The sequence below is a fragment of the Lithobates pipiens genome, unplaced genomic scaffold (genome assembly GCF_037356315.1).
Source record: "Lithobates pipiens isolate NorthernLeopardFrog02 unplaced genomic scaffold, aLitPip1_a1.2 Scaffold_13, whole genome shotgun sequence".
Taxonomy (NCBI): domain Eukaryota; kingdom Metazoa; phylum Chordata; class Amphibia; order Anura; family Ranidae; genus Lithobates; species Lithobates pipiens.
In genome coordinates, this window is record NW_027507718.1 from 537,982,404 (window position 1) to 538,097,373 (window position 114,970).

Sequence of the window (114,970 nt, forward strand, 5' to 3'; positions counted from 1 at the left end):
AGATCCAGACTAGTGGTTGAAGTCCTGGAAAGTTCCAGACCAGTGTCAAAGTCCTAATAAGATACAGACTAGTGGTTGAAGTCCTAGTAAGCTTCAGACCAACAGCCAAAGTTCTAATAAGCTCCATACCTGTGGTTAAAGTCCTTAAACGATACAGACTAGTGGTTAAAGTTCTTGTAAGCTCCAGACTAGCAATCAAAGCCCTAATAAGTTCCAGAACAGTGTTCAAGGTCCTAATAAGATCCAGACTAGTGGTTAAAGCTCTAATAAACTCCAGGCCAGCAGTCAAAGTCCTAATAATCCCCAGACCAGTGTTCAAAGTCCTAATGAAATCCAGATTAGTGGTTAAAGCCCTAATACGATCCATGGCCAGTGTAGTCTAAATGTCCCCTTTACTCTCAACCCTCTTATCCATCCTACTCCAACCCCATACCTCCCACCTAAATGATGAGACCACACCTTTCTTTGGAGTAAAATGGCGATAACAGCCTTTATTAATACAAATTCAATCAATCACTCCAATCAAAATATATATATATATATATATATATATATACAACCAGTAAAATATAACAAATAATAACATGCCCAGTCTGGTGATCTCTGACGGTGACCCATAACTTTTACCAACAACCAACTCACTGTGGTACCCATTTTAACTTGACCCGGCCTCCAGCTGTGACCACTCGGAGACAACTTCCGGCAGTGAAACCGTACCAGTATTCCATCCACCGTTCTGGAATACACCGGAGGGGCCCATACTAGCGATGAGCCCCCCACCACTTTCAGATCACCACTGATTTACCTCCAACCATCAAAGACCACCAGAAAAACACCGCCACAGCCCGAAAGGGTGAATCCCTCAACCTTGAGGGCAACCCCACACCCGCAGGGCCTTCTGAATGCCATCCCGCAGCCCCATGGACCACAGGTCAGTCCCTACATCAGAGAGATGAACCCCATTTCTCCTCAAATATAGCCCCACGTTACTTTCCAACTCTCTGTGCCGAATGAGGATCCCCCCATTCTGCACAGCAAACCTCCCCACTACCTTGTTGACCCTAATACGAGTCTTATCAATGCTCTCTACTGACCTAGCCCATCTCCACACTGTCCTGGCTACAATGTCTGACCAGAGCAGAAGAGTACCGAGAACTGGAACCGCAATCTCATAAAATCTGATATTATGATCAGGTCCCTGACCTTTCCGACTCCGAGATCGTCCCCACCCGCATGAATCACTAGAATGTCCAGGGGGCCTGTCCATTCTCGCGTACCTCTCCACCTCCCCCATCACTCTCTCCCACTTCATCCCAGGGATCCCCAACCACCGTAAACAGGCTTCCCGCCTAGAAATACCCAGTTGCCTGCCATCTGGTCTCTCGTCTCCTCTCCTGGCCCCCCAACAAACATAGGCGTGCCCTATGATCCAGACGTGGCGTGCCGCACCGCCATCTGAAATGAAAAAAACACAACAGAATAACTTTTGCAGGCAACAAACTCCAATACTGTTTTTTTTTTTGTATAAACATAGATAACTCTACTGCCAACTGTGGCCTAATATATGTACGGAATCTGCAAGATTCCCATCACCCGATCCTACGGACCGCCGTCTCATCCAACCCACACCTGCCAGCCTCCATGGCTGCCCCAATGCGGAAGGAGTGTGACACCTATTCCTTGCTGTCCAACCCCACCTCCCGTAAACACTCCCCGAATACCGATACAAACTGAAATGTGGACAGGAAAGACCCATCCTCATGCCGCAGGAAAGGTCCTGCCCCCTCCCCTCCTTACCTTCCTAAACTCCCGTACTGCCACTAGGGGGCCCACCCTGGATCCAGGCAACGCAAACAGTGACACCACCATCCCCTTACCCTGTTTATCCGTCTTCGACCTCCGCAACCGGAGACCCACCCGGTCTGCTTCCAACTGCACATCCCGATCCAACAACCCCCCAGCCGAGCTTTTGGACGGGCTCACCAACTCTCCGATCCTAAAAGCCCCATAGAACGCCAACGAAAACGCTGCTGGGAATAGCCGCGCCTCGTAACAAGATTTACAACCGTCCATGCATCGCCTTCAGATTTGCGAATGTGACTGGCCGCCTCGCGTCCCTCTTCCTATGCTGCTTCCGATACCCTTTCAGAGCTTGACGCATCCAAAAGTCCTTTGTCCAATCCTCCACCCTCAGTAATTTAAATAGAAACGCCAAGCCCGCCAGTTTTCGATCGATTAACGTGTCCGACAGCCCCCTTTCCATATTCCTGGCCACAAAATACAGTACCAGCAAACGCCGATCGGAGCCCCGATCACTTACCCCCGCTTCTCGAACCAGCCCCGACCACTCCGTCCATACCTTTGAGTATGCCGACCAAGTGGACGCACTCAATGACCGCTTGGATCCATCCCGTGGCGATTCCAATGGCAGCTCCCAAATCCAGCCCGGGCAGGGGACCCCCTTCACTTCCGTGCCCGGTGCCAGCGCCCTGAACTTTTCCCGCTGAAAACGAGACAGCGAGTCAGCCAATGAGTTTTCCACCCCCGGGATGTGAACGGCCTAAATAAAAAAGTTTAACTGCAAGCACCTAAACACCAACTGCCGCAACCGTATGACCGGAGGTGAGGAAGCAGACATACGGTTGACAACCTGCACGACACCCATGTTGTCGCAATTTATGCGCAGCTTCAGGTTTCTGCACTCTTCCCCCCCCATAATTCCAAGGCCAGCGCCACCGGGAAAAGTTCAGGCAACACCAAGTTTCCCAGAAAACCAGCCTACCCCCTGGATTGTCATAGCCCGTTGAGCCCGCTGCATCCGTGACTAAGTCTACGTCAAAATTGCTCACCGGGCCAGACATCCACATGGCTCTGCCGTTATAAGAGGCCAAGAACTCATGCCAAACCCGTAAGTCCTCCCTGTGTTCCTGCCTCAGTCGGACATAATGAGTAGGGACTTTAACCCCCGCCGTGGCTGCCGACAGCCGTCGGCAGAAAATCCTCCCCATGGGGATGATCGTGCAAGCAAAGTTCAGCTTGCCCAGCAGCGACTGCAAAGTCCTCAATTGCACCTTCCGCCGCCCCCTGGATCTCCCTAATCTCCTTCTGCAAGTCCTCCAGCTTGTTCCTAGGCAACTGGCATTCCATAGACCCCGAGCCAATCACTATCCCCCAAAAAACTCAGCTCCGATGTCGGGCCCTCCGTTTTGTCCTCCGCCAGTGGCCCCCCGAACCTGCCTGCGATGTGCTGCAATGTGGACAGAAGAATCGCACACACAGCGGAGGCAGGTGGGCCCATGCACAGAAAGTCGTCCAGCTAGTGGATGACCGACTCCAGGCCCGAAACATCCCTCACCACCCATTCCAAAAAGGAGCTAAACGTCTCAAAATAGGCACACGAAATCGAGCAACCCATGGGCAGACACTTATCCACATAGAATCGATCGCGCCAGCGGCACCCCAGTAGCCGAAAACTATCCGGATGAACCGGAAGCAGCCGGAACGCAGATTCAATATCCGCTTTAGCCATAAGCGCTCCCTGCCCACATCGCCTCACCCATCCGACCGCCGCGTCAAACGAAGTGTAGGACACAGTGCACGCCTCTGGGTCAATAAAGTAATTGACCGAGCCCCCTTTTTTGTACCAGGCGAAACTTCGCAGTCTCTTTCTTGGGAACCACCCCCAATGGGGACACTACCAAGTCGTGCCAAGGCTTTGTTACAAACGGCCCCCCCATGTGCCCCAGGGCCACCTCTTTGCCCAGTTTTTCGTCCACCACCTGCAGCGCCGATTTCAAGTTCCCCCGTCACCGGCGGTGCCGCCGCCAATGAAGGGGGTATCCTAAAGCCGTCACGAAACCCTGCCGCCAGTAAACGAGCGGCCTCCCTTTCCGGATACATACTTAGAAAAGGAAGCATCCTTTCCAGCTTCACCGGCGTCCTCCCTTTTGTGAGCAGAGGGTCGCCCGCCCGCTTTCCCTTTCCTCAAACATCTGGACAGCATGTGAGCTCCCCCACACCCTGAGCACTCGGGCTTCAACTTGCACGTTCCCCCGAATTTATAGGCACCTTCGTTAAACTGCCAGCATACCCCCCATTTTTTTCCGGCCGACAGTCCTGAGTAAAGCGCACTCCCCCCCCCCCCCCACTGAAGAGACTGAGGCGGGGCCCGCGCCGACGACATAAGCCTCATCCAGAGGCTGATGTCCTTGTGGTCCCACCACAACTCCGGTCGGACCGCCTCCCGCTGCCTGAATTGCTCATCATAACAAAGCCAGACCACCCCCCCCATATACTCTATGGGCCTCGCCGATGGCATCCATATAACAGAATAATGCCGAGCGGTGCTCGGGGTTCTGCTCGCCTATGACGCTCGTCAGAATAGCGAACGCCTGCAGCCAATTCACAAAAGTGCGCGGTACCAACCGATACCGCCGCTTTTCTTCATCTTCCTTCTTGGAGTCATCGGGTTTCACCCTATCCAAGTTAAACTTCTCCAATGGGAGCAGCGAGAAGATCTCTACATACTTACCCTTGCCTATCTTCTCACGCACCTCCTGTCTCAGGTGCGCCCCCAACGGGCCCTCGAAGCAGACGTAGACCTCACACCGCGCTGCGTCAGAAATCCTGACCATGTCTGTCCATGCTGTCGCCTCCTTGGCCCCCCTTGACCGCCGCCTTTTCTGCAACCACCCCCAGGGTGCGAGAGATGCAGGGGGTGCCAACCTCCGTTCCCCCTGAAACCCCTTCGGGAGCCATGATCACTGGAGCCAGCCATGGGGTGACCTGGCTTGGCTGCACTGTCCCCCCTCGAATCTCCCAACTAAAGACCCTCTAGCAGACCCTTCATCTGTGCAGCGGGCCCCGTCACGGCAGGGATGTTACCAGTGGCTGGTCCGCTGCCGCCCCCCTTAGCCTGCGTGGCAGGCACCGCAGTCCCCCCTGCGCCCGCCTGGACCACCCCCAACAGATCCTGTAATGCAGTAGACAGAGAAAGGGTACCATTAGACTCACCAGGCTGACCAGGAACTCTCCCCACAGCCGGACTGCTGCTCTCATTCGCTGGCACCTGCGATTCTTCCTCCTCCAAAATGTCCCCTTCCGACCTCTCCTCTTGATCCCAGGTGAGCGGAGTTGCAAGCCCCCCGGGTGAAGAGACCCCGGAGGCCGATGCCACTGGCTGCAATTGGGCCTGCCTTCCCGCGGCCGCTCCATCCGACTCAGACTGGCGGTGCATACCAGACCTAAATGCCCCTGGAGAGACTCTTTTCTTTGCTCCATCCCTGATTTTCACCGCTGAACGGTCTTCTGGTGGTCCCCGCCCCCTCACTGGCTGCATGGCTCCTCTGCTCCCTCTGTCTGGCCCTCCGACCGATGCTCCATCCCTCCTCGCCTTCCCTCTGCTGTTGCTGGGCCCTGCAGGGGATGCCACCCTCACCTCACTGCCTCTGTTCCCCGTTGGGGAGCCAGCGCCATGCAGGCCTGTGGCCCCACCCTCCGACACAGGCCAGGGGCGTGCGGACCACCCGGAGCCTGCCAAGTCCTGCTGTGTCCGGTTGGCCGGGGGGATCGATCAGTCCTCCCCTGGGCTCCTAGTGAGATGAGGTGGCAGGCCCAGGAGAAAAACGTGCCAGAGGCCGCAACCTCCGCACGCGCTGTGGCAGCTCACCAGATCCAGCAGCACCTTCCTCCTACCTTCCCTCGATTTCCGCCATTGTTGGAGGAGCAGGTGACAAAAAACTGCCTCCTCCTTCAGCTTCCTTCCTGCACTGCTCCCTGGCTCCGCCCCCTGTCCTATATATGTAGCTCCTCCCCTTCCTCTCCAACTGAACTCTCCTTCCGTCCCCCTCTCTGCTCCACCTTAGTTAACCCCTGGAATAGGATTCCTGATTCCTGTCATGTCCGGCCCTACTTTAACTCCTTCCAGTCCTGCTATTCCGGGCCTCTCTGATTAGTGGTTAAAGTCCTAATACGATCCAGACTAATGGTTAAAGTCCTAATAAGATCAACACTAGTGGTTAAAGCCCTAATAAGATCAACACTAGTGGTTAAAGCCCTAATAAGATCAACACTAGTGGTTAAAGCCCTAATACGATCCAGACTAGTGGTTAAAGTCCTAATAAGATCAACACTAGTGGTTAAAGCCCTAATAAGATCCAGACTAGTGGTTAAAGTCCTAATAAGATCCAGACTAGTGGTTAAAGCCCTAATACGATCCAGACTAGTGGTTAAAGTCCTAATAAGATCCAGACTAGTGGTTAAAGCCCTAATACGATCCAGACTAGTGGTTAAAGTCCTAATAAGATCCAGACTAGTGGTTAAAGCCCTAATACGATCCAGACTAGTGGTTAAAGTCCTAATAAGATCCAGACTAGTGGTTAAAGTCTTAATAAGATCCAGACTAGTGGTTAAAGTCCTAATAACATCAAGACTAGTGGTTAAAGCCCTTATACGATCCAGACTAGTGGTTAAAGTCCTAATAAGATCCAGACTAGTGGTTAAAGTCATAATCAGATCCAGACTAGTGGTTAAAGTCCTAATAAGATCCAGACTAATGGTTGAAGTCCTAATCAGATCCAGACTAATGGTTGAAGTCCTAATAAGATCCAGACTAATGGTTGAAGTCCTAATCAGATCCAGACTAGTGGTTGAAGTCCTAATAAGATCCAGACTAGTGGTTAAAGTCCTAATAACATCAAGACTAGTGGTTAAAGCCCTAATACGATCCAGACTAGTGGTTAAAGTCCTAATAAGATCCAGACTAGTGGTTAAAGCCCTAATACGATCCAGACTAGTGGTTAAAGTCCTAATAAGATCCAGACTAGTGGTTAAAGTCATAATCAGATCCAGACTAGTGGTTAAAGTCCTAATAAGATCCAGACTAATGGTTGAAGTCCTAATCAGATCCAGACTAATGGTTGAAGTCCTAATAAGATCCAGACTAATGGTTGAAGTCCTAATCAGATCCAGACTAGTGGTTAAAGTCCTAATAAGATCCAGACTAATGGTTGAAGTCCTAATAAGATCCAGACTAGTGGTTAAAGTCCTAATAACATCAAGACTAGTGGTTAAAGCCCTAATACGATCCAGACTAGTGGTTAAAGTCCTAATAAGATCCAGACTAGTGGTTAAAGCCCTAATACGATCCAGACTAGTGGTTAAAGTCCTAATAAGATCCAGACTAGTGGTTAAAGTCCTAATAAGATCCAGACTAGTGGTTAAAGTCTTAATAAGATCCAGACTAGTGGTTAAAGTCCTAATAACATCAAGACTAGTGGTTAAAGCCCTAATACGATCCAGACTAGTGGTTAAAGTCCTAATAAGATCCAGACTAGTGGTTAAAGTCATAATCAGATCCAGACTAGTGGTTAAAGTCCTAATAAGATCCAGACTAATGGTTGAAGTCCTAATCAGATCCAGACTAATGGTTGAAGTCCTAATAAGATCCAGACTAATGGTTGAAGTCCTAATCAGATCCAGACTAGTGGTTAAAGTCCTAATAAGATCCAGACTAATTGTTGAAGTCCTAATAAGATCCAGACTAGTGGTTAAAGTCCTAATAACATCAAGACTAGTGGTTAAAGCCCTAATACGATCCAGACTAGTGGTTAAAGTCCTAATAAGATCCAGACTAGTGGTTAAAGTCCTAATACGATCCAGACTAGTGGTTAAAGTCCTAATAAGATCCAGACTAGTGGTTAAAGTCCTAATACGATCCAGACTAGTGGTTAAAGTCCTAATAAGATCCAGACTAGTGGTTAAAGTCCTAATACGATCCAGACTAATGGTTGAAGTCCTACTAAGATCCAGACTAATGGTTGAAGTCCTAATAAGATCCAGACTAATGGTTGAAGTCCTAGTAAGCTCCCGGCCAGCAGTTGTAGTTCTAGTAAGCTCCAGACCAGTGGTAAAAGTCCTAATAAGATCTGGACTAGTGAATAAAGTCCTAGTAAGCTCCACGCCAGCAGTTGAAGTTCTAGTAATCTCCAGGTTAGTGGTTGACGTCCTAGTAATCTTAACAGCGGTATTTGAAGTGTAGGGTAGAGGGGAGCTGCTATCTCTAGACCCCAAAGACTCAATATGAGTTGAACACGTATACAGTACACAGAGTACCACATACAGGGCTTTTTTTCAGTGGGAACACGGGGGGGGGGGATGAAGTTCCGGCATCTCCAGCACTGAATGTATGTAACAGCAAGGTGTGTGCTTGATGGTCTATTGATGCTGGCTGCTGGGGGATCTATTGTCACTGGCGGGGATCTGTTTTTTTGTGTGAGGGTCTATTGTTGCTGTGGGGGATATTTTGTTCTCGGGGAGTCTTATGTTGCTGGTAGGGATCTACTATTGTAGGAAAGGTCTATTATTGCTGACTGCTGGAGGGTCTATTGATGCTGGCTGCTGGGAGATCTGTTGTTGCTTCTGGAGGGGGGGGGGTCTAATGTTGCTGAGGTGGTATTTTGTTGTGGGTGGTGCATTGTTGCTATGTGTTCAGGGGTCTATTGATGTGTGGGGGAACTATTGTTGCAGGGGGGGTATTTTGTTACTCCGGGAGACCTATTGTAGTTGGGGTGGGGTCACTGTTTGTGAGGGAGTATATTGTTGTGTGAGGGATCTATTGTTGCTAGGGGGAACTATTGTTGTTGGGTGAGGGATCTATTGTTGCTGAGGGGAATCTATTTTACTGCTTTTCTTGTTCTTAGACAAGAAGATGTTCCATACAAATTATTTAGTATCACAAAATGCTACTTGGGGCAGTACTGGGAGGTGGGTTGGGGGTGGAACCAAGGGATGGTGCTTGGAGGTAGGTGGGGCGCGGAGGCATGGGGGGATTCAGAAGGGGGAGGTTCCTGCACCTATGTGCCTATACAGTATAACCATCTCCAATGGGACTTATTCATATCTCAGCTCATTCTGGGTGGAATTTTGGTTGCTGTACGTTGTCCACCTTTTACTCCTCGCAGCCTGCCACACTACGCCACTGCCTATGGTGGATGCCCAGCCCTGCATGCGCAGTCCCAAGACAAATATTTTGGTGGCCGTTGCTGACCCATCCTGGAAATGATAATTGCCTGGCTGTGTCGGGCTCCAGAGATAATCAAAGGAAAATCCCAACAGCAAGATCTTGGCATTCTGGCAGAAGATAGAAGGTTTCCTGGAAGTGACGGGGTTAAAGCAGACAGCTGGTCTCACCTCACACCGAGGATTTGGCCGATTCGGCAGAAGTGATTGATGAGCCACAGATGTGGAGATGTTGCCCATTTCTCACTGTTATCCCCCCCCCCCCACTATCCTAAATGGATCGCTCCGCGTGCAGCTCCCAAATCTTCTCCAAATCCCAAATAAGTGAAAACATCGAAACCGCGGACTCCACCGGCGGCCTTACCACCCTTCCCCCTTCCCCGAACCTCACGTGTTCACCGTATATGGACAGTTGTGGCCCCGTCCATGTCATATGGGGGATGGACAATTGTGGCCCCGTCCATGTCATATGGGGGATGGACAATTGTGGCCCCGTCCATGTCATATGGGGGATGAGCAGTTGTGGCCCCGTCCATGTCATATGGGGGATGGGCAGTTGTGGTCCCTGGTTGTGTTATTCATGGGATGTGGAGTTTTCAGGGTATATGGATAGCTGTGGCCCCTGGTTGGCTCTAATAGTGTCATATGGGGGATGGACAGTTGTGGCCCCATCAGCGTCATATGATAGATGGACAGTTGTGGCCCCATTAGTGTCATATGATGGATGGACAGTTGTGGCCCCATTAGTGTCATATGATGGATGGACAGTTGTGGCCCCGTCAGTGTCATATGATGGATGGACAGTTGTGGCCCCATTCGTGTCATATGATGGATGGACAGTTGTGGCCCCGTCAGTGTCATATGATGGATGGACAGTTGTGGCCCCATTCGTGTCATATGATGGATGGACAGTTGTGGCCCCGTCAGTGTCATATGATGGATGGACAGTTGTGGCCCCATCAGTGTCATATGATGGATGGACAGTTGTGGCCCCGTCAGTGTCATATGATGGATGGACAGTTGTGGCCCCATTCGTGTCATATGATGGATGGACAGTTGTGGCCCCGTCAGTGTCATATGATGGATGGACAGTTGTGGCCCCATTCGTGTCATATGATGGATGGACAGTGGACAGTTGTGGCCCCGTCAGTGTCATATGATGGATGGACAGTTGTGGCCCCATCAGTGTCATATGATGGATGGACAGTTGTGGCCCCATTAGTGTCATATGATGGATGGACAGTTGTGGCCCCATTAGTGTCATATGATGGATGGACAGTTGTGGCCCCGTCAGTGTCATATGGGGGATGGACAGTTGTCCTGGATTGTCTGGGATGGTCCTACATCTTGGAGCTCTGTCTAATGAAGCTGTGTCTGGGGTCGTGTCCTGGATTTTTTCTGGGATGGTCCTACATCTTGGAGCTCAGTCCGGCTGTAGCTGTGTCCGGGATCGTGTCATGGATTTTCCAGAATGGTCCTACATCGTGGAGCTCTGTCTGATGAAGCTGTGTCTGGGGTTGTGTCCTGCATTTTCCGTGATGGTCCTACATCTTGCAGCTCAGTCCGGATGTAGCTGTGTCCGGGGTCGTGTCCTGGATTTTCCAGGATGGTCCTACATCTTGGAGCTCTGTTGGATGAAACTATGTCCGGGGACGTGTCCTGGATTGTCTGGGATGGTCCTACATCTTGGAGCTCAGTCCGGCTGTAGCTGTGTCCGGGGTTGTGTCCAGGATTTGCCAGGATGGTCCTACATCTTGGAGCTCAGTCTGGATGTAGCTGTGTCCGGGATCGTGTCCTGGATTTTCCAGGATGGTCCTACATCTTGGAGCTCTGTGCAGATGTAGCTGTGTCCGGGGTCGTGTCCTGGATTTTCCAGGATGGTCCTGCATTTTGGAACTTAGTCTGGATGTATCTGTGTCTGGGGTCGTGTCCTGGATTTTCCAGCATGGTCCTACATCTTGGAGCTCAATCTGGATGTAGCTGTGTCTGGGGTCATGTCCTGGATTTTCCAGGATGGTCCTACATCTTGGAGCTCTGTTGGATGAAGCTATGTCCGGGGACGTGTCCTGGATTGTCTGGGATGGTCCTACATCTTGGAGCTCAGTCCGGCTGTAGCTGTGTTTGGGGTTGTGTACTGGATTTTCTGGGATGGTCCTACATCTTGGAGCTCAGTCCAGATGAAGCTGTGTCGGGGGTCGTGTCCAGGATTTGCCAGGATGGTCCTACATCTTGGAGCTCAGTCTGGATGTAGCTGTGTCGGGGGTCGTGTCCAGGATTTGCCAGGATGGTCCTACATCTTGGAGCTCAGTCTGGATGTAGCTGTGTCGGGGGGCATGTCATGGATTTTCCGGGATGGTCCTACATCTTGGAGCTCAGTCCGGATGAAGCTGTGTCCAGGACCAAGTCCTGGATTTTCTGGGATGGTCCTACATCTTGGAGCTCTGTCCGATGAAGCCGTGTCTGGGGTCGTGTCCTGCATTTTCTGTGATGGTCCTACATCTTGCAGCTCAGTCCGGATGTAGCTGTGTCCGGGGTCGTGTCCTGGATTTTCCAGCATGGTCCTACATCTTGGAGCTCAGTCTGGATGTAGCTGTGTCTGGGGTCATGTCCTGGATTTTCCAGCATGGTCCTACATCTTGGAGCTCAGTCTGGATGTAGCTGTGTCTGGGGTCGTGTCCTGGATTTTCCAGGATGGTCCTACATCTTGGAGCTCAATCTGGATGTAGCTGTGTCTGGGGTCTGTGTCCTGGATTGCCTGGGATGGTCCTACATCTTGGAGCTCTGTCCAATGAAGCTGTGTCTGGGGTCGTGTCCTGGATTTTTTCTGGGATGGTCCTACATCTTGGAGCTCAGTCAGGTTGTAGCTGTGTCTGGGGTCGTGTCCTGGATTTTCCAGCATGGTCCTACATCTTGGAGCTCAATCTGGATGTAGCTGTGTCTGGGGTCATGTCCTGGATTTTCCAGGATGGTCCTACATCTTGGAGCTCTGTTGGTTGAAGCTGTGTCTGGGGTCATGTCTTGGATTTTCCAGGATTGTCCTACATCTTGGAACTCAATCTGGATGTAGCTGTGTCTGGGGTCATGTCCTGGATTTTCCAGGATGGTCCTACATCTTGGACCTCTGTTGGATGAAGCTATGTCCGGGGACGTGTCCTGGATTGTCTGGGATGGTCCTACATCTTGGAGCTCTGTCCAATGAAGCTGTGTCTGGGGTCATGTCCTGGATTTTCCAGCATGGTCCTACATCTTGGAGCTCAGTCTGGATGTAGCTGTGTCTGGGGTCGTGTCCTGGATTTTCCAGGATGGTCCTACATCTTGGAGCTCAATCTGGATGTAGCTGTGTCTGGGGTCTGTGTCCTGGATTGCCTGGGATGGTCCTACATCTTGGAGCTCTGTCCAATGAAGCTGTGTCTGGGGTCGTGTCCTGGATTTTTTCTGGGATGGTCCTACATCTTGGAGCTCAGTCCGGCTGTAGCTGTGTCTGGGGTTGTGTCCTGGATTTTCTGTGATGGTCCTACATCTTGGAGCTCAATCTGGATGTAGCTGTGTCTGGGGTCATGTCCTGGATTTTCCAGGATGGTCCTACATCTTGGAGCTCTGTTGGTTGAAGCTGTGTCTGGGGTCATGTCTTGGATTTTCCAGGATTGTCCTACATCTTGGAGCTCAGTCTGGATGTAGCTGTGTCCGGGGTCGTGTCCTGGATTTTCCAGGATTGTCCTACATCTTGGAGCTCTGTTGGATGAAGCTATGTCTGGGGACGTGTCCTGGATTGTCTGGGATGGTCCTACATCTTGGAGCTCTGTCCAATGAAGCTGTGTCTGGGGTCCTGTCCTAGATTTTTTCTGGGATGCTCCTACATCTTGGAGCTTAGTCTGGATGTAGCTGTGTCTGGGGTCGTGTCCTGGATTTTCCAGGATTGTCCTACAACTTGGAACTCAATCTGGATGTAGCTGTGTCTGGGGTCATGTCCTGGATTTTCCAGGATGGTCCTACATCTTGGAGCTCAGCCTGGATGAAGCTGTGTCTGGGGTCGTGTCCTGGATTTTCCAGGATTGTCCTACAACTTGGAACTCAATCTGGATGTAGCTGTGTCTGGGGTCATGTCCTGGATTTTCCAGGATGGTCCTACATCTTGGAACTCAGTCTGGATGTAGCTGTGTCTGGGGTCGTGTTCTGGATTTTCCAGGATGGTCCTACATCTTGGAACTCAGTCTGGATGTAGCTGTGTCTGGGGTCATGTTCTGGATTTTCCAGGATGAACCTACATCTTGGAACTCTGTTGGATGAAGCTGTGTCCGGGGTCGTGTCCTGAATTTTCCAGGATGGTCCTACATCTTGGAGCTCAGTCTGGATGAAGCTGTGTCTGGGGTTGTGTCCTGAATTTTCCGGGATGGTCCTACATCTTGGAGCTCTGTCCAGATGTAGGTGTGTCCACGGTCTTGTCCTGGATTTTCTAGGATGGTCCTACATTTTGGAGCTCTGTTCGATGAAGCTGTGTCCGGGGTCGTGTCCTGGATTTTCCCGGATGGTCCTACATCTTGGAGCTCTGTTCGATGAAGCTGTGTCCGGGGTCGTGTCCTGGATTTTCCCGGATGGTCCTACATCTTGGAGCTCTGTTCGATGAAGCTGTGTCCGGGGTCATGTCCTGGATTTTCCAGGATTGTCCTACATCTTGGAGCTCAATCTGGATGTAGCTGTGTCTGGGGTCGTGTCCTGGATTTTCCCGGATGGTCCTACATCTTGGAGCTCTGTTCGATGAAGCTGTGTCTATCAGAGACAGTGGACTTCTCCCCAGCGATCAGGTGACATTGTCATTCTCATGTACCAGGAGATGTCTGCTCCTCCCTGATGTTGTGGCAAAACATTCTATCCCCCCCCCCATGTCCTCACAATCTCTGCTCCAAGCCCAGGAACAGTCCTTCCTTTTCCTCTCACAGAGCCCTTGTTATGCTGGGAGTTAGGACTACACAGGCTCAGTTCCAGGCAGGCTCTTGTTGTTCCAGGAGGCACAGCAGTCTATATCCCCCTTCCTCTGTGTTCTCATGGAGGTGGGCGGGGCTTCCTCTGTCTCTGCACAGCACTGATCAGTGTCCACTCTTCATCTCTCCCCTCACCCGCTCCTGACAGCCTGAGAGGAGGAGGGGAAGTGCAGGGCAGCCGTGACCACTGCCTGCTTCCAGACATACACCAGGGGCTACACCTGTCCTCTGTGTGTCATGTCCGTCCTCTGTGCCCCATGTCCGTCCTCTGTGCCCCATGTCCGTCCTCTGTGCGTCATGTCTGTCCTCTGTGCCCCATGTCCCTCCTCTGTGCCCCATGTCCGTCCTCTGTGCCCCATGTCCGTCCTCTGTGCCCCATGTCCCTCCTCTGTGCCCCATGTCCGTCCTCTGTGCCCCATGTCCGTCCTCTGTGCCCTATGTCCGTCCTCTGTGCCCCATGTCCGTCCTCTGTGCCCCATGTCTGTCCTCTGTGTGTCATGTCTGTCCTCTGTGCCCCATGTCCGTCCTCTGTGCCCCATGTCCGTCCTCTGTGCCCCATGTCCGTCCTCTGTGCCCCATGTCCGTCCTCTGTGCCCCATGTCTGTCCTCTGTGTGTCATGTCCCTCCTCTGTGCCCCATGTCCGTCCTCTGTGCCCCACGTCTGTCCTCTGTGCCCTACGTCTGTCCTCTGTGCCCCACATCTGCCCTCTGTGCCCCATGTTCCTCCTCTGTGCCCCATGTACGTCCTCTGTACCTCCTGTCCCTCCTCTGTGCCTCCTGTCCGTCCTCTGTGTGTCATTTCTGTCCTCTGTGCCTCCTGTCCGTCCTCTGTGTGTCATTTCTGTCCTCTGTGCCTCCTGTCCGTCCTCTGTGCCCCACGTTTGTCCTCTGTGCCCCATGTCCATTCTCTTTGCCCCATGTCCCTCCTCTGTGCCCCATGTCCGTCCTCTGTGCTTCATGTCCATCCTCTGGGCCCCATGTCCATCCTCTGTGCCCCATGTCCCTCCTCTGTGCCCCATGTCCCTCCTCTGTGCCCCATGTCCCTCCTCTGTGCCCCATGTCCCTCCTCTGTGCCCCATGTCCGTCCTCTGTGCCTCTTGTCTGTCCTCTGTGCACCATGTCCCTCCTCTGTGCCACATGGGGCACTGAGGACGGATATGACGAACAGACATGATGCACAGAAGAGGGACATGGCACACACAGAGGACGGACATGAGGCACAGAGGCAGACATTAGGCACAGAGGATGAACATGATGCACAGAGGATGGACAGAGGACGGACATGATGCACAGAGGACGGACATGATGCAAAGAGGATGGACATGACGCATAGAGGATGGACATGATGGACAGACATGATACACAGAGGATGGACATGGCACACACAGAGGACGGACATGATGCACAGAGGATGGACAGAGGACGGACATGATGGACAGACATGATGGCACATGGCACACACAGAGGACGGACATGAGGCACAGAGGCGGACATGAGGCACAGAGGATGAAAACGATGCACAGAGGATGAACAGAGGACGGACATGATGAACAGAGGACGGGCATGATGCACAGAGGACGGACATGATGTACAGAGGACGGACATGATGCACAGAGGATGGACATGATGCACAGAGGACGGACATGATGCACAGAGGATGGACATGATGCACAGAGGACAGACATGATGCACAGAGGACAGACATGATGCACAGAGGACGAACATGATGCACAGAGGATCCACAGAGAACGGACATGAGGTGCAGAGGACACACAGAGGACGGACATGATGCACAGAGGACGGACATGATGCACAGAGGACAGACATGATGCACAGAGGACAGACATGATGCACAGAGGACGGACATGATGCACAGAAGACGGACATGATGCACAGAGGACGGACATGATGCACAGAGGACAGACATGATGCACAGAGGACGGACATGATGCACAGAGGACGGACATGATGCACAGAGGATGAACATGATGCACAGAGGATCCACAGAGAACGGACATGAGGTGCAGAGGACACACAGAGGACGGACATGATGCACAGAGGACGGACATGATGCACAGAGGACAGACATGATGCACAGAGGACAGACATGATGCACAGAGGACGGACATGATGCACAGAAGACGGACATGATGCACAGAGGACGGACATGATGCACAGAGGACGGACATGATGCACAGAGGACAGACATGATGCACAGAGGACAGACATGATGCACAGAGGACGGACATGATGCACAGAAGACGGACATGATGCACAGAGGATGGACATGATGCACAGAGGACGGACATGATGCACAGAGGAAGAACATGATGCACAGAGGACAGACATGATGCACAGAGGATGAACATGATGCACAGAGGATCCACAGAGAACGGACATGAGGTGCAGAGGACACACAGAGGACGGACATGATGCACAGAGGACGGACATGATGCACAGAGGACAGACATGATGCACAGAGGACAGACATGATGCACAGAGGACGGACATGATGCACAGAAGACGGACATGATGCACAGAGGACGGACATGATGCACAGAGGACAGACATGATGCACAGAGGACGGACATGATGCACAGAGGACGAACATGATGCACAGAGGACGGACATGATGCACAGAGGACGGACATGATGCACAGAGGACGGACATGATGCACAGAGGACGAACATGATGCACAGAGGACAGACATGATGCACAGAGGACGGACATGATGCACAGAGGACAGACATGATGCACAGAGGACGAACATGATGCACAGAGGACGGACATGATGCACAGAGGACGAACATGATGCACAGAGGACGGACATGATGCACAGAGGACAGACATGATGCACAGAGGACGGACATGATGCACAGAGGACGGACATGATGCACAGAGGATAAACATGATGCACAGAGGACGGACATGATGCACAGAGGACAGACATGATGCACAGAGGACGGACATGATGCACAGAGGATGGACATGGTGCACAGAGGACAGACATGATGCACAGAGGATGGACATGATGCACAGAGGACGGACATGATGCACAGAGGACGAACATGATGCACAGAGGACGGACATGATGCACAGAGGACAGACATGATGCACAGAGGACGGACATGATGCACAGAGGACGGACATGATGCACAGAGGACGGACATGATGTACAGAGGACGGACATGATGCACAGAGGATGGACATGATGCACAGAGGACGGACATGATGTACAGAGGACGGACATGATGCACAGAGGATGGACATGATGCACAGAGGATGGACATGATGCACAGAGGACGGACATGATGTACAGAGGACGGACATGATGCACAGAGGATGGACATGATGCACAGAGGACGGACATGATGCACAGAGGACAGACATGAAGCACAGAGGACAGACATGATGCACAGAGGACAGACATGATGCACAGAGGATGAACATGATGCACAGACCTATAGAGCCCTATCTGCCTGTCTGTGGCCCCTGATAGAGGGGTGCAGGTAGGGTAATGATGCCCCTCCCCCATGGTGTTGTGATATCGGGGGGGGGGGGGGGGGGATCTCCTCTCCTATCTCTGGGAATATTTCTTAGAAGGATTCTACATGCAGAGCTCTTATCATTCCAGGAGCAGCTGCTGGAAGATCTCACCATTCCTCCCACACCACCAGATGGGCCCCACCCCCACATCACTCACCCCTAATCATCGCCTGTCATCAGCTACTGTGTGCGCCATTCCACCCACAATCACTACCGCCGCATATGACGGAGCTATACACAGCCATACTAGAGTGTCAGCTCCTCTGTACAGAGACTGAGGTGACTGGCACTGCGGTATATGTCAGAGCTATAGAAATATTCACTCACCGGACACTTTATTAGGTACAAATGTTCAGGATGAAACCGCGAGAAAGTGCGTCTGCAACATCCTCCTCCAAGACCGACAAGCCCGGCCATGAGGGGGTATGGCACCAGGTTGAAGGTCTATTGCGCAATCATAAGACCGGTGTGGAGGCAAACTACCGGATGACCTTCATCAAAGACATCGCCAAAATCACGGTACTCCTCTGGCAGGGAGGGGAGTGAAGCGATGCACAGGACCTTGGATACCTTCAGGAAGCATGTCTCACTGCATTGTGGTGACCAGGAGAGAACCTCAGCACAGAGCCAATCAAAAGAGGGGTTGTGCCTCTGTAACCAAGGGTAACCAATAACCAGCGGAAACTTAGGTGAGGAAATAACTTGGAATTGGATTATCTCATGGTGAAGAGCCCCTACGGCCATGGACAACGGAACCGTCTCATGAGTCACATGACAGGCTGTAAAGGTCTCCCGTCAAGAGCCTCAATGGCAATTTGAGCACCATCAATGAACAGGCCTGCAGCCCCAGAGTCGATTAGAGCCTGTATCCTGATGGACGACTCAGCCCAAGAAAGGGTGACCAAAACCAGGGGCTTATCCTTCTGGATAACTGGGGACGAAACAACGCCACCTAAGGGCTGTCCATGACAGGACCTCAAGGTCCGGGCGTTCCCTGGATGGGTAGGACAAGACTTCAAAAAGTGACCTGCCTGGCCACAATAAAGGCACAACCTCTCCCTCCTCCTAAAGACTCTCTCATCCGCAGAGAGACGTGTGAAGCCCAGGTGCATGGGTTCATCTTCACTGACCAACTCGGTACCAGGAGGCATGGGTGGGGAGGGAGGCATGGGAGCTGAGGGAGGCATGGGAGGTGAGGGAGGCATGGGAGGTGAGGGAGGCATGGGTGGTGAGGGAGGCATGGGAGGTATGGGAGGTGAGGGAGGCATGGGAGGTATGGGAGGTGAGGGAGGCATGGGTGGTGAGGGAGGCATGGGAGGTGAGGGAGGTATGGGAGGTGAGGGAGGCATGGGTGGTGAGGGGAGGCATGGGAGGTGAGGGAGGCATGGGAGGTGAGGGAGGCATGGGAGGTGAGGGAGGGCATGGGAGATGAGGGAGGCATGGGAGATGAGGGAGGCATGGGAGGTGAGGGAGGCGAGGGAGGCATGGGAGGTGAGGGAGGCACGGGAGATGAGGGAGGCATGGGTGGTGAGGGAGGCATGGGAGGTGAGGGAGGCATGGGAGATGAGGGAGGCACGGGAGGCGAGGGAGGCGAGGGAGGCATGGGAGGTGAGGGAGGCATGGGAGGTGAGGGAGGCATGGGAGATGAGGGAGGCATGGGAGGCATGGGAGGCGAGGGAGGCATGGGAGGTGAGGGAGGCATGGGAGGCGAGGGAGGCATGGGAGGTGAGGGAGGCATGGGAGGTGAGGGAGGCATGGGAGGCGAGGGAGGCATGGGAGGTGAGGGAGGCATGGGAGGCGAGGGAGGCATGGGAGGTGAGGGAGGCATGGGAGGTGAGGGAGGCATGGGAGGCGAGGGAGGCGAGGGAGGCATGGGAGATGAGGGAGGCATGGGAGGTGAGGGAGGAATGGGAGGTGAGGGAGGCATGGGAGGTATGGGAGGTGAGGGAGGTGAGGGAGGCATGGGAGGTATGGGAGGTGAGGGAGGCATGGGAGGTGAGGGAGGCATGGGTGGTGACGGAGGCATGGGAGGTGAGGGGAGGCATGGGAGGTGAGGGAGGCATGGGAGGTGAGGGGAGGCATGGGAGGTGAGGGAGGCATGGGAGGATAGGGAGGCATGGGAGGTGAGGGAGGCATGGGTGGTGAGGGGAGGCATGGGAGGTGAGGGAGGCATGGGTGGTGAGGGGAGGCATGGGAGGTATGGGAGGTGAGGGAGGCATGGGAGGTGAGGGAGGCATGGGTGGTGACGGAGGCATGGGAGGTGAGGGGAGGCATGGGAGGTGAGGGAGGCATGGGTGGTGAGGGGAGGCATGGGGGGTGAGGGAGGCATGGGTGGTGAGGGGAGGCATGGGAGGTGAGGGGAGGCATGGGAGGTGAGGGAGGCACGGGAGGATAGGGAGGCATGGGAGGTGAGGGAGGCATGGGTGGTGAGGGGAGGCATGGGAGGTGAGGGAGGCACGGGAGGATAGGGAGGCATGGGTGGTGACGGAGGCATGGGAGGTGAGGGAGACATGGGTGGGACTACAAAGCTCGGAGGCAAATGTACTGGAGGCTTCCACAAGCGCTCCTTAAGAGAAAGTCTCTCTCTGAGTCTGGAGTCAATGAGGATGGCAAACGAGATGAAGCTCTCCAGCTCAGTGGGTATATCTCGGGCTGCTATCTCATCCTTGATGGAATCCGAGAGATCATGAGAAAAAGCCACGAGGGCCTCATTGTTCCAAGCAACCTCTGCTGCCAGAGTACGGAATTCAATGGCGTAGTCGGGAACAGTTCTCGTACTCTGTTTGATGGACATGAGGCACTTGGCAGCAGAAGCGGAGCGTGCGGAACGTCAAAAACCCTTTTAAAGGAGGCCACAAACTGAGGGGAACTCAAGACAACAGGTTTTTGCGTCTCCCATAGAGGGTTTGCCCAGGCCAAGGCTCTCTCAGAAAGCAAAGATATCACAAGACCTACTTTGCTTCTGTCCGTGGGAAACGCCTGGGGCAGCATCTCGAAGTATATCTCAATCTGATTGAGAACTCCTCTGCATTGGACTGGATCATCCCCAGATCACTGGGGAAGCCGAGCAGAACCAGACATACCTCTTATAGAGGTAATACTGGAGGCGGGTACATGGAGGTGTAAGTTATCAGTGATGGGGCCCACACATACATGGAGGTGTACAGTGATGGGGGCCACACATACATGGAGGTGTACAGTGATGGGGCCCACACATACATGGAGGTGTACAGTGATGGGGCCCCCACACATACATGGAGGTGTACAGTGATGGGGGCCACACATACATGGAGGTGTACAGTGATGGGCCCCCACACATACATGGAGGTGTACAGTGATGGGCCCCCACACATACATGGAGGTGTACAGTGATGGGGGCCACACATACATGGAGGTGTACAGTGATGGGCCCCCACACATACATGGAGGTGTACAGTGATGGGGGCCCCACACATACATGGAGGTGTACAGTGATTGGGCCCCACACATACATGGAGGTGTAAGGTGATGGGGGCCCCACACATACATGGAGGTGTACAGTGATGGGGCCCCCACACATACATGGAGGTGTACAGTGATGGGGGCCCCACACATACATGGAGGTGTACAGTGATGGGGCCCCACACATACATGGAGGTGTACAGTGATGGACCCCCACACATACATGGAGGTGTACGGTGATGGGGGCCACACATACATGGAGGTGTACAGTGATGGGGCCCCCACACATACATGGAGGTGTACAGTGATGGGGCCCCACACATACATGTAGGTGTACAGTGATTGGGCCCCCACACATACATGGAGGTGTACAGTGATGGGGCCCCACACATACATGGAGGTGTACAGTGATGGGGGCCCCACACATACATGGAGGTGTACAGTGATGGGGCCCCACACATACATGTAGGTGTACAGTGATGGGGCCCCCACACATACATGGAGGTGTACAGTGATGGGCCCCCACACATACATGGAGGTGTACAGTGATGGGGGCCCCACACATACATGGAGGTGTATAGTGATGGGCCCCACACATACATGGAGGTGTACAGTGATGGGGCCCCCACACATACATGGAGGTGTACAGTGATGGGCCCCCACACATACATGGAAGTGTATAGTGATGGGGCCCCCACACATACATGGAGGTGTACAGTGATGGGCCCCCACACATACATGGAAGTGTATAGTGATGGGGCCCCCACACATACATGGAGGTGTACAGTGATGGGGGCCCCACACATACATGGAGGTGTACAGTGATGGGCCCCACACATACATGGAGGTGTACAGTGATGGGGGCCCCACACATACATGGAGGTGTACGGTGATGGGGCCCCCACACATACATGGAGGTGTATAGTGATGGGCCCCACACATACATGGAGGTGTACAGTGATGGGGCCCCCACACATACATGGAGGTGTACAGTGATGGGGGCCCCACACATACATGGAGGTGTACGGTGATGGGGCCCCCACACATACATGGAGGTGTATAGTGATGGGCCCCACACATACATGGAGGTGTACAGTGATGGGGCCCCCACACATACATGGAGGTGTACAGTGATGGGGGCCCCACACATACATGGAGGTGTATAGTGATGGGCCCCACACATACATGGAGGTGTACAGTGATGGGGGCCCCACACATACATGGAGGTGTACAGTGATGGGGGCCCCACACATACATGGAGGTGTACAGTGATGGGGCCCCCACACATACATGGAGGTGTACAGTGATGGGGGCCCCACACATACATGGAGGTGTACAGTGATGGGGGGCCCACACATACATGGAGGTGTACAGTGATGGGGGCCCCACACATACATGGAGGTGTACAGTGATGGGGGCCCCACACATACATGGAGGTGTACAGTGATGGGGCCCCACACATACATGGAGGTGTACAGTGATGGGGGCCCCACACATACATGGAGGTGTACAGTGATGGGGGCCCCACACATACATGGAGGTGTACAGTGATGGGGCCCCACACATACATGGAGGTGTACAGTGATGGGGGCCCCACACATACATGGAGGTGTACGTTATCAGTGATAAGAGGTTTTGGTGGTCGGTGATCTGCTTGGAGATATGGTGGGATGTCAATCAGCAGAATAGCCGGGAATATTTCATTGATGATATAATGGGGTAGATAAGACTGGTGACCTTCATATCGGGGGTGTCGTACATTCCTGCCCCATATTGTCATGTGACGGCGCGGAGTACCAGGCGGACGCTCCCGGTAATAATGAGGCTTCAATCACAGGTTGGATCAGTCTGGACTGTGTTATGATGTCATAGTGGACTCCTTTCATCTCCTCCATGAAGCCGTTCTCTCTCCTCTGTGGAGGGACCACCGTTAACTCTTAATTTCCTGGATCACATAACCCGGAAGGATGACTCGCCCCCCCCCCCCATTGGGGGCCACCAAATCCCTGACATTTTCCCACATTGGTGAATACGTAGAATGACGGCGGGATTCTCACCCACGCTGCCCTTTTCACGCCTGATTTACAGCGCCGTGTCCGGCGTTCCTCACCTCGGCGGTGTGTCTGGAGAACATCTCCGGCATAAACATCCAGCGGCAGCTTCTATTTTAGGAGGAAGAGGTTTCTTAAAGAGGGATTCCACCTAAAAATAAATATTAAAAGCCAGCAGCTACAAATACTACAGCTGCTGACCGGAAGTGGGTGCAAATACCTGTCTTAGACCCCCCTCCCCCATGAAAGGGGCCACATGTGACCCCGGAGGGTTCCGAAAAGGGGATCTTCAATGTTTGTGTGAAGCTTTAATGTGCCTTCTTCACAGAATTTCCTGGAAGATAATCTGGGAAATCCTCCTAGAAATAGGTTGTCGGCTCCTCTGTAAACATCGGAGTGTGGGATTGTTTTTTATGGGTCTCGCTGGCTGACGGCTCGACTACTTCTCTTACATCGTCTTCTACTACTACTTCTACATCTTCTTCTACTTCTCTTACATCTTCTTCTACTACTTCTACATCTTCTTCTACTTCTCTTACATCGTCTTCTACTACTTCTACATCTTCTTCTACTACTTCTCCTACATCTTCTTCTACTACTTCTCCTACATCTTCTTCTACTACTTCTCCATCTTCTTCTACTACTTCTACATCTTCTTCTACTACTTCTCCATCTTCTTCTACTACTTCTACATCTTCTTCTACTACTTCTCCTACATCTTCTTCTACTACTTCTCCTACATCTTCTTCTACTACTTCTCCATCTTCTTCTACTACTTCTACATCTTCTTCTACTACTTCTCCTACATCTTCTTCTACTACTTCTACATCTTCTTCTACTACTTCTACATCTTCTTCTACTACTTCTCCTACATCTTCTTCTACTACTTCTCCTACATCTTCTTCTACTACTTCTCCTACATCGTCTTCTACTACTTCTACATCTTCTTCTACTACTTCTCCTACATCTTCTTCTACTACTTCTCCTACATCTTCTTCTACTACTTCTCCTACATCTTCTTCTACTACTTCTCCATCTTCTTCTACTACTTCTACATCTTCTTCTACTACTTCTCCTACATCTTCTTCTACTACTTCTCCATCTTCTTCTACTACTTCTACATCTTCTTCTACTACTTCTCCTACATCTTCTTCTACTACTTCTACATCTTCTTCTACTACTTCTCCTACATCTTCTTCTACTACTTCTACATCTTCTTCTACTACTTCTACATCTTCTTCTACTACTTCTCCTACATCTTCTTCTACTACTTCTCCTACATCTTCTTCTACTACTTCTACATCTTCTTCTACTACTTCTCCTACATCTTCTTCTACTACTTCTCCTACATCTTCTTCTACTACTTCTCCTACATCTTCTTCTACTACTTCTACATCTTCTTCTACTACTTCTACATCTTCTACTACTACTTCTACATCTTCTTCTACTACTTCTACATCTTCTTCTACTACTTCTACATCTTCTTCTACTACTTCTCCTACATCTTCTTCTACTACTTCTCCATCTTCTTCTACTAGTTCTACATCTTCTTCTACTACTTCTACATCTTCTTCTACTACTTCTCCTACATCTTCTTCTACTACTTCTCCTACATCGTCTTCTACTACTTCTACATCTTCTTCTACTACTTCTCCTACATCTTCTTCTACTACTTCTCCTACATCTTCTTCTACTACTTCTCCTACATCTTCTTCTACTACTTCTCCATCTTCATCTACTACTTCTACATCTTCTTCTACTACTTCTCCTACATCTTCTTCTACTACTTCTCCTACATCTTCTTCTACTACTTCTCCATCTTCTTCTACTACTTCTACATCTTCTTCTACTACTTCTCCTACATCTTCTTCTACTACTTCTACATCTTCTTCTACTACTTCTCCTACATCTTCTTCTACTACTTCTACATCTTCTTCTACTACTTCTACATCTTCTTCTACTACTTCTCCTACATCTTCTTCTACTACTTCTACGTCTTCTTCTACTACTTCTACATCTTCTTCTACTACTACTTCTACATCTTCTACATCTTCTTCTACTACTTCTACATCTTCTTCTACTACTTCTCCTACATCTTCTTCTACTACTTCTCCTACATCTTCTTCTTCTACTACTTCTACATCTTCTTCTACTACTTCTACATCTTCTTCTACTACTTCTCCTACATCTTCTTCTACTACTTCTACATCTTCTACTACTACTTCTCCTACATCTTCTTCTACTACTTCTACATCTTCTTCTACTACTTCTCCTACATCTTCTTCTACTACTTCTACAGCTCAGTAGGAACTTCTGGGGTATTCCAAAGCCCCCCCTGCACCCCAACCAAGAGTTCAGTGACCACCTGCTGCAATGTAAGTCAGGGGATGTAAAAACCTTTTCTTGGAATTCATTGAGGGACACAGAGGGGGACCCATGTCCCTCAAGGGACTCCAAGAAAAGGATTTTACTGTGAGTACAACAATCCTGCTTTCCTCGTCCATTGAGGGACACAGGGTGACTTGAACATTTGGGGAAGTTCAAAAGTAGTCCAACAGCAAACAATACTAAGAGACCCAAGAAAAGGGCAAAGAACTGGGGACTGCATGCAGCTAAGAGAAGCCACCTGAAGCACCTTACAGCCAATGTTGGCATCAGACAAGGCCTGACCCTCCATAGGGTAAGACTTGGGGAATGTGTGGACAGAAGACCAGGTGGTAAAGAGTAGCCTGACGGTGGAAAGTCCCATAGGCACTCACAGATCAGGGAAGGGTGGAACCCCACCCCCGAGAGCAAAAGATGAGAAAGTGGCCACCATGAGATGGAGGAACGAGAAGCTGGAGCCCCTTTACATCAGGAATGACCACAAGTCAGTCTATGGGAATAAAGGACAGAAAGGCCCTCAATGCCCCAACTCCATCCCACCACTGAAGGGAAATCTACTTCTGCTAAACTGGGGTAACAGCACGGAAAAAAATCCCGATTAAGGATTAAGAGGGAAGACCAAAAAACAAGGTAGGTGGTTCTGGACCTCAACAACACCTTGTCCTTGTAGAAGACCGGAAGAGGTTCTTGCAGGATAAAGATACCAGCTTTCCCAGTGAGGTAAAGCATAGTAAGGTCTTTGTGGTCTTAGGAGCTTTAAAGTACAACAGACCAGGGCCAACACTGGTGTAAACAATGGGCTAATCCTCCAACGTCAATGTGGTAAGCAATAGGCTAATCTTCCAAACGTCAATGTGGTAAGCAATGGGCTAATCCTCCAAACGTCAATGTGGTAATCAATAGGCTAATCCTCCAAACGTCAATGTGGTAAGCAATAGGCTAATCTTCCAAACGTCAATGTGGTAAGCAATAGGCTAATCCTCCAAACGTCAATGTGGTAAGCAATAGGCTAATCTTCCAAACGTCAATGTGGTAATCAATAGGCTAATCCTCCAAACGTCAATGTGGTAAGCAATAGGCTAATCCTCCAACTTCAATGTGGTAAGCAATAGGCTAATCTTCCAAACGTCAATGTGGTAAGCAATAGGCTATTCCTCAAAACGGCGGACTCCCGCTTTAAAGGATTATCCCATTTCTTACCCCAACTTCGATGGGGTAAGAAATGGGATAATAATTAAAAGCGGGAGTCCGCCGTTTTTTTTTTTTTTTTAAGCCAGCAGCTACAAATACTGCAGCTTCTGACTTTTAAAATAATGACACTTACCTGTCCAGCACGCCCGCGATGTCGGCACCCGAAGCCGATCTCTCGATCGTCTCTCGGGTGCCGCCGCTGCCATCTTGCGTATGGGAATCAGGAAGTGGAGCCTTTCGGCTTCATTTTCCGGTTCCCTACTGCGCAATAAGGATGGTCCCCGCTGTCTCTGGGACCCGTGTGTTTCCCAGCAGGCAGCGGGGGACCTTCGGAAAGGGGCGTAGATTCTGCTGGAAAGGGGCGTAGCTTCTGCAAAATCTACGCCGGAAGTGGGTGCAGATACCTGTACTGTACAGGTACCTGCACCCCCCTCCCCCCTGAAAGGTGCCAATGATGGCGCCGGAGGGGGGGAGGGTTCCAATGAGCGGAAGGTCCACTTTAGGGTGGAGCTCCGCTTTAACTTCAATGTGGTGCTCATCCAGTCAATCAGAGCTGAAATGATTGCTTACAGTTTGGGGGTGATGGCAGAAGACTGCGACTCCTCGGCAGAATGTTCATCCAGTAGGGTGTGTAGAGACCACTGAGGCCACAGGCAGACCTGATACCAAACTCTGTGGGGTAAGACAAGGGAGCATGCTTGTGGCTTCTGCATTTAACAAATAAATGGGCAAAAAAGTCATGTGTGACTAAAATCAAAACCTCCGTGGAGAAGCAAAAAAGGAATCCCTGGCCAATGGAGCACAGGAAGTCTCCATAGAAGGCCCATACATTAGGAGCAAAAGACCAAGAGATTCCGAACTGCAGATGTTGGCCAGATCAGAAGGAACTCTGCAAGAAGCACCAGATCTGTTGGCAGAGTGTGAGATGTTCTGGAACCAGACATGGTGCAACCATAGGCCTCTCACAAAACCAAACCCTCTAGTAGCAGGTGAGGACTCGGTGGCTGGAGGTGACCAAGCCACTGTAGCTCGGTGGCTGGAGGAGACCAAGCCACTGTAGCTCGGTGGCTGGAGGAGACCAAGCCACTGTAGCTCGGTGGCTGGAGGTGACCAAGCCACTGTAGCTCGGTGGCTGGAGGTGACCAAGCCACTGTAGCTCGGTGGCTGGAGGAGACCAAGCCACTGTAGCTCGGTGGCTGGAGGAGACCAAGCCACTGTAGCTCGGTGGCTGGAGGTGACCAAGCCACTGTAGCTCGGTGGCTGGAGGTGACCAAGCCACTGTAGCTCGGTGGCTGGAGGTGACCAAGCCACTGTAGCTCGGTGGCTGGAGGAGACCAAGCCACTGTAGCTCGGTGGCTGGAGGAGACCAAGCCACTGTAGCTCGGTGGCTGGAGGAGACCAAGCCACTGTAGCTCGGTGGCTGGAGGTGACCAAGCCACTGTAGCTCGGTGGCTGGAGGTGACCAAGCCACTGTAGCTCGGTGGCTGGAGGTGACCAAGCCACTGTAGCTCGGTGGCTGGAGGAGACCACGCCACTGTAGCTCGGTGGCTGGAGGTGACCACGCCACTGTAGCTCGGTGGCTGGAGGTGACCAAGCCACTGTAGCTCGGTGGCTGGAGGAGACCACGCCACTTTAGCTCGGTGGCTGGAGGTGACCACGCCACTGTAGCTCGGTGGCTGGAGGTGACCAAGCCACTGTAGCTCGGTGGCTGGAGTAGACCAAGCCACTGTAGCTCGGTGGCTGGAGGTGACCAAGCCACTGTAGCTCGGTGGCTGGAGGTGACCAAGCCACTGTAGCTCGATGGCTGGAGGAGACCACGCCACTGTAGCTCGGTGGCTGGAGGTGACCAAGCCACTGTAGCTCGGTGGCTGGAGGAGACCAAGCCACTGTAGCTCGGTGGCTGGAGGTGACCACGCCACTGTAGCTCGGTGGCTGGAGGAGACCAAGCCACTGTAGCTCGATGGCTGGAGGAAACCAAGCCACTGTAGCTCGGTGGCTGGAGGAGACCAAGCCACTGTAGCTCGGTGGCTGGAGGAGACCAAGCCACTGTAGCTCGGTGGCTGGAGGAGACCAAGCCACTGTAGCTCGGTGGCTGGAGGAGACCAAGCCACTGTAGCTCGGTGGCTGGAGGAGACCAAGCCACTGTAGCTCGGTGGCTGGAGGAGACCAAGCCACTGTAGCTCGGTGGCTGGAGGTGACCACGCCACTGTAGCTCGGTGGCTGGAGGTGACCAAGCCACTGTAGCTCGGTGGCTGGAGGAGACCAAGCCAATGTAGCTCAGTGGCTGGAGGTGACCAAGCTACTGTAGCTCGGTGGCTGGAGGAGACCAAGCCACTGTAGCTCGGTGGCTGGAGTAGACCAAGCCACTGTAGCTCGGTGGCTGGAGGAGACCAAGCCACTGTAGCTCGGTGGCTGGAGGAGACCAAGCCACTGTAGCTCGGTGGCTGGAGGAGACCAAGCCACTGTAGCTCGGTGGCTGGAGGAGACCAAGCCAATGTAGCTCGGTGGCTGGAGGAGACCAAGCCACTGTAGCTCGGTGGCTGGAGGAGACCAAGCCACTGTAGCTCGGTGGCTGGAGGAGACCAAGCCACTGTAGCTCGGTGGCTGGAGGTGACCATGCCACTGTAGCTCGGTGGCTGGAGGAGACCAAGCCAATGTAGCTCGGTGGCTGGAGGAGACCAAGCCACTGTAGCTCGGTGGCTGGAGGTGACCAAGCCACTGTAGCTCGGTGGCTGGAGGTGACTAAGCCACTGTAGCTCGGTGGCTGGAGGAGACCAAGCCAATGTAGCTCGGTGGCTGGAGGAGACCAAGCCACTGTAGCTCGGTGGCTGGAGGAGACCAAGCCAATGTAGCTCGGTGGCTGGAGGAGACCAAGCCACTGTAGCTCGGTGGCTGGAGGAGACCAAGCCACTGTAGCTCGGTGGCTGGAGGAGACCAAGCCACTGTAGCTCGGTGGCTGGAGGTGACCAAGCCACTGTAGCTCGGTGGCTGGAGGAGACCAAGCCACTGTAGCTCGGTGGCTGGAGGAGACCAAGCCACTGTAGCTCGGTGGCTGGAGGAGACCAAGCCACTGTAGCTCGGTGGCTGGAGGTGACCAAGCCAATGTAGCTCGGTGGCTGGAGGTGACCAAGTCACTGTAGCTCGGTGGCTGGAGGTGACCAAGACACTGTAGCTCGGTGGCTGGAGGAGACCAAGCCACTGTAGCTCGGTGGCTGGAGGAGACCAAGCCACTGTAGCTCGGTGGCTGGAGGTGACCAAGCCACTGTAGCTCGGTGGCTGGAGGTGACCAAGCCACTGTAGCTCGGTGGCTGGAGGTGACCAAGCCACTGTAGCTCGGTGGCTGGAGGTGACTAAGCCACTGTAGCTCGGTGGCTGGAGGAGACCAAGCCAATGTAGCTCGGTGGCTGGAGGTGACCAAGCCACTGTAGCTCGGTGGCTGGAGGTGACCAAGCCAATGTAGTTCGGTGGCTGGAGGTGACCATGCCACTGTAGCTCGGTGGCTGGAGGAGACCAAGCCAATGTAGCTCGGTGGCTGGAGGAGACCAAGCCACTGTAGCTCGGTGGCTGGAGGTGACCAAGCCACTGTAGCTCGGTGGCTGGAGGTGACTAAGCCACTGTAGCTCGGTGGCTGGAGGTGACCACGCCAATGTAGCTCGGTGGCTGGAGGAGACCAAGCCACTGTAGCTCGGTGGCTGGAGGTGACCAAGCCACTGTAGCTCGGTGGCTGGAGGTGACCAAGCTACTGTAGCTCGGTGGCTGGAGGTGACCAAGCCACTGTAGCTCGGTGGCTGGAGGAGACCAAGCCACTGTAGCTGGGTGGCTGGAGGTGACCAAGCCACTGTAGCTCGGTGGCTGGAGGAGACCAAGCCACTGTAGCTCGGTGGCTGGAGGAGACCAAGCCACTGTAGCTCGGTGGCTGGAGGAGACCAAGCCACTGTAGCTCGGTGGCTGGAGGTGACCAAGCCAATGTAGCTCGGTGGCTGGAGGTGACCAAGCCACTGTAGCTCGGTGGCTGGAGGTGACCAAGACACTGTAGCTCGGTGGCTGGAGGAGACCAAGCCACTGTAGCTCGGTGGCTGGAGGAGACCAAGCCACTGTAGCTCGGTGGCTGGAGATGAACAAGCCACTGTAGCTCGGTGGCTGGAGGTGACCAAGCCACTGTAGCTCGGTGGCTGGAGGTGACCAAGCCACTGTAGCTCGGTGGCTGGAGGTGACTAAGCCACTGTAGCTCGGTGGCTGGAGGTGACCAAACCAATGTAGTTCGGTGGCTGGAGGTGACCATGCCACTGTAGCTCGGTGGCTGGAGGAGACCAAGCCAATGTAGCTCGGTGGCTGGAGGAGACCAAGCCACTGTAGCTCGGTGGCTGGAGGTGACCAAGCCACTGTAGCTCGGTGGCTGGAGGTGACTAAGCCACTGTAGCTCGGTGGCTGGAGGTGACCACGCCAATGTAGCTCGGTGGCTGGAGGAGACCAAGCCACTGTAGCTCGGTGGCTGGAGGTGACCAAGCCACTGTAGCTCGGTGGCTGGAGGTGACCAAGCTACTGTAGCTCGGTGGCTGGAGGTGACCAAGCCACTGTAGCTCGGTGGCTGGAGGAGACCACGCCACTGTAGTTGGGTGGAAGGAACAGAACAAAGATTTGACTCCGAAATTCCCACCTGGACTACTTTACCCCCTCCCTCATTCCAGTTCTCATATATGAAGTTCTCACCTCCCACCTATTGTTAGCGCCCCTCTGAGGTCTCCGGAGAAGTTTCGGGCCTGCTCATATATTATGGTCTTCTCCAGCGTGAAGATAACGTCATCAAGAGTTGAGTTAACACATAAAACTCCCAAATCGAGGAGCTCCTGTCCCCAGGGAGGTGTCCCACCTGAGACGATAGGCGCAGTGGGTGTGGTCAGGGTGTTGGATTGACATTTGTAGAAGGTGGAGGTGGTGGGAGATCCCGGAATTCCCCCGGAGAAGACATAACATGACATTATTTTCCTTAGAAAAGGTCGGTGTTGTTGCCGGATGTTTATGTTGAAGATTTTGATGATCTCCAGATGCCGCGGCGGTGAGAAATGCAGACGCCGTACTGTAAATCAGGTATGAAAAGGGCAGCGTGGGTGAGAATCCGCCATCCCTCTACGTATTCACCAATGTGGGCAAAGACGCGCCATCAGCGAGACCCACCTGAGTCAGGTGATCCGGGGGGGAAAGTGTTAATGAGAGATAAGAATATCAGAAATGATTGGCCAGAGATCTCCGACCTCCTCCCTGGCAAAGATGTAAGAGACAACTTCCAGATGTGCCGAGACAGACGAAAGAAGACCGCGCCAGAGATACACCGCTCCGAGAGGGGGCTACAAGACACCGCAGAGACAGGTGAGAGACTGCTCCGAGAGGGGGCTACAAGACACCGCAGAGACAGGTGAGAGACTGCTCCGAGAGGGGGCTACAAGACACCATAGAGACAGGTGAGAGACTGCTCCGAGAGGGGGCTACAAGACACCGCAGAGACAGGTGAGAGACTGCTCCGAGAGGGGGCTACAAGACACCATAGAGACAGGTGAGAGACTGATCCGAGAGGGGGCTACAAGACACCACAGAGACAGGTGAGAGACTGCTCCGAGAGGGGGCTACAAGACACTACAGAGACAGGTGAGAGACTGCTCCGAGAGGGGGCTACAAGACACCATAGAGACAGGTGAGAGACTGCTCCGAGAGGGGGCTACAAGACACCGCAGAGACAGGAAAGAGACTGCTCCGAGAGGGGGCTACAAGACACCGCAGAGACAGGTGAGAGACTGCTCCGAGAGGGGGCTACAAGACACCATAGAGACAGGTGAGAGACTGCTCCGAGAGGGGGCTACAAGACACCGCAGAGACAGGAAAGAGACTGCTCCGAGAGGGGGCTACAAGACACCGCAGAGACAGGAAAGAGACTGCTCCGAGAGGGGGCTACAAGACACCGCAGAGACAGGTGAGAGACTGCTCCGAGAGGGGGGCTACAAGACACTACAGAGACAGGTGAGAGACTGCTCCGAGAGGGGGGCTACAAGACAATACAGAGACAGGTGAGAGACTGCTCCGAGAGGGGGGCTACAAGACACTACAGAGACAGGTGAGAGACTGCTCCGAGAGGGGGCTACAACACACCACAGAGACAGGTGAGAGACTGCTCCGAGAAGGTACTACAAGACACCGTAGAGACAGGTGAGAGACTGCTCAGAGGGGGGGGGCTACAAGACACCGCAGAGACAGGTGAGAGACTGCTCCGAGAGGGGGCTACAAGACAACAGAGACAGGAGAGAGACTGCTCCGAGAGGGGCTACAAGACACTACAGAGACAGGTGAGAGACTGCTCCGAGAGGGGGCTACAAGACACTACAGAGACAGGTGAGAGACTGCTCCGAGAGGGGGCTACAAGACAACAGAGACAGGTGAGAGACTGCTCCGAGAGGGGCTACAAGACACTACAGAGACAGGTGAGAGACTGATCCGAGAGGGGGCTACAAGACACCGCAGAGACAGGTGAGAGACTGCTCCGAGAGGGGGCTACAAGACACCGCAGAGACAGGTGAGAGACTGCTCCGAGAGGGGGCTACAAGACAACAGAGACAGGAGAGAGACTGCTCCGAGAGGGGGCTACAAGACACCACAGAGACAGGGGAGAGACTGCTCCGAGAGGGGGCTACAAGACACTACAGAGACAGGTGAGAGACTGCTCCGAGAGGGGGCTACAAGACACCGCAGAGACAGGTGAGAGACTGCTCCGAGAGGGGGCTACAAGACACCGCAGAGACAGGTGAGAGACTGCTCCGAGAGGGGGCTACAAGACACCATAGAGACAGGAGAGAGACTGCTCCGAGAGGGGGCTACAAGACACCGCAGAGACAGGTGAGAGACTGCTCCGAGAGGGGGCTACAAGACAACAGAGACAGGAGAGAGACTGCTCCGAGAGGGGGCTACAAGACACTACAGAGACAGGTGAGAGACTGCTCCGAGAGGGGGCTACAAGACACCACAGAGACAGGGGAGAGACTGCTCCGAGAGGGGGCTACAAGACACTACAGAGACAGGTGAGAGACTGCTCCGAGAGGGGGCTACAAGACACCGCAGAGACAGGTGAGAGACTGCTCCGAGAGGGGGCTACAAGACACCGCAGAGACAGGTGAGAGACTGCTCCGAGAGGGGGCTACAAGACAACAGAGACAGGAGAGAGACTGCTCCGAGAGGGGGCTACAAGACACCACAGAGACAGGGGAGAGACTGCTCCGAGAGGGGGCTACAAGACACCGCAGAGACAGGTGAGAGACTGCTCCGAGAGGGGGGCTACAAGACACTACAGAGACAGGTGAGAGACTGATCCGAGAGGGGGCTACAAGACACCACAGAGACAGGTGAGAGACTGCTCCGAGAGGGGCTACAAGACACTACAGAGACAGGTGAGAGACTGATCCGAGAGGGGGCTACAAGACACTACAGAGACAGGTGAGAGACTGCTCCGAGAGGGGGCTACAAGACACTACAGAGACAGGTGAGAGACTGCTCCGAGAGGGGCTACAAGACACTACAGAGACAGGTGAGAGACTGATCCGAGAGGGGGCTACAAGACACCGCAGAGACAGGTGAGAGACTGCTCCGAGAGGGGGCTACAAGACACCGCAGAGACAGGAGAGAGACGAGACTGCTCCGAGAGGGGGGCTACAAGACACTACAGAGACAGGAAAGAGACTGCTCCGAGAGGGGGCTACAAGACACCGCAGAGACAGGAGAGAGACGAGACTGCTCCGAGAGGGGGGCTACAAGACACTACAGAGACAGGTGAGAGACTGCTCCGAGAGGGGGCTACAAGACACTACAGAGACAGGAAAGAGACTGCTCCGAGAGGGGGCTACAAGACACCGCAGAGACAGGAAAGAGACGAGACTGCTCCGAGAGGAAGCTACAAGACACCACAGAGACAGGAAAGAGACTGCTCCGAGAGGAGGCTACAAGACACCGCAGAGACAGGTGAGAGACTGCTCCGAGAGGGGGCTACAAGACAACATAGAGACAGGTGAGAGACTGCTCCGAGAGGGGGCTACAAGACACCACTGAGACAGGTGAGAGACTGCTCCGAGAGGGGGCTACAAGACACTACAGAGACAGGTGAGAGACTGCTCTGAGAGGGGGCTACAAGACACCGCAGAGACAGGTGAGAGACTGCTCCGAGAGGGGGGCTACAAGACACCGCAGAGACAGGAGAGAGACTGCTCCGAGAGGGGGCTACAAGACACCACAGAGACAGGTGAGAGACTGCTCCGAGAGGGGGGCTACAAGACACCACAGAGACAGGGGAGAGACTGCTCTGAGAGGGGGGCTACAAGACACTACAGAGACAGGTGAAAGACTGCTCCGAGAGGGGGCTACAAGACACCGCAGAGACAGGTGAGAGACTGCTCCGAGAGGGGGCTACAAGACACCGCAGAGACAGGTGAGAGACTGCTCCGAGAGGGGGCTACAAGACACCACAGAGACAGGAGAGAGACTGCTCCAAGAGGGGGCTACAAGACACTACAGAGACAGGTGAGAGACTGCTCCGAGAGGGGGCTACAAGACACCACAGAGACAGGTGAGAGACTGCTCCGAGAGGGGGCTACAAGACACTACAGAGACAGGAGAGAGACTGCTCCAAGAGGGGGCTACAAGACACTACAGAGACAGGTGAGAGACTGCTCCGAGAGGGGGCTACAAGACACCGCAGAGACAGGTGAGAGACTGCTCCGAGAGGGGGCTACAAGACACTACAGAGACAGGTGAGAGACTGCTCCGAGAGGGGGCTACAAGACACCGCAGAGACAGGTGAGAGACTGCTCCGAGAGGGGGCTACAAGACACCGCAGAGACAGGTGAGAGACTGCTCCGAGAGGGGGGCTACAAGACACTACAGAGACAGGTGAGAGACTGCTCCGAGAGGGGGCTACAAGACAACATAGAGACAGGTGAGAGACTGCTCCGAGAGGGGGGCTACAAGACACCGCAGAGACAGGAAAGAGACTGCTCCGAGAGGAGGGCTACAAGACACCACAGAGACAGGTGAGAGACTGCTCCGAGAGGAGGGCTACAAGACACTACAGAGACAGGTGAGAGACTGCTCCGAGAGGAAGCTACAAGACACCACAGAGACAGGAAAGAGACTGCTCCGAGAGGAGGGCTACAAGACACCACAGAGACAGGTGAGAGACTGCTCCGAGAGGGGGCTACAAGACAACATAGAGACAGGTGAGAGACTGCTCCGAGAGGGGGCTACAAGACACTACAGAGATAGGAAAGAGACTGCTCCGAGAGGGGGGCTACAAGACACTACAGAGACAGGTGAGAGACTGCTCCGAGAGGGGGCTACAAGACACTACAGAGATAGGAAAGAGACTGCTCCGAGAGGGGGGCTACAAGACACCACTGAGACAGGTGAGAGACTGCTCCGAGAGGGGGCTACAAGACACTACAGAGACAGGTGAGAGACTGCTCTGAGAGGGGGCTACAAGACACCGCAGAGACAGGTGAGAGACTGCTCCGAGAGGGGGGCTACAAGACACCGCAGAGACAGGAGAGAGACTGCTCCGAGAGGGGGCTACAAGATACCACAGAGACAGGTGAGAGACTGCTCCGAGAGGGGGGCTACAAGACACCACAGAGACAGGGGAGAGACTGCTCTGAGAGGGGGCTACAAGACAACATAGAGACAGGTGAGAGACTGCTCCGAGAGGGGGCTACAAGACACCACTGAGACAGGTGAGAGACTGCTCCGAGAGGGGGCTACAAGACACTACAGAGACAGGTGAGAGACTGCTCCGAGAGGGGGCTACAAGACACCACTGAGACAGGTGAGAGACTGCTCCGAGAGGGGGCTACAAGACACTACAGAGACAGGTGAGAGACTGCTCTGAGAGGGGGCTACAAGACACCGCAGAGACAGGTGAGAGACTGCTCCGAGAGGGGGGCTACAAGACACCGCAGAGACAGGAGAGAGACTGCTCCGAGAGGGGGCTACAAGACACCACAGAGACAGGTGAGAGACTGCTCCGAGAGGGGGGCTACAAGACACCACAGAGACAGGTGAGAGACTGCTCCGAGAGGGGGGCTACAAGACACCACAGAGACAGGTGAGAGACTGCTCCGAGAGTGGGCTACAAGACACTACAGAGACAGGTGAAAGACTGCTCCGAGAGGGGGCTACAAGACACTACAGAGACAGGAGAGAGACTGCTCCAAGAGGGGGCTACAAGACACTACAGAGACAGGTGAGAGACTGCTCCGAGAGGGGGCTACAAGACACTACAGAGACAGGAGAGAGACTGCTCCAAGAGGGGGCTACAAGACACTACAGAGACAGGTGAGAGACTGCTCCGAGAGGGGGCTACAAGACACTACAGAGACAGGTGAGAGACTGCTCCGAGAGGGGGCTACAAGACACCGCAGAGACAGGTGAGAGACTGCTCCGAGAGGAGGGCTACAAGACACCGCAGAGACAGGTGAGAGACTGCTCCGAGAGGGGGCTACAAGACACCGCAGAGACAGGTGAGAGACTGCTCCGAGAGGGGGGCTACAAGACACTACAGAGACAGGTGAGAGACTGCTCCGAGAGGGGGCTACAAGACACTACAGAGACAGGTGAGAGACTGCTCCGAGAGGAGGGCTACAAGACAACACAGAGACAGGTGAGAGACTGCTCCGAGAGGGGGCTACAAGACACCACAGAGACAGGTGAGAGACTGCTCCGAGAGGGGGCTACAAGACACCGCAGAGACAGGTGAGAGACTGCTCCGAGAGGGGGCTACAAGACACCGCAGAGACAGGTGAGAGACTGCTCCGAGAGGGGGCTACAAGACACTACAGAGACAGGAGAGAGACTGCTCCAAGAGGGGGCTACAAGACACTACAGAGACAGGTGAGAGACTGCTCCGAGAGGGGGCTACAAGACACTACAGAGACAGGTGAGAGACTGCTCCGAGAGGGGGCTACAAGACACCGCAGAGACAGGTGAGAGACTGCTCCGAGAGGGGGCTACAACACACCACAGAGACAGGTGAGAGACTGCTCCGAGAAGGGACTACAAGACACTACAGAGACAGGTGAGAGACTGCTCCGAGAGGAGGGCTACAAGACACTACAGAGACAGGTGAGAGACTGCTCCGAGAGGGGGGCTACAAGACACCACTGAGACAGGTGAGAGACTGCTCCGAGAGGAGGGCTACAAGACACTACAGAGACAGGTGAGAGACTGCTCCGAGAGGGGGCTACAAGACACTACAGAGACAGGTGAGAGACTGCTCCGAGAGGGGGCTACAAGACACCACTGAGACAGGTGAGAGACTGCTCCGAGAGGGGCTACAAGACACTACAGAGACAGGTGAGAGACTGCTCTGAGAGGGGGCTACAAGACACTACAGAGACAGGTGAGAGACTGCTCCGAGAGGGGGCTACAAGACACCGCAGAGACAGGAGAGAGACTGCTCCGAGAGGGGGCTACAAGACACCGCAGAGACAGGTGAGAGACTGCTCCGAGAGGGGGGCTACAAGACACCGCAGAGACAGGAGAGAGACTGCTCCGAGAGGGGGCTACAAGATACCACAGAGACAGGTGAGAGACTGCTCCGAGAGGGGGGCTACAAGACACCACAGAGACAGGGGAGAGACTGCTCTGAGAGGGGGCTACAAGACAACATAGAGACAGGTGAGAGACTGCTCCGAGAGGGGGCTACAAGACACTACAGAGACAGGTGAGAGACTGCTCCGAGAGGGGGCTACAAGACACTACAGAGACAGGTGAGAGACTGCTCCGAGAGGGGGCTACAAGACACCGCAGAGACAGGTGAGAGACTGCTCCGAGAGGAGGGCTACAAGACACCGCAGAGACAGGTGAGAGACTGCTCCGAGAGGGGGCTACAAGACACCGCAGAGACAGGTGAGAGACTGCTCCGAGAGGGGGGCTACAAGACACTACAGAGACAGGTGAGAGACTGCTCCGAGAGGGGGCTACAAGACACTACAGAGACAGGTGAGAGACTGCTCCGAGAGGAGGGCTACAAGACAACACAGAGACAGGTGAGAGACTGCTCCGAGAGGGGGCTACAAGACACCACAGAGACAGGTGAGAGACTGCTCCGAGAGGGGGCTACAAGACACCGCAGAGACAGGTGAGAGACTGCTCCGAGAGGGGGCTACAAGACACCGCAGAGACAGGTGAGAGACTGCTCCGAGAGGGGGCTACAAGACACTACAGAGACAGGAGAGAGACTGCTCCAAGAGGGGGCTACAAGACACTACAGAGACAGGTGAGAGACTGCTCCGAGAGGGGGCTACAAGACACTACAGAGACAGGTGAGAGACTGCTCCGAGAGGGGGCTACAAGACACCGCAGAGACAGGTGAGAGACTGCTCCGAGAGGGGGCTACAACACACCACAGAGACAGGTGAGAGACTGCTCCGAGAAGGGACTACAAGACACCGCAGAGACAGGTGAGAGACTGCTCCGAGAGGAGGGCTACAAGACACTACAGAGACAGGTGAGAGACTGCTCCGAGAGGGGGGCTACAAGACACCACAGAGACAGGTGAGAGACTGCTCCGAGAGGGGGCTACAAGACACCGCAGAGACAGGTGAGAGACTGCTCCGAGAGGGGGCTACAAGACACCGCAGAGACAGGTGAGAGACTGCTCAGAGGGGGGGGGGGGCTACAAGACACCGCAGAGACAGGTGAGAGACTGCTCAGAGGGGGGGGGGGGGCTACAAGACACTACAGAGACAGGAGAGAGACTGCTCCGAGAGGGGGCTACAAGACACCGCAGAGACAGGTGAGAGACGAGACTGCTCCGAGAGGGGGCTACAAGACACCACAGAGACAGGGGAGAGACTGCTCCGAGAGGGGGCTACAAGACAACATAGAGACAGGTGAGAGACTGCTCCGAGAGGGGGGCTACAAGACACCACAGAGACAGGGGAGAGACTGCTCCGAGAGGGGGCTACAAGACACCACAGAGACAGGGGAGAGACTGCTCCGAGAGGGGGCTACAAGACACCACAGAGACAGGGGAGAGACTGCTCCGAGAGGGGGCTACAAGACACCACAGAGACAGGGGAGAGACTGCTCCGAGAGGGGGCTACAAGACAACACAGAGACAGGTGAGAGACTGCTCCGAGAGGGGGCTACAAGACACTACAGAGACAGGTGAGAGACTGCTCCGAGAGGGGGCTACAAGACACTACAGAGACAGGAAAGAGACTGCTCCGAGAGGGGGCTACAAGACACCGCAGAGACAGGTGAGAGACTGCTCCGAGAGGGGGCTACAAGACACTACAGAGACAGGTGAGAGACTGCTCCGAGAGGGGGCTACAAGACACCGCAGAGACAGGTGAGAGACTGCTCCGAGAGGGGGCTACAAGACACCACAGAGACAGGGGAGAGACTGCTCCGAGAGGGGGGCTACAAGACACTACAGAGACAGGTGAGAGACTGCTCCGAGAGGGGGGCTACAAGACACTACAGAGACAGGTGAGAGACTGCTCCGAGAGGGGGCTACAAGACACTACAGAGACAGGTGAGAGGCTGCTCCGAGAGGGGGCTACAAGACACTACAGAGACAGGTGAGAGGCTGCTCCGAGAGGGGGCTACAAGACACTACAGAGACAGGTGAGAGACTGCTCTGAGAGGGGGCTACAAGACACCACAGAGACAGGTGAGAGACTGCTCCGAGAGGAGGGCTACAAGACACCACAGAGACAGGTGAGAGACTGCTCTGAGAGGGGGCTACAAGACACCACAGAGACAGGTGAGAGACTGCTCCGAGAGGGGGGCTACAAGACACTACAGAGACAGGTGAGAGACTGCTCCGAGAGGGGGCTACAAGACACTACAGAGACAGGTGAGAGGCTGCTCCGAGAGGGGGCTACAAGACACTACAGAGACAGGAAAGAGACTGCTCCGAGAGGGGGCTACAAGACACTACAGAGACAGGTGAGAGACTGCTCCGAGAGGGGGCTACAAGACACCGCAGAGACAGGTGAGAGACTGCTCCGAGAGGGGGCTACAAGACACTACAGAGACAGGTGAGAGACTGCTCCGAGAGGGGGCTACAAGACACTACAGAGACAGGTGAGAGACTGCTCCGAGAGGGGGCTACAAGACACTACAGAGACAGGAAAGAGACTGCTCCGAGAGGGGGCTACAAGACACCACAGAGACAGGTGAGAGACTGCTCTGAGAGGGGGCTACAAGACACTACAGAGACAGGTGAGAGACTGCTCCGAGAGGGGGCTACAAGACACCGCAGAGACAGGTGAGAGACTGCTCCGAGAGGGGGCTACAAGACACTACAGAGACAGGTGAGAGACTGCTCCGAGAGGGGGCTACAAGACACCGCAGAGACAGGTGAGAGACTGCTCCGAGAGGGGGCTACAAGACACTACAGAGACAGGTGAGAGACTGCTCCGAGAGGGGGCTACAAGACACTACAGAGACAGGTGAGAGACTGCTCCGAGAGGGGGCTACAAGACACTACAGAGACAGGAAAGAGACTGCTCCGAGAGGGGGCTACAAGACACCACAGAGACAGGTGAGAGACTGCTCCGAGAGGGGGCTACAAGACAACATAGAGACAGGTGAGAGACTGCTCCGAGAGGGGGCTACAAGACACCACAGAGACAGGAGAGAGACGAGACTGCTCCGAGAGGGGGCTACAAGACACTACAGAGACAGGAGAGAGACGAGACTGCTCCGAGAGGGGGCTACAAGACACCACAGAGACAGGAGAGAGACGAGACTGCTCCGAGAGGGGGCTACAAGACACTACAGAGACAGGAAAGAGACTGCTCCGAGAGGAAGCTACAAGACACCACAGAGACAGGTGAGAGACTGCTCCGAGAGGGGGCTACAAGACAACATAGAGACAGGTGAGAGACTGCTCCGAGAGGGGGCTACAAGACACCACAGAGACAGGGGAGAGACTGCTCCGAGAGGGGGCTACAAGACACTACAGAGACAGGAGAGAGACTGCTCCGAGAGGAGGCTACAAGACAACACAGAGACAGGTGAGAGACTGCTCCGAGAGAGGGCTACAAGACACTACAGAGACAGGGGAGAGACTACTCCGAGAGGGGGCTACAAGACACCACAGAGACAGGGGAGAGACTGCTCCGAGAGGGGGCTACAAGACAACACAGAGACAGGGGAGAGACTGCTCCGAGAGGGGGCTACAAGACAACACAGAGACAGGTGAGAGACTGCTCCGAGAGGGGGCTACAAGACACTACAGAGACAGGTGAGAGACTGCTCCGAGAGGGGGCTACAAGACAACACAGAGACAGGTGAGAGACTGCTCCGAGAGGGGGCTACAAGACACCACAGAGACAGGTGAGAGACTGCTCCGAGAGGGGGCTACAAGACAACACAGAGACAGGGGAGAGACTGCTCCGAGAGGGGGCTACAAGACAACACAGAGACAGGTGAGAGACTGCTCCGAGAGGGGGGCTACAAGACACTACAGAGACAGGTGAGAGACTGCTCCGAGAGGGGGGCTACAAGACACTACAGAGACAGGTGAGAGACTGCTCCGAGAGGGGGCTACAACACACCACAGAGACAGGTGAGAGACTGCTCCGAGAGGGGGCTACAAGACACCACAGAGACAGGTGAGAGACTGCTCCGAGAGGGGGGCTACAAGACACTACAGAGACAGGTGAGAGACTGCTCCGAGAGGGGGCTACAAGACACTACAGAGACAGGTGAGAGACTGCTCCGAGAGGGGGCTACAAGACACTACAGAGACAGGAAAGAGACTGCTCCGAGAGGGGGCTACAAGACACCGCAGAGACAGGTGAGAGACTGCTCCGAAAGGGGGCTACAAGACACTACAGAGACAGGTGAGAGACTGCTCCGAGAGGGGGCTACAAGACACCGCAGAGACAGGTGAGAGACTGCTCCGAGAGGGGGCTACAAGACACTACAGAGACAGGTGAGAGACTGCTCCGAGAGGGGGCTACAAGACACCACAGAGACAGGTGAGAGACTGCTCCGAGAGGGGGCTACAAGACACTACAGAGACAGGTGAGAGACTGCTCCGAGAGGGGGCTACAAGACACTACAGAGACAGGTGAGAGACTGCTCCGAGAGGGGGCTACAAGACACTACAGAGACAGGAAAGAGACTGCTCCGAGAGGGGGCTACAAGACACCACAGAGACAGGTGAGAGACTGCTCCGAGAGGGGGCTACAAGACACTACAGAGACAGGAAAGAGACTGCTCCGAGAGGGGGCTACAAGACACCACAGAGACAGGTGAGAGACTGCTCCGAGAGGGGGCTACAAGACACCACAGAGACAGGTGAGAGACTGCTCCGAGAGGGGGCTACAAGACACTACAGAGACAGGAAAGAGACTGCTCCGAGAGGGGGCTACAAGACACCACAGAGACAGGTGAGAGACTGCTCCGAGAGGGGGCTACAAGACACTACAGAGACAGGAAAGAGACTGCTCCGAGAGGGGGCTACAAGACACCACAGAGACAGGTGAGAGACTGCTCCGAGAGGGGGCTACAAGACACTACAGAGACAGGAAAGAGACTGCTCCGAGAGGGGGCTACAAGACACCACAGAGACAGGTGAGAGACTGCTCCGAGAGGGGGCTACAAGACACCGCAGAGACAGGTGAGAGACTGCTCCGAGAGGGGGCTACAAGACACCGCAGAGACAGGTGAGAGACTGCTCCGAGAGGGGGGCTACAAGACACCGCAGAGACAGGTGAGAGACTGCTCCGAGAGGGGGCTACAAGACAACATAGAGACAGGTGAGAGACTGCTCCGAGAGGAGGGCTACAAGACAACACAGAGACAGGTGAGAGACTGCTCCGAGAGGGGGCTACAAGACACTACAGAGACAGGTGAGAGACTGCTCCGAGAGGGGGCTACAAGACAACATAGAGACAGGTGAGAGACTGCTCCGAGAGGGGGGCTACAAGACACCACAGAGACAGGTGAGAGACTGCTCCGAGAGGGGGCTACAAGACAACATAGAGACAGGTGAGAGACTGCTCCGAGAGGAAGCTACAAGACACTACAGAGACAGGTGAGAGACTGCTCCGAGAGGGGGCTACAAGACACCGCAAAGACAGGTGAGAGACTGCTCCGAGAGGGGGCTACAAGACAACACAGAGACAGGTGAGAGACTGCTCCGAGAGGGGGCTACAAGACACTACAGAGACAGGTGAGAGACTGCTCCGAGAGGGGGCTACAAGACAACACAGAGACAGGTGAGAGACTGCTCCGAGAGGGGGCTACAAGACACTACAGAGACAGGTGAGAGACTGCTCCGAGAGGGGGCTACAAGACACTACAGAGACAGGTGAGAGACTGCTCCGAGAGGGGGCTACAAGACACCGCAGAGACAGGTGAGAGACTGCTCCGAGAGGGGGGCTACAAGACACTACAGAGACAGGTGAGAGACTGCTCCGAGAGGGGGCTACAAGACACCACAGAGACAGGTGAGAGACTGCTCTGAGAGGGGGCTACAAGACACCGCAGAGACAGGAGAGAGACTGCTCCGAGAGGGGGCTACAAGACACCGCAGAGACAGGTGAGAGACTGATCCGAGAGGGGGGCTACAAGACACCACTGAGACAGGTGAGAGACTGCTCCGAGAGGAGGGCTACAAGACAACACAGAGACAGGAGAGAGACTGCTCCGAGAGGGGGCTACAAGACACCGCAGAGACAGGTGAGAGACTGCTCCGAGAGGGGGGCTACAAGACACCGCAGAGACAGGTGAGAGACTGATCCGAGAGGGGGGCTACAAGACACTACAGAGACAGGTGAGAGACTGCTCCGAGAGGGGGCTACAAGACAATACAGAGACAGGTGAGAGACTGCTCCGAGAGGGGGCTACAAGACACTACAGAGACAGGTGAGAGACTGCTCCGAGAGGGGGCTACAAGACAATACAGAGACAGGTGAGAGACTGCTCCGAGAGGGGGCTACAAGACACCGCAGAGACAGGTGAGAGACTGCTCCGAGAGGGGGCTACAAGACACCATAGAGACAGGAGAGAGACTGTTTCGAGAGGGGGCTACAAGACACCATAGAGACAGGAGAGAGACTGTTTCGAGAGGGGGCTACGAGACACCACAGAGACAGGTGAGAGACTGCTCCGAGAGGGGGGCTACAAGACATTACAGAGACAGGAGAGAGACTGCTCCGAGAGGGGGCTACAACACACCACAGAGACAGGTGAGAGACTGCTCCGAGAGGGGGCTACAAGACACCGCAGAGACAGGTGAGAGACTGCTCCGAGAGGGGGCTACAAGACACTACAGAGACAGGAGAGAGACTGCTCCGAGAGGGGGCTACAAGACACCACAGAGACAGGTGAGAGACTGCTCCGAGAGGGGCTACAAGACACTACAGAGACAGGTGAGAGACTGATCCGAGAGGGGGCTACAAGACATTACAGAGACAGGAGAGAGACTGCTCCGAGAGGGGGCTACAAGACACCACAGAGACAGGGGAGAGACTGCTCCGAGAGGGGGCTACAAGACATTACAGAGACAGGAGAGAGACTGCTCCGAGAGGGGGCTACAAGACACCACAGAGACAGGGGAGAGACTGCTCCGAGAGGGGGCTACAAGACACTACAGAGACAGGAGAGAGACTGCTCCGAGAGGGGGCTACAAGACATTACAGAGACAGGAGAGAGACTGCTCCGAGAGGGGGCTACAAGACATTACAGAGACAGGAGAGAGACTGCTCCGAGAGGGGGCTACAAGACACCACAGAGACAGGGGAGAGACTGCTCCGAGAGGGGGCTACAAGACACTACAGAGACAGGTGAGAGACTGCTCCGAGAGGGGGCTACAAGACATTACAGAGACAGGGGAGAGACTGCTCCGAGAGGGGGCTACAAGACATTACAGAGACAGGAGAGAGACTGCTCCGAGAGGGGGCTACAAGACACCACAGAGACAGGGGAGAGACTGCTCCGAGAGGGGGCTACAAGACACTACAGAGACAGGTGAGAGACTGCTCCGAGAGGGGGCTACAAGACATTACAGAGACAGGAGAGAGACTGCTCCGAGAGGGGGCTACAAGACACCACAGAGACAGGGGAGAGACTGCTCCGAGAGGGGGCTACAAGACAACACAGAGACAGGTGAGAGACTGCTCCGAGAGGGGGCTACAAGACACCGCAGAGACAGGTGAGAGACTGCTCCGAGAGGGGGCTACAAGACACCGCAGAGACAGGTGAGAGACTGCTCTGAGAGGAGGGCTACAAGACACTACAGAGACAGGTGAGAGACTGCTCCGAGAGGGGGGCTACAAGACACCACAGAGACAGGTGAGAGACTGCTCCGAGAGGGGGCTACAACACACCACAGAGACAGGTGAGAGACTGCTCCGAGAGGAGGGCTACAAGACACTACAGAGACAGGAGAGAGACGAGACTGCTCCGAGAGGGGGCTACAAGACACTACAGAGACAGGTGAGAGACTGCTCCGAGAGGGGGCTACAAGACACTACAGAGACAGGTGAGAGACTGCTCCGAGAGGGGGCTACAAGACACTACAGAGACAGGTGAGAGACTGCTCCGAGAGGGGGCTACAAGACACTACAGAGACAGGTGAGAGACTGCTCCGAGAGGGGGCTACAAGACACTACAGAGACAGGTGAGAGACTGCTCCGAGAGGGGGCTACAAGACACCGCAGAGACAGGTGAGAGACTGCTCCGAGAGGGGGCTACAAGACACCGCAGAGACAGGTGAGAGACTGCTCCGAGAGGGGGCTACAAGACACTACAGAGACAGATGAGAGACTGCTCCGAGAGGGGGCTACAAGACACCGCAGAGACAGGTGAGAGACTGCTCCGAGAGGGGGCTACAAGACACCGCAGAGACAGGTGAGAGACTGCTCCGAGAGGGGGGCTACAAGACACTACAGAGACAGGTGAGAGACTGCTCCGAGAGGGGGCTACAAGACACCGCAGAGACAGGTGAGAGACTGCTCCGAGAGGGGGGCTACAAGACACTACAGAGACAGGTGAGAGACTGCTCCGAGAGGGGGCTACAAGACACTACAGAGACAGGTGAGAGACTGCTCCGAGAGGGGGCTACAAGACAACATAGAGACAGGTGAGAGACTGCTCCGAGAGGGGGGCTACAAGACACCATAGAGACAGGAAAGAGACTGCTCCGAGAGGAGGGCTACAAGACACTACAGAGATAGGAAAGAGACTGCTCCGAGAGGGGGCTACAAGACACCACAGAGACAGGAGAGAGACGAGACTGCTCCGAGAGGAAGCTACAAGACACCACAGAGACAGGTGAGAGACTGCTCCGAGAGGGGGCTACAAGACACTACAGAGACAGGTGAGAGACTGCTCCGAGAGGGGGCTACAAGACAACATAGAGACAGGTGAGAGACTGCTCCGAGAGGGGGGCTACAAGACACCACAGAGACAGGTGAGAGACTGCTCCGAGAGGGGGCTACAAGACACTACAGAGACAGGTGAGAGACTGCTCCGAGAGGGGGCTACAAGACACTACAGAGATAGGAAAGAGACTGCTCCGAGAGGGGGCTACAAGACACCACAGAGACAGGAGAGAGACGAGACTGCTCCGAGAGGAAGCTACAAGACACCACAGAGACAGGTGAGAGACTGCTCCGAGAGGGGGCTACAAGACACTACAGAGACAGGTGAGAGACTGCTCCGAGAGGGGGCTACAAGACAACATAGAGACAGGTGAGAGACTGCTCCGAGAGGGGGGCTACAAGACACCACAGAGACAGGTGAGAGACTGCTCCGAGAGGGGGCTACAAGACACTACAGAGACAGGTGAGAGACTGCTCCGAGAGGGGGCTATAAGACAACATAGAGACAGGTGAGAGACTGCTCCGAGAGGGGGGCTACAAGACACCATAGAGACAGGAAAGAGACTGCTCCGAGAGGAGGGCTACAAGACAACACAGAGACAGATGAGAGACTGCTCCGAGAGGGGGCTACAAGACACTACAGAGACAGGTGAGAGACTGCTCCGAGAGGGGGCTACAAGACACTACAGAGATAGGAAAGAGACTGCTCCGAGAGGGGGCTACAAGACACCACAGAGACAGGAGAGAGACGAGACTGCTCCGAGAGGAAGCTACAAGACACCACAGAGACAGGTGAGAGACTGCTCCGAGAGGGGGCTACAAGACACTACAGAGACAGGTGAGAGACTGCTCCGAGAGGGGGCTACAAGACAACATAGAGACAGGTGAGAGACTGCTCCGAGAGGGGGGCTACAAGACACCACAGAGACAGGTGAGAGACTGCTCCGAGAGGGGGGCTACAAGACACTACAGAGACAGGTGAGAGACTGCTCCGAGAGGGGGCTACAAGACAACATAGAGACAGGTGAGAGACTGCTCCGAGAGGGGGCTACAAGACACTACAGAGACAGGTGAGAGACTGCTCCGAGAGGGGGCTACAAGACACTACAGAGACAGGTGAGAGACTGCTCCGAGAGGGGGCTACAAGACACCGCAGAGACAGGTGAGAGACTGCTCCGAGAGGGGGCTACAAGACACCGCAGAGACAGGTGAGAGACTGCTCCGAGAGGGGGGCTACAAGACACCATAGAGACAGGAAAGAGACTGCTCCGAGAGGAGGGCTACAAGACAACACAGAGACAGATGAGAGACTGCTCCGAGAGGGGGGCTACAAGACACCGCAGAGACAGGTGAGAGACTGCTCCGAGAGGGGGCTACAAGACACTACAGAGACAGGTGAGAGACTGCTCCGAGAGGGGGCTACAAGACACCGCAGAGACAGGAAAGAGACTGCTCCGAGAGGGGGCTACAACACACCACAGAGACAGGTGAGAGACTGATCCGAGAGGGGGGCTACAAGACACCACTGAGACAGGTGAGAGACTGCTCCGAGAGGAGGGCTACAAGACAACACAGAGACAGGTGAGAGACTGCTCCGATAGGGGGCTACAAGACACCGCAGAGACAGGTGAGAGACTGCTCCGAGAGGAGGGCTACAAGACAACACAGAGACAGGTGAGAGACTGCTCCGATAGGGGGGCTACAAGACACCACCGAGACAGGTGAGAGACTGCTCCGAGAGGGGGCTACAAGACACCATAGAGACAGGAGAGAGACTGTTTCGAGAGGGGGCTACGAGACACCACAGAGACAGGTGAGAGACTGCTCCGAGAGGGGGGCTACAAGACATTACAGAGACAAGAGAGAGACTGCTCCGAGAGGGGGCTACAAGACACTACAGAGACAGATGAGAGACGAGACTGCTCTGAGAGGGGGCTACGAGACACCACAGAGACAGGAGAGAGACTGCTCCGAGAGGGGGGCTACAAGACACCATAGAGACAGGAGAGAGACTGCTCCGAGAGGGGGCTACGAGACACCACAGAGACAGGAGAGAGACTGCTCCGAGAGGGGGCTACAAGACACTACAGAGACAGATGAGAGACTGCTCTGAGAGGGGGCTACGAGACACCACAGAGACAGGAGAGAGATTGCTCCGAGAGGGGCTACAAGACACCACAGAGATAGGAAAGAGACTGCTCCGAGAGGGGGCTACAAGACACCACAGAGACAGGAGAGAGACGAGACTGCTCCGAGAGGAAGCTACAAGACACCACAGAGACAGGTGAGAGACTGCTCCGAGAGGGGGCTACAAGACACTACAGAGACAGGTGAGAGACTGCTCCGAGAGGGGGCTACAAGACAACATAGAGACAGGTGAGAGACTGCTCCGAGAGGGGGGCTACAAGACACCACAGAGACAGGTGAGAGACTGCTCCGAGAGGGGGCTACAAGACACTACAGAGATAGGAAAGAGACTGCTCCGAGAGGGGGCTACAAGACACCACAGAGACAGGAGAGAGACGAGACTGCTCCGAGAGGAAGCTACAAGACACCACAGAGACAGGTGAGAGACTGCTCCGAGAGGGGGCTACAAGACACTACAGAGACAGGTGAGAGACTGCTCCGAGAGGGGGCTACAAGACAACATAGAGACAGGTGAGAGACTGCTCCGAGAGGGGGGCTACAAGACACCACAGAGACAGGTGAGAGACTGCTCCGAGAGGGGGCTACAAGACACTACAGAGACAGGTGAGAGACTGCTCCGAGAGGGGGCTACAAGACAACATAGAGACAGGTGAGAGACTGCTCCGAGAGGGGGGCTACAAGACACCATAGAGACAGGAAAGAGACTGCTCCGAGAGGAGGGCTACAAGACAACACAGAGACAGATGAGAGACTGCTCCGAGAGGGGGCTACAAGACACCGCAGAGACAGGTGAGAGACTGCTCCGAGAGGGGGGCTACAAGACACCGCAGAGACAGGTGAGAGACTGCTCCGAGAGGGGGCTACAAGACACTACAGAGACAGGTGAGAGACTGCTCCGAGAGGGGGCTACAAGACACCGCAGAGACAGGAAAGAGACTGCTCCGAGAGGGGGCTACAACACACCACAGAGACAGGTGAGAGACTGATCCGAGAGGGGGGCTACAAGACACCACTGAGACAGGTGAGAGACTGCTCCGAGAGGAGGGCTACAAGACAACACAGAGACAGGTGAGAGACTGCTCCGAGAGGAGGGCTACAAGACAACACAGAGACAGGTGAGAGACTGCTCCGAGAGGGGGCTACAAGACACCGCAGAGACAGGTGAGAGACTGCTCCGAGAGGAGGGCTACAAGACAACACAGAGACAGGTGAGAGACTGCTCCGATAGGGGGGCTACAAGACACCACCGAGACAGGTGAGAGACTGCTCCGAGAGGGGGCTACAAGACACCATAGAGACAGGAGAGAGACTGTTTCGAGAGGGGGCTACGAGACACCACAGAGACAGGTGAGAGACTGCTCCGAGAGGGGGGCTACAAGACATTACAGAGACAGGAGAGAGACTGCTCCGAGAGGGGGCTACAAGACACTACAGAGACAGATGAGAGACGAGACTGCTCTGAGAGGGGGCTACGAGACACCACAGAGACAGGAGAGAGACTGCTCCGAGAGGGGGGCTACAAGACACCGCAGAGACAGGTGAGAGATTGCTCCGAGAGGGGGCTACAAGACACCACAGAGACAGGTGAGAGATTGCTCCGAGAGGGGGCTACAAGACACCATAGAGACAGGAGAGAGACTGCTCCGAGAGGGGGCTACGAGACACCACAGAGACAGGAGAGAGACTGCTCCGAGAGGGGGCTACAAGACACTACAGAGACAGATGAGAGACTGCTCTGAGAGGGGGCTACGAGACACCACAGAGACAGGAGAGAGACTGCTCCGAGAGGGGGGCTACAAGACACCGCAGAGACAGGTGAGAGATTGCTCCGAGAGGGGGCTACAAGACACCACAGAGACAGGTGAGAGACTGCTCTGAGAGGGGGCTACGAGACACCACAGAGACAGGAGAGAGACTGCTCCGAGAGGGGGGCTACAAGACACCACAGAGACAGGTGAGAGACTGCTCCGAGAGGGGGCTACAAGACACTACAGAGACAGGTGAGAGACTGCTCCGAGAGGGGGCTACAAGACACCATAGAGACAGGAGAGAGACTGTTTCGAGAGGGGGCTACAAGACACCATAGAGACAGGAGAGAGACTGTTTCGAGAGGGGGCTACGAGACACCACAGAGACAGGTGAGAGACTGCTCCGAGAGGGGGGCTACAAGACATTACAGAGACAGGAGAGAGACTGCTCCGAGAGGGGGCTACAAGACACTACAGAGACAGATGAGAGACTGCTCTGAGAGGGGGCTACGAGACACCACAGAGACAGGAGAGAGACTGCTCCGAGAGGGGGGCTACAAGACACCGCAGAGACAGGTGAGAGATTGCTCCGAGAGGGGGGCTACAAGACACCACAGAGACAGGTGAGAGATTGCTCCGAGAGGGGGCTACGAGACACCACAGAGACAGGAGAGAGACTGCTCCGAGAGGGGGGCTACAAGACACCGCAGAGACAGGTGAGAGATTGCTCCGAGAGGGGGCTACAAGACACCATAGAGACAGGAGAGAGACTGCTCCGAGAGGGGGCTACGAGACACCACAGAGACAGGAGAGAGACTGCTCCGAGAGGGGGCTACAAGACACTACAGAGACAGATGAGAGACTGCTCTGAGAGGGGGGCTACAAGACACTACAGAGACAGATGAGAGACTGCTCCGAGAGGGGGCTACGAGACACCACAGAGACAGGAGAGAGACTGCTCCGAGAGGGGGGCTACAAGACACCGCAGAGACAGGTGAGAGATTGCTCCGAGAGGGGGCTACAAGACACCACAGAGACAGGTGAGAGACTGCTCCGAGAGGGGGCTACAAGACACTACAGAGACAGGTGAGAGACTGCTCCGAGAGGGGGCTACAAGACACTACAGAGACAGGTGAGAGACTGCTCCGAGAGGGGGCTACAAGACACTACAGAGATAGGAAAGAGACTGCTCCGAGAGGGGGCTACAAGACACCACAGAGACAGGTGAGAGACTGCTCCGAGAGGAGGGCTCAAAGGCAGCTTGGGGGGGGGGGGGTGGGGGGCTGCGAGACCACAACCACAGAGACAGGCGAGAGAGTTGGGTAATGTCATTCCTCTAAATGTATGCCATGTTTTCTTCTCTTAGATCTGCTACGAAGAGAAACTGAACAGAAGAAGGTGAGAATCTACCCAATAGGAATGTCTGTCTGTCTGTCTGTCTCGCTGAGATTTTATATGTAATCATTGTATCACATTGTACAGGCCATGACCCCCCAGTTGATATGTGGCCAATTACCATTCTACATGTAATTATTTCCATGGGATATCTGGCGAGTAACTATTGTACTGGTCGTGACCTCCATGTGATCCATGCCCAAAAATCACTGAACTGGCCATGACCTCCACGTGATCCATGTCCAATAGTTATTGTACAAGCCATGACCTCCGTGTGCTCCTTGCCCAAAAATCATTGAACTGGCCATGACCTCCATGTAATCCATAGCCAATCCACATTGTGCAAGCCATGACCTCCATGTGCTCCATTGCCAATAATTATTGATCTGGCCATAATCTCCATGTCCAAAAATCATTGAACAGGCCATGATGACCTCCATGTGATCCAAGGCCAATAAACATTAAACTGGCCTTGACCTTCATGTGCTCGATGTCCATAAAATATTGGAACTGGCCATGACCTCCATGTGATCCATGTCCAATAATCATTGAACTAGCCATGACCTCCATGTAATCCGTGGCCAATAATCAATGATCTGGCCATGACCTCCATGTAATCCGTGGCCAATAATCAATGATCTGGCCATGACCTCCATGGCCAAAAATCATCGAACTGGCGGCATGATGACCTCCATGTGATCCATGACCAATAATCATTGAACTGACCTTGACCTCCATGTGATCCATGGCCAAAATCATAAAACTGGCCATGGCCTCCATGTGATCCATGGGCAATAATCATTACTCTGGCTATGACCTCCATGTGCTCAATGGCCAATCACCACTATACAGGTGTCACGTACCTTACAGCGGAGTCAGACTGCTGAGGGTGGCCTCTCGCACGGTTCCGGTCACCACGCCCCTGGAGATGGGAACAGGGAACGTGAGGACACGAAAGGGTGCAGGTGCCTGCAGATGGAAGTAGAAGGCCTTGAAGATGCTGGGTCCTCACGGTAGAAGAGATGTAGATTGGTCACGTAGGTAGGCACCAGAAGACCAGCAGGTGTGCAGGGAACACTACGTGTCTGAAACAGGTAGGATCAGCAACTGGCAGGCAATGCGGCACAATGACAGGAGACAGGTGCGAAATCAGGAACAAGCAAGGGGTCTGGTAACATGCAGGCAAAACGAGGTACCGAATCGGGAGACAAGCCGAAGTCAAAAGTCCAAGCCAAGGTCAGAGGTGGTCCAGGAATCCAAGAGTGGGTATCAGGAACGGGTCAAAGGAGCAAGGATCACAGGAGCAAGGTCACAGGAGCAAGGTTTCAGGAACAAGGTCACAGGAGCAATGATCAAGTCTTACAGGAACAGCTGAAGACGATCCAGCATTGGTGTCAGGCCAGGACCCTGTTTATATAGAGGGAAGTGAGCCAGGATTGGTGGAAGTGGCCGTCCGTGCGTGAAGACGTACATCCGTTCAGTTTGCGCGGGTGTTTTCGCGTGTTCGGATTGGCGTACAGCCACGTGTTCGGATTAGCATACGTCCGTTCGTCCTGGAATTCGTACGCCTCTGACGGAGACACCTCGCATGGCGCCTGGAACGAACGGGAACTACTGCTATACGGGAGCGGGCATAAGTACGGTGAGTTCCCTGACAGTGCCCCCCCCTTAAGGGCAGCCTCCGGGTGCCCCTTTGAACCAACCTTTGAGAGCGATGAAAAGCCCGTATAAGCCTCTGGGCATGAAGATTCGCTTCGGGTTCCCAGGAATTTTCTTCGGGGCCGAAGCCTTTCCACTTAATCAAATATTGGTTTTGTCCTTGGCGCTTCCTGTAACCTAGAATGGCTTCGATCTCAAACTCCTCCTCACCATCTATCAAAATAGCTTCTGGAGAGCATAATTCCCGATCTGGAAAGGAATTGGGTACATCAGGCTTAAGTAGAGAAGTGTGAAATACAGGATGAATTTTAAATGAGCCGGGAAGTTCAAGTTCATAGGCTACTGAATTAATTTTCTTCTTAATTGGAAAAGGCCCCAAATATCTGGGTCCCAATTTTTTAGAGGGACACGCCAGTTTCAGATTTGCGGTTGACAGCCATACACGATCACCGATCTTTAAATCCAGTTCTCCCCTTCTCTTCCTGTCAAAAAATTTTTTATCGTCCTCCTGAGCCTTAGAGAGGGTTTCTTTAAGTACCTGATTGTTGGTAACAAAGAAATTCAGCCTATCCTGGACAGCTGGTACAGGAGAATCCGGTAAGGATGTTGGTAGGAAAGAGGGATGAAAACCAAAGTTAGAATAAAATGGTGACTGGTTAGTAGCGGAATGAATAGAATTATTAAATGCGAATTCTGCTAAAGGTAGTAACGAAGCCCAATCCTCCTGAGAAAAAGAAGTGAAACAACGTAAATATTGTTCCAAGGTTTGATTAGTGCGTTCGGTCTGCCCGTTTGTTTGGGGATGGTAAGCTGAAGAGAAATTTAACTTGATACCCAGAGTTTCACACAATGATTTCCAGAATTTTGACGTGAATTGGACTCCACGATCAGAGACAATATCACCGGGAATTCCATGGAGTCTGACAATTTCTCTAATGAATATTCTGGCTGTCTCGGTTGCAGATGGGGTTCCCTTCATGGGAATAAAGTGTGCCATTTTAGAAAAGCGATCCACCACCACGAAGATAGAGGAAAATCCTTCAGAGGGGGGAAGCTCAACAATAAAGTCCATTGCGATCTTATCCCATGGTCTTTCAGGGATAGGTAATGGCCTCAATAATCCCCAGGCTTTATTTTTGCTGTTTTTATTCCGGAGGCAGGTTGAACAAGAACTAACATAGTTCCTGCAGTCTTTCGCGAGGTTTGGCCACCAGAAATGCCTTTGAACTAAATTTGTTGTTTTGTGACTCCCGAAGTGACCCGCCAGAGGATAGTCATGACAAACCTGTAAAATGGAGGCGCGAAGGTTTTGAGGGATGAATAATTTGCTTCCTCGCCAAAACAGACCATCTTTTTCTTGAAGGTTCATATCTGGAGGGATTGATGCACCTCGGGATGACTGTCGAACCTGTGATAGAAAACTGGTTTGTGTTAATAGGAAGTTTCCAGCTTGCAAAATAGTGTCTGGAGGGGATGAGGCTTCAGTTTCAGAGAACATGCGGGACAATGCGTCGGGTTTACTGTTCTTGGATCCTGGTCTGTAGGTTATGTGAAAATTAAAACGGGAAAAGAAAAGAGCCCATCTTGCCTGCCGGGGCCTGAGACGCTTAGCTGTTCTGAGATATTCCAAATTTTTATGATCTGTAAAAATCAATACTGGATGTGTTGCCCCCTCAAGAAGGTACCGCCATTCCTCCAAAGCCAGTTTGATTGCTAGGAGTTCTCGGTCTCCCACATCGTAGTTTCTTTCTGATGTATTGAGTTTTTTGGAAAAGAACGCTACAGGATGCATTAATGATTTAGGCCCTTGGCGTTGAGACAGAATGGCACCTACGGCGTTTTCTGAAGCGTCTACTTCCAGAGTGTAAGGTAGAGCAGGATCAGGGTGTTTGAGTATTGGGGCTGATGTGAATAATCCTTTTAGTTTATTGAACGCAGCTTGGGCCTCGATGGACCATCGAAAACGGTTTTGTTTGCTGGTCAGTTGCGTGATGGGGGCAATAACACTGGAAAAGTTTTTGATAAACTTCCTGTAAAAATTAGAGAATCCAATGAAGCGTTGTACCCCTTTTTTATCAGTTGGAGGTGGCCAGGATAAAATGGCTGAAACCTTTTGAGGATCCATCTCTATTCCCTCAGTTGATATTACCAGACCCAGGAAGTGAATGGTCTGCCGTTCGAACTCGCACTTCTCGGCCTTGGCGTAAAGCCCATGTTGCCTTAATCTCAGGAGAACTTGTTTCACATGGTCACGATGGGTTTCTAGAGAGTCTGAAAATACCAAAATATCATCCAAATAAACAATTACAAATAAATCCAAAAAGTCCCTGAAAATGTCATTAACAAAATGTTGAAAAGTGGCTGGGGCGTTGCAAAGTCCAAATGGCATGACCAGATACTCAAAGTGGCCAAAACGTGTCCGAAAAGCCGTTTTCCATTCGTCCCCCTTACGGATTCTGATTAGATTATAGGCCCCTCGTAAATCCAGCTTTGTGAATATTTTGGCTGATCGAAGTCTCTGGAATAATTCTGGAATTAATGGAAGGGGGTAGCGGTTTTTAATCGTTACTTTATTTAAATCCCTATAATCCACACATGGGCGGAGCGAATGGTCTTTTTTTTCAACGAAAAATATTCCAGCACCGGCTGGAGAAGATGAATGTCGAATAAATCCTTTCTTGAGGTTCTCATCAATGTATTCTTTGAGGACCAGGAGCTCGGGTTCTGATAGAGGGAATATCCTCCCGAATGGAATTTCGGCTCCAGGCAATAACTCGATTGGGCAATCGTAGACCCGGTGAGGAGGTAGTGTGTCCGCCTTTCTTTTGTCAAACACGTCCAGGAATTTGTGGTATGTGGTTGGGACCAACCCCTGGAGCTCAGATGTAGGACCCGAACAGGCAATGACCGGAACCAGGTTGTTTGAGGTCCTGACACAATTTTGGAGGCAGTAAGTGGACCGAAACACTACCTCACCGGTTATCCAGTTTATTTGGGGATTATGGGCTTGTAACCATGGCATTCCCAAGATGATTGGAAAGAGTGGTGAAGAAATGACATCCAAGCAGATTAATTCTTGGTGACCGGATAGAATGTTGGCGAGCAGTGGTTGAGTCTCATGGGTAATGGGACCTGATCTGATGTTGGATCCATCTGCTAACCGTATAGAAAGTTGGCGTTGCTTGAGTGCCAATGGAATGTTGTGTTGCAGAACGAGAGTATGGTCAATGAAGCAACTACAGGCGCCCGAATCAATTATAGCTTGGACCTGTAGTGTTCCTCCTGGCAGCTGTAAGGAAAAAGGAACAGCTATATGAATTGATTTCGTCAGAGGTAATGCATTGGATACAAGAGGTGAGTCTTTGAATTTACGATTTTTATTGGGACATGCATTCGCATAGTGACCAGTTTCCCCACAGTAGAGGCAAAGGTTATTCTGACGCCGGCGTAGCTTCTCCTCTGAAGACAATGGTGAGCGAAGTAATCCTAGTTGCATTGGTTCTGGAGCTTCGGAGATGGGAGCAGGTGTAGAGGTAGGAGGATAATTAGGAACCTTGGGTAACATCCAGGTGGGGCGAAACTGACCAACTCTTTCAGCTCTCCGTTCCCTAAGACGGCGGTCAATTTGGATTGATACCTGTATGAGGTCTTCCAAAGAACTGGGAACTTCGATGCGGGCTAATTCGTCTTTTAATGGTTCGGACAGTCCAATGCGGAATTGGTAACGTAGGGCGGCGTCGTTCCATTGAGTGTCAGAACTCCACCGCCTAAAGTCCGTCACGTAATCCTCTACAGGTCTGCGACCCTGTCGTAGAGCATGGAGACTGGCCTCAGCAGTGGTGGCACGCTGAGGATCATCGTATAATTTAGCCATCTCATTCAGAAAAGAGTCCGTGGTATCAAGCAGGGAGCTGGCCTGTTCCAAGAGGCGATGGGCCCAGGTCTGAGGTTCCCCGAGAAGCAAGGAGACGATGAACCCAACTTTTGTGCTTTCCAAGGAGAAGGTGCGAGGCTGTAGCAGGAAGTATAATTGGCATGCATTACGAAAAGCACGGAATTTGCTGCGATCTCCGGAAAACCGCTCTGGTATAGGAACTCGAGGCTCCGGGGATGGCACCACTATTGCAGGCATGGATGCTGGAGTTGCCGGACTGGCGGACCGAGACGCTGTAGCCCCTTGGGAGGCAGTAGTGTTTGGAGATAATGACTCCACCCTCTGCTCGAGTTGATGGTAACCATCTTGCAAGCCTTGAACTGCTTGGGTAAGGGCAGAGATCTGTTGGCACAAAGCGTCCAGAGGTGAGGCCCCCCTGTCTGACTCCATGTTTCTGGCTGGATCGTACTGTCACGTACCTTACAGCGGAGTCAGACTGCTGAGGGTGGCCTCTCGCACGGTTCCGGTCACCACGCCCCTGGAGATGGGAACAGGGAACGTGAGGACACGAAAGGGTGCAGGTGCCTGCAGATGGAAGTAGAAGGCCTTGAAGATGCTGGGTCCTCACGGTAGAAGAGATGTAGATTGGTCACGTAGGTAGGCACCAGAAGACCAGCAGGTGTGCAGGGAACACTACGTGTCTGAAACAGGTAGGATCAGCAACTGGCAGGCAATGCGGCACAATGACAGGAGACAGGTGCGAAATCAGGAACAAGCAAGGGGTCTGGTAACATGCAGGCAAAACGAGGTACCGAATCGGGAGACAAGCCGAAGTCAAAAGTCCAAGCCAAGGTCAGAGGTGGTCCAGGAATCCAAGAGTGGGTATCAGGAACGGGTCAAAGGAGCAAGGATCACAGGAGCAAGGTCACAGGAGCAAGGTTTCAGGAACAAGGTCACAGGAGCAATGATCAAGTCTTACAGGAACAGCTGAAGACGATCCAGCATTGGTGTCAGGCCAGGACCCTGTTTATATAGAGGGAAGTGAGCCAGGATTGGTGGAAGTGGCCGTCCGTGCGTGAAGACGTACATCCGTTCAGTTTGCGCGGGTGTTTTCGCGTGTTCGGATTGGCGTACAGCCACGTGTTCGGATTAGCATACGTCCGTTCGTCCTGGAATTCGTACGCCTCTGACGGAGACACCTCGCATGGCGCCTGGAACGAACGGGAACTACTGCTATACGGGAGCGGGCATAAGTACGGTGAGTTCCCTGACAACAGGTCATGACCTCCATGTGAACAATGGCCAATCCACATTGTGCAAGCCATGACCTCCATGTGCTCCATTGCCAATAAGCATAATCTGGCCATGACCTCCATGTGATCTATGGCCAATCCACATTGTACTAGCCATGACTTTGATGGTCTCCATGGCCAATCCACATTGTACAAGCCATGACCTCTATGTGCTCCATGGCCAAAAATCATTGAACTGCCATGACCTCCATGTTCTCCATGGCCAATCCACATTGTACAAGCCATGACCTCCATGTTCTCCATGGCCAATCCACATTGTACAAGCCATGACCTCCATGTTCTCCATGGCCAATCCACATTGTACCAGCCATGACCTCCATGTTCTCCATGCACAGTCACCACTCTACAAGCCATGACCTCCCCCATTGTACAGGTGTGATATATTTATTCCATACACAGCGCTATCACTGCACCATCTAGGAAACATATTCTTTCCTCTGTTGAATTTCCAATGATGCGAATACAGGAAATGGGCATCTATTTAATACTATTTGTAATTGTCGAATTAATCCTTCTTCATCCACCTATTGTGGCCCCTCGCAGGTCTATTAGTTTGGCCCCCATGTAATTTGAGGTCCACATCCAGTATGTATGATGCTTTCCCTGTCTTCCAGAGCCTGAAAACGAAGCCCGCCCAGGGGCAGAACAAAAGAACAATTCAGAAAAAAAAAGCTGTCATTTACCAACATAGAACTTTTATGACGAAGCCCTGCCAAAGAAAATCCTGAAAACTCCACCCACAAAGAACTGAAGCCCCGCCTCTGGGGAGCAGAATTGACATGGCAGCCCCAAGAACTTTTCTGATCCTCCTTGTCACAGAGCTGACACTCATCGCCTCAGAAAGGCTTTTCCACGCCCGGGATCGCTCCGATATCCAGACAAGGCTGAGGGACAAAGCCGAATCCATCCTTACAAGAGAATATGCTCAGGTATCCGTCTATCCGTAACTCTATATGTAGGTGCGAAAGCCCGCTGGAATTCTATCCAGTTTTATTCATTAAAAGAAAACACCACTGGTAACACCTCCCCCCACCGGGGGACACAAAGCATTTAAAACGAATGTCACCAGTCATCGGGAATTTCCTGTGTCCACCATAGTATACCCATAGTGGTCTCCAGTAGGTGGTGGGAAATGTAGAACGATTCGTCTATGATCTGTGTAATACAATTTATTAACTCATTTTATACCCAAGAAGGAATAGCAAAGTACATTGTCCTAAAGGGCCTCCATCTAGGGAGGGACCTCTTCTGCAGCACCAGACACTCCCTGCACTATAAGCTGTCCTGCAGGACCTCCATCTAGGGAGGGACCTCTTCTGCAGCACCAGACACTCCCTGCACTATAAGCTGTCCTGCAGGACCTCCATCTAGGGAGGGACCTCTTCTGCAGCGCCAAACGCTCCCTGCACTATAAGCTGTCCTGCAGGACCTCCATCTAGGGAGGGACCTCTTCTGCAGCACCAGACACTCCCTGCACTATAAGCTGTCCTGCAGGACCTCCATCTAGGGAGGGACCTCTTCTGCAGCACCAAACGCTCCCTGCACTATAAACTGTCCTGCAGGACCTCCATCTAGGGAGGGACCTCTTCTGCAGCACCAGACACTCCCTGCACTATAAGCTGTCCTGCAGGACCTCCATCTAGGGAGGGACCTCTTCTGCAGCGCCAAACGCTCCCTGCACTATAAGCTGTCCTGCAGTTCCTCCATCTAGGGAGGGACCTCTTCTGAAGCACCAAACACTCCCTGCACTATAAGCTGTCCTGCAGGACCTCCATCTAGGGAGGGACCTCTTCTGCAGCACCAGACACTCCCTGCACTATAAGCTGTCCTGCAGGACCTCCATCTAGGGAGGGACCTCTTCTGCAGCGCCAAACGCTCCCTGCACTATAAGCTGTCCTGCAGTTCCTCCATCTAGGGAGGGACCTCTTCTGAAGCACCAAACACTCCCTGCACTATAAACTGTCCTGCAGGCCCTCCATATAGGGAGGGACCTCTTCTGCAGCACCAAACACTCCCTGCACTATAAGCTGTCCTGCAGGCCCTCCATATAGGGAGGGACCTCTTCTACACCAGCGAACCTGCCCTGGTCTATAAACTGTCCTGCAGTTCCTCCATCTAGGGAGGGACCTCTTCTGCAGCACCAGACACTCCCTGCACTATAAACTGTCCTGCAGGACCTCCATCTAGGGAGGGACCTCTTCTGCAGCACCAAACGCTCCCTGCACTATAAACTGTCCTGCAGGACCTCCATCTAGGGAGGGACCTCTTCTGCAGCACCAGACACTCCCTGCACTATAAGCTGTCCTGCAGGACCTCCATCTAGGGAGGGACCTCTTCTGCAGCACCAAACACTCCCTGCACTATAAACTGTCCTGCAGGCCCTCCATCTAGGGAGGGACCTCTTCTGCAGCACCAAACGCTCCCTGCACTATAAACTGTCCTGCAGGACCTCCATGTAGGGAGGGACCTCTTCTGCAGCACCAGACACTCCCTGCACTATAAACTGTCCTGCAGGACCTCCATCTAGGGAGGGACCTCTTCTGCAGCACCAGACACTCCCTGCACTATAAGCTGTCCTGCAGGACCTCCATCTAGGGAGGGACCTCTTCTGCAGCACCAGACACTCCCTGCACTATAAACTGTCCTGCAGGACCTCCATCTAGGGAGGGACCTCTTCTGCAGTGCCAAACGCTCCCTGCACTATAAACTGTCCTGCAGGACCTCCATCTAGGGAGGGACCTCTTCTGCAGCAGTAAATGCACCCTGGACTATAAGCTGTAAACACTTTTAATAAATGTTAAAAATAGAAAGAAAATTAAAAAAAATTGAATACATTTTTTTTATTTTTTTTCAACATACTTGGCCAATTTTTCATGAATACAGCAAAAGATAAAAATCTCAGTGGGGATCAAATACCACCAAAAGAAAGCTCTATTTGTGTGAAAAAAATGATATATATTTCATTTGGGTACATCGTGGCATGACCGGGCAATTACCAGTTAAAGTAGCGCAGTGCTGAATGGTAAAAAATGGCCTGGTCATGAAGGGGGTAAACCTGGAGCTGAGATGGTTGAATACAGAAGCTCCGTGCTGTATTGGTTCTTACTTATCTCCTAGGTGGGGCCCCTCCTGGCTCCCAGATGGAGATATCCTCTGTCTGCCAGGGTGGGGCCCTGAACCATAGCCATGCCTCTAATAAAATCACTGTACCTACCTGCACAGCCAGTGTGTTGATTGTCCACAAACCTCATGTTTTAATGCATTGTATGAATAAAATGAAAATGAGCCTCTTCTGGGTGTATAGATCTCCTCCACACATGGTGTATTCCATAGTATTTGATGTGCCCTTGTCCTCCCAGTCACCAGCCTCTCTTCTAATCTTTCTCTATAGAACTATCTCTGGAAGTATGGCTGGGTCGAACCGGTCCGCTGGGACTCTATGCCATTCCGTGGAGTTCCAGCCTCCTCAGAGGAGAACGTTGCTCCTCCAGATATCTCCACCCTTCTGAGTGAAGGACTGTCATCACCATCTGCCCAGCCAGAGACTCCTCAAGGTCTAGAACCAACACTAAACCCGAGATTTATTGGAGCATTAAAAAGATTCCAAGAGGCCAAGGGTCTGAGGGTGACGGGGGAGTTGGATGACGCCACTCGAGAGGCCATGAATGCTCCCCGCTGTGGGGTTCCTGACCGCAAAGTCGCAGAAGTAGAAAAATTAGATAATGTCAAAAGACTCAACCGAGACCTGTCAAAGGATGAGGACCCACATCTAACCACCACCGCTTCCACCATCTCTACAAACCAACTTACGATGCAAGTTCCTCCACAGGAAGAAAACCACTTGGACCTTCGACTGTCACAACATGTCAGGAAAAAGCGGAGTCACCTCTTGAAAGCTGGGAAAAAAAAGGGGGCCTTTTCCAAGCCAACAATTAAGTGGAGGCTTCTGGGTGAAGGCTACAGCGTGTGGCTAACTATCGACCAACAGCGTTCCATATTATTGCGTGCATTCCGAATCTGGAGCGAGGTGGTTCCCCTCAACTTCGAAGAAGACCTGACCTCTCCGGCCCATCTTATCGACATCAAGTTGGGTTTTGGGACTCGTGAGTATTTTTCAGTTATCTCCTATTACTTATACAGGGGAGGACGGCTGAGCGTAATATAGATCAGCCACCATTAAAGGGGCAGTTTTTAAAGGTTGAAAGGACTATTTTGCCATATTTATCATGAAAGGTGCCAATACTTTGGACATTTTATAAATAATGAACGATCCACCTTTTCTGTTTTTGAGACATAGCTGCCATACTGTCCTGGTGACAAGCCAATGATAAAGTCATACTGTCCTGGTGACAAGCCAATGATAAAGTCATACTGTCCTGGTGACAAGCCAATGATAAAGTCATACTGTCCTGGTGACAAGCCAATGATAAAGTCATACTGTCCTGGTGACAAGCCAATGATAAAGTCATACTGTCCTGGTGACAAGCCAATGATAAAGTCATACTGTCATGGTGACAAGCCAATGATAAAGTCATACTGTCATGGTGACAAGCCAATGATAAAGTCATACTGTCCTGGTGACAAGCCAATGATAAAGTCATGCTGTCATGGCGACAAGCCAATGATAAAGTCATACTGTCATGGGGACAAGCCAATGATAAAGTCATACTGTCCTGGTGACAAGCCAATGATAAAGTCATACTGTCCTGGTGACAAGCCAATGATAAAGTCATACTGTCATGGTGACAAGCCAATGATAAAGTCATACTGTCATGGTGACAAGCCAATGATAAAGTCATACTGTCCTGGGGACAAGCCAATGATAAAGTCATACTGTCATGGTGACAAGCCAATGATAAAGCCATACTGTCCTGGTGACAAGCCAATGATAAAGTCATACTGTCCTGGTGACACGCCAATGATAAAGTCATACTGTCCTGGTGACAAGCCAATGATAAAGTCATACTGTCCTGGTGACACGCCAATGATAAAGTCATACTGTCCTGGTGACAAGCCAATGATAAAGTCATACTGTCCTGGTGACAAGCCAATGATAAAGTCATACTGTCCTGGTGACAAGCCAATGATAAAGTCATACTGTCATGGTGACAAGCCAATGATAAAGTCATACTGTCCTGGTGACAAGCCAATGATAAAGTCATGCTGTCATGGCGACAAGCCAATGATAAAGTCATACTGTCATGGGGACAAGCCAATGATAAAGTCATACTGTCCTGGTGACAAGCCAATGATAAAGTCATACTGTCATGGTGACAAGCCAATGATAAAGCCATACTGTCCTGGTGACAAGCCAATGATAAAGTCATACTGTCCTGGTGACAAGCCAATGATAAAGTCATACTGTCCTGGTGACAAGCCAATGATAAAGTCATACTGTCCTGGTGACAAGCCAATGATAAAGTCATACTGTCATGGCGACAAGCCAATTATACAGTTACAGTCTCCTGGGGACAAGTTATGGATAAAGTAAGAGGGGTTGATTTACTAAAATTGGAGAGTGCAAAATCTGGTGCAGCTCTGCATAGAAACCAATCGGCTTCCAGGTTTTATTGTCAAAGTTTAATTGAACTAGCTAAAGTTAGAAGCTGATTGGCTACCATGCAAGGCTGCAGCAGATTTTGCGCTCCCCTATTTCAGTAAATTAATCCCATAGTATCCTGGGGACAAGTCGGGATGAAGTCATAGGGGGTTATTTCCGAAAGGCAAATCCACTTTGCACTGCGAGTGCACTTGATAGTGCACTGAAGATGCTCTTGGAAGTGCAGTCGCTCTAAATCTAAGGGGTAAATCTGAAATGAGGGGAAGCTCTGCTGATTTTATCATCCAATCATGTGCAAGTTAAAATACTGTTTTTTATTTTCTTTGCATGTCCCCCTCGGATCTACAGCGACTTTACTTCCAAGTGCACTTGCAGTGCAAAGTGGCTTTTCCTTTAATAAATAACCCCTATAGTGTCATGGGGATAAGTTATGGATGTAGTCATAGTGTTCTAGGGACAAGCATTGAAAAAAGTCATATTGTACTGGAGACAAATTTTGGATGATGTCATAGAACAAGCCTTGAAAAAGTAATATTGTCCTGGGGTCAAGTCAGGATTAAGTATTAGTGTTCTGGGGACAAGTCATGGATGAAGTCATAGTATCCTGGGACAAGTCATAGATGAAGTCATAGTGTCCTGGGACAAGTCATAGATGAAGTCATAGTATCCTGGGACAAGTCATGGATGAAGTCATAGTATCCTGGGACAAGTCATGAATGAAGTCATAGTATCCTGGGACAAGTCATGAATGAAGTCATAGTATCCTGGAGACAAGTCATGGATGAAGTCATAGTATCCTGGGACAAGTCATAGATGAAGTCATAGTACCCTGGGACAAGTCATAGATGAAGTCATAGTATCCTGGGACAAGTCATAGATGAAGTCATAGTGTCCTGGGACAAGTCATAGATGAAGTCATAGTATCCTGGGGACAAGTCATGGATGAAGTCATAGTATCCTGGGGACAAGCCATAGATGAAGTCATAGTGTCCTGGGACAAGTCATGGATGAAATCATAGTATCCTGGGACAAGTCATAGATGAAGTCATAGTATCCTGGGGACAAGCCATAGATGAAGTCATAGTGTCCTGGGACAAGTCATGGATGAAGTCATAGTGTCCTGGGACAAGTCATAGATGAAGTCATAGTATCCTGGGGACAAGTCATAGATGAAGTCATAGTGTCCTGGGGACAAGCCATAGATGAAGTCATAGTGTCCTGGGGACAAGTCATAGATGAAGTCATAGTATCCTGGGGACAAGTCATAGATGAAGTCATAGTATCCTGGGGACAAGTCATAGATGAAGTCATAGTGTCCTGGGGACAAGCCATAGATGAAGTCATAGTGTCCTGGGGACAAGTCATAGATGAAGTCATAGTATCCTGGGACAAGCCATAGATGAAGTCATAGTGTCCTGGGGACAAGTCATGGATGAAGTCATAGTGTCCTGGGGACAAGTCATGGATGAAGTCATAGTGTCCTGGGGACAAGTCATGGATGAAGTCATAGTATCCTGGGGACAAGCCATAGATGAATTCATAGTATCCTGGGACAAGCCATAGATGAAGTCATAGTGTCCTGGGGACAAGTCATGGATGAAGTCATAGTGTCCTAGGGACAAGTCATGGATGAAGTCATAGTGTCCTGGGGACAAGTCATGGATGAAGTCATAGTGTCCTAGGGACAAGTCATGGATGAAGTCATAGTGTCCTGGGGACAAGTCATAGATGAAGTCATAGTGTCCTGGGGACAAGTCATAGATGAAGTCATAGTGTCCTGGGGACAAGTCATGAATGAAGTCATAGTATCCTGGGACAAGTCATAGATGAAGTCATAGTGTCCTGGGACAAGTCATAGATGAAGTCATAGTATCCTGGGACAAGTCATAGATGAAGTCATAGTGTCCTGGGACAAGTCATAGATGAAGTCATAGTGTCCTGGGGACAAGTCATGGATGAAGTCATAGTGTCCTGGGGACAAGTCATGGATGAAGTCATAGTGTCCTGGGACAAGTCATAGATGAAGTCATAGTATCCTGGGACAAGTCATAGATGAAGTCATAGTATCCTGGGACAAGTCATAGATGAAGTCATAGTGTCATGGGACAAGTCATAGATGAAGTCATAGTATCCTGGGGACAAGTCATAGATGAAGTCATAGTATCCTGGGACAAGTCATAGATGAAGTCATAGTATCCTGGGTACAAGTCATAGATGAAGTCATAGTATCCTGGGGACAAGTCATGGATGAAGTCATAGTATCCTGGGGACAAGTCATAGATGAAGTCATAGTGTCCTGGGGACAAGTCATAGATGAAGTCATAGTATCCTGGGGACAAGTCATAGATGAATTCATAGTGTCCTGGGGACAAGTCATAGATGAAGTCATAGTATCCTGGGGACAAGTCATAGATGAAGTCATAGTATCCTGGGACAAGTCATAGATGAAGTCATAGTGTCCTGGGGACAAGTCATAGATGAAGTCATAGTGTCCTGGGACAAGTCATAGATGAAGTCATAGTGCCATGGGACAAGTCATAGGTGAAGTCATAGTATCCTGGGACAAGTCATAGATGAAGTCATAGTATCCTGGGTACAAGTCATAGATGAAGTCATAGTATCCTGGGGACAAGTCATGGATGAAGTCATAGTATCCTGGGGACAAGTCATAGATGAAGTCATAGTATCCTGGGGACAAGTCATAGATGAAGTCATAGTGTCCTGGGACAAGTCATAGATGAAGTCATAGTGCCATGGGACAAGTCATAGATGAAGTCATAGTATCCTGGGACAAGTCATAGATGAAGTCATAGTATCCTGGGACAAGTCATAGATGAAGTCATAGTATCCTGGGACAAGTCATAGATGAAGTCATAGTATCCTGGGACAAGTCATAGATGAAGTCATAGTATCCTGGGGACAAGTCATGGATGAAGTCATAGTATCCTGGGACAAGTCATAAATGAAGTCATAGTATCCTGGGGACAAGTCAATATTAAGTATTAGTGTCCTGGGACAAGTCCTGGATGAAGTCATAGTATCCTGGGACAAGTCCTGGATGAAGTCATAGTATCCTGGGACAAGTCATAGATGAAATCATAGTATCCTGGGACAAGTCATGGATGAAGTCATAGTATCCTGGGGATAGGTCAAGATTAAGTATTAGTGTCCTGGGGACAAGTCATAGATGAAGTCATAGTATCCTGGGACAAGTCATAGATGAAGTCATAGTATCCTGGGTACAAGTCATAGATGAAGTCATAGTATCCTGGGGACAAGTCATAGATGAAGTCATAGTATCCTGGGTACAAGTCATAGATGAAGTCATAGTATCATGGGGACAAGTCATGGATGAAGTCATAGTGTCATGGGACAAGTCATAGATGAAGTCATAGTGTCATGGGACAAGTCATAGATGAAGTCATAGTGTCCTGGGGACAAGTCATAGATGAAGTCATAGTATCCTGGGGACAAGTCATAGATGAAGTCATAGTATCCTGGGACAAGTCATAGATGAAGTCATAGTATCCTGGGGACAAGTCATAGATGAAGTCATAGTGTCCTGGGGACAAGTCATAGATGAAGTCATAGTGTCCTGGGGACAAGTCATAGATGAAGTCATAGTGTCCTGGGACAAGTCATAGATGAAGTCATAGTGTCATGGGACAAGTCATAGATGAAGTCATAGTATCCTGGGACAAGTCATAGATGAAGTCATAGTATCCTGGGGACAAGTCATGGATGAAGTCATAGTATCCTGGGACAAGTCATAGATGAAGTCATAGTATCCTGGGACAAGTCATAGATGAAGTCATAGTATCCTGGGACAAGTCATGGATGAAGTCATAGTGTCCTGGGGACAAGTCATGGATGAAGTCATAGTATCCTGGGACAAGTCATAAATGAAGTCATAGTATCCTGGGGACAAGTCATAGATGAAGTCATAGTATCCTGGGGACAAGTCATGGATGAAGTCATAGTATCCTGGGACAAGTCATGGATGAAGTCATAGTACCCTGGGACAAGTCATAGATGAAGTCATAGTATCCTGGGACAAGTCATAGATGAAGTCATAGTATCCTGGGGACAAGTCATAGATGAAGTCATAGTATCCTGGGACAAGTCATAGATGAAGTCATAGTGTCCTGGGGACAAGTCATAGATGAAGTCATAGTGTCCTGGGACAAGTCATAGATGAAGTCATAGTGTCCTGGGGACAAGTCATAGATGAAGTCATAGTATCCTGGGGACAAGTCATAGATGAAGTCATAGTATCCTGGGACAAGTCATAGATGAAGTCATAGTATCCTGGGGACAAGTCATAGATGAAGTCATAGTGTCCTGGGGACAAGTCATAGATGAAGTCATAGTGTCCTGGGACAAGTCATAGATGAAGTCATAGTGTCATGGGACAAGTCATAGATGAAGTCATAGTATCCTGGGACAAGTCATGGATGAAGTCATAGTATCCTGGGGACAAGTCATAGATGAAGTCATAGTGTCCTGGGGACAAGTCATAGATGAAGTCATAGTGTCCTGGGACAAGTCATAGATGAAGTCATAGTGTCATGGGACAAGTCATAGATGAAGTCATAGTGTCCTGGGACAAGTCATAGATGAAGTCATAGTATCCTGGGACAAGTCATAGATGAAGTCATAGTGTCCTGGGGACAAGTCATAGATGAAGTCATAGTGTCCTGGGACAAGTCATAGATGAAGTCATAGTGTCCTGGGGACAAGTCATAGATGAAGTCATAGTATCCTGGGGACAAGTCATAGATGAAGTCATAGTATCCTGGGACAAGTCATAGATGAAGTCATAGTATCCTGGGGACAAGTCATAGATGAAGTCATAGTGTCCTGGGGACAAGTCATAGATGAAGTCATAGTGTCCTGGGACAAGTCATAGATGAAGTCATAGTGTCATGGGACAAGTCATAGATGAAGTCATAGTATCCTGGGACAAGTCATGGATGAAGTCATAGTATCCTGGGGACAAGTCATAGATGAAGTCATAGTGTCCTGGGGACAAGTCATAGATGAAGTCATAGTGTCCTGGGACAAGTCATAGATGAAGTCATAGTGTCATGGGACAAGTCATAGATGAAGTCATAGTATCCTGGGGACAAGTCATGGATGAAGTCATAGTATCCTGGGACAAGTCATAGATGAAGTCATAGTATCCTAGGACAAGTCATGGATGAAGTCATAGTGTCCTGGGGACAAGTCATGGATGAAGTTATAGTATCCTGGGGACAAGTCATGGATGAAGTCATAGTATCCTGGGACAAGTCATAGATGAAGTCATAGTATCCTGGGGACAAGTCATGGATGAAGTCATAGTATCCTGGGCCAAGTCATGGATGAAGTATTAGTGTCCTGGGGACAAGTCATGGATGAAGTCATAGTATCCTGGGGACAAGTCAATATTAAGTATTAGTGTCCTGGGACAAGTCATGGATGAAGTCATAGTATCCTGGGGATAGGTCAAGATTAAGTATTAGTGTCCTGGGGACAAGTCATGGATGAAGTCATAGTATCCTGGGGATAGGTCAAGATTAAGTATTAGTGTCCTGGGGACAAGTCATGGATGAAGTCATAGTGTCCTGGGGACAAGTCATAGGTGAAGTCATAGTATCCTGGGACAAGTCATAGATGAAGTCATAGTATCCTGGGGACAAGTCATAGATGAAGTCATAGTATCCTGGGGACAAGTCATAGATGAAGTCATAGTGTCCTGGGACAAGTCATAGATGAAGTCATAGTGTCCTGGGGACAAGTCATAGATGAAGTCATAGTATCCTGGGGACAAGTCATAGATGAAGTCATAGTATCCTGGGACAAGTCATAGATGAAGTCATAGTATCCTGGGGACAAGTCATAGATGAAGTCATAGTGTCCTGGGGACAAGTCATAGATGAAGTCATAGTGTCCTGGGACAAGTCATAGATGAAGTCATAGTGTCATGGGACAAGTCATAGATGAAGTCATAGTATCCTGGGACAAGTCATAGATGAAGTCATAGTATCCTGGGGACAAGTCATGGATGAAGTCATAGTATCCTGGGACAAGTCATAGATGAAGTCATAGTATCCTGGGACAAGTCATAGATGAAGTCATAGTATCCTGGGACAAGTCATGGATGAAGTCATAGTGTCCTGGGGACAAGTCATGGATGAAGTTATAGTATCCTGGGACAAGTCATGGATGAAGTCATAGTGTCCTGGGGACAAGTCATAGATGAAGTCATAGTATCCTGGGACAAGTCATGGATGAAGTCATAGTGTCCTGGGGACAAGTCATGGATGAAGTCATAGTATCCTGGGACAAGTCATAGATGAAGTCATAGTATCCTGGGGACAAGTCATAGATGAAGTCATAGTATCCTGGGGACAAGTCATGGATGAAGTCATAGTATCCTGGGACAAGTCATGGATGAAGTCATAGTACCCTGGGACAAGTCATAAATGAAGTCATAGTATCCTGGGGACAAGTCAATATTAAGTATTAGTGTCCTGGGACAAGTCCTGGATGAAGTCATAGTATCCTGGGACAAGTCCTGGATGAAGTCATAGTATCCTGGGACAAGTCATAGATGAAGTCATAGTATCCTGGGACAAGTCATGGATGAAGTCATAGTATCCTGGGGATAGGTCAAGATTAAGTATTAGTGTCCTGGGGACAAGTCATAGATGAAGTCATAGTATCCTGGGACAAGTCATAGATGAAGTCATAGTATCCTGGGTACAAGTCATAGATGAAGTCATAGTATCCTGGGGACAAGTCATAGATGAAGTCATAGTATCCTGGGTACAAGTCATAGATGAAGTCATAGTATCATGGGGACAAGTCATGGATGAAGTCATAGTGTCATGGGACAAGTCATAGATGAAGTCATAGTGTCATGGGACAAGTCATAGATGAAGTCATAGTGTCCTGGGGACAAGTCATAGATGAAGTCATAGTATCCTGGGGACAAGTCATAGATGAAGTCATAGTATCCTGGGACAAGTCATAGATGAAGTCATAGTATCCTGGGGACAAGTCATAGATGAAGTCATAGTGTCCTGGGGACAAGTCATAGATGAAGTCATAGTGTCCTGGGGACAAGTCATAGATGAAGTCATAGTGTCCTGGGACAAGTCATAGATGAAGTCATAGTGTCATGGGACAAGTCATAGATGAAGTCATAGTATCCTGGGACAAGTCATAGATGAAGTCATAGTATCCTGGGGACAAGTCATGGATGAAGTCATAGTATCCTGGGACAAGTCATAGATGAAGTCATAGTATCCTGGGACAAGTCATAGATGAAGTCATAGTATCCTGGGACAAGTCATGGATGAAGTCATAGTGTCCTGGGGACAAGTCATGGATGAAGTCATAGTATCCTGGGACAAGTCATAAATGAAGTCATAGTATCCTGGGGACAAGTCATAGATGAAGTCATAGTATCCTGGGGACAAGTCATGGATGAAGTCATAGTATCCTGGGACAAGTCATGGATGAAGTCATAGTACCCTGGGACAAGTCATAGATGAAGTCATAGTATCCTGGGACAAGTCATAGATGAAGTCATAGTATCCTGGGGACAAGTCATAGATGAAGTCATAGTATCCTGGGACAAGTCATAGATGAAGTCATAGTGTCCTGGGGACAAGTCATAGATGAAGTCATAGTGTCCTGGGACAAGTCATAGATGAAGTCATAGTGTCCTGGGGACAAGTCATAGATGAAGTCATAGTATCCTGGGGACAAGTCATAGATGAAGTCATAGTATCCTGGGACAAGTCATAGATGAAGTCATAGTATCCTGGGGACAAGTCATAGATGAAGTCATAGTGTCCTGGGGACAAGTCATAGATGAAGTCATAGTGTCCTGGGACAAGTCATAGATGAAGTCATAGTGTCATGGGACAAGTCATAGATGAAGTCATAGTATCCTGGGACAAGTCATAGATGAAGTCATAGTATCCTGGGGACAAGTCATGGATGAAGTCATAGTATCCTGGGACAAGTCATAGATGAAGTCATAGTATCCTGGGACAAGTCATGGATGAAGTCATAGTGTCCTGGGGACAAGTCATGGATGAAGTTATAGTATCCTGGGGACAAGTCATGGATGAAGTCATAGTATCCTGGGACAAGTCATAGATGAAGTCATAGTATCCTGGGGACAAGTCATGGATGAAGTCATAGTATCCTGGGCCAAGTCATGGATGAAGTATTAGTGTCCTGGGGACAAGTCATGGATGAAGTCATAGTATCCTGGGGACAAGTCAATATTAAGTATTAGTGTCCTGGGACAAGTCATGGATGAAGTCATAGTATCCTGGGGATAGGTCAAGATTAAGTATTAGTGTCCTGGGGACAAGTCATGGATGAAGTCATAGTATCCTGGGGATAGGTCAAGATTAAGTATTAGTGTCCTGGGGACAAGTCATGGATGAAGTCATAGTGTCCTGGGGACAAGTCATAGATGAAGTCATAGTATCCTGGGACAAGTCATAGATGAAGTCATAGTATCCTGGGGACAAGTCATAGATGAAGTCATAGTATCCTGGGGACAAGTCATAGATGAAGTCATAGTGTCCTGGGACAAGTCATAGATGAAGTCATAGTGTCCTGGGGACAAGTCATAGATGAAGTCATAGTATCCTGGGGACAAGTCATAGATGAAGTCATAGTATCCTGGGACAAGTCATAGATGAAGTCATAGTATCCTGGGGACAAGTCATAGATGAAGTCATAGTGTCCTGGGGACAAGTCATAGATGAAGTCATAGTGTCATGGGACAAGTCATAGATGAAGTCATAGTATCCTGGGACAAGTCATAGATGAAGTCATAGTATCCTGGGGACAAGTCATGGATGAAGTCATAGTATCCTGGGACAAGTCATAGATGAAGTCATAGTATCCTGGGACAAGTCATAGATGAAGTCATAGTATCCTGGGACAAGTCATGGATGAAGTCATAGTGTCCTGGGGACAAGTCATGGATGAAGTTATAGTATCCTGGGACAAGTCATGGATGAAGTCATAGTGTCCTGGGGACAAGTCATAGATGAAGTCATAGTATCCTGGGACAAGTCATGGATGAAGTCATAGTGTCCTGGGGACAAGTCATGGATGAAGTCATAGTATCCTGGGACAAGTCATAGATGAAGTCATAGTATCCTGGGGACAAGTCATAGATGAAGTCATAGTATCCTGGGGACAAGTCATGGATGAAGTCATAGTATCCTGGGACAAGTCATGGATGAAGTCATAGTACCCTGGGACAAGTCATAAATGAAGTCATAGTATCCTGGGGACAAGTCAATATTAAGTATTAGTGTCCTGGGACAAGTCAATATTAAGTATTAGTGTCCTGGGACAAGTCATGGATGAAGTCATAGTATCCTGGGGATAGGTCAAGATTAAGTATTAGTGTCCTGGGGACAAGTCATAGATGAAGTCATAGTATCCTGGGACAAGTCATGGATGAAGTTATAGTATCCTGGGACAAGTCATAGATGAAGTCATAGTATCCTGGGACAAGTCATAGATAAAGTCATAGTATCCTGGGACAAGTCATAGATGAAGTCATAGTATCCTGGGGACAAGTCATAGATGAAGTCATAGTATCCTGGGTACAAGTCATAGATGAAGTCATAGTATCATGGGGACAAGTCATGGATGAAGTCATAGTATCATGGGGACAAGTCATAGATGAAGTCATAGTATCCTGGGGACAAGTCATAGATGAAGTCATAGTGTCCTGGGGACAAGTCATGGATGAAGTCATAGTATCCTGGGGACAAGTCATAGATGAAGTCATAGTATCCTGGGGACAAGTCATAGATGAAGTCATAGTGTCCTGGGGACAAGTCATGGATGAAGTCATAGTATCCTGGGACAAGTCATGGATGAAGTCATAGTATCCTGGGGACAAGTCAATATTAAGTATTAGTGTCCTGGGACAAGTCATGGATGAAGTCATAGTATCCTGGGGATAGGTCAAGATTAAGTATTAGTGTCCTGGGGACAAGTCATGGATGAAGTCATAGTATCCTGGGGATAAGTCAAGATTAAGTATTAGTGTCCTGGGGACAAGTCATAGATGAAGTCATAGTATCCTGGGACAAGTCATGGATGAAGTTATAGTATCCTGGGACAAGTCATGGATGAAGTTATAGTATCCTGGGACAAGTCATAGATGAAGTCATAGTATCCTGGGACAAGTCATAGATGAAGTCATAGTATCCTGGGGACAAGTCATAGATGAAGTCATAGTATCCTGGGTACAAGTCATAGATGAAGTCATAGTATCATGGGGACAAGTCATGGATGAAGTCATAGTATCATGGGGACAAGTCATAGATGAAGTCATAGTATCCTGGGGACAAGTCATGGATGAAGTCATAGTATCCTGGGACAAGTCATGGATGAAGTCATAGTATCCTGGGACAAGTCATGGATGAAGTCATAGTATCCTGGGACAAGTCATGGATGAAGTCATAGTATCCTGGGACAAGTCATAGATGAAGTCATAGTATCCTGGGGATAGGTCAAGATTAAGTATTAGTGTCCTGGGGACAAGTCATGGATGAAGTCATAGTATCCTGGGGATAAGTCAAGATTAAGTATTAATGTCCTGGGGACAAGTCATGGATGAAGTTATAGTATCCTGGGGACAAGTCATGGATGAAGTCATAGTATCCTGGGGACAAGTCATGGATTAAGTCGTAGTATCCCGGGGACAAGTCATGGATGAAGTCATAGTATCCTGGGACAAGTCATAGATGAAGTCATAGTATCCTGGGACAAGTCATAGATGAAGTCATAGTATCCTGGGGACAAGTCATAGATGAAGTCATAGTATCCTGGGGACAAGTCATAGATGAAGTCATAGTGTCCTGGGGACAAGTCATAGATGAAGTCATAGTGTCCTGGGGACAAGTCATAGATGAAGTCATAGTATCCTGGGGACAAGTCATAGATGAAGTCATAGTATCCTGGGACAAGTCATAGATGAAGTCATAGTATCCTGGGGACAATTCATGGATGAAGTCATAGTATCCTGGGACAAGTCATAGATGAAGTCATAGTATCCTGTTGACAAGTCATAGATGAAGTCATAGTATCCTGGGACAAGTCATGGATGAAGTCATAGTGTCCTGGGGACAAGTCATGGATGAAGTCATAGTATCCTGGGGACAAGCCATAGATGAAGTCATAGTATCCTGGGACAAGTCATAGATGAAGTCATAGTATCCTGGGACAAGTCATGGATGAAGTCATAGTATCCTGGGGATAGGTCGAGATTAAGTATTAGTGTCCTGGGGACAAGTCATAGATGAAGTCATAGTATCCTGGGACAAGTCATGGATGAAGTCATAGTATCCTGGGGATAGGTCAAGATTAAGTATTAGTGTCCTGGGGACAAGTCATGGATGAAGTTATAGTATCCTGGGACAAGTCATAGATGAAGTCATAGTATCCTGGGTACAAGTCATAGATGAAGTCATAGTATCCTGTTGACAAGTCATGGATGAAGTCATAGTATCCTGGGACAAGTCATAGATGAAGTCATAGTATCCTGGGGACAAGTTATGGATGAAGTCATAGTATCCTGGGACAAGTCATAGATGAAGTCATAGTGTCCTGGGGACAAGTCATGGATGAAGTCATAGTATCCTGGGGACAAGTCATAGATGAAGTCATAGTATCCTGGGGACAAGTCATGCATGAAGTCATAGTATCCTGGGGACAAGTCATAGATGAAGTCATGGTGTCCTGGGGACAAGTCATAGATGAAGTCATAGTATCCTGGGTACAAGTCATAGATGAAGTCATAGTATCCTGTTGACAAGTCATGGATGAAGTCATAGTATCCTGGGACAAGTCATAGATGAAGTCATAGTATCCTGGGGACAAGTTATGGATGAAGTCATAGTATCCTGGGGACAAGTCATAGATGAAGTCATAGTATCCTGGGACAAGTCATAGATGAAGTCATAGTGTCCTGGGGACAAGTCATGGATGAAGTCATAGTATCCTGGGGACAAGTCATAGATGAAGTCATAGTATCCTGGGACAAGTCATAGATGAAGTCATAGTGTCCTGGGACAAGTCATGGATGAAGTCATAGTATCCTGGGACAAGTCATAGATGAAGTCATAGTGTCCTGGGACAAGTCATGGATGAAGTCATAGTATCCTGGGGACAAGTCATAGATGAAGTCATAGTATCCTGGGACAAGTCATAGATGAAGTCATAGTGTCCTGGGGACAAGTCATGGATGAAGTCATAGTATCCTGGGGACAAGTCATAGATGAAGTCATGGTGTCCTGGGGACAAGCCATAGATGAAGTCATAGTGTCCTGGGACAAGTCATAGATGAAGTCATAGTATCCTGGGGACAAGCCATAGATGAAGTCATAGTGTCCTGGGACAAGTCATAGATGAAGTCATAGTGTCCTGGGGACAAGTCATGGATGAAGTCATAGTATCCTGGGGACAAGTTGTGGATGAAGTATTATGCCCCGAATACATCGGAAATTCCACCAGCAAAAGTCGGATGTGAGCTTTTGGTCGGAAATTCCAACTGTGTCTATGCTCCATCGGACTTTTGCTGGCGGAATTCTCGGCAGAAAAAGATTGAGAGCAGGTTCTCAATTTTTCGGTCAGAAAAAGTTCAGATCGGAGGTTCTGATTGTCTGTACCTATTCGGACGAGCAAAATTCCTACGCATGCTCGGAAACACTTTGACGCACGCTCTGAAGCATTGAACTTCATTTTCTCGGCTCGTCGTAGTGTTGTACGTCACCGCGTTCTTGGCGGTCAAACGCTCTGAGAACTTTTGTGTGACCGTGTGTATGCAAGCCAAGCTTGAGTGGAATTCCATCGGAAAAAACAAGTTTTTTCTGACAGAAAATCGGCTCATGTGTCCTGGGGACAAGCCAGAGATATAGTTAGTGTCATACACAGCCTCGTTATTGTAAGATCTAATCTGCACAGTTCATTGCTGCAATAAAGCACACTATGTCTATTGAAGTCCGATGATGGCTGATGGTCCACAAGGTGCAGATTTACTGACTCTCAATGTTATTGTCTTCCCAATCATTTTTTCTTCCAGGCCGCCATCTTGGCTGCTCTCAGCTCTTTGATGGGATGGGCAGGGAGTTCGCTCACGCCTGGCAACTTGGTGACATTCATTTTGATGATGATGAACATTTTGTGCCCCCGAACAGTGAGCAGGGGATCAGTCTCCTGAAGGTGAGAGGAGCATAATGCTCTTATTACTGGGTATGGGTCCAAATCCACACAGTCTTGGACTGGGCAGAGATCTGAATAGCTGTAGGACAAATACGAGACATTAGAAACCTGCAACAGCTGCCTCCAAACCTGACCTCTACAGCAAGGCAATTCCTATATTTAAAGGCTTTGTCCACCCAAGAATGGCCTTTCACTTATAGGTGAAGCACATTGGGCTGGGTCTTTCCATGGCTTCTTTTTTGTCTTGGAGCCTCCAGTGAGGAGACCTCCTGAGAATACATTTTTGCTTTGTTTCTCGGGGGAATTCCATGAGATTCATGATAAGTCCAACTGGCAGACTTGGAGGCCTTCATAATGGCCACAGCCGGGGTGCAGACCTAAGGATTCAGGGATCTCACCCTTAGAGCTAGTTTTGGGTCTACATTACTCATGAGGACAGAGGGGACACACAGTGCAGTTATTGACCAATGTCACATACAGTATCTCACAAAAGTAAGTACGCCCCTTACATTTTTGTAAATCTTTTCTTCTCATGTGACAACACTGAAGAAATGACACTTGTCTACAACGTAAAGTAGTGAGTGTACAGCTTGTATAACAGTGTAAATTTCCTGTCCCCTCAAAAGTCAACCAAAGTCAGTACTATACAATAGTTACTAAGGTTGAATAAAGACACCAGTCCATCGAGTTCAACCTGACTGAGTGTCCACACAATACTTACAAAGATGTGATTGATGGGGTGTACTTACTTTTGTCAGATACTGTATATTATACGCTTGGCAGGTGTTCCATTTCTGTGGTGTTCAGTACATGTGTGTCTCTTGCAGGTGGCGGTACACGAGATTGGACATGTCCTGGGCCTCAGTCACATGAACGAGGTGATGTCTGTCATGCAGCCGAGCTACATTCCAGCCAATAGTAAGATGGAGCTGGACATGGCTGATCGCCGGGCCATTCAGAAGATTTATGGTGAGTGATGAGCCTGGACAATACAAAAATACAGATCCCACTGGATCATATATATCATAGTCCGAAGCTTTACACATCCCACCAGAAAATAATCTCTATAGTCGGCAGATTTACAGATCCCACCAGATCCTCTTCAACATTGTCTACAGACTTACAGATCTTACCAGATAATAAACACCATAGTCTGGATCTTTACAGATCCTTCCAGATCACCTTCACCATAGTCTGTAGGTTTACAGATACCACCAAATCATAATTATCATAGTCTGGAGATTTATAGATCCCACCAGAACACACCCTCCACCATCAGAAGATTCTCCGATTCTTTCAGATCAACTTTACACTAGACGGCAGATTAAAAGATCTTACCACTATAGTATTCAGGTCTACGTCTCCCACCAGATCACCTTCACCATAGTATTCAGGTCTACATCTCCCACCAGATCACCTTCACCATAGTATTCAGGTCTACATCTCCCACCAGATCACCTTCACCATAGTATTCAGGTCTACATCTCCCACCAGATCACCTTCACCATAGTATTCAGGTCTACATCTCCCACCAGATCACCTTCACCATAGTATTCAGGCCTACATCTCCCACCAGATCACCCTCACCATAGTATTCAGGTCTACATCTCCCACCAGATCACCTTCACCATAGTATTCAGGTCTACATCTCCCACCAGATCACCTTCACCATAGTATTCAGGTCTACATCTCCCACCAGATCACCTTCACCATAGTATTCAGGTCTACATCTCCCACCAGATCACCCTCACCATAGTATTCAGGTCTACATCTCCCACCAGATCACCTTCACCATAGTATTCAGGTCTACATCTCCCACCAGATCACCTTCACCATAGTATTCAGGTCTACATCTCCCACCAGATCATCTTCACTATAGTATTCAGGTCTACATCTCCCACCAGATCATCTTCACCATAGTAATCAGGTCTACATCTCCCACCAGATCACCTTCACCATAGTATTCAGGTCTACATCTCCCACCAGATCACCTTCACCATAGTAATCAGGTCTACATCTCCCACCAGATCACCTTCACCATAGTATTCAGGTCTACATCTCCCACCAGATCATCTTCACCATAGTAATCAGGTCTACATCTCCCACCAGATCACCTTCACCATAGTATTCAGGTCTACATCTCCCACCAGATCACCTTCACCATAGTATTCAGGTCTACATCTCCCACCAGATCACCTTCACCATAGTATTTAGGTCTACATCTCCCGCCAGATCACCTTCACCATAGTATTCAGGTCTACATCTCCCACCAGATCACCTTCACCATAGTATTCAGGTCTACATCTCCCACCAGATCACCTTCACCATAGTATTCAGGTCTACATCTCCCACCAGATCACCTTCACCATAGTATTCAGGTCTACATCTCCCACCAGATCACCCTCACCATAGTATTCAGGTCTACATCTCCCACCAGATCATCTTCACTATAGTATTCAGGTCTACATCTCCCACCAGATCACCTTCACCATAGTATTCAGGTCTACATCTCCCACCAGATCACCTTCACCATAGTAATCAGGTCTACATCTCCCACCAGATCATCTTCACCATAGTATTCAGGTCTACATCTCCCACCAGATCACCTTCACCATAGTATTCAGGTCTACATCTCCCACCAGATCACCTTCACCATAGTATTTAGGTCTACATCTCCCGCCAGATCACCTTCACCATAGTATTCAGGTCTACATCTCCCACCAGATCACCTTCACCATAGTATTCAGGTCTACATCTCCCACCAGATCACCTTCACCATAGTATTCAGGTCTACATCTCCCACCAGATCACCTTCACCATAGTATTCAGGTCTACGTCTCCCACCAGATCACCCTCACCATAGTATTCAGGTCTACATCTATCACCAGATCACCTTCACCATAGTATTCAGGTCTACATCTCCCACCAGATCACCTTCACCATAGTATTCAGGTCTACATCTATCACCAGATCATCTTCACCATAGTATTCAGGTCTACATCTATCACCAGATCATCTTCACCATAGTATTCAGGTCTACATCTCCCACCAGATCACCTTCACCATAGTATTCAGGTCTACATCTCCCACCAGATCATCTTCACCATAGTATTCAGGTCTACATCTATCACCAGATCACCTTCACCATAGTATTCAGGTCTACATCTCCCACCAGATCACCTTCACCATAGTATTCAGGTCTACATCTATCACCAGATCACCTTCACCATAGTATTCAGGTCTACATCTCCCACCAGATCACCTTCACCATAGTATTCAGGTCTACATCTATCACCAGATCATCTTCACCATAGTATTCAGGTCTACATCTATCACCAGATCATCTTCACCATAGTATTCAGGTCTACATCTCCCACCAGATCACCTTCACCATAGTATTTAGGTCTACATCTCCCACCAGATCACCTTCACCATAGTATTCAGGTCTACATCTCCCACCAGATCACCTTCACCATAGTATTCAGGTCTACATCTCCCACCAGATCATCTTCACCATAGTATTCAGGTCTACATCTCCCACCAGATCACCTTCACCATAGTATTCAGGTCTACATCTCCCACCAGATCACCTTCACCATAGTATTCAGGTCTACATCTCCCACCAGATCACCTTCACCATAGTATTCAGGTCTACATCTCCCACCAGATCACCTTCAGCATAGTATTCAGGTCTACATCTCCCACCAGATCACCTTCACCATAGTATTCAGGTCTACATCTCCCACCAGATCACCCTCACCATAGTATTCAGGTCTACATCTATCACCAGATCATCTTCACCATAGTATTCAGGTCTACATCTATCACCAGATCATCTTCACCATAGTATTCAGGTCTACATCTATCACCAGATCATCTTCACCATAGTATTCAGGTCTACATCTCCCACCAGATCACCTTCACCATAGTATTTAGGTCTACATCTCCCACCAGATCACCTTCACCATAGTATTCAGGTCTACATCTCCCACCAGATCATCTTCACCATAGTATTCAGGTCTACATCTCCCACCAGATCACCTTCAGCATAGTATTCAGGTCTACATCTCCCACCAGATCACCTTCACCATAGTATTCAGGTCTACATCTCCCACCAGATCACCCTCACCATAGTATTCAGGTCTACATCTATCACCAGATCACCTTCACCATAGTATTCAGGTCTACATCTCCCACCAGATCACCTTCACCATAGTATTCAGGTCTACATCTCCCACCAGATCACCTTCACCATAGTAATCAGGTCTACATCTCCCGCCAGATCACCTTCACCATAGTATTCAGGTCTACATCTCCCACCAGATCACCTTCACCATAGTATTCAGGTCTACATCTCCCACCAGATCACCTTCACCATAGTATTCAGGTCTACATCTCCCACCAGATCACCTTCACCATAGTATTCAGGTCTACGTCTCCCACCAGATCACCCTCACCATAGTATTCAGGTCTACATCTATCACCAGATCACCTTCACCATAGTATTCAGGTCTACATCTCCCACCAGATCACCTTCACCATAGTATTCAGGTCTACATCTATCACCAGATCATCTTCACCATAGTATTCAGGTCTACATCTATCACCAGATCATCTTCACCATAGTATTCAGGTCTACATCTCCCACCAGATCACCTTCACCATAGTATTCAGGTCTACATCTCCCACCAGATCATCTTCACCATAGTATTCAGGTCTACATCTATCACCAGATCACCTTCACCATAGTATTCAGGTCTACATCTCCCACCAGATCACCTTCACCATAGTATTCAGGTCTACATCTATCACCAGATCACCTTCACCATAGTATTCAGGTCTACATCTCCCACCAGATCACCTTCACCATAGTATTCAGGTCTACATCTATCACCAGATCATCTTCACCATAGTATTCAGGTCTACATCTATCACCAGATCATCTTCACCATAGTATTCAGGTCTACATCTCCCACCAGATCACCTTCACCATAGTATTCAGGTCTACATCTCCCACCAGATCATCTTCACCATAGTATTCAGGTCTACATCTCCCACCAGATCACCTTCACCATAGTATTCAGGTCTACATCTCCCACCAGATCACCTTCAGCATAGTATTCAGGTCTACATCTCCCACCAGATCACCTTCACCATAGTATTCAGGTCTACATCTCCCACCAGATCATCTTCACCATAGTATTCAGGTCTACATCTCCCACCAGATCACCTTCACCATAGTATTCAGGTCTACATCTCCCACCAGATCACCTTCACCATAGTATTCAGGTCTACATCTATCACCAGATCACCTTCACCATAGTATTCAGGTCTACATCTCCCACCAGATCACCTTCACCATAGTATTCAGGTCTACATCTATCACCAGATCACCTTCACCATAGTATTCAGGTCTACATCTCCCACCAGATCACCTTCACCATAGTATTCAGGTCTACATCTATCACCAGATCATCTTCACCATAGTATTCAGGTCTACATCTATCACCAGATCATCTTCACCATAGTATTCAGGTCTACATCTCCCACCAGATCACCTTCACCATAGTATTCAGGTCTACATCTCCCACCAGATCATCTTCACCATAGTATTCAGGTCTACATCTCCCACCAGATCACCTTCACCATAGTATTCAGGTCTACATCTCCCACCAGATCACCTTCAGCATAGTATTCAGGTCTACATCTCCCACCAGATCACCCTCACCATAGTATTCAGGTCTACATCTATCACCAGATCACCTTCACCATAGTATTCAGGTCTACATCTCCCACCAGATCACCTTCACCATAGTATTCAGGTCTACATCTCCCACCAGATCACCTTCACCATAGTATTCAGGTCTACATCTCCCACCAGATCACCTTCACCATAGTATTCAGGTCTACATCTCCCACCAGATCACCTTCACCATAGTATTCAGGTCTACGTCTCCCACCAGATCACCTTCACCATAGTATTCAGGTCTATATCTCCCACCAGATCATCTTCACCATAGTATTCAGGTCTACATCTCCCACCAGATCATCTTCACCATAGTATTCAGGTCTACATCTCCCACCAGATCACCTTCACCATAGTATTCAGGTCTACATCTCCCACCAGATCACCTTCACCATAGTATTCAGGTCTACATCTCCCACCAGATCACCCTCACCATAGTATTCAGGTCTACATCTCCCACCAGATCACCTTCACCATAGTATTCAGGTCTACATCTCCCACCAGATCACCCTCACCATAGTATTCAGGTCTACATCTCCCACCAAATCACCTTCACCATAGTATTCAGGTCTACATCTCCCACCAGATCATCTTCACCATAGTATTCAGGTCTACATCTCCCACCAGATCACCTTCACCATAGTATTCAGGTCTACATCTCCCACCAGATCATCTTCACCATAGTATTCAGGTCTACATCTCCCACCAGATCATCTTCACCATAGTATTCAGGTCTACATCTATCACCAGATCACCTTCACCATAGTATTCAGGTCTACATCTCCCACCAGATCATCTTCACTATAGTATTCAGGTCTACATCTCCCACCAGATCACCTTCACCATAGTATTCAGGTCTACATCTCCCACCAGATCACCCTCACCATAGTATTCAGGTCTACATCTCCCACCAGATCATCTTCACCATAGTATTCAGGTCTACATCTCCCACCAGATCATCTTCACCATAGTATTCAGGTCTACATCTATCACCAGATCATCTTCACCATAGTATTCAGGTCTACATCTCCCACCAGATCACCCTCACCATAGTATTCAGGTCTACATCTCCCACCAGATCACCTTCACCATAGTATTCAGGTCTACATCTCCCACCAGATCACCCTCACCATAGTATTCAGGTCTACATCTCCCACCAGATCACCCTCACCATAGTATTCAGGTCTACATCTCCCACCAGATCACCTTCACCATAGTATTCAGGTCTACATCTCCCACCAGATCACCTTCACCATAGTATTCAGGTCTACATCTCCCACCAGATCACCTTCACCATAGTATTCAGGTCTACATCTCCCACCAGATCACATTCACCATAGTATTCAGGTCTACATCTCCCACCAGATCATCTTCACCATAGTATTCAGGTCTACATCTCCCACCAGATCACCTTCACCATAGTATTCAGGTCTACATCTATCACCAGATCATCTTCACCATAGTATTCAGGTCTACATCTCCCACCAGATCATCTTCACCATAGTATTCAGGTCTACATCTCCCACCAGATCATCTTCACCATAGTATTCAGGTCTACATCTCCCACCAGATCACCCTCACCATAGTATTCAGGTCTACATCTCCCACCAGATCATCTTCACCATAGTATTCAGGTCTACATCTCCCACCAGATCACCTTCACCATAGTATTCAGGTCTACATCTATCACCAGATCATCTTCACCATAATATTCAGGTCTACATCTCCCACCAAATCACCTTCACCATAGTATTCAGGTCTACATCTCCCACCAGATCATCTTCACCATAGTATTCAGGTCTACATCTCCCACCAGATCATCTTCACCATAGTATTCAGGTCTACATCTCCCACCAGATCATCTTCACCATAGTATTCAGGTCTACATCTCCCACCAGATCACCTTCACCATAGAATTCAGGTCTACATCTCCCACCAGATCATCTTCACCATAGTATTCAGGTCTACATCTCCCACCAGATCATCTTCACCATAGTATTCAGGTCTACATCTCCCACCAGATCATCTTCACCATAGTATTCAGGTCTACATCTCCCACCAGATCACCCTCACCATAGTATTCAGGTCTACGTCTCCCACCAGATCACCCTCACCATAGTATTCAGGTCTACATCTCCCACCAGATCATCTTCACCATAGTATTCAGGTCTACATCTCCCACCAGATCACCTTCACCATAGTATTCAGGTCTACATCTCCCACCAGATCACCTTCACCATAGTATTCAGGTCTAAATCTCCCACCAGATCACCTTCACCATAGTATTCAGGTCTAAATCTCCCACCAGATCATCTTCCCCATAGTATTCAGGTCTAAATCTCCCACCAGATCATCTTCACCATAGTATTCAGGTCTACATCTCCCACCAGATCACCTTCACCATAGTATTCAGGTCTAAATCTCCCACCAGATCACCTTCACCATAGTATTCAGGTCTACATCTCCCACCAGATCACCTTCACCATAGTATTCAGGTCTACATCTCCCACCAGATCATCTTCACCATAGTATTCAGGTCTACATCTCCCACCAGATCACCTTCACCATAGTATTCAGGTCTACATCTCCCACCAGATCATCTTCACCATAGTATTCAGGTCTACATCTCCCACCAGATCACCTTCACCATAGTATTCAGGTCTAAATCTCCCACCAGATCACCTTCAGCATAGTATTCAGATCTACATCTCCCACCAGATCACCTTCACCAGAGTATTCAGGTCTACATCTCCCACCAGATCACCTTCACCATAGTATTCAGGTCTACATCTCCCACCAGATCATCTTCACCATAGTATTCAGGTCTACATCTCCTACCAGATCACCTTCACCATAGTATTCAGGTCTACATCTCCCACCAGATCATCTTCATCATAGTATTCAGGTCTACGTCTCCCACCAAATCACCTTCACCATAGTATTCAGGTCTACATCTCCCACCAGATCACCCTCACCATAGTATTCAGGTCTACATCTCCCACCAGATCATCTTCATCATAGTATTCAGGTCTACATCTCCCACCAGATCACCTTCACCATAGTATTCAGGTCTACATCTCCCACCAGATCACCTTCACCATAGTATTCAGGTCTACATCTCCCACCAGATCACCTTCACCATAGTATTCAGGTCTACATCTCCCACCAGATCACCTTCACCATAGTATTCAGGTCTACATCTCCCACCAGATCATCTTCACCATAGTATTCAGGTCTACATCTCCCACCAGATCATCTTCACCATAGTATTCAGGTCTACATCTCCCACCAGATCACCTTCACCATAGTATTCAGGTCTACATCTCCCACCAGATCATCTTCACCATAGTATTCAGGTCTACATCTCCCACCAGATCACCTTCACCATAGTATTCAGGTCTACATCTCCCACCAGATCACCTTCACCATAGTATTCAGGTCTACATCTCCCACCAGATCACCCTCACCATAGTATTCAGGTCTACATCTCCCACCAGATCACCCTCACCATAGTATTCAGGTCTACATCTCCCACCAGATCACCTTCACCATAGTATTCAGGTCTACATCTCCCACCAGATCATCCTCACCATAGTATTCAGGTCTACATCTCCCACCAGATCACCTTCACCATAGTATTCAGGTCTACATCTCCCACCAGATCACCTTCACCATAGTATTTAGGTCTACATCTCCCACCAGATCACCTTCACCATAGTATTCAGGTCTACATCTCCCACCAGATCATCTTCACCATAGTATTCAGGTCTACATCTCCCACCAGATCATCCTCACCATAGTATTCAGGTCTACATCTCCCACCAGATCACCTTCACCATAGTATTCAGGTCTACATCTCCCACCAGATCACCTTCACCATAGTATTTAGGTCTACATCTCCCACCAGATCATCTTCACCATAGTATTCAGGTCTACATCTATCACCAGATCATCTTCACCATAGTATTCAGGTCTACATCTCCCACCAGATCATCTTCACCATAGTATTCAGGTCTACATCTCCCACCAGATCACCTTCACCATAGTATTTAGGTCTACATCTCCCACCAGATCACCTTCACCATAGTATTCAGGTCTACATCTCCCACCAGATCACCTTCACCATAGTATTCAGGTCTACATCTCCCACCAGATCACCTTCACCATAGTATTCAGGTCTACATCTATCACCAGATCATCTTCACCATAGTATTCAGGTCTACATCTCCCACCAGATCATCTTCACCATAGTATTCAGGTCTACATCTCCGCCCAGATCACCCTCACCATAGTATTCAGGTCTACATCTCCCACCAGATCACCTTCACCATAGTATTAAGGTCTACATCTCCCACCAGATCACCTTCACCATAGTATTCAGGTCTACATCTCCCACCAGATCACCTTCACCATAGTATTCAGGTCTACATCTCCCACCAGATCACCTTCACCATAGTATTCAGGTCTACATCTATCACCAGATCATCTTCACCATAGTATTCAGGTCTACATCTCCCACCAGATCATCTTCACCATAGTATTCAGGTCTACATCTCCGCCCAGATCACCCTCACCATAGTATTCAGGTCTACATCTCCCACCAGATCACCTTCACCATAGTATTAAGGTCTACATCTCCCACCAGATCACCTTCACCATAGTATTCAGGTCTACATCTCCCACCAGATCACCTTCACCATAGTATTCAGGTCTACATCTCCCACCAGATCACCTTCACCATAGTATTCAGGTCTACATCTCCCACCAGATCATCTTAGTCTGCAGGTTTATGGATCCCACCAAATCTCCTTCACCATACAGTATGGATATTGTTTCTGTATGTGTCAGCTGATTACCTGTGTGATATGTCTGAACTTTGTGTTTTTTCACACAGGTCGTTGTTCTGGTCGGTTCAACGCGGTATTTGATTGGGTGCGCAAAGATGACTTTGTTCCGGGTAGTTGGGTTTTCCAGACGTTTTTCTTCAGGAAAGGCTGGTACTGGATGTATGAAAACCGCAGTAACCGGACACGGTACAGAGACCCCCGGAAACTGGCCAGCGGCTGGAATGGCATCCCCTCTTCCAACATTGATGCCTTCGTTCATATATGGGCACGGGACAAAGACCTGACCCTCTTTTTTAAAGGTAGGAGGATTTTACTCCCAATAATGCCGATTTAAAGGAATTGAAAAAGCAAATCTCCATTATAGATACAGTCTGGAAGGTTAAATCTTCGGGTTTCCAGTAGCTCTTGGTGACTTGTGACACTTGGATCTCTACTCATGACTCTGGTTCCACCAGCCTTGGAGCTTTGTGTGTTCCCACTCACCTTGGGGCGTTCCCACTTCTCCTAGTGAGCTTTCCATCTCAGGGATGGTGGGGCCCTGATAGTGGGCTCAGAAGATGCTTAGACTTGGGAATTTGCTGCTAATAACCAACCTAACCTTAACTCTGTACCTAACATTACAGCCCTAACCCTGACACTACAGTCATACACAGCCCTAATTAGTGATTCGTTTTCTCCAATCATATTCTCCTCTCCAGGTACTCAATACTGGCGCTATGACAATGAGAATGATCGGGCTTATAAACAGGACCCTGAGGGAATAACTTATCCCCGACTCATCTCCGAAGGCTTTCCTGGCATCACCGGTCCCATTGACACAGCATTTTATGACCGCAGGGATAAAAATGTCTATTTCTTCCGAGGTAGAAATGTGAGTAAACTCACCAAACATGATGAAACCTAATGACCCCACCATGCTGCCTTTTTTCTCCTTCATTTTATCCCTTTAGTCAATTCAAGAACATAAACTGAATAAACTCCCAAGGTTGTCTACAGGTCACAAAGACTAGTCTTCACTAAACTTAATCCCAAAGCCAGACTTCCAATTCCAAATCCAGCGCTTATCTATAGCTCTGTACCTAACCCTACAGCCATAACTTTGACCCAACAGCCCTAACCCTGACCTTTTGACCCTAACCATAGACAAACATTCCTAAGGATAACCCTACAGCCCTAACCATAACCAAACAGTTCTAATGATAAGCCAACATCCCTAATCAGAACTCTGCAACCTTAACCCTGACCCAAAAGCTGTAATCCTGACCCTACAGCCCTAACCATAGACATACATTCCTAATGATAACCCTACAGCCATGACCTTGACCTAACAGCTCCAACCCCGAGCTCACAACCATAACCATAACCAAACAGTTCTAATGATAACTCAACATCCCTAATCAGAACTTTACAACCTTAACCCTGACCCAAAAGCTGTAATCCTGACCCTACAGCCCTAACCATAGACATACATTCCTAATGATAACCCTACAGCCATGACCTTAACCTAACAGCTCCAACCCTGAGCTTACAACCATAACCAAACAGTTCTAATGATAAGCCAACATCCCTAATCAGAACTCTGCAACCTTAACCCTGACCCAAAAGCTGTAATCCTGACCCTACAGCCCTAACCATAGACATACATTCCTAATGATAACCCTAAAGTCATGACCTTGACCTAACAGCTCCAACCCCGAGCTCACAACCATAACCATAACCAAACAGTTCTAATGATAACTCAACATCCCTAATCAGAACTTTACAACCTTAACCCTGACCCAAAAGCTGTAATCCTGACCCTACAGCCCTAACCATAGACATACATTCCTAATGATAACCCTACAGCCATGACCTTAACCTAACAGCTCCAACCCTGAGCTTACAACCATAACCAAACAGTTCTAATGATAAGCCAACATCCCTAATCAGAACTCTGCAACCTTAACCCTGACCCAAAAGCTGTAATCCTGACCTTACAGCCCTAACCATAGACATACATTCCTAACGATAACCCTAAAGCCATGACCTTGACCTAACAGCTCCAACCCTGAGCTTACAACCATAACCATAACCAAACAGTTCTAACAATAACCCATCATCCCTAATTATAACTCTACAACTTTAAAGCGGAGTTCTGTCGAAAAAAATAAAAAATAAAAGTCAGCAGCTACAAATACTGCCACTGCTGACCTTTAATATATGGACACTTACCTGCCCAGGGCACCCGCGATGTCCTCACTTGAAGCTGATCTGTCCCTCGGCATCTTCGGTAAAGGGAATCAGGAAATGAAGCCTTGCGGGTTTACAGCCTGGTTCCCTACTACGCATGCGCAATCTCTCTGGTCCCTGCTGTCTTCTGGGACCTGTGTGTCTCCCAGAAGACAGCGGGGGGGGGGGGGGATAGGAGAGGGGACGGGGACGGGGGAGGTGACGGGGACGGGGGAGGGGCCAGACATAGCGTAGATAGCCGCGGATACTGTGAAAGGTGCCAAATGTGACACCAGGGGGGGGGGGGGAATCTGAAAAGCGGAACTTCCATTTTTGGGTGGTACTCCACTTTAACCCTGACCCAACGGCTGTAATTCAGACTTTATAACTCTAACATAACCCAACAGCCCTATCCCTGACCTTACAGCCCTAACCATTGACAAACAGTCCTAAAGATAACCTACAGTCCTAACCTTGACCTAACAGCTCCAGTCCTGACCTTACAACCCTAACTATAACCCAACAGCCCTAATCATATTTATTCAACTATAACTCTGACCCAACGGCCGTAATCCTGACATTAAAACTTTAACCATAACCCAACAGCCTCAATGCTACAGCCCTTTCTTTAACTCTACAGCTCTAACCCTGACCCTGAAGCCCTAACCATAAATCTACAGGTCTATCCTTGACCCTACAGCCCTAATCCTGACCTTACAACCCTCACCCTTACAACCCTAGTCTGCAGTCCTAATAAAAACCCTACAGCTCTAACCATAATCCTTCAGCCATAACCCTGACTTTACAAACCTAACCATAATCCAATAGCCCGAACCATAACCTTACACCCCTAGCGATACAGCCCTTACTTTAACCCTCCAAATCTAACCTCAACCCTGCAGGCCTAACCATAACAACCATAACATTGACCCTAAAACCCTAACCCTAACCCAGTAGCCCTAACACTAAAGCCCTTACTATAACCCTACAGTTCTAACCCTGACTCTACAGCCCTAACCATGATCCAACAGCCCTAATCCTGACCATACAACCCTAATGATAACTCTACATCCCTAACTGTAATCCTACAGCTCTAACTATAACACTATAGCCTCTAACCCTGACCCAATAAACCCAATAAACCCAACCCTGACCCAATAAACCCAACCCTGACCATACAAATCTAAACATAACCCTACAGCCTTTAAATAACCTTGCAGCCTAAACTCTAATGCTACAGCCCAAACTCTGACCCAGCAGCCCTAATCCTGGCCTTACAGCCCCAACCCTAATGCAGCTGTAACCCTGACCTTACAGCCCAAACCATAACCCTGTTGCCCTAACTCTGACGTAGCAGCCCTAATCCTGGCTTTACAGCCCTAACTAGAGCCCTACAATCCTAACTATAACCCTACAGGCCTAACTATAACCCTAACTATAACCCTACAGTCCTAACTATAACCCTAACTATAACCCTACAACCTTAACTATAACCCTACAACCCTAACTATAACCCTAACTATAACCCTACAACCCTAACTATAACCCTACAGCCCTAACTATAACCCTACAGCCCTAACTATAACCCTACAGCCCTAACTATATCACTACAGCCCTAACTATAACCCTACAGCCCTAACTATAACCCTACAACCCTAACTATAACCCTACAACCCTAATTATAACCCTACAACCCTAACTATAACCCTACAGCCCTAACTATATCCCTACAGCCCTAACTATAACCCTACAGCCCTAACTATATCCCTACAGCCCTAACTATAACCCTACAGCCCTAACTATAACCCTACAGGCCTAACTATAACCCTAACTATAACCCTACAGTCCTAACTATAACCCTACAGCCCTAACTATAACCTCACAACCCTAACTATAACCCTACAGTCCTAACTATAACCCTACAGCCCTAACTATAACCTCACAACCTTAACTATAACCCTACAACCCTAACTATAAACCTATAACCCGAACCATAACCCTACAGCCCTAACTATAACCCTACAGCCCTAACTATAACCCCACAACCCTAACTATAACCCTACAACCCGAACTATAACCCTACAGCCCTAACTATAACCCTACAGCCCTAACTATACCCTCACAAACCTAACTATAACCCCACAACCCTAACTATAACCCTACAACCTTAACTATAACCCTACAACCCTAACTATAACCCTACAGCCCTAACTATATCCCTACAACCCTAACTATAACCCCACAACCCTAACTATAACCCTATAACCCGAAACTATAACCCTACAGCCCTAACTATAACCATACAGCCCTAACTATAACCCCACAACCCTAACTATAACCCTACAACCCGAACTATAACCCTACAGCCCTAACTATAACCCTACAGCCCTAACTATAACCCTACAGCCCTAACTATAACCTCACAACCCTAACTATAACCCCACAACCCTAACTATATCCCTACAGCCCTAACTATAACTCTACAGCCCTAACTATAACCCTACAACCTTAACTATAACCCTACAGCCCTAACTATATCCCTACAGCCCTAACTATAACCCTACAGCCCTAACTATAACCCTACAACCCTAACTATAACCCTACAGCCCTAACTATAACCCTACAACCCTAACTATAACCCTACAACCCTAACTATAACCCTACAACCCTAACTATAACCCTACAACCCTAACTATAACCCTACAACCCTAACTATAACCCTACAGCCCTAACTATAACCCTGCAGCCCTAACTATAACCCTACAACCCTAACTATAACCCCACAACCCTAACTATAACCCTGCAGCTCTAATCCTAACTCTACAGCATTCGTTCTGACCCTACAGCAATAACAACTCTTCAAACATAACTCAATAAATCAATAATTGCACAGCCTTAACCCCGGCTCCGAAGCAAAATGTAACATTGAGAGATAGAGCTTAATTTGGGAGCAAGGTTAAGGGTCAGATGGTAAATTGAGGATTAGGGGAAATTTTTAAATCAGAGGTGATTCTTGGAATGCTAAAGCACCTCAAAGCAGTCATTAGACTGCAACGCCTCCCTGACATCGAGTGCCTCCACATAGGTATAGCATTTTCTATAGGGACTTACAAGGTCCCATTCTGGCTGCTCCAGTAGCTGTTCCGGGTCTATGTATTTTATCTGTACTGCGATGATCTATTAGAACATATTCTGGACAGCACTGGTGTCTGAAAGTCTAAGGTTTGGCCTTGTTCTTTGTCTGACCTACAGGTGACCGCTTTCAGTGTGGCCAGTCAGAAGGTTGTCCCTGGCTACCCCAAGGCCATCACTGACCTCTTCCCTCCATGCATCCCTGGAGACCACCCCCTAAGTGACCTGGATGCCGTGTACTTCTCCTTCGCCCACCAGACCATATTTTTCATCAAGGACACCTATGTGTGGAGGATGGCCAGGAGCAATGAGAACCCGGACCTTCCCCATAATGCATTGCTTCCACGACTCCCAGTTAATGAGCAGTGGCTTGATATCTGTGATGTTCATCCCTCGATGCTTACAGTCCAAAGAAGATGAACTCCGACTAACGGACCAATAATATGGAGCTGACACAAGATTCTGAGGGCCCCTGTTCTCCACAATAATACTGAGCTTACACGAGATTCTGAGGGCCCCTGTTCTCCACAATAATATGGAGCTTACACAAGATTCTGAGGGCCCCTGTTCTCCACACTAATACTGAGCTGACATAAGATTCCGAGGGCCCCTGTTCTCCACACTAATACTGAGCTGACATAAGATTCCGAGGGCCCCTGTTCTCCACACTAATACTGAGCTGACATAAGATTCCGAGGGCCCCTGTTCTCCACACTAATACTGAGCTTACACAAGATTCTGAGGGCCCCTGTTCTCCACAATAATATGGAGCTTACACAAGATTCTGAGGGCCCCTGTTCTCCACAATAATACTGAGCCAACACAAGATTCTGAGGGCCCCTGTTCTCCACAATAATACTGAGCCAACACAAGATTCTGAGGGCCCCTGTTCTCCACACTAATACTGTGCCAACACAAGATTCTGAGGGCCCCTGTTCTCCACAATAATATGGAGCTTACACAAGATTCTGAGGGCCCCTGTTCTCCACAATAATACTGAGCCAACACAAGATTCTGAGGGCCCCTGTTCTCCACAATAATACTGAGCCAACACAAGATTCTGAGGGCCCCTGTTCTCCACACTAATACTGAGCCAACACAAGATTCTGAGGGCCCTTGTTCTCCACAGTAATACTGAGCCAACACAAGATTCTGAGGGCCCCTGTTCTGCCCAATAATACTGAGCCAACACAAGATTCTGAGGGCCCCTGCTCTCCACAATAATATGGAGCCAACACAAGATTCTGAGGGCCCCTGTTCTCCACAATAATACTGAGCCAACACAAGATTCTGAGGGCCCCTGTTCTCCACAATTATATGGAGCCAACACAAGATTCTGAGGGCCCCTGTTCTCCACACTAATACTGAGCCAACACAAGATTCTGAGGGCCCCTGTTCTGCCCAATAATACTGAGCCAACACAAGATTCTGAGGGCCCCTGTTCTCCACAATAATATGGAGCTTCCACAAGATTCTGAGGGCCCCTGTTCTCCACAATAATACTGAGCCAACACAAGATTCTGAGGGCCCCTGTTCTCCACACTAATACTGAGCCAACACAAGATTCTGAGGGCCCCTGTTCTCAACAACAACACTGAGCCAACACAAGATTCTGAGGGCCCCTGTTCTCCACAATAATACTGAGCCAATACAAGATTCTGAGGGCCCCTGTTCTCCACACTAATACTGAGCCAACACAAGATTCTGAGGGCCCCTGTTCTCCACACTAATACTGAGCCAACACAAGATTCTGAGGGCCCCTGTTCTCCACACTAATACTGAGCCAGCACAAGATTCTGAGGGCCCCTGTTCTCAACAACAACACTGAGCCAACACAAGATTCTGAGGGCCCCTGTTCTCCACACTAATACTGAGCCAACACAAGATTCTGAGGGCCCCTGTTCTCAACAACAACACTGAGCCTGCACAAGATTCTGAGGGCCCCTGTTCTCCACACTAATACTGAGCCAACACAAGATTCTGAGGGCCCCTGTTCTCCACACTAATACTGAGCCAACACAAGATTCTGAGGGCCCCTGTTCTCAACAACAACACTGAGCCAACACAAGATTCTGAGGGCCCCTGTTCTCAACAACAACACTGAGCCAACACAAAATTCTGAGGGCCCCTGTTCTCAACACTAATACTGAGCCAACACAAGATTCTGAGGGCCCCTGTTCTCAACACTAATACTGAGCCAACACAAGATTCTGAGGGCCCCTGTTCTGCCCAATAATACTGAGCCAACACAAGATTCTGAGGGCCCCTGTTCTCCACACTAATACTGAGCCAACACAAGATTCTGAGGGCCCCTGTTCTCAACAACAACACTGAGCCAACACAAGATTCTGAGGGCCCCTGTTCCCCACAATAATACTGAGTCAGATTCCCTGTTCACAGATTCAGAGGGCCCCTGTTCTCCATACAAAGGTCACAGTGACACCACAGACTAAGCCAAGGGTTCTATCTGTAGGTGGCGCTTTATCTGGAGTACAATATTTTGTCTTCCGGAGAATGACTGAAGATACCAACAGTCTTGGTGCTGGGCTGTTTTAACCCTGGACACCCTGGGGGGCTCTGCAGGCTGAAATGATGGTCTATTATGTTCCTTCTATGTCCCCCCCCCCCCCACTATTCTTCCACCCCTATCTATCCTCTCATTCCATCCCCTCCCCCCATTAGCACTTTATAATGTCTGATGAAATTCAGTAGCATAGGAACCCACCAGACATCTGATGTTGGGTGCAGCTTCTAGTGTCTGGTGGCAAGCCTCCAGTATATATCCTGGCAATTGCAAGAACTGGGGCAAAGTCATGGGCATGCTGTAGTCCTGTAGATGTAAGGGGGCCCAGCCAGTTGTTGGGTCCTCCAGAGGTAGCAGCAGCAGACCTGAGATCTGCCCTAGGCTGAGGAGCTCCACCATGAACTGCCACATCCACTGTTCTGGCAGGACTATGTGTACAAGAAGAGCACCCCTAGTGGCCAGGCTCTTACTGATCTCATCCTAGACGTGGGCCCCTGCATGAAATGATCAGCATGGCGAGCTCTAGATATGTAATATGTACTACCTGAATATGACGTTCCTTAAGTTTAGGAAAAACTCAGACAGACAATGTTTTACTGCTGCAATAAATTATCATATGAATAACTTTTGTGTCATTACTGATTTTCTATGCGATTAGAGTATTAAACCATTAGATGAGCGCCCCACAAAGGCCATAAGTGAGAGTCTATTGGGTCCAGTCACATGTTTCCAAATATCTTAATGACTCCAACACTCCATAGTTACTGCTCTGTTTCCACTTAAAATGGAGTGTATCTGCCCACCTTGGGGTGTACACATACATTGCAGGGTGTATCTGCCCACCACCTTGGCGTGTAACTGCTCACCTAATGGTGTGCCCACCCACCACAAGGTGCATCTGCCCACCTTGAGGTGCACCCATCCATTACAGGGTGTATCTGCCCACCCTGGGGTGTGCCATCCATTGCAGGGTGTATCTGCCCACCCTGGGGTGTGCCATCCATTGCAGGGTGTATCTGCCCACCTTGGGGTGTACACATACATTGCAGGGTGTATCTGCCCACCACCTTAGCGTGTAATTGCTCACCTAATGGTGTGCCCACCCACCACAAGGTGCATCTGCCCACCTTGAGGTGCACCCATCCATTGCAGGGTGTATCTGCCCACCCTGGGGTGTGCCATCCATTGCAGGGTGTATCTGCCCACCCTGGGGTGTGCCATCCATTGCAGGGTGTATCTGCCCACCTTGGGGTGTACACATACATTGCAGGGTGTATCTGCCCACCACCTTAGCGTGTAACTGCTCACCTAATGGTGTGCCCACCCACCACAAGGTGCATCTGCCCACCTTGAGGTGCACCCATCCATTACAGGGTGTATCTGCCCACCCTGGGGTGTGCCATCCATTGCAGGGTGTATCTGCCCACCCTGGGGTGTGCCATCCATTGCAGGGTGTATCTGCCCACCACCTTGGCATGTAACTGCTCACCTAATGGTGTGCCCACCCACCACAAGGTGTATCTGCCTACCTTGAGGTGCACCCATCCATTGCAGGGTGTATCTGCCCACCCTGGGGTGTGCCATCCATTGCAGGGTGTATCTGCCCACCCTGGGGTGTGCCATCCATTGCAGGGTGTATCTGCCCACCCTGGGGTGTGCCATCCATTGCAGGGTGTATCTGCCCACCTTGAGGTGCACCCATCCATTACTGGGTGTATCTGCCCACCCTGGGGTGTGCCATCCATTGCAGGGTGTATCTGCCCACCCTGGGGTGTGCCATCCATTGCAGGGTGTATCTGCCCACCCTGGGGTGTACCATCCATTGCAGGGTGTATCTGCCCACCCTGGGGTGTGCCATCCATTGCAGGGTGTATCTGCCAACCCTGGGGTGTGCCATCCATTGCAGGGTGTATCTGCCCACCTTGAGGTGCACCCATCCATTACTGGGTGTATCTGCCCACCCTGGGGTGTGCCATCCATTGCAGGGCGTATCTGCCCACCCTGGGGTGTGCCATCCATTGCAGGGTGTATCTGCCCACCCTGGGGTGTGCCATCCATTGCAGGGTGTATCTGCCAACCCTGGGGTGTGCCATCCATTGCAGGGTGTATCTGCCCACCCTGGGGTGTGCCATCCATTGCAGGGCGTATCTGCCCACCCTGGGGTGTGCCATCCATTGCAGGGTGTATCTTCCTACCTTGGTGTACAGTATATCTGCTCACCTTTTGGTATACCCACCCATCACAAGGTTTATCTTCCACCACTCACCCATTCCTCCTCGGCAGGCTATGGTGGTGGTCAGCCGATAGGCACATTGAATTCTCAGACAGTGACGAGACACTCCCAATGGCACATATGGTGCCACCATTCCTCTGTAGACGAGTGGCGTCATCCATCCTGGAGGAGGACATCATCATCCCTCCTATAATATTTCTACATAACACAGGAGATAAGACAGTTCTTCAGGAATCTTATTTTACCCAAAACATGGCCGGAGAGAGGCCAAAGCACCAAATAAACATGTGAGAGAAAGAAGAAGAGATCCAGATATGTTTTAAATCTCTGCATTCTCTGGGGTGTGATCTGTACAGAGAGTATATGGGGGGGGGGGGGCAGTCACCCTGGAAAATAGAACAAAAGCAGCACAGTGGTGTAGTGGGTGGCACAGTGGTGTAGTGGGTGGTACAGTGGTGTAGTGGGTGGCACAGTGGTGTAGTGGGTGGCACAGTGGTGTAGAGGGTGGTACAGTGGTGTAGTGGGTGGCACAGTGGTGTAGTGGTTAGCACTCTCGCCTAGCAGTAAGAAGGGTCGCTGGTTCGAATCCCAACCATGACACTACCTGCCTGGAGTTTGCATGTACTCCCTGTGCCTGTGTGGGTTTCCTCCGGGTACTCCGGTTTCCTCCCACAATCCAAAGACATGCAGGTAGGTTAATTGGCGTCTGTCCAAAATTGGCCCTAGTATATGAATGGGGACCTTGGATTGTGGACTCCCTGAGGGTCGGGACTGATGTGAGTGTGTAATGTACAGGGATAGGGACAATTGTAGACACTCACTCAGGTTGGACTGGTGTCTTTATTCAACCTTACTAACTATGAAACTATGAAAGGATTGCTACAATATACTATTAGAGGAGATACAATGTAGAAGAAGCAGATCTTAGAAAGAGAGACAAACTTATTCCTCCCTTTGGTCCAAGTGACCACCATTGCTGAAGATTCAGGTAGGTGTGAATTTACTAATGAGTGGATTCAGGTGGGTGTAGAGTCAGAAAGTTCTGGATTCAGGTAGGTATGGACTCACGGAGGTGTGGACTCAGATGGGTTTAGACTCAGGCAGATGTTAATTCAGGAAGGACTGGGTTCTGGTAAGTGTAGACTCGGGTAGGTGTGAACTCGGGTAGGTGTGGATTCGAGTAGGTGTGGACACAGGTAGGTGTAGATTCAGGTAGGTGTGGATCAGGTGGGTGTGGACTCAAGTAAGGTTTATTTAGGTAGGTGTGGATCAGGTGGGTGTGGACTCTGGTAAGGGTTATTTTGCTAGATGTGGACCAGGTAGGTGATGATCAGGTGGGTGTGGATCAAGTAGAAGATTATAAGGTGGGTGTGGATCAGGTGGGTGTGGATCAGGTAAGTGCAGACGTGGTTAGGTGTAGATTCAGGTAGGTGATGATCAGGTAGGTATAGATGCAGATAGGTGTGGATCAGGTGGGTGATGATCAGGTGGGTGTGGATCAGGTAGGTGATGATCGGGTAGGTGATGATCAGGTGGGTGTGGCTCAGGTAGGTGATGATCGGGTAGGTGATGATCAGGTGGGCGTTGCTCAGGTAGGTGATGATCAGGTATGTGATGATCAGGTAGGTGATGATCAGGTGGGTGTGGATCAGGTAGGTGATGATCAGGTGGGTGTGGATCAGATGGGTGTGGACTCAGGTAATGATGACGAGGAGGGTGGGGTAAGGTGGACGTGGTTAGGTGTAGATTCAGGTAGGTGATGATCAGGTAGGTATAGATGCAGATAGGTGTGGATCAGGTGGGTGATGATCAGGTGGGTGTGGATCAGGTAGGTGATAATCAGGGAGGTGATGATCAGGTGGGTGTGGATCAGGTAGGTGATAATCAGGTAGGTTATGATCAGGTGGGTGTGGCTCAGGTAGGTGATGATCAGGTGGGTGTGGATCAGGTAGGTGATAATCAGGGAGGTGATGATCAGGTGGGTGTGGATCAGGTAGGTTATGATCAGGTGGGTGTGGCTCAGGTAGTTGATGATCAGGTGGGTGTGGATCAGGTAGGTAATGATCAGGTGGGTGTGGATCAGGTAGGTGATGATCAGGTGGGTGTGGATCAGGTAGGTAATGATCAGGTGGGTGTGGGTCAGGTAGGTTATGATCAGGTGGGTGTGGCTCAGGTACGTGATGATCAGGTGGGTGTGGCTCAGGTACGTGATGATCAGGTGGGTGTGGATCAAATCGGTGTCGATCAGGTGGGTGAGGATCAGGTAGGGTTGGGCCAGGTGGATTTGGATCAGGCAGGTATAGATCAGGTAGGTGATGATCAGATGGGTGTGGATCAGGTAAGTGATGATCGGGAGGATGTGGGTCAGGTAGGTGATGATCAGGTAGGTGATAATCAGGTGGGTGTGGGTGAGGAAGGTGATGATCAGGTGGGTGTTGATCAGGTAAGTGATGATCAGGTATGCGATGATCAGGTAGGTGATGATCAGGTGGGTGTGGATCAGGTAGGTAATGATCAGGTATGTGATGATCGGGTAGGTGATGATCAGGTGGGTGTGGATCAGGTAGGTGATGATCAGGTAGGTGATGATCAGGTGGGTGTGGATCAGGTAGGTGATGATCAGGTGAGTGTGGATCAGATGGGTGTGGACTCAGGTAAGATGATGACGAGGAGGGTGGGGTAAGGTGGATCAGGTAGGTGATGATCAGGAGGATTTAGGTTAGTTAAGGGATGATCAGTTGGTGTGGACTCAGGTAGGTGATGATCAGGTAGGTGTGTGATGATCAGACGGGAGTGGGTCAGGCAGGTGTGGCTCGGGTAGGTGATGATCAGGTGGGTGTGGATCAAGTAGAAGATTATAAGGTGGGTGTGGATCAGGTGGGTGTGGATCAGGTAAGTGCAGACGTGGTTAGGTGTAGATTCAGGTAGGTGATGATCAGGTAGGTATAGATGCAGATAGGTGTGGATCAGGTGGGTGATGATCAGGTGGGTGTGGATCAGGTAGGTGATAATCAGGGAGGTGATGATCAGGTGGGTGTGGATCAGGTAGGTGATAATCAGGTAGGTTAGGATCAGGTGGGTGTGGCTCAGGTAGGTGATGATCAGGTGGGTGTGGATCAGGTAGGTGATAATCAGGGAGGTGATGATCAGGTGGGTGTGGATCAGGTAGGTTATGATCAGGTGGGTGTGGCTCAGGTAGTTGATGATCAGGTGGGTGTGGATCAGGTAGGTGATAATCAGGGAGGTGATGATCAGGTGGGTGTGGATCAGGTAGGTTATGATCAGGTGGGTGTGGCTCAGGTAGTTGATGATCAGGTGGGTGTGGATCAGGTAGGTAATGATCAGGTGGGTGTGGATCAGGTAGGTGATGATCAGGTGGGTGTGGATCAGGTAGGTAATGATCAGGTGGGTGTGGGTCAGGTAGGTTATGATCAGGTGGGTGTGGCTCAGGTACGTGATGATCAGGTGGGTGTGGATCAAATCGGTGTCGATCAGGTGGGTGAGGATCAGGTAGGGTTGGGCCAGGTGGATGTGGATCAGGCAGGTATAGATCAGGTAGGTGATGATCAGATGGGTGTGGATCAGGTAAGTGTTGATCGGGAGGATGTGGGTCAGGTAGGTGATGATCAGGTAGGTGATAATCAGGTGGGTGTGGGTGAGGAAGGTGATGATCAGGTGGGTGTTGATCAGGTAAGTGATGATCAGGTATGCGATGATCAGGTAGGCGATGATCAGGTGGGTGTGGATCAGGTAGGTGATGATCAGGTGAGTGTGGATCAGATGGGTGTGGACTCAGGTAAGATGATGACGAGGAGGGTGGGGTAAGGTGGATCAGGTAGGTGATGATCAGGAGGATTTAGGTTAGTTAAGGGATGATCAGTTGGTGTGGACTCAGGTAGGTGATGATCAGGTAGGTGTGTGATGATCAGATGGGAGTGGGTCAGGCAGGTGTGGCTCGGGTAGGTGATGATCAGGTGGGTGTGGATCAGGTAAGTGATGATCAAGAGGATGTGGGTCAGGTAGGTGATGAGCAGGTAGGTGATGAGCAGGTGGGTATGGCTCAGGTAGGTGATGATCAGGTAGGTGGGAATCGGGTGGGTGTGGGTCAGGTAGGTGATGATCAGGTGGGTGTGGATCAGGCAGGTATGGCTCAGGTAGGTGATGACCAGGTGGGTGTGGATCAGGTAAGTGAGGATCGGGAGGATGTGGATCAGGTAGGTGATGATCAGGGGGGTGTGGATCAGGTAGGTGATGATTAGGTAGGTGATGATCAGGTGGTTGTGGACTCAGGTAGGTGATGATCGGGTAGGTGATGATCAGGTGGGTGTGGCTCAGGTAGGTGATGATCGGGTAGGTGATGATCAGGTGGGCGTTGCTCAGGTAGGTGATGATCAGGTATGTGATGATCAGGTAGGTGATGATCAGGTGGGTGTGGATCAGGTAGGTGATGATCAGGTGGGTGTGGATCAGATGGGTGTGGACTCAGGTAATGATGATGAGGAGGATGGGGTAAGGTGGACGTGGTTAGGTGTAGATTCAGGTAGGTGATGATCAGGTAGGTATAGATGCAGATAGGTGTGGATCAGGTGGGTGATGATCAGGTGGGTGTGGATCAGGTAGGTGATAATCAGGGAGGTGATGATCAGGTGGGTGTGGATCAGGTAGGTGATAATCAGGTAGGTTATGATCAGGTGGGTGTGGCTCAGGTAGGTGATGATCAGGTGGGTGTGGATCAGGTAGGTGATAATCAGGGAGGTGATGATCAGGTGGGTGTGGATCAGGTAGGTTATGATCAGGTGGGTGTGGCTCAGGTAGTTGATGATCAGGTGGGTGTGGATCAGGTAGGTAATGATCAGGTGGGTGTGGATCAGGTAGGTGATGATCAGGTGGGTGTGGATCAGGTAGGTAATGATCAGGTGGGTGTGGGTCAGGTAGGTTATGATCAGGTGGGTGTGGCTCAGGTACGTGATGATCAGGTGGGTGTGGCTCAGGTACGTGATGATCAGGTGGGTGTGGATCAAATCGGTGTCGATCAGGTGGGTGAGGATCAGGTAGGGTTGGGCCAGGTGGATTTGGATCAGGCAGGTATAGATCAGGTAGGTGATGATCAGATGGGTGTGGATCAGGTAAGTGATGATCGGGAGGATGTGGGTCAGGTAGGTGATGATCAGGTAGGTGATAATCAGGTGGGTGTGGGTGAGGAAGGTGATGATCAGGTGGGTGTTGATCAGGTAAGTGATGATCAGGTATGCGATGATCAGGTAGGTGATGATCAGGTGGGTGTGGATCAGGTAGGTAATGATCAGGTATGTGATGATCAGGTAGGTGATGATCAGGTGGGTGTGGATCAGGTAGGTGATGATCAGGTAGGTGATGATCAGGTGGGTGTGGATCAGGTAGGTGATGATCAGGTGAGTGTGGATCAGATGGGTGTGGACTCAGGTAAGATGATGACGAGGAGGGTGGGGTAAGGTGGATCAGGTAGGTGATGATCAGGAGGATTTAGGTTAGTTAAGGGATGATCAGTTGGTGTGGACTCAGGTAGGTGATGATCAGGTAGGTGTGTGATGATCAGATGGGAGTAGGTCAGGCAGGTGTGGCTCGGGTAGGTGATGATCAGGTGGGTGTGGATCAGGTAAGTGCAGACGTGGTTAGGTGTAGATTCAGGTAGGTGATGATCAGGTAGGTATAGATGCAGATAGGTGTGGATCAGGTGGGTGATGATCAGGTGGGTGTGGATCAGGTAGGTGATAATCAGGGAGGTGATGATCAGGTGGGTGTGGATCAGGTAGGTGATAATCAGGTAGGTTATGATCAGGTGGGTGTGGCTCAGGTAGGTGATGATCAGGTGGGTGTGGATCAGGTAGGTGATAATCAGGGAGGTGATGATCAGGTGGGTGTGGAGCAGGTAGGTTATGATCAGGTGGGTGTGGCTCAGGTAGTTGATGATCAGGTGGGTGTGGATCAGGTAGGTGATAATCAGGGAGGTGATGATCAGGTGGGTGTGGCTCAGGTAGTTGATGATCAGGTGGGTGTGGATCAGGTAGGTAATGATCAGGTGGGTGTGGATCAGGTAGGTGATGATCAGGTGGGTGTGGATCAGGTAGGTAATGATCAGGTGGGTGTGGGTCAGGTAGGTTATGATCAGGTGGGTGTGGCTCAGGTACGTGATGATCAGGTGGGTGTGGATCAAATCGGTGTCGATCAGGTGGGTGAGGATCAGGTAGGGTTGGGCCAGGTGGATGTGGATCAGGCAGGTATAGATCAGGTAGGTGATGATCAGATGGGTGTGGATCAGGTAAGTGATGATCGGGAGGATGTGGGTCAGGTAGGTGATGATCAGGTAGGTGATAATCAGGTGGGTGTGGGTGAGGAAGGTGATGATCAGGTGGGTGTTGATCAGGTAAGTGATGATCAGGTATGCGATGATCAGGTAGGTGATGATCAGGTGGGTGTGGATCAGGTAGGTAATGATCAGGTATGTGATGATCAGGTAGGTGATGATCAGGTGGGTGTGGATCAGGTAGGTGATGATCAGGTAGGTGATGATCAGGTGGGTGTGGATCAGGTAGGTGATGATCAGGTGAGTGTGGATCAGATGGGTGTGGACTCAGGTAAGATGATGACGAGGAGGGTGGGGTAAGGTGGATCAGGTAGGTGATGATCAGGAGGATTTAGGTTAGTTAAGGGATGATCAGTTGGTGTGGACTCAGGTAGGTGATGATCAGGTAGGTGTGTGATGATCAGATGGGAGTGGGTCAGGCAGGTGTGGCTCGGGTAGGTGATGATCAGGTGGGTGTGGATCAGGTAAGTGATGATCAAGAGGATGTGGGTCAGGTAGGTGATGAGCAGGTAGGTGATGAGCAGGTGGGTATGGCTCAGGTAGGTGATGATCAGGTAGGTGGGAATCGGGTGGGTGTGGGTCAGGTAGGTGATGATCAGGTGGGTGTGGATCAGGCAGGTATGGCTCAGGTAGGTGATGACCAGGTGGGTGTGGATCAGGTAAGTGAGGATCGGGAGGATGTGGATCAGGTAGGTAATGATCAGGTGGGTGTGGATCAGGTAGGTGATGATCAGGTGGGTGTGGATCAGGTAGGTAATGATCAGGTGGGTGTGGGTCAGGTAGGTTATGATCAGGTGGGTGTGGCTCAGGTACGTGATGATCAGGTGGGTGTGGATCAAATCGGTGTCGATCAGGTGGGTGAGGATCAGGTAGGGTTGGGCCAGGTGGATGTGGATCAGGCAGGTATAGATCAGGTAGGTGATGATCAGATGGGTGTGGATCAGGTAAGTGATGATCGGGAGGATGTGGGTCAGGTAGGTGATGATCAGGTAGGTGATAATCAGGTGGGTGTGGGTGAGGAAGGTGATGATCAGGTGGGTGTTGATCAGGTAAGTGATGATCAGGTATGCGATGATCAGGTAGGCGATGATCAGGTGGGTGTGGATCAGGTAGGTGATGATCAGGTGAGTGTGGATCAGATGGGTGTGGACTCAGGTAAGATGATGACGAGGAGGGTGGGGTAAGGTGGATCAGGTAGGTGATGATCAGGAGGATTTAGGTTAGTTAAGGGATGATCAGTTGGTGTGGACTCAGGTAGGTGATGATCAGGTAGGTGTGTGATGATCAGATGGGAGTGGGTCAGGCAGGTGTGGCTCGGGTAGGTGATGATCAGGTGGGTGTGGATCAGGTAAGTGATGATCAAGAGGATGTGGGTCAGGTAGGTGATGAGCAGGTAGGTGATGAGCAGGTGGGTATGGCTCAGGTAGGTGATGATCAGGTAGGTGGGAATCGGGTGGGTGTGGGTCAGGTAGGTGATGATCAGTGGGTGTGGATCAGGCAGGTATGGCTCAGGTAGGTGATGACCAGGTGGGTGTGGATCAGGTAAGTGAGGATCGGGAGGATGTGGATCAGGTAGGTGATGATCAGGTGGGTGTGGATCAGGTAGGTGATGATTAGGTAGGTGATGATCAGGTGGTTGTGGACTCAGGTAGGTGATGATCGGGTAGGTGATGATCAGGTGGGTGTGGCTCACGTAGGTGATGATCGGGTAGGTGATGATCAGGTGGGCGTTGCTCAGGTAGGTGATGATCAGGTATGTGATGATCAGGTAGGTGATGATCAGGTGGGTGTGGATCAGGTAGGTGATGATCAGGTGGGTGTGGATCAGATGGGTGTGGACTCAGGTAATGATGACGAGGAGGGTGGGGTAAGGTGGATCAGGTAGGTGATGATCAGGAGGATGTAGGTTAGTTAAGGGATGATCAGGTAGGTGTGGACTCAGGTGTGTGATGATCAAGTGGGAGTGGGTCAGGCAGGTGTGGCTCAGGTAGGTGATGATCAGTTGGGTGTGGATCAGGTAAGTGATGATCTAGAGGATGTGGGTCAGGTAGGTGATGAGCAGGTAGGTGATGATCAGGTGGGTGTGGATCAGGTAGGTGATAATCAGGGAGGTGATGATCAGGTGGGTGTGGAGCAGGTAGGTTATGATCAGGTGGGTGTGGCTCAGGTAGTTGATGATCAGGTGGGTGTGGATCAGGTAGGTGATAATCAGGGAGGTGATGATCAGGTGGGTGTGGCTCAGGTAGTTGATGATCAGGTGGGTGTGGATCAGGTAGGTAATGATCAGGTGGGTGTGGATCAGGTAGGTGATGATCAGGTGGGTGTGGATCAGGTAGGTAATGATCAGGTGGGTGTGGGTCAGGTAGGTTATGATCAGGTGGGTGTGGCTCAGGTACGTGATGATCAGGTGGGTGTGGATCAAATCGGTGTCGATCAGGTGGGTGAGGATCAGGTAGGGTTGGGCCAGGTGGATGTGGATCAGGCAGGTATAGATCAGGTAGGTGATGATCAGATGGGTGTGGATCAGGTAAGTGATGATCGGGAGGATGTGGGTCAGGTAGGTGATGATCAGGTAGGTGATAATCAGGTGGGTGTGGGTGAGGAAGGTGATGATCAGGTGGGTGTTGATCAGGTAAGTGATGATCAGGTATGCGATGATCAGGTAGGTGATGATCAGGTGGGTGTGGATCAGGTAGGTAATGATCAGGTATGTGATGATCAGGTAGGTGATGATCAGGTGGGTGTGGATCAGGTAGGTGATGATCAGGTAGGTGATGATCAGGTGGGTGTGGATCAGGTAGGTGATGATCAGGTGAGTGTGGATCAGATGGGTGTGGACTCAGGTAAGATGATGACGAGGAGGGTGGGGTAAGGTGGATCAGGTAGGTGATGATCAGGAGGATTTAGGTTAGTTAAGGGATGATCAGTTGGTGTGGACTCAGGTAGGTGATGATCAGGTAGGTGTGTGATGATCAGATGGGAGTGGGTCAGGCAGGTGTGGCTCGGGTAGGTGATGATCAGGTGGGTGTGGATCAGGTAAGTGATGATCAAGAGGATGTGGGTCAGGTAGGTGATGAGCAGGTAGGTGATGAGCAGGTGGGTATGGCTCAGGTAGGTGATGATCAGGTAGGTGGGAATTGGGTGGGTGTGGGTCAGGTAGGTGATGATCAGGTGGGTGTGGATCAGGCAGGTATGGCTCAGGTAGGTGATGACCAGGTGGGTGTGGATCAGGTAAGTGAGGATCGGGAGGATGTGGATCAGGTAGGTAATGATCAGGTGGGTGTGGATCAGGTAGGTGATGATCAGGTGGGTGTGGATCAGGTAGGTAATGATCAGGTGGGTGTGGGTCAGGTAGGTTATGATCAGGTGGGTGTGGCTCAGGTACGTGATGATCAGGTGGGTGTGGATCAAATCGGTGTCGATCAGGTGGGTGAGGATCAGGTAGGGTTGGGCCAGGTGGATGTGGATCAGGCAGGTATAGATCAGGTAGGTGATGATCAGATGGGTGTGGATCAGGTAAGTGATGATCGGGAGGATGTGGGTCAGGTAGGTGATGATCAGGTAGGTGATAATCAGGTGGGTGTGGGTGAGGAAGGTGATGATCAGGTGGGTGTTGATCAGGTAAGTGATGATCAGGTATGCGATGATCAGGTAGGCGATGATCAGGTGGGTGTGGATCAGGTAGGTGATGATCAGGTGAGTGTGGATCAGATGGGTGTGGACTCAGGTAAGATGATGACGAGGAGGGTGGGGTAAGGTGGATCAGGTAGGTGATGATCAGGAGGATTTAGGTTAGTTAAGGGATGATCAGTTGGTGTGGACTCAGGTAGGTGATGATCAGGTAGGTGTGTGATGATCAGATGGGAGTGGGTCAGGCAGGTGTGGCTCGGGTAGGTGATGATCAGGTGGGTGTGGATCAGGTAAGTGATGATCAAGAGGATGTGGGTCAGGTAGGTGATGAGCAGGTAGGTGATGAGCAGGTGGGTATGGCTCAGGTAGGTGATGATCAGGTAGGTGGGAATCGGGTGGGTGTGGGTCAGGTAGGTGATGATCAGTGGGTGTGGATCAGGCAGGTATGGCTCAGGTAGGTGATGACCAGGTGGGTGTGGATCAGGTAAGTGAGGATCGGGAGGATGTGGATCAGGTAGGTGATGATCAGGTGGGTGTGGATCAGGTAGGTGATGATTAGGTAGGTGATGATCAGGTGGTTGTGGACTCAGGTAGGTGATGATCGGGTAGGTGATGATCAGGTGGGTGTGGCTCACGTAGGTGATGATCGGGTAGGTGATGATCAGGTGGGCGTTGCTCAGGTAGGTGATGATCAGGTATGTGATGATCAGGTAGGTGATGATCAGGTGGGTGTGGATCAGGTAGGTGATGACGAGGAGGGTGGGGTAAGGTGGATGCGGATCAGGTAGGTGATGATCAGGGGGATGTGGGTTAGTTAAGGGATGATCAGGTGGGCGTGGCTCAGGTAGGTGATGATCAGGTAGGTGATGATCAGGTGGGCGTGGACTCAGGTAGGTGATGATCAGGTAGGTGTGAATTGGGTGGGTGTGGGTCAGGTAGGTGATGATCAGTTGGGTGTGGATCAGGCAGGTATGGCTCAGGTAGGTGATGACCAGGTGGGTGTGGATCAGGTAGGTGATGATCAGGTGGGTGTGGATCAGGTCGGTGATGATCAGGTGGGTGTGGCTCAGGTAGGTGATGATTAGGTAGGTGATGATCAGGTGGGTGTGAACTCAGGTAGGTGATGATTGGGTAGGTGATGATCAGGTGGGTGTGGGTCAGGTAGGTGATGATCAGGTGGGTGTGGGTCAGGTGGGTGTGGACTCAGGTAGGTGATGATCAGGTAGGTGATGATCAGGTGGGTGTGGCTCAGGTAGGTGATGATCAGGTGGGCGTGGCTTAGGTAGGTGATGATCAGGTATGTGATGATCAGGTGGGCGTGGACTCAGGTAGGTGATTTGGTCAGTGTCAGTGGTGATTAGGTAGGTGATGATCAGGTAGGTGATGATCAGGTGGGTGTGGACTCAGGTAGGTGATGATCGGGTAGGTGATGATCAGGTAGGTGATGATCAGGTGGGCGTGGCTCAGGTAGGTGATGATCAGGTAGGTGATGATCAGGTGGGCGTGGCTCAGGTAGGTGATGATCAGGTAGGTGATGATCAGGTAGGTGATGATCAGGTAGGTGTGGGTCAGGTGGGTGTGGACTCAGGTAGGTGATGATCAGGTAGGTGATGATCAGGTAGGTGTGGGTCAGGTGGGTGTGGACTCAGGTAGGTGATGATCAGGTAGGTGATGATCAGGTGGGTGTGGCTCAGGTAGGTGATGATCGGGTAGGTGATGATCAGGTAGGTGATGATCAGGTGGGCGTGGCTCAGGTAGGTGATGATCGGGTAGGTGATGATCAGGTAGGTGATGATCAGGTGGGTGTGGCTCAGGTAGGTGATGATCGGGTAGGTGATGATCAGGTAGGTGATGATCAGGTGGGCGTGGCTCAGGTAGGTGATGATCAGGTAGGTGATGATCAGGTAGGTGTGGGTCAGGTGGGTGTGGACTCAGGTAGGTGATGATCAGGTAGGTGATGATCAGGTAGGTGTGGGTCAGGTGGGTGTGGACTCGGGTAGGTTTATTCAGGTACACATCATATAGGCAGACAGCGAGGACACTTACCCCTGATGGAACCCCAGTATAAGTGTGGGAGACGTTCTCATCTCTCGCAGTGACTGGATATCAGTCTGGAGACAATTTTTATTTTTACAACAAAGATTTTATATAAAGCGTCTGACAGTAAAAATGTGACACCCCACCCCCACCCCAGACAAGTCCGCTCCACCATGGAGCTTCTCTCCTCCTATGGACTCCACCCTCATCCCGGGGGAGGAAGAGTTCATAAAAACGTCGCACTGACCAATGACCTCCTCTGATGATGTCATACCCTGGAGGTCTCCTATGATGTCATCCTCTAGAAGTCTCTGGTGATATCATACATCAATGACCTCCTCTGATGATGACATACACTGGAGGTCTCCTCTGTTAACGTCACGTGGTGGGAGTGTCCTCTGATGGTGTCATGTGGTGGGAGTGTCCTATGATGATATCATACACCCATAGTCTCCCCTGATGATGTCATACACTGACAGTCTCCCCTGATGATGTCATGTGGAGGGAATCTCCTCTGATGATGTCATACACTGGCAGTCTCCCCTGATGATGTCATGCAGTGGGAGTGTCTTGTGATGATATCATACACCCATAGTCTCCTCTGATGATGTCATACACCAGCAGGCTCCTCTGATGATGTCATGCGGTGGGAGTGTCCTCAGCCCAGGGTTGCAGGTTCTGAAGGGCACAGAGCGATGTGTTATGAGCACAGAGGGGGTCTCGGGGGATGGGCTGCTGTAGACTCTTCTGGAAGGCTTCTTGTTGGAGGTGCATCATCATACGATTGGTCTGTTGGCGCTCAGCTTCCCGCTCCTCCGCCGTCTGACGCCTGGAAGACACAGAGACAGGATAATCAATATCTGATATCAGGACCCCCCCCCCCCCACCATCATCATATATTTACACCCTGTCATGTGCTCCATGATGTCATAGTGTGTGGCCCTGTGACAACGGACTGCAGTGTGGTCACCCATCATTGTGGGCCGTTAAGTTCACGGTGGGAGGTATAGTATGTGTCATAGCTCCGCCTGCCAACTACCATAACAAATGAAGATCAGCTCAGCCCCCCCCCCCCAGTCTCTGGTTGGACAGTGAAAGGAGAAGCAGCAGAGTGATGAGCTCATCTCCCTGTCACTCCGCTCTCTCCTCCTATCAGCATGCTCTGTGTTAGCACATGAGTACTGAATAACAACTAATTAGTTTCTTGTGCTGCTACTCCCATCTTCCAGTCTGACCTCTGCTGTATAGAAAAATATGTTGAATTTTTTGTGTAATAAAGGAGGTCCTGTATATTGGTGGTCATTAGGGATGAGCCGAACACCCCCCGAAACCCCGTACCCATATTAAAAAAAGGAAATGCGTGTGGCCCCCAGGCCCTATATACTCAGAACAGCAGTATACAGGCGGTGCAAACAAGACAGGGACTGTGTAGGTTTGTTGTGTTAAGTTGAATCTGTTTGTCATTTTCAACTGGTACATTTTTAAAGTGTAGCTCCACTCAAAAAAACTAATTTTAAGCTTTTTGGAAAACATAGGGAAGGGTTATCACCCCTGTATAATTTGTTTTGTCGTCCATCTTTTTTCATCTCACTTGCTGTTGTCTCCTTCCGTTTGCAAGTAGGAGATGTTTGTAAGTTGGATGTTTGAAAGTAGGGGCCTGCCCTATATGCTCTGCAGAAATGGCGGAACAAGGTGTTGGTTTTGCCACAACATTGTAAGCCCTCAAAGTGACTCTTGGTGGGCGCTGGAGCGCCCTGCTGTGAACGATTATATCAAGAATTGTAATTACATGCCATTGTTGAACAGTGGTAGAAAAATTGACCTTTGGTGGTTGTGGTGCTGGTGCCACAACACTATAAGTCCTCACCGTTACTCTGGGTGGGCACAGGAAGGGGCCCTCCTGTGAAATATTATATCAAGAATTGTAATTACATGTCCCTGTTAAACAGGGGCAGAAAAATTGGGCCTTAGGCACTGGTGCTGGTGCCACGACACTGCAACCTCTGCCATATACTCTAGTTGTAGTGCAGGAATTAGCCCTGCTGCAAAGCATTGCATCAAAAATTGTAATTAAACGCCCCTGTTAAACAGGGGCAGAAAAATTGGGCTACTGGCATCACCCAGAACCAGAAATGTTCTTCCAACATATCAGCGGAGGAGGAAGAGGATAGACAATCAACATAACAGGACAGTCACTCAGCATCAGCATAGGCAGTCTTGAAGGGATGTGATATTTAAAAAAAAATTATTCTGTTACATCAGCTTCAGGTGCTTGGTAGCTGTGGGTGATCCAAGACTGATTCATCTTGATGAAGGTCAGTCGATCAACCGAGTCGGTGGACAGGCGCACCCTGTGATCGGTAACAAAGCCACCAGCAGCACTGAAGGTGCGTTCCGAAAGAACGCTGGATGCAGGACAGGCCAGTAGCTCAATTGCATACTGTGCAAGCTCTGGCCAGTGATCCATCCTCAAGACCCAGTAAGCCAGAGGATTTTTGGTGGGAAAGGTGTCCAAGTCTGACCTTGCCCCTAGGTATTCCTGCACCATGTAAATCAGACGCTGGCGATGGTTGCTGGAACCGATCATACCTTGGGGTTGCGGACTAAAAAATTGTCTGAAAGCATCGGTCAGACGGCCACCTTCTCCACCGCTCCTTCTGACCGATGCCTCAGCAACACGTTGTCCAGGACCAGGAGTTTGTAACCTCCCAGTCTCTGGGAACGCGTTGCACAGAGCTTTCTGCAAGGCCTCCCGGAGATGTCTCATCCTCTGCTCCCTCTGCGATGGCAAGATAAGGTCGGCAACCTTACCCTTGTACCGTGGATCAAGGAGAGTGGCCAGCCAGTAATGGTCCCTCTCCTTGATCCGAAGAATACGAGGCTTTGCAGGATCAGGGAGGCCATGCAGCGTAGGTTAGCTGAGGCATTCGGTCCGGAGTCCTCTGGGTCACTAAGGACAACATGATCCGCAGCTACCTCCTCCCAGCCACGTACAAGTCCACGGGTTTCTTGGGACTGTAAATAATCTCTACAAGACTGCTGCTGCTGATGCTCAGAACCAGGCTGCATGCTGACACAATCATCCTCCTCCTCCTCTTCCTCCTCCTCATCCTCTTCCTGTGTGATGGGTGGCACAGCAGGAACACTGTCTGGATAAAGGGGGCCTTGAGAGGCAAGGAAGTCCTCCTCTTCCTGCCTCTGTTCTGCCTCAAGTGCCCTGTCCATTATTCCATGCAGCGTATGCTCCAAGAGGTGGACAAGAGGTACAGTGTCACTGATGCATGCACTGTCACTGCTCACCATCCTTGTGGCCTCCTCAAATGGTGACAGGACAGTGCATGCATCCCTGATCATGCCCCACTGGCGTGGTGAGAAAAAACCAAGCTCCCCTGACCCTGCCCTGGTGCCAAAGTCGCACAGGTACTCATTGATGGCCCTCTGCTGCGTGTGCAGCCGCTGCAGCATGGCCAAAGTTGAGTTCCACCTGGTGGGCATGTCACATATAAGGCGGTTCTTGGGCAGGTTCAACTCCTTTTGGAGCTCAGCCAGCCGAGCACAGGCATTAAATGATCGGCGGAAATGCACACAGACTCTCCTGGCCTGCTTCAGGACATCATGTAAGCCCAGGGTACCTGCCCAAGAACCGCTGCACCACCAGGTTAAGGATGTGAGCCACACAGGGAACATGGGTCAGTTGTCCCTGTCGGAGGGCGGAGAGGAGGTTGGTGCCATTGTCGCAAACCACCATTCCTGGCTTAAGCTGGCGTGGCATCAACCACCTCTCGGCCTGCCCCTGCAGAGCTGACAAAATATCTGCCCCAGTGTGGCTCCTGTCCCCCAAACAAACCAGCGCAAGCACGGCATGGCATTGTTTTGCCTGCGTACTTGCGTAGCCCCTGGAACGCCTACGGAGCACCGCTGGTTCTGAGGACAGAGCACTGGAAGAGGCCATGGAGGAAGAAGAAGAGGAGGGGGTGGAGGAGAGAGGTGTGTCACAACCAATAGTAGCATTTTGGAGGCGTGGTGGCGGAACAACCTCCAACACTACTGCACCTTGTCCTGCATCCTTCCCAGCAGCCAGAAGAGTGACCCAATGGGCCGTGAAAGACAGGTAACATCCCTGTCCATGCCTGCTGGACCATGAGTCAGCGGTAATATGCACCTTACCGCTGACCGCCCTGTCCAGCGAGGCAAGGACATTGCCTTCCACATGCCGGTAGAGAGCCGGAATCGCCTTCCATGAGAAAAAGTGGCATTTGGGGACCTGCCACTGAGGAACCGCACATTGTACAAACTCACGGAAGGGGGCCGAGTCTACCAACTGAA

The 114,970-nt window shown here is 50.5% G+C and overlaps 1 protein-coding gene across 2 annotated transcripts; it reads left to right on the forward strand.

The window, feature by feature from the left end:
• The first annotated feature begins 31,860 nt into the window (after window positions 1-31,860).
• Window positions 31,861-97,025, forward strand: LOC143975748 (matrix metalloproteinase-21-like). Of its 2 annotated transcripts, XM_077478261.1 has the most exons (9): window positions 31,861-31,979; window positions 52,250-52,281; window positions 59,739-60,053; window positions 62,516-63,227; window positions 77,805-77,944; window positions 78,772-78,913; window positions 88,585-88,836; window positions 89,236-89,408; window positions 93,998-97,025. In XM_077478261.1, exons 3-9 carry the CDS (start codon window positions 59,904-59,906, stop codon window positions 94,295-94,297), a joined length of 1,869 nt encoding a protein of 622 aa, XP_077334387.1. In that variant the 5' UTR covers window positions 31,861-31,979; window positions 52,250-52,281; window positions 59,739-59,903; the 3' UTR covers window positions 94,298-97,025. The 2 variants fall into 2 exon arrangements, with proteins under 2 accessions (XP_077334387.1, XP_077334386.1); XM_077478260.1 differs by lacking the exon at window positions 31,861-31,979 and having other exon boundaries at window positions 52,165-52,281.
• Window positions 97,026-114,970: the final 17,945 nt, after the last annotated feature.

Coding starts and splice junctions, on each gene's coding strand:
- LOC143975748 (XM_077478261.1), top strand. CDS start 59,904: ATGGCAGCCCCAAGAACTTTTCTGATCCTCCTTGTCACAGAGCTGACA. Junction 78,914..88,584: donor GGCCATTCAGAAGATTTATG/GTGAGTGATGAG, acceptor TTTTTCACACAG/GTCGTTGTTCTGGTCGGTTC. Junction 89,409..93,997: donor ATTTCTTCCGAGGTAGAAAT/GTGAGTAAACTC, acceptor TCTGACCTACAG/GTGACCGCTTTCAGTGTGGC.